This window comes from Oncorhynchus masou, chromosome 10, assembly GCF_036934945.1.
Source record: "Oncorhynchus masou masou isolate Uvic2021 chromosome 10, UVic_Omas_1.1, whole genome shotgun sequence".
NCBI lineage: Eukaryota > Metazoa > Chordata > Actinopteri > Salmoniformes > Salmonidae > Oncorhynchus > Oncorhynchus masou.
The window spans coordinates 15,690,767-15,834,945 of record NC_088221.1 but is presented as its reverse complement, the minus strand read 5'-3'; the positions used below and the strand labels follow the sequence as shown (position 1 = coordinate 15,834,945).

Below are 144,179 nucleotides of genomic sequence, written 5' to 3'. Positions count from 1 at the left end.
GTGCCATAGCCATGAAGTGGCTTTGAAAGGTCGGTAGCCATGAAGTGCTTTGAAAGGCTGGACTTGGCTCACATCAACACCATCATCCCGGAAACCCTCGACCCACTCCAAATCTCATACTGCACCAACAGATCCTCAGATAATGCAATCTCAATCTCACTCCACACTGCCCTTTCCCACTAAAAAAAAGGAACACCTATGTGAGAAAGCTGTTCATTGACTACAGCTCAGCGTTCAACACCATAGTGCCCACAAAGGTCATCATTAAGCTAAGGACCCTGGGACTAAACACCTCCCTCTGCAACTGGATCCTGGACTTCCTGATGGGCCGCCCCAAGGTGTTAAGGGTAGGCAACAACACATCTGCCACGCTGATCCTCAACACCGTGGCCCCTCAGGGGTGTGTGCTTAGTCCCTTCCTGTACTCCCTATTCACCCATTACTGCGTGGCCAAGCACGACTCCAAAACCATAACTAAGTTTGCCCCATGAAACAACAGTGGTAGGCCTGATCACCGACAACGATCAGAAAGCCAAAAGTGATAAGGTCAGAAACCTGGCAGTGTGGTGTGAGGACAACAACCTCTCCCTCAATTTGAGCAAGACAAAGGAGCTGATCGTGGACCTTGGTGTCCACATCACTAACAAACTATCATGGTCCAAACACACCAAGATAGTCGTGAAGAGGGCACAACACCTTTCCCCCTCAGGAGACTGAAAAGATTTGGCATGGGTCTCCAGATCCTCAAAAGGTTCTACAGTTGCACCATCGAGAGCATCCTGACTGGTTGCATCACCACCTGGTATGGCAACTGCTTGGCATCCGACCGAATGGCGCTACATAGGGTAGTGCGTACAGCCCAATATATCACTGGGGCCAAGCTTCCTGCCATCCATGACTCACAGTCCCAGTCAAAAGTTTGAACACACCTACTCATTGAATGGTTTTTCTTTATTTTTACTATTTTCTACATTGTAGAATAATAGTGAAGACATCACAACTATGAAATAACACATATGGAATCATGTAGTAACCAGAAAACTGTTAAACAAATCAAAATATATTTTAGATTCTTCAAAATTGCCACCCTTTGCCTTGATGACAGCTTTGCACACTCTTGGCATTCTCAACCAGCTTCACCTGGAATGCTTTTCCAACAGTCTTCAAGGAGTTCCCACATATGCTGAGCACTTGTTGGCTGCTTTTCCTTCGCTCTGCGGTCCCACTCATCCAAAACCATCTCAATTGGGTTGAGGTCAGGTGATTGTGGAGGCCAGGTCATCTGATGCAGCACTCCATCACTCTCCTTGGTGAAATAGCCCTTACACAGCCTGGAGGTGTGATTTTGGGTCATTGTGCTGTTGAAAACCAAATGATAGTCCCACTATGCGGAAACCAGATGGGATGGTAGCGCCCTGCAGAATGCTGCAGTAGCTATGCTGGTTAAGTGTACCTTGAATTCTAAATAAATCAATGCCAGTGTCACCAGGGAACCACCCCCACACATCACACCTCCTCCCCCATGCTTCACGGTGAGAACCACACATGCAGTGCACATCCGTTCACCTACTCTGTGTCTCCAGAAATCTCAAATTTGGACTCATCAGACCAAAGGACAGATTTCCAACGGTCTAATGTCTATTGCTCGTGTTTCTTGACCCAAGCAAGTCTCTTCCTCTTATTGGTGTATTTTGGTAGTGGTTTCTTTGCAGCAATTCGACCTTGAAGGCCTGATTCACACAGTCTCCTCTGAACAGTTGACTGTCTGTTACTTGAACTCTGTGAAGCATTTTTTGGGCTGTAATCTGAGGTGCAGTTACCTCTAATGAACTTATCCTCTGCAGCAGAGGTAACTCTGAGTCTTCCTTTCCTGTGGCGGTCCTCGTGAGAGCCAGTTTCATCATAGCGCTTCATGATTTTTAGCGACTGCGCTTGAAGAAACTTTAAAAGTTATTGAAATTTTCCATATTGACTGACCTTCATGTCTTAAAGTAATGATGGACTGTTATTTCTCTTTGCTTATTTGTGCTGTTCTTGCTATAATATGGACCACAAAATACAACTGATTGGCTCAAATGCATTAAGAAAGAAAGAATTTCCACAAATTAGCTTTCAACAAGGCACACCTGTTAATTGAAATTGCATTCCAGGTGACTGGAAGCTGTTTGAGAGAATGCCAAGAATGTGCAAAGCTGTCATTAAGGCAAAGGGTGGCTACTTTGAAGAATCTCAAATATAAAATATATTTTGATTTGTTTAACATGTTTTTGGTTACTATATGATTCCTTATGTGTTCTTTCATAGTTTTGATGGCTTCACTATTATTCTACAATGTAGAAAATAATAAAAATAAAGAAAAACCATTCAATGAGTAGGCGTGTCCACACTTTTGACTAGTACCGTATATACTTGGCGGTGTCAGAGGAAAGCCCAAAAGACTCCAGTCACCCAAGTCATAAAATGCTCTCTCTGCTACCGCATGGCAAGCGGCACCGGAGTGCCAAGTCTAGGTCCAGAAGGCTCCTTAACAATATATGATTCCACAATTTATATCCCCAAGCCATAAGACTGATACCAATTAATCAAATGGCCACCTAGACTATTTACATTGAACCCCCCCCCCCGCCCCTTTTGTTTTTACACTGCTGCTATTCACTGTTAATTATCTACGCATAGTCACTTTACCCCTACCTTCATTATTGTGTTACTTTTTATTTTATTTTTTACTTTACTTGATTTAGTAAATACTTTCTTAAACTCTATTTCTTAAACTGCATTCTTGGTTAAGGGCTTGTAAGTAAGCATTTCACGTTAAGGTCTACGTACACCTGTTGTATTTGGCGCATTTTACAAATAAAATTGGGTATGATTTGATTTGAGGATTTGTAAAGGCACAGACCTGTCTATATAAATGCCCCATAGTTGATTGCATGTCAGAGTAAAAACCAAGCCATGAGGTTGAAGGAATTGTCCGTAGAGCTCCAAAACAGAATTGTGTCGAGGCACAGATCCGAGAAAGGGTAGAAAAAAATGTCTGCAGCACCGAAGGTTCCCAAGAACACAGTGGCCTCCATCATTCTTAATTGGAAGAAGTTTGGAACCACCAAGACTCTTCCTAGAGCTGGCTGCACGGCCAAACTGAGCAATCAGGGGAGAAGGGCCTTGATCAGGGAGGTGACCAGGATCCCCGATGGTCACTCTGACAGAGCACCAGAGTTCCTCTGTGGAGATGGGAGAACCTTCCAGAAGGACAACCATCTCTGCAGCACTCCAACAATCAGGCCAGACAGAAGCCAATCCTTTTCCAAAAGGCACCTAAAGGACACTCAGACCATGAGAAACAAGATTCTCTGGTCTGAATAAACCAAGGCAGCAGCTACTCTTCCTGAGGTCCAAACATATTAAAGCACTTACATTAAATATAAAACAAAGGATAAAACAGTACATCATATAACATTATTACACCACTAAATACAGTTGAAGTCGGAAGTTTACATATACCTTAGCCAAATACATTTAAACTCAGGTTTTCACAATTAATGACATTTAATCCTAGTAAAAATTCCCTGTCTTAAGTCAGTTAGGGTCACCACTTTATTTTAAGAATGTGAAATGTCAGAATAATAGTAGATAGAATTAATAATTTCAGCTTTTATTTCTTTCATCACATTTCCAGTGGGTCAGAAGTTTACATACACTCATTTAGTATTTGGTAGCTTTGCCTTTCAATTGTTTAACTTCGGTCAAAAGTTTTGGGTAGCCTTCCACAAGCTTCCCACAATAAGTTGGGTGAATTTTGCCCAATTCCTCCTGACAGAGTTGGTATAACTGAGTCATGTTTGTAGGCCTTCTTGCTCGCACACGCTTTTTCAGTTCTGCCCACAGATTTTCTATAGGATTGAGGTCAGGGCTTTGTGATGGCCACTCCAATACCTTGACTTTGTTGTCCTTAAGCCATTTTGCCACAACTTTGGAAGTATGCTTGGGGTCATTGACCATTTCGAAGACCCATATGCGACCAAGCTTTAACTTCCTGACTGATGTCTTGAGATGTTATTTCAATATATCTACATAATTTTCCTACCTCATGATGCCATCTATTTTGTGAAGTGCACCAGTCCCTCCTGGAGCAATGCACCCCCACAACATGATGCTGCCACCCCCATGCTTAACGGTTGAGATGGTATTATTTGGCTTGCAAGCCTCCCCCTTTTTCCTCCAAACATAATGATGGTCATTATGGTCAAACTGTTCTATTTTTGTTTCATCAGACCAGAGGACATTTCTCCAAAAAGTACGATCTTTGTCCCCATGTGCAGTTGCAAACCGTAGTCTGGCTTTTCTATGGCGGTTTTGGAGCAGTGGCTTCTTCCTTGCTGAGTGGCCTTTCAGGTTATGTCGATATAGGACTCGTTTTACTGTGGATATAGATACTTTTGTACCCATTTCCTCCAGCATCTTCACAAGGTCCTTTGCTGCTGTTCTGGGATGGATTTGCACTTTTCGCACCAATGTACGTTCATCTCTAGGAGACAGAACGCGTCTCCTTCCTGAGCAGTATGACGGCTGTGTGGTGTTTATACTTGCGTACTATTGTTTGTACAGATGAAGGTGGTACCTTCAGGCATTTCGAAATTGCTCCAAAGGATGAACCAGACTTGTGGAGGTCTACATGAGAGGTAGAGGTTTCCCATGATGTCAAGCAAAGAGGCACTGAGTTTGAAGGTAGGCCTTGAAATACATCCACAGGTACACTTCTAATTGACTCAAATTATGTCAATTAGCCTATCAGATGCTTCTAAAGCCATGACATCATTTTCTGGAATTTTTCAAGCTGTTTAAAGGCACGGTCAACTTAGTGTATGTAAACTTCTGACCCACTGGAATTGTTAGTGAATTATAATTGAAATAATCTGTCTGTAAACAATTGTTGGAAAAATTACTTCTGTCATGCACAACGTAGATGTCCTAACCGACTTGCCAAAACTGTAGTTTGTTAACAAGAAATTTGTGGCGTGGTTAAAAAATGAGTTTTAATGACTCCAACCTAAGTGTTTGTAAACTTCAGACTTCAACTGTATCTACAATGCAAAATGTTTAATACCACCATACAACAATATCACAATGTGTGTGTATGCATGTGTCTGTACCTTTGTGTTTGTCTCTTCACAGTCCCTGTTGTTCCATAAGGTGTATTTTTACCATTTATTTATCTGATTCTACTGCTAGCATCAGACTCCTGATGTGGAATGGAGTTCCATGTAATCATGGCTCTATGTAGTACTGTGCGCCTCCCATAGTCTGTTCTAGACTTGGGGACTGTGAAGAGCTCTGATGTCATGTCTTGTGGGGTATGCATGGGTGCATACTGTGTGCTAGTATTTAAACAGACAGCTCGGTACATTCAGCTTGTCAACACCTATTACAAAAACAAGTTGTGATGAAGTCAATCTCTCTTTCACTTTTAGCCATTAGAGATTGGCAGGCATGTCATTAATGTTAGCTTTCCGTGTACTTTTAAGGTCCAGTCGTGCTGCCCTGTTCTGAGCCAACTGCTGAACAGTAGTCTAGGTGTGACAAAACTAGAGCCTGTAGGACCTGTCTTGTTGATAGTGTTGATAAGAAGGCAGAGCAGCGCTTTATTATGGACAAACTTCTCCCCATCTTAGCTACTGTTGTATCATTATGTTTTCACCATGACAGTTTACAATCCAGGGTTACTCCAACAAGTTTAGTCACCTTAACTTGCTCAATTTCCACATTATTCATTGCAAGATGTGGTTGAGGTTTAGGGTTTAGTGAATGATTTGTCCCAAATACAATGCTTTTAGTTTTAGAAATATATAGGACTAACTTATTCCTTGCTACCTATTCTGTAACTGACTGCAGCTGTTTGTTAAGTGTTAAAGTCATTTCAATTGTTGTAGTAGCTGAAATCTAGTGGCATGTCGTTAGTAAAGATTGAAAAAAGTAAGGGGCCTAAGCAGCTACCCTGGGGAATTCCTGATTTTACCTGGGTTATGTTTTAGAGACTTCCATTAAAGAACACCATCTGTGTTCTCTTAGACAAGTGACTCTTTATCCACATTATAGCAGGGTGTGTAAAGCTATAACACACAAGTTTTTCCAGCAGCAGACTATTATCGATAATTTCAAAAGCTGCACTGAAGTTTAACAAGGTAGCCCCCACATTCATTTTATCATCAATTTCACTCAGCCAATCATCAGTCATTTGTGTAAGTGCTGTGCTTGTTGAGTGTCCTTCCCTATAAGCATGCTGAAAGTCTGTTGTCAATTTGTTTACCGTGAAATAGCATTGTATGTGGTCAAACATAACTTTTTCCAGAAGTTTACTAAGGGTTGGTAACAGGCTGATTGGTCAGCTATTTGAGCCAGTAAAGGGGGCTTTACTGTTATTGGTTAGAGGAATGACTTTTGCTTCCCTCCAGGCATGAGGGCAAACACTTTCTAATACTGTAGGCTTAAATAGAAGATGTGGCAAATAGGAGTGGTAATATTGTCCGCTATTATCCTCAGTAATTTTCCATCCAGATTGTCAGACCATGGTGGCTTGTCATTGCTGATAGACAACAATAATTTTTTCACCTCTTCCACACTGACTTTACGTAATTCAAAAGTACGATTCTTGTCTTTCATAATTTGGTCAGATATACTTGGACGTGTAGTGTCAGCGTTTGTTGCTGGCATGTCATACCTACGTTTGCTTACCTTGCCAATGAAAAAGTCATTAAAATAGTTGCCATTATCAGTGGGTTTTGATTCAATGAATGATGGAGCTGAGTTTGCGGTTTTTCCCACAATTTCATTTAAGGTGCTCCAAAGCTTTTTACTATCAATCTTTATATAATGTATTTTTGTTTCATAGTATAGTTTATTTTTATTTAGTTTAGTCACAAGATTTCTTAATTTGCAGTATGTTTGCCAATCAGTTGAGCTGTCAGACTTATTTGCCATACCTTTTGCCTCATCCCTCTCAACCATACAATTTTGCAATTCTTCATCAATCCAAGGGGATTTAACAGTTTTTATAGGCATTTTCTTAATCGGTGCGTGCTTATTCTTTTCTGGAATAAGCAATTTCATAAATGTGTCAAGTGCAGTGTCTGGTTGCTCCTCATTACACACCACAGACCAGCAAATATTCTTTACATCATCAACCTTTTAATCACTACAAAACGTATTGTATGACCTCTTATACACTCTATTAGGCCTAGTCTTTGGAACTATGGTTTTCCTAGATATGGCTACTATATTGGTATCACTACATCTTATGGATTTGGATGCTGCTTTAAAGAACATTTCTGCAGCATTAGTAAAGATGGGGCGGCAGGTAGCCTAGTGATTAGAGCATTGGGCTGGTAACCGAAAGGTTGCAAGATCGAATCCTCGAACTGACAAGGTAAAAATCTGTCATTCTGTCCCTGAACAAGGCAGTTAACCCACTGTTCCTAGGCTGTTATTGAAAAAGATCATTTGTGCTTAACTGACTTGCCTAGTTAAATAAAGGTAAAAAATAAAATAAAAAGATGTGATCAATAGATCAAAATAAGCTTTATTTGCCACATGGGCCGAATACAACAAGTGTAGACTTTACCGTGAAATGCTTACTTACAAGCCCTTAGCCAACAGTGCAGTTCAAGAAGGAGAAAATATTTACCAAGTAGGCTAAAATAAAAAGTAATAATAAAAAGTAACACAATAAGAATTACAATAACGAGGCTGGTTGAAGCCAGTTTGTGCTGTTCTGTGAAGGGAGTAGCACACAGCATTTTACAAGATCATCAGTTTCTTTGCAATTTCTCACATTGAATAGTCTTAATTTCTCAGAACAAGAATAGACTGAAAAGTTTCAGAAGAAAATTATTTGTTTCTGGACATTTTGTGCCTGTTATCGAACCCACAAATGCTGATGCTCCAAATATTCAACTAGACTAAAGATGGTTAGTTTTATTGCTTCTTTAATTAGAACAACAGTTTTCTGCTGTGCTAACATAATTGCAAAAGGGTTTTCTAATGATCAATTAGCCTTTTAAAATGATTAACATGGATTAGCTAATACAACGTGCCATTGGGACACAGGAGTGATGGTTGCTGATAATAGGCCTCTGTACGCCTATGTAGATTTTTCATTAAAAAATCAGTAGTTTCCAGCTACAATAGTCATTTACAACATTAACATTAACATGTCTACACTGTATTTCTGTTCAATTGGATGTTATTTGAATGGACAAAAAAGTTGCTTTTCTTTCTATAACAAGGACATTTCTAAGTGACCCTAGCTGGCCGTGTTTTCCACCAAGCTACCCCTACCCCGGTCAACTGCCCGGCAACTCCCACAGCAACTCGCCTAAGCCTCCACCATTTCTCCTTCACCCAAATCCAGATAGCTGATGTTCTGAAAGAGCTGCAAAATCTGTACCCCTACAAATTAGCCGGGCTAGACAATCTGGACCCTCTCTTTCTAAAATTATCTGCCGAAATTGTTGCAACCCCTATTACTAGCCTGTTCAACCTCTCTTTCGTATCGTCTGAGATTCCCAAAGATTGGAAAGCTGCCGCGATCATCTCCCTCTTCAAAGGGGGAGACACTCTAGACCCAAACTGCTACAGACCTATATCTATCCTACCATGCCTTTTTAAGGTCTTCGAATGCCAAGTTAACAAACAGATTACCGACCATTTCGAATCCCACCATACCTTCTCCGCTATGCAATCTGGTTTCCGAGCTGGTCATGGGTGCACCTCAGCCACGGTCACGGTCCTAAACGATATCATAACCGCCATCGATAAAAGAATACTGTGCAGCCGTATTCATCGACCTGGCCAAGGCTTTCGACTCTGTCAATCACCACATTCTTATCGGCAGACTAAACAGCCTTGATTTCTCAAATGACTGCCTCGCCTGGTTCACCAACTACTTTTCTAATAGAGTTCAGTGTGTCAAATCGGAGGGCCTGTTTTCCGGACCTCTGGCAATCTCTATGGGGATATCACAGGGTTCAATTCCCGGGCCGACTCTCTTCTCTGTATACATCAATGATGTCGCTCTTGCTGCTGGTGATTCTCTGATCCACCTCTACGCAGACGAAACCATTCTGTATACTTCTGGCCCTTCTTTGGACACGGTGTTAACTAACCTCCAGACGAGCTTCAATGCCATACAACTCTCCTTCCGAGGCCTCCTACTACTCTTAAATTCAAGTAAAACTAAATGCATGCTCTTCAACCGGTCGCTGTCCGCACCTGTCCGCCCGTCCAGCATCACTACTCTGGATGGTTCTGACTTAGAATATTAAATCAAAATTAAATCTAGAATCGGCTTCCTATTTCGCAACAAAGCATCCTTCACTCATGCTGCCAAACATACCCTCGTAAAACTGACCATCCTGCCAATCCTCGACTTCGGCGATGTCATTTACAAAATAGCCTCCAACACTCTACTTAACAAACTGGATGCAGTATACTACCCACCACCGCGACCTTTACGCTCTCGTTGGCTGGCCCTCGCTACAAGTCTCTGCTAGGTAAAGCCCCACCTTATCTCAGCTCACTGGTCACCATAGCAGCACCCACCCGTAGCAAAGTGCTCCAGCAGGTATATCTCACTAGTCATCCCCAAAGCCAATTACTTCTTTGGCCGCCTTTCCTTCCAGTTCTCTGCTGCCAATAACTAGAAGGAACTGCAAAAATCACTGAAGCTGGAGATTCATATCTCCCTCACTAGCTTTAAGCACCAGCTGTCAGAGCAGCTCTCAGATCACTGCACCTGTACATAGCCCATCTGCAAATAGCCCATCCAACTCCCTCATCCCCATACTGTATTTATTTATTTATCTTGCTCCTTTGTAACCCCAGTACCTCTACTTGCACATTCATCTTCTGCACATCAATCACTCCAGTGTCTAACTGCTATATTGTAATTAATTCGCCACCATGGCCTATTTATTGCCTTACCTCCCTTATCTTACCTTATTTGCTCACACTGTATATAGATTTTCTTCAACTGTATTATTGACTGTATGTTTTGTTTATTCCATGTGTAACTCTGTGTTGTTGTATGTGTCGAACTGCTTTGCTTTATTCTTGGCCAGGTCACAGTTGTAAATGAGAACTTGTTCTCAACTAGCCTACCTGGTTAAATAAAGGTGAAATAAAATAAAAAACTTTTGAATGGTAGTGTACATTGTCTGATTTGTCATTATGGGGTATTGTGTGTCGATTGATCAGTGGAAAAAAACTGTTTAATCCATTTTAGAATAAGGCTGTAACGTAACAAAATGTGTAAAAAGTCAAGGGGTCTGAATACTTTCCAAATGCACTGTATGTACCATACCAAGGTAACGTGTTTTATATTGGATATTCGGTGGATATTCATCTCTCTTTCGTCTATAGCTCTTTCACAGGGTGTGCTATGACTAGGAAAATGATATATTCTGAATCAGGGGAGGATGAAGAAAAATGCACAACTTTTGAAAATATATTTGTTTACAACAAAACAATTATTCCGGCTTTCAATCTTCAATAGCTCTTACACAAAGTGTGCCACGACAATGACAATGACAATGACATATTCTTAATCAGGGGAGGATGGGCATAAATCCATGTTTATTTTCATGTTGTATATTTTAAGAAAAAAAATATTTCTGCTTTCAATATTCAATAGGTATCTATTGGCAGAGAGGTTTGGAACTGTCTTTGTTATTTGTCTATTAACTAATTTACCGCCTGGTGATGACACCAGGCAAGCCGAAACTCTACAAAAAACCTCCATAAAAATAAATAGAAACCTGTGGATTTTTGTCCATCCTCCCTTGATTCAAAATATACTATTTTCATAAGCTAGGTTTCCATCCAATTGGGCACAGATTTCCAACGTAAATATAAACAAATCTGCATGAAGAAAATATGTGCATTTCCCCACCAGTGGTGTGTTTCCACCACACTGACTTAGTGCACACACAATATACTTTTTTCACTTAAGTTTTAATGTAGGCCTACCAAATAAAACATCTACATTTCAATGTGTTTCCATTGCATTTTCAACTCTACTGACAGTTCTGTCACAAAAACTGTTTCTGGTCTTCTGGTCTTGTCATGTCTGCTCCAGGCAACAGTTTGCTGGTACAGTGCAGGAAGGCTGTGTAGGTAGCGAGAATATTTGTATTTGTCACACGGCAGTCAAGCATCGGTCATCATGTCACCGGAATCAGACCCTCGATATTTATTGGAAAGGACCATCAAGATCACTGTGCACGTTCACCACCCTGTGAAGTTATTTCATCTGTTGCCTAATAAACTGCATGGTTTCCCGAGTCGTAGTGGGAGGACCACACACACACCACACCATCGCGTGACTCCAAGTTTACTTCGATATTATTTAACAGACATAAAAAAATCCCAACATGTCGAATGAATAAATTATCTGTCAGCATTCCTAAAATTGTACCAAAATGTCTTGTTTCCATCACAGCTGTCCTGATTATTTTTTTATTCACTGTGACTTTACTTGCATAAAAACTGTGGTTGGAAATGTGGTTAGTGTCATGGCACGCTTTGTGTAAAGCTGTTGCAGATTGAAAGGCCATTTTTTTATGTTAGAGAAAAATAAACAGCTTTTTAAATTATCTTCCCCAGATTCAGAATATATAATTTTCATAGTCATGGCACGCTTTGTGTAAGAGCTATAGACGAGAGAACCGAATATCCACTGAATATCCAGTATAAAGCATATTTTACCTCGGTATGGTACGTACAGGTAGGGGTATAGTGATTAGGCAGCCAGATAGATAAACCACTGGACTCGTGTCTTACCAGGGATATGTTTTGAGACACCAATGTCTGGCATGTCATGTTTATTGTCGATTTCCCCCATTAACATCATATTATTCTCTGAATGCAGAGCCCTTGATTTGAGCCCAGCAGAGGATCACGACATTGAGACTATCGACGTCCACGCTTCAGAGACGTGTGGCCAAGCTCATCACACAGAAGGTAATTTTGTCAGAGCAATTACCTGACTAATGTATTCTACAGTCGGGGCATTTTCTGCTGCTTAGGTGAGCCACTGACAGCAGGTTTAGATTTTTTTAGCAATTGTGCCTTTCACTCTGAGAGACGTCCTGTCTTTGTCTGTCTCAGTCTTTCTCCCTATTTATCTGCCCCCCGATGCTCCCGTATTTCACATAGCTGCTGTGGAGAAGTATACCTAATTAACTTATACAGACGTGCTGTATTGAAAAGCCATAGCATGTGTGGAGGGGAGTTGACAGAGCTGCAGATATGATAGGGAGTGTGTTTATGAAGGGAAGATTCCTGCTGTAAGATATACCTATTCCCAACGGTGCTGTATCACCTGTCAGGGATGATCACAATGCCCCAGAGAACGCCACTGTGCATTGAAACTGTCATCACACAATTACTCTCACCATTACTGCCCTACAGCTCCATGCAACGGCGGTGACACGCTTTACAATTCAGATTGTATTCTCAGTCATTGGCACTTAAATGCTGCACTCCGTTTCATGGAAAGATAAAGATCTCTGTAATCTGCTGGAGCTCAACCAGCCCCTGAAAGCTTGTCAGGCTGCATTTTGTTGTTGGCTTGAAGTTGTCAAACCTTGAAACATCACCTTTTGTTGGCCCTGTGTACATGTTTGTTTTTTGAGTGTGCTATTGTGTTGCTTTCTGATGTGGTTGTACAGCCAGGACAGGAGTAAGCCCTGTGCTACTGTGTCTGTGACCACTTATCTATTTCATTCATTCTGAGGAACACGATGTGTGCAGTACAGTAACCATAGTGAGGTACACCGTAAATCACAACGCAAGGTGTCAGTGCACTTTCCTGAATTGGTGTCAGTGTACTTTCCTGAATTGGTGTCAGTGCACTGGAAGTTGCTGGATGAGGTCTTGCTTGGTTATATTCAGTCGCTCACTTGGTGAAGTCTTTGGTATCTTTTGGTCGAGGATACCAGGTGAGACTCTGCTGATTCACTTGGTTAAGACAGCAACTCTCGCACAAGCTTCAATATTGCTTTAGTCCTCTTTGTCGTCAGTTTCCTGCAGATGCAAAAGTGCTCAGCGTCAATAGCAACCACGAAAAGCAAACTGTGTGCACAGGTACGATAGCAGATTGAGTTTAACAAGCCAGATGGGTAGTAATCGTTTGATCAATCCGATGTTTGTGGGCTTTTATGCCTTTTATTATGGTTTGTTTTCTTTACGTGTAATTTCCTCTGGTGATTTGTCTGCCCCTGGGGAGGGCCAGAGAGTTAATCTGCCCGGCCATCGATGCCTCTGCCAGGGCTTGGACCGTGACCTGCCCCCCCCCCCCCCCTGCTTTCTCTGTCTGGACCTCCATGCTGCTGCAGTTTTACTGCCCACCGCGGAGAACAAACTCCAGCAGCATATGGCTAATGTCCCCTCTCTCTGAAGCAGCAAGTTGTTGTTTTTTCTGTCACTTTTTTTGTTCGGAAGTTAGGCGCTCCGTCCCTGATGCAAATGTTGTGAGACACAGATTGGCTTGGAGCCCCAACTCCTGTGTTAGGAATTGAATGTTGCAGAGTACTCAGATATCCCTCTATGACTATGGTCTTGTGTATGTTTTGCGGACACTGCAGCAGAATCCGATGTGCCATTCAGATGTGCAATTCAGATGTGCAGATCTCTCTGTGGGCTGATGTTTCACAGACAGACAGACAGCCTCCCTCGATATGAGATATGGTCCTCCTTTCTATTCACATATGAACCCTACAGGTGTCTAACTATACAGGAGAAGGCGGAGAGCAGAGTTTGACTTGAGTTGATCACTGAGAGGCAGAGACTGGCATGTCTTCAAGGCAGTGTTTGTTCCCGGCACCTGTACCAGCATGCGTCCTTCTGAAATCATAGCATAAGTGTTGTTCTCCTTACAGACGTGACGGGGTTAATACTTCACTCCTAGAACCCACAGGCTGGCTTTGTAACTCCTGCTTTATGCCAGTAATTGAGTCACTTTAACCGTGCTTTTGTTTCTTTTGTTAGGTATGTAAGGAGCTGGATAGATACTCAACACTCTCAATCAGAAAGAGCTAATCTAACTATATTGTTTGACAAGTGTGTTCCGTACAGCTTGGAGTGACTGATATGTAATCTAAAAACAATTATGCCAGCTCCTGAGAACAGTATGGGGCAGGTAAGAAGCCTTTCAGCTTTCTTAAGGTTAAATGTAATGGCCTCAATCGAGCCCTCTACAAGAGTTGAACTCCTTAGTTTGCGAATAAGGGTTGTGCCTGTTCAAAGTTGGTGAATTTCAAGCAAGTTGTTCACATTGGTTTGGAGTGGATGGAATCCATTAGTCACTGCAGTTCTGGAGACTGATGGCTACTATGTGACCATTTCCTATATTTCCTCACCAGTCCTGTGGGGGAGCTTGTTGATATTCTAGGATCATTGATCATTTGTATCCATGGATCCAATCTGTGAACAAGTGATCTGATCGGGCTCATGTTGACTCACTCGTGACAGATGTCATGTTGTTGTATCACCCACTCCGTAGTGTGCCATTACTTGACATCACCACCTCTACCACCATCCAGTCCACCATAATCTCCAGAATGTGAAGTTCATTCTAATTCCGCAGCACATCAGGTACCTAATCTTTAAAAATGGCAAGTCAAAGACCTCGAAGGTGCTTTGGCATTTCAGAACTACTGAAGTAAGACAGAAAAAAGTCAAGGTTGCAGAGGACTGCAGCCCATCCGAGCCGGCTCTTTTTAAACCCCTGTTGGGCTTTTACATTTTATCACTCCTGGTATTTGTTCTCAGTGGCTAATTAACAGCCTTCCTTGTGCCATTCAGTTTCTTTTTTGAAGACAAGTCTTACATTTGGTCAATCTACCTGAATTTACTACTATTCTATTTTTCACACGGGACAATCAATACCAGGACTGAAGTAGCTCGGATTCAAATTCATGGTATCTTGCAATTTAATGGTTGAAAAGATGCAATTTGAAAGATCATAAATTGTGAAGGAGCTTATGCTTCATTGCCCTTGATTCAGTGCTTGCTGTTAGAACTTGATTTGCGAGTGTCTGCAAAGTGTGATTAACGAGGCGATCAATGTGCGCCGCGGCACACTACGGCACTCCTAATGCTCTTCATTAGAATAAATAAAATGAATTGACTGCAGCTCTATGAAAACTCTGTAATGGTTCAAAATCTAAGAACCGTCATCCTTCGCCTACGATTTAGCTCCTCTCGGCCTGAGACCACCTTCATCACATTACTCTTGACAGCCCTGTCCCCAAACCTGCAGGGGCACCGGCGACAGGCTCGGGGTGAGGGTAGTGGAAGTGGTGTCGACGGGGGTGAGAGGGGATTGTTTAGTTGACTGGTAATCATAAGTCAGGGGGCTTTTTGCTCTGCAAACGTTGGGGGTAAGGCAGTTTGTGGAGTATTAATGCATGAAATAGCATTTCAAGCTGATAAACGGTTTGCAGAGAGGTCTTTTTGCAGATTGCTCTTGTGGTGTTGATTTTTCATGGCCGAGTCCTATTCTCTATAATAACATTTACCAGAGGATTTATTCTACTTACTTGCCTCACGCTTTCTCCGGAAATAGGGTTTGAAGTAGTCCTGCTGACTCCTCGGATACAGGCTGTTGTTCAAGATGGAAACAACTCTCTTATGTTCAATTAGCAATAAGTCATTTGACGCAGAACTTTCTGTCGATTATTTTCATTTTTTCTCTTCGTAAAATGTCATTGACTAAGAGATCAAAAGGTTGTCAACAGTGCGTCGGTGTCCTACCGTCGATTTACTAAGAGAATTTTAATCATACACCCACAAATCCATATCTCTGCGTACTTGGTGATGGTCCTGTATGTCACGTCAAGACCAACCTCCATTTATTTGTGCATAAACAAATCCCATTTCTAAGTGCACGTCGTAAGAAGAGTAGCATGCTTAGGTGATGCATTGTTGATAGCCAATATGACAAGTTAAACCTGACACTATCATGCAGCTTCCTCCAGGTGTTTAGCTAGTAGTGGACCTTTTTAATAGATTTTGCTCATGTAACTTCCAGACCTCCACAATGGAAAGAGCTTTATAATTTCAGAGCAGCTGTATGAGGACCTGGGGTCTTCTCCTCCAAAGACCTGGTCCCGCGATGGGAGATGATGAGGTGCCTGAACTGTGAGAAGGACTGCATGATGGCCATGGTCCCTTTCTGCCTGTACAACACCTTTGCAGTGCTACTGTATGGGCAACTCACCTCCCCTCCCGCCTTGGCCAACCTTTATTAGCTCTGTGCCCATTAAACCTGACCTGAGTGCTCATTCTGCATGGAGACACTTAATTGCATGGTACCGTGGGTGCCAGTCCTCCATGGGGTAACTAATAAGCACTGGTTCCTGAGGAGACTATGCATGAACTGTATATGAACTGTAAAACTTTCCCTCTTTTTCACTCCTCTCAGTTCCGCTCATTATTTTAATCACCTCAGAAATGATGCTCTCTGAATTAAACCCACGTCTGAAAATGTGTGGGTCTTGTGTAACTTTACAAATAAGAATGAAATATGAAATCGTTCCTTCTTCATAAATTATTCCATTAAGTGTAATGTTAAATGTTTTACTAATAATCAGTAATTACTTAATTTCAGTTTTCGGAAATGTATGAATCTGGATGTGCAATCAAACTGGGGAATTATTTTTAAAAAATGTATGGTTTTAAAAGAATAACAAGACTAAAGATGTATTTCCGGTGTAATTGTTTTTTGTACTTGTGTTTATTGTTTAAAGTTAGACATCCAAAGTAAAATGCTGTGCCTCATGACATATATTTAGCAGATGGCCATGTTACTTTTAAAGATAAGGTGTTTCATACTGCTTTAGATTCTGAGTAGGTGTTCTTAGAGCGTTAACCATATAGTGGTCACCCGCTCCCCTGCATACAGCATGTCTATAAAGCTGTGATTATCCCGAAAAGGCAATAGTTTGCTGGGGACGTAGGAGACCTCTGTTGAACACTTAGTGGTGAGTCTGTGTGTGGTAGTCGTCTCTCAAGGGGACAATATGTCAGCTCACAAGAGGCGGTGTTTATTTTGTCATGTTTCTTCTGTGGATTTTCTCAGCACAATCAGGTCAGACCCCAAACATGGCGGACTCACAGATATTCCATGAGACAATATTGGATACCCTAATTTAATTATGGTAGCATCCATCTGAAATATGTTTTTGATTATTGTGATGATTTCCCTCGGTATTTCCTTTCAAATCCAGGACAATGTGTACAATTATTGGTTTGTTTTTCCATCATCATTCAGAATGCGTTTTAAAAACGTGCCCATTTCTCAATGGTTAACTGTAACTGGACACAGTCAAATGACCAGGTCAACATTTCAAACAAACACTTCACGTTTATTTAGCAAATTGCCTAGAATGATAAACCGATGGTGGTTATGGAAGCTACAACAATCAATGCATCATGTGCAGATTAGGGTATATTATAAATGTAGGATGAACAGACCCTTTCCAAAGTGGTTTTCGGTTTTTGCTGATGTTACTCAACCCATCGTGGTCATTTATGTTAATTAAGGCAATTTAGTTACATTAATAATTTAGGGCTCTATTTTAACAAACCTATCGCAATGGTAGATCTAATTGCTGGCAGTAGTGCTATAGATCAGAAATAGTTTATCTATTTTCATAGCCGGAATTATCAGCGCAATACTGTAGCTGGCGGTGTTGTGAAAAGGCTTTGTTTTGATGAATTAACAATTTGTAGGTGTGCGGAAGGCTTGGCCACTCACTGGACAATCTTTCCATGGATTAATACGACATGCGTTTGTCTCTAGTTCTGTAGGTTATTGACAGTCTTTGCATTGTCATCAACTCCAATGCGGCTGGAGGAACTAAATATTCTAGTCCTAGTCCAATGTGGATTGATACTACAGTTTATTAAATAGCATAGGCTACAGTAATGAGTGATAGCAAGATAACAAAAAAAACATCTAGTGTATGCTCAATACACTGTGTGTACAAAACATGAAGGAACACCAATATCGAGTTGCACCCCCTTTTGCTCTCAGAACAGCCTCAATTCGTCGGGGCATGGACTCTACAAAGTGTCAAAAGCGTTCCACAGGGATGCTGACCCACGGTGACTCCAAAGCTTCCCACAGTTGTGTCAAGTTGGCTGGATGTCCATTGGGTGGTAGACCATTCTTGATACACACAGGAAACTGTTGAGCGTGAAAAACCCAACAGCGATGCAGTTCTTGACACACTCAAACCGGTGTGCCTGGCACCTACTACCATGCCCCGTTCAAAGGCACTTACATCTTTTGTCTTGCCCATTCACCCACTGAATGGCACACATACACAATCCATGTCTCAATTGTCTCAAGGCTTAAAAATCCTTCTTTAACCTGTCTCCTCCCCTTTATCGACACTAATTGAAGTGGATTTAAGAGGTGACATCAATAAGAGATCATAGCTTTCACCTGGATTCCCCTTGTCACTCTATGTCATGGAAAAAGCAGTTGTTCCTAATGTTTTGTACACTCAGTATATGTTTGGAGTGTTGACAGTCAACATTGTTGTAAGGCCGGCTAAGGCTAAAGATGGCAGGCAATGGAAATAAGGATGAATGGATTTCGGTCTAGACGAATGGAAAAAGAAGCAAACTTGTGGGACTTGTTATAGTTTTGATAATAACCCACCGTATCTGGTGAGAATACGTTTTTTTTTTGAAAGAGAGGGATGTGCCTGACTTGTGGAACTCGTTCAAAACATCCAAAAGGATGGAAAAATCAATGGGCAAGGTCAAATTAGGGAAGGTCACGAGAAGTGGGATAGTTCTGATTTCTTGTGTTTCTGAGGATCAGAAAAAAAATGTGTGTTGGATATCAAACAAGTTGATGGGATATGATGTATCGTGCTTTGAGCTACGGAGCAGGGCACATGTCAAATGACTCATTTCTGGAGTATCGGAGGATGTTGACGTTGCTTTATTGAAGAAGATTCCAGGAGTGGTCAGTGCATGTGGAATGAATCGTATGGTTAATGGCAGGAAGACTTTGTCTGTTCAAGTGTTTTTTAATATGGAGTCTCTCCCTACTCGAGTGCAGCTGGGAAGTGTGCCCTATCCTGTTTGAGCTTTGTAAATAGGCATTTACAATGTTCTTTCTGTCAAATGTTTGGACATTTTAAGTAGTGTCTGCAGACGGGGGAGAAGCCGAGATGTGGGATGTATGGGAAAGACCACTATGAAGGAGATTTGAAAGGTCTAGCAGAAGAGAATGGACAAGGAGCAAAATGTTGCAACTGTGGTGGTGAGCATGAAGCGCAGTCCTTGGAGTGCCCAAGTAGGGTGAAAGAGACTGAGGTTGCTAAAATCAGGGAAGTTTGAGAGAGTCCCATATGCGGAGGTTGTCAAAAGGGTGGAAAGAGTGAGTATCTTCAGAGGTCCAGTGGTGATGAAGAAGGGTGTGCCTACGTCAGAGCCTTCATCACAGCCTGATAATCAACGGCAGGACCCCAAAATCCTGCAAGAAGAAAGTGTGAAGAAAGTGGACTTCGTGTAATTTATAGCAATGGTATAAAAAATATTTAAAAAACAGAACTGCACAAGTTGAAAGGAAGTCAAGAAAATCGATATTGTTTATGCAGCGGAACTTTTTCTGGGATTAAAAGATTTTACACCAGAGCCTGAGTAGGGTATTGTTATTTACTTGTTTTTCTTTAGTATTGAGCTCGGTAGGAGAATTTTGAAATGTGGAGCTGTGATTGACCACACACCCCAGCAGTGTAAGTGGCGTCATGCACCTTAAACACGTGTTTGCGGACCGCCATTATATCATAGAAGAAGAAGACCATTGTTGTAATTGGCTTCAACGAGTATAGGCCTTTGCGCATCGCATTTCTCCTCAAATAAAAAAATACTAGTCACCCGTAAATTGTATTGTATGTGTGCATGTTCTCAATAAGCAAGATATAGCCTCGGCCTACTGTCGTTATGGTGTTTTTAACAACTGAATGTGGAATATGTTTGGAGGAACGCATCTTTGGTAACCGGACAAAGGGTGATCTTTGGAAATGAAGATGCATACAAGCCAAATGGAGTATGCACTGCAGGTAGGCCTATGTGATTTGTGAATAATGCAACACCATGAAGGCAAAAGGCACACGAGTAGACCATTTAGAAACCTATGGATTGGCTACTTGGCTACTGTATAGCCAGGATAAGAAAGACAACAGACGCATTGCAGTTGAACCAGCATTCGTTATAGTAGGGTAAGGCGAGCCCACTAAGGGCTTGCTTTTTTCAAATCAAACGAAACAGACAACAAACAATTGTTACAGGAAAATAACTTACATGTTCCTAAATACGAGTGTCACCAGATTCTCATCTCGAATTCCATGATGGGCATATAGATGGATGGGTTTTTACGCACATACAAAATAATAACAGCTGGCTAAAAATAATGCACAATAGCCTACATACACTGGGTCTAATATGTTATGTTTCGTATTGTACCAATTTGCTGTGGCTAACGCTAATGTTAGCTAGTTGGCTAGCATGATCGAGGGGTTAGGTTGAGGTTAGGAATTAGGCTGAATGGTAAAGGTTAGGGGAAGGGTTGGCTAACATTCTAAGTCAGGGATGGGAAACTTGCGGCCTATGGACAATATATATATATATATATATATATTTTAAATTATAAATTGGTTAGTCAAAAAAAAGAAAACAATAATAATAGATTGGCTAGCCTAGCGCCCAGCTATCTAAACTTGTAGTAAGCATGGTCGAATTATCGACTGGGGTGGGGCCCATTGATCATCAGTTATGTTAAACATTTGCTTCCATCCTACGGCAAAATGTGTAAAACTGCATGAAATTTGCTGTAAAACTATTCACATTATTCTCTCCGTGCCATGGCAAAATGAGTACAATTGCATGAAATGAGTTATACAATTGCTAAATGTTCTCTCTAGATTTGCAGGAAATGAACCGTAATTCGTAACATATCATACGAAATGGATGATGGACATCCACAAATGAATACACACCATAACAAACGTAACATATCATTTGAGTGTCCCGGATTTGCGTTTCCTAGGTCTATACTATAAAGCCAGCTTCAGTTAAGGGGGGGGGGGGGGTGAAGGGTTGAGAAGGAGAAGGGGGGCTCTGGTATAATCGCACCTCGCTTCAAAACTTTACCAAACACACCTCATCACAGTGAAGTGTGGGGAGCCAGGAGGGGGGGGGGGGGGGGCACAGGTCAGTGGAGCTGTGAATAGGCCTCATCAGCGAGGGTGAGGGATCAGATCCTCATATTAGTTACACTGGAGTCACCCTCAGCGACCCAAGGAAAATAAGCCGCTAAATGCAATTATTTGCAATCAGCAAATGTGGGATTTATTATAAAAGATTTTGTACCCTGACATAATTGGCTATTGTTCGTGTAAAAAAGCCACACAAAAGAACAGTTTTAAGTGCCATTGTGCAGAGCAGGGCCTCTGTTTAAGACAAATCAAATCAAATGTCTGTGAAATGCTTGTGTTTCTAGCTCCAACAGTGCAGTAATATCTAACAATTCACAACAATACCCACACGTCTAAAAGTAAAATAATGTAATTAAGAAACATTGCAGCTTTGAAAGTGTGATTAAACTTTCAAATTGTGAGCTGGAATTTATTCTAATTATGCACTGACCCGTGCTGAGAGAGAAAATGGCAGGCTTCTTGTGCACCTTTTCTACTGGGCTGATTTGTTAATACAGGGTACCAGTCAAAAGTTTGGACAGACACACTCATTCAAGGATTTTTCTTTATTTTGACTTTTTTCTACATTGTAGAATAATAGTGAAGACATCAAAACTATGAAATAACACATATGGAATCATGTAGTAACCAAAAAAAGTGTTAAACAAGTCAAAATATATTTGATATTCTTCATAAAGTCACAGTTTGTCTTGACAGCTTTGCACACTCTTGGCATTCTCTCAACCAGTTTCACCTGGAATGCTTTTCCAACAGTCTTGAAGGAGTTCTTCACTCTTCGGTCCAACTCATCCCAAACCATCTCAATTATGTTGAGGTCAGGTGATTGTGGAGGCCAGGTCATCTAATGCAGCACTCCATCACTCTCCTTCTTGGTCAAGTAGCCCTTGCACAGCCTGGAGGTGTGTGTGCTCATTGTCCTGATGAAAAACAAATGATAGTCCTACTAAGCGCAAACCAGATGTGGATGGTGTATCGCTGCAGAATGCTGTGGTAGCCATGCTGGTTAAGTTTGCCTTGAATTCTAAATCACAGACAGTGTCACCAGCAAAGCACCATCACACCTTCTTCTCCATGCTTGCACGGCGGGAACCACACATGCAGAGATCATCCGTTCACCTACTCTGCGTCTACACAAAGACATGGACTCATCAGACCAAAGGACGGATTTTCACCGATGTCCATCTAATGTCCATTGCTCGTGTTTCTTGGACCAAGCAAGTCTCTTCTTCTTATTGGCGTCCTTTAGTAGTGATTTCTTTGCAGCAATTCGACCACAAAGGCCTGATTCACGTAGTCTCCTCTGAACAGTTGATGTTGATGTGTCTGTTACTTGAATCCTGTGAAGCATTTATTTGGGCTGCAATCTCTGAGGCTGGTAACTCCAATGAACTTATCCTCTGCAGCAGAGGTTACTCTGGGTCTTCCTTTCCTGTGGTGGTCCTGGCCATAATATGGACTTGGTCTTTTACCAAGTAGTGCTATCTTCGTATACCCCCCATACCTTGTCACAAGACAACTGATTGGCTCAAACACATTAAGAAGGAAAGAAATTACACAAATTAGCTTTCAACACTAATTAGCTTTCACCTGAAATACTTTCCAGGTGATTACCTCATGAAGCTGGCTGAGAGAATGCCAAGAGTTTGCAAAGCTGTCATTGAGGCAAATGGTGACTACTTTAAAGAATCTCAAATATAAAATATACTTTGTTTGATTACCACATGATTCCTTGTGTGTTATGTCATAGTTTGTCTTCACAATTATTCCACAATGTAGAAAATAGTAAAAATAAAGAAAAGCCCTGGAATGAGTAGGTGTCTCCAGATTTTTTGACAAATACTGTAAGCTTTTGAAATATTGTACTGTACAAGCTCCTGAATATTTAAATGTTTTGCATCTTATGGTTACATTGTAGTCCTTTGATAGCTGTAGATTATTTGCATATTTCATCTTTGGCGTTGAGGATAACAACAGTGACCTACAAATGATCTATATATATTCTATATTGATATGTCTGGCAGGAAGAAGAACTCTGGGTCGGCTTAAAGCTGCCGCTGATACCCTTATTATGATGGGATATACTTTAGACTTCCAAGTATAACCCGGATTCTAAGCCAATTAGCCACCTGAGGTGTTTGTCTGTGCATCTGTGTTTGTCTTAGTTTCATTTGTTGACAGGAAATAATATATGGAGCCCAAACTCTTCAGCATGCTGCTATCTGTTTTGGTCTGGTTGTGCTATTTAGTAATGCCAAGGAAATATCAGTCTAATTAGCAATTCCCTCACGTTGCTATACGTTGTTTCGCTCTGCATATTTCTGCCTTCCAGATAGTGATGCAATTAGGCACAGCGTTTTTTTTTCTCACTACTGAATTGCTTAAGTAGATGTAATTAGGGAGTACATGCAGTGATGAGAGGAACAGAACTTAAAGAATATAGCCATACATTTCTATAATGTAGAATCCCCACATTACAAAATAGACATATTTTCATGAAATCTTTACTCATGGAACAGTGTATTGTGTATGGTAGTTTTAATTCATAATGTTATGGACACCATGCTAATGTTGATTTGTAGAAGAAGTATCTATTTTTTAAATGGTCAACCGAGTTTTTCACCAGCTATGCGAAGGCTTGAGCGATTCTGAGTTAAGGTGGGAGAACTCAGTTGTCTGTTGTCTACTTAAACTGTTAATTCCCATGGTTGAGTCAACCTCACGGCTTGTTACAAAAGGCACCACAGCATATATGGTACACTATTTCTAAGTGGTTGGTTAAGCCCAAGATGAGGTATTTTGAGAGAGCATGGACTGCATTGTTTTCTATTATTTCATTAACATTGTGTTGTGACCTTATCTCAGCACCCTAAACCAAATCATCTGCTGATGTTAAGGCTGTCGCTAGAGACTAGTTGGGACCAAAACACACGACTTATTGTATGAACTATTTTTGTGTTTTGTGTAAGTGGGAATACTCAATTAGAAAAAAAATGCACTCAGTTCGAAAAATACAGGTCTCCTCTCGCATCCCGTAGCACAGTGAACTCTGTGGTATGCAGCGAGAGTTTATTAACTTGTGTTGGCATGTGCATGCATCTCCGTGAAACCTGGGAGCAGCAGGATGCGTTAGTTACCATCACCCATATAAGCTCAGTTACAATGGAAATAAATAATTAATGAGGGGGGAAATTAGTGTGATTAGCAGGCATTTTTGGGTCCTTTGGTAAAGCTGAGGACTAATTCGGTGAAGGGCAGGAAGCTCTGTCATCTGTCAGCACTGAACAGATTAGCATCTATTATGAATGAGGGACGATCATCCCGGTGAAACCAAGTGTGTCCTAGTAGAGACAAACTTAAGAACTCCTACAAACCTCACCTCCTACTAACTTCACCTCCCCACTTCCCTCCTCCCTCAGCCAGCTCCACACACTCTGGTGTGTCCCGCAGGGTAACTGTGTGCAGGTAGGAGCGTGCAGCTACTGGTATTCCCAGCCCCTCTGTCCATCATTCTGACAGCTGTGGAAATACATTCTCCATGCAGTATTTAAAAGCATCCGCTGTGTTCAACAGCACTTTAAGCACAAAAGGAACCGATAATTCAAACTGCCCTTGGGGCAACTATGCAAGTGTCCTATTTAAGAGTTTTGCCGACGGATTCTCCAGCATTTAAAATATTAGAGAAGGTGTTGATGTTTGGTAGTTAGTTTTTATTCCACAGGATGTTGACAGATGTAAAGGCCTGGTATTTCTTCTAGGGTTAGTTTTTTTGATCAAGTGTGTTTAGTTTTGGTGAGAAGTAGACAGGCAACTTTCTGAGCTGTGCGATGTCATATTTATTTTCTCTGATGAGAGCCCAACACAATGAGGGCCAATCAAAAGCCGGTGTCGTGGCAGTGGCAGTGGCGGGCGGCGTGTGTGAGGTGCTGGGGACAAGCGAGGGCCCCGGTGTCAGGAGGACACGGGTGGGCGGGATATGCCTGTCAGGAGTGCATTGGGAAAGATAACAATAAATGGCTAATAATGACACTTAATGAGCTTGATTAAGTTGATTTGTTACGGGGAAAAATGAAGTAGCAAAGGGTGGATGTAGGTGATGTAATGAGAGATTCATTTTAATAGATAGCAAATTCTGTAGGGCTTTGAAACACAATGGGACTGGAGGGGAAATTAGTGTAAGGTACAAAGGGATGCTAAATTAATTCTTTACCAGACATATTTGAGATAATTACAAAAAAATGAAAATCATATCTCATTTAACCGAGCGCACATTGACTGTGTTATGCTTTCAGGTGTTATTTTTCAACATATTGCATTTCCTAGTATGTCCATGGGTTGATGATTTCTGAACGCACATATTTGTCTTGACAGAACAAGTGACGGTTCCCATATGAATATATCATTCTGCTGTTATGGATGTGCTGATGACTGTCGGGTAATTATCTCACCCACACACAGTTGTGAAAGCTGTAGGATTCCTTTCATTCCACCTGATAATTGACTATGAGTGGGTGAGAAATGTTATATACAGTTCATATAAGCTCACTTTCCCTTACACAATACCGGTGGAAATTATTACAGACTCTACCAATTCCTGAATGACCCTGTAAACAAAATGCGATAGCATAAAGAGTTTTTCACCGCTGTTGAATATACCTCTCCCAAGTTTCCTTTGAAAGCGACAGAAAGTCAGATGAAGGGAAGTTTAATTAAGTAAGAACCTGTTGAGGAAAATTTCCAATCATGGTTTTCAGAATGAGTGCATTCACCGTATTCATCTCCAGGCGATATCCTCTCTCTTTATCCAAGTGTGTGCTGGAGTTCTCTAGAGGGACCCCAGTTAATTGAATGCATTAAAGGAGAGCGCCGGGGGCTTTATTTATTTTCTACTTTTCTTAGACTTGTCTAAATGAGACCAACTGCTGCTGTTTGGTCCCTTCTAGAGTCTAAAGGGTCTCTACACTGGGATTGGTAGGTAGCAGTGGCTAGAGCACAGGCTCCGCGGAAACCAGTCTTATTTATTCATGTTAGACCCCCGAGAAAGACTTATCTCAAGCGTTTGGCAATCACTCAAAGATAGTAAGGCCATTGTCAAATGTCCCATAAAGCTGCTGTACGAATTGGCATGAGGTGTTGAAGCATCCATTAGGCCTTTTAATTTCTCTGTTTGACCCGCTCTACCTTGAAATTGCAAAGTAAGTGTGTGGAACTTCTGTCCCGAATACACGGAGGGGAATTGTTCTCCTCTTCCTCTTTTTATGTTGATCGATATTGTTGATAGTATTCCCCCCTCTAAGATAAGGGTGAGCACCATCCATCTCCGCTGACAGACAAACCGCAACAGAACGCAGACTCTGTCATCAGTATCATCTGGTGAGCCATGCTATCCCATTTGTGTCAACGTTGAACCCTTTTCAGTTTGGTAACACTTTCCCTGCTTAACTATAATGAATAGATAGAGCTATACTCACGCGGTATATGTTGAGATGGGGATGTGTGAAACACCCAAACTCGGAGCAAGGCCCTTCTCCCCCAGAGGACACCAGACTAGACCCCATGACTTTGGTCATTAGTCATCATGCTCCTCTCCAGCATTATCACATTCATCACAGGGACGCAGAAAACGTACTCGCAACGTGCATGTGCACATTAATAACGCAACAGACAATTCATCTTACAGAAGCAAAATTAATTTCCTTCCCATTGTGTAATTCTTCATCTTTGTCACTAGTCTACAACCCCCCCCCCTCTTTTTTTGTGATTTTGCCCAATATTCTGTGCTCCTACCTCAGAAAATCATTATCCTTGAGGTATGACTTATAAGAAAATCAAACCTTTTTTGCTACCAAGTAAGTAAACTTATAGGCTTAATCTCAAGTCAAAGATTCCTTTTTGCTGTTGAAAGAGGTCTTTGAACATCAGTCGACCTGGCCATAATTCCTCTCTGAATGTGTAATTTGGGGATTGAGCCTCCTTTTAATAAAGAGACTAAAGCGAAGATTTAAAATGAACATGGTGATTAAGAGCAAATGTGCCTTGGCATTTATATAGCAGGACTGCAAGATGATTCATAAAGATTCATGCTTTAGACCCAAATTAAAAATTTTGCACAAAATGTGCTTGATGAAGGCAGCCTTTAATCACCTTACTGACAGGAGTAACTGCTTTCATTTAACCTTGACTGAAGATCATGAATTCTACCACGTCTAATTGGACACATCATTTGACAGAATGAACAGAGCAAATTGTCCCCAATTCAAAAGGCTTTGATTGACAGACAGTGGCAGTAAGACCTGCTACAATTAAAGCTGGTCTGTATTCACTGGCCCCCGTCACCCAGCTCCATAAGTGACGTGACTCTGTTTGATCATTGCTGTAGAGAAACTTCTTTTTTTGAACCTCACCTTGTTTTGAAAAGGGAAGGTTGGGAGGAGAAACCCATTGGATGCCAGCGATTCCTCCCACCTCTAGCCCAACAGCAGTTACCCTCCATATTCAAGACAGGGACAGGACAAAAGACAACACCAGAAGTCTCACACCACTATGTGTATCTGCAGCTTAATTGAAACGTTTCAAAATCAGGAAAATGACAATGCCATCTTTCTGAGACATTGGGAAGTAATGACTGTCGTCTCATAGCCCTCTGCAGACAATTGCCCCGATGATGTGAATACTGTGTTAAGTGGCATACAGTGAAATGTGATGCAGACACTTAATTGTTTTTTTTTGTGCCTTTCTTGACTCTGGAGAGAACAAATGTAATCTGTGAGCCAGACATTTCCTCAGCGACGAAGCCTAACCAGCCAAAGCATGTTTGGTTAAGCAACCAAGCTCAAGGGTTAAATTTCAGATTTTGGAATTACAGGGTTCATTTTTTTATGTAATGCATTATTTAAATGATCATAGCTTTGGGATGTTTCTGGGAACATGCTTCCAGGAAGTTATATTAGGGAGCTTAAACAGTCAATATGTGAATCCGTGACATAGGCTACTGGCTAATGGATGTATAACCATGTCAATGTAATTATTCATTTCTTTAGACGTTTGTGTTGGAGAAAGCCCCTTGGTATGGTGCCAAACCCTATGTTGTTGCTGCAGCATGTGGTACAAAACAAATGGACGTGTGACGGTGAATCTCCCTTTACAAGGACTTTTTGTTAAGAGCCCTGACGATTGGTCTGAAAGTTAACATGCATCGCTTGTGGTACTGTTTCGGAAACATAACAAACATATGTTTTTAGAAAACCACTTTGAAAGCGATGATTATTGAGTTTTCTAAATGTTAAAACACCGTGCCAGAATTGTCGTTTACACAAAGCCAAATGCAGTGGTGTAAAGTACTTCCGTAAAAATACTTTAAACTAAGTAGTTTTTTGGGGTATCTCTATTTTACTGTACTATTTATATTTGTGACAACATTTACTTTTACTTCACTACATTCCTAAAGAAAATAATGTACTTTTTTACTCCATTTTACTCCTTGCGGTATCAAGAGAACACATCCCTGGTCATCCTTACTGCCTCTGATCTGGCAGACTCACTAAACAAATACATTGTTTGTAAATTATGTCTGAGTGTTGAACTGTTCCCCTGGCTATCCGTAAATGAACAAAACAAGAGAATTGTGTCATCTGGTTTGCTTAATATAAGACATTTTAAATGACTTATACTTGTACTTTTGATACTTAAGTACATTTAAAACCAAATACTTCTACTTCAAGTAGTATTTTACTAGGTGACTTTTACTTGAGTAATTTCCTTTTTTAAGGCATCTTTACTTTTACTCAAGTATGAAAATGGGATACTTTTTCCACCACTGGCCAAATGTGGGCAAATGTAATGGCTGAAAACCCTGCAATGTAATGGCTGAAAACCCTACAATGTAATGGCTGAAAACCCTGCAATGTAATGGCTGAAAACCCTGCAATGTAATGGCTGAAAACCCTACAATGTAATGGCTGAAAACCCTACAATGTAATGGCTGAAAACCCTACAATGTAATGGCTGAAAACCCTACAATGTAATGGCTGAAAACCCTGCAATGTAATGGCTGAAAACCCTGCAATGTAATGGCTGAAAACCCTACAATGTAATGGCTGAAACCCCTACAATGTAATGGCTGAAAACCCTACAATGTAATGGCTGAAAACCCTGCAATGTAATGGCTGAAAACCCTGCAATGTAATGGCTGAAACCCCTACAATGTAATGGCTGAAAACCCTGGAATGTAATGGCTGAAAACCCTACAATGTAATGGCTGAAAACCCTACAATGTAATGGCTGAAAACCCTGCAATGTAATGGCTGAAAACCCTACAATGTAATGGCTGAAACCCCTACAATGTAATGGCTAAAAACCCTACAATGTAATGGCTGAAAACCCTACAATGTAATGGCTGAAAACCCTGCAATGTAATGGCTGAAAACCCTACAATGTAATGGCTGAAAACCCTACAATGTAATGGCTGAAAACCCTACAATGTAATGGCTGAAAACCCTACAATGTAATGGCTGAAAACCCTTCAATGTAATGGCTGAAAACCCTACAATGTAATGGCTGAAAACCCTACAATGTAATGGCTGAAAACCCTGGAATGTAATGGCTGAAAACCCTACAATGTAATGGCTGAAAACCCTACAATGTAATGGCTGAAAACCCTACAATGTAATGGCTGAAAACCCTGGAATGTAATGGCTGAAAACCCTACAATGTAATGGCTGAAAACCCTGCAATGTAATGGCTGAAAACCCTACAATGTAATGGCTGAAAACCCTGCAATGTAATGGCTGAAAACCCTGCAATGTAATGGCTGAAAACCCTACAATGTAATGGCTGAAAACCCTGCAATGTAATGGCTGAAAACCCTGCAATGTAATGGCTGAAAACCCTGCAATGTAATGGCTGAAAACCCTACAATGTAATGGCTGAAAACCCTGCAATGTAATGGCTGAAAACCCTGCAATGTAATGGCTGAAAACCCTACAATGTAATGGCTGAAAACCCTGCAATGTAATGGCTGAAAACCCTACAATGTAATGGCTGAAAACCCTGCATACGGAGAAGAGTTTTCGAGAGCTTGGTTACAACAGTGTTATATGGACACCAAATCTCTCACGCTGGTTCATGGGAACAATCCTTGGATGTGTATTGTGGGATGATGACACAGGAGGTTTGTTAGGCCAGCTGGGTCAGAACAATACAGACATGTAGGAACAAATGAAAGACATGTTAAAGGAAATGCACATTGAGGGAACCAAATCATATCCAGTCGAGTGTTTGTTCATTCTGTTTCGCAACGATAAAATAAACCATCTGTGCTGCTTTTAAATGGTGAGAACAATCTTGAGATTAAAGAGTGGTCTCTGGTGCTAATTGTCTTAAGAGCTCTTTTATTTCTCTCCCATGAATTCTACTTTAGAGTGGCTACCTCAAACGTTTTCACTGTTTACTTTGTCAACTGATCGTGGCAACATTGCTTGAAAGTCGGCTAACAACCATGACAGAAGAATTATTTTGGCGCGTGCGGTCAAACACGTGTCACATGACGTTCTTGGCGGACGGCAGTTCTAGAGCTAATTTGAAAAGCAGAAACTTTGGAAGTGCAGAAGTGCTCCAACCGTACGCCCGACACAGCCAATACTCTCTATCTTACCACCCCCACTCCACCCCACTATTCTCTCCAGTGTCATGTTCTTCAGGGAAAAGACATCCATTCTCCTGTATTATACCATATTCCAGGTCAAGTATCAGATCCAGGACTCAAAAGACTTGCATGTCCAGCTGTTGCGCTTTGCTGGTCAATCTACAAGGTCACAATGGACCTATCTAAAAGTCACTCTCTAACACCCTCTCTCCTTTCTTCTCCCCTGTGAACCAGTATAGTCAACCTCCATGGGTTAATAGAGAGAGTGGATATGACAGGGCAGAGAAGCGTGCACAGGTGCTTTCGTGACTGATTTATATTGCTGGGTTTAAGACTATAATATTAAACAAACGGTCCATTGAAAAGGAGGGGATGCCATGAGAATGGTTGAAATCCTTGCCCAGGGAAAAGGGACAGTTGGATGTCAAATAGATGTTGAGTAAACCAAAGAAAACTCATAAGAAACGTGACTTTGTTTTGTCTTTTCAGCTCCGTGTATCCACAACCTTGAATTATTGGTGGTTCATACGTGATTCATTCATTTATGGTCTGCTTTTCTTCAGGCAAGACAAGATCCAGCTAGCACATGATGTCCTGAGAACCATATGTTTCTTAGCTCTTGGTAAGAGAGTGGTTGTCCTATGGTTATTTGTCATGCAACCTTCCCACAACTTTCTGGGAATGGTGCAGGATAGCTCCTGGGCTTTGGAACATTCTTTATCTTCTTGAAATTTCATTACTTTAACAGAGAACGTGTCCTAAAAGTTCAAACGCGGCGACATTTCACTTCAATTTTGGATCCTGAGAACGTGCTCCAACTGGTTTGACATTGGGAGTGTTCTCAAACTGTTCAGAGAGCGTTAAGAAACAAGGTTCTTCTGTGGGAATTTCAGTACTTCGGCAAAACGTTTCCTACATGTTTCCTCGTGGTTGTATTTTAAAGTCATGTTCTCAAATTGTTCCGACAGCATTAAGGAAACTTTCTTTAAAAAAAACACAGCTTTAGAATGTAATTTCAAAAACATAAACATTCTGTTCTCAGCATCAACAAAATGCGCTCTGTCCTCTTATCTTGTTAAGTATGTTCAGGTGTGATCTTGTGCTTGTTTCCTTTGCGATGGGGTCTGTTTAAATAGACTAAAATGAACAGCTTTGTATGTATAACAACAACAAAAACATGGCACATTGGCTGCGTCCTGGTGGCAAAAAGGACTAATTCAATGGGTAGAGACCAACAGATTATAGGTTCAACTCTCACTAATGCTGCGTCACAATAAAACAATGTTTTTTGCATGAATAACCCATAATAAGCTAGCAATGTTACTAAAAGTCTTGAGACATTCAGTGAAAGTTTAAAGAAAGTTATTCAAAAACCTCCAAGTAGCCTACAAAATAACCGAGAGGGATCATATCATTTCTACAGTTGAATAGAAAATGGTTCCTTTGACGAGCTAGAGCAAAGAAGGCTTTGTTTGTCGGACATGTTTTCCGCATGCGAAGACATGGATGAATTGTAGTGCAAGCAAGGCAGAAATACAAAATGCCTCTGAGGTTCTGTATTTTACACGTGTTTGTGTTTTGATTGGACTGTGAGCTGGATTTAATCTGTATAGTGGAAGAGCCACGTTAAAGCAGGGTTGAAATTGAAAGGAAATGTTCCCGTGTTTGCGGAGACTGCATTCAGGGTAAAAGCTACATATGTCAACTCATTTGGAAATGACCTTTACATTTTAACGCGATCCTCCGCAGTACTTCCGCAATACGGATTGAATCCTTAGAGGGGATTTCCACATACCACGATCATTCGGATAGCCGCTCTAGTTTCGCCCTCATGTTGGTGGTCGCGTGCTAGCAAGCAGGCTAGGGAGTTCTAGGTATCAACAGCCAATGCAGTACGGTCTGGAAGCTATAGTGAGCTTCGATTGGTCAATAGCGTTGCGATATCGCAGAGTATTTACATAAAGTTGCGCTTTCCCCAACTTTGGTCCCGCTCTGTTCACGCTCCCATCGCCCGAAAGGTCCCCCGCACCCTTCCCTTCTATTGAAAATGAACGGGGCTCCATTGTTTCATCGCCCCTATCGTGTTATGTGAAAATGCACTGTTAGTCAGTGTATCCATTGCACTGTTGTCTGTGTCTAACGCTGCTGTCCATTTGCCTGTGCTCTGGATTCATGACCAGCAATGAATTGTGTTGCCAGCTCTAGAGGAGAGAGTTAATGAAGTAAAAATTAATGAAGCACATGAGCACCACAAACTCATGGCTGTAAGCTCCTCTTCATATTATATGATCTCAATAAAATCAATCAAATGTACCAGTTCTCACTTAAGGTAAGATTAGATTTACACATTACGGCCCTGCACTTCCCCCGCATCATAATTAGCCCCTCCCTTTGCCAGGTCATAGTGGCAGGCAGGACTTCCATTATCGCCCTATTGCTCCTCAAGAATTTAATGGGAACACTGACAATGTCATCACATTCTCTCGGGCCCTGGCTATAGCCCGTTTGTCTATATGAAGCCCTCACCAGGATGACAGACCGTGAGGGACAAACACCCCAGACTAGTCATTCTCCTCCTCAGCTCTATTCCATTGTGTATTGAGGGTATAAGCTATAGCAATGAAACGGTTGTCTAAATGAATCAGTATGGAATACACTTTGCTATGTACATGGCCGACAACACATGGATTGGCGACACCTCCGTGAATGTGTTTTCTTTCATTGACTAAAGACAAATGAATCTGTAATTTGTCTGTACTTGCAGGTAAAATCATTACCACAAACTCAATGGTAAGATGCTTGTTCCTCCACTAACTCTGTGGAACAGTCACTGAAAGTTGAAGCCGTCAGAAGATGTCAGGCTGTCTCCAGAGTTGCCTGCATTAGAGCTCCCCCTTTAGGAAGTGAAGGGAACAATGTATTGGGGAACTTCCATCAGATGAGGTGAATCGATAGAAATCAAACAGTCGAAACCCAGCGATGGTGTGAGAAGCCATGCTATGTCTGTCTAAACTGAAAAAGAAAAGAAAAAGCAGGTATGTAGGGTTAAGGATGTGGAGCAATGACATCCAAGGATCATTTGTGTTACATGTGCGATCATAGATAGAGCTGCTAGGGTGGCTTTGGTGAGGAGAGGGTCAAAGGTGAGTGTAGTATATAGTAATATAGCCTAGCTGTGAGATGGACAACCTTGTCAATCATCAGAAATTCCCTTATAGATGCATCACTTATATCAGACATATCCAAATGACACTATTCGTGACATTGAACATTTGCTTTAAATGCTCCATGGGTAAACAACAAGTTAGCTTTAAGGAAGCAGAAATAACACAATTGTTTAGCTGCCTGATGTGTTTTTCCCCCTCTGAGAAGAATTGTCTATTTATAATGTAATCTTATCACGCTCCCTTTGAAGGCAGCAGCGAATGCACTTATGCCTTCCTTTGTTAAAGGTGTGTTTGCAATTTCCTCCAAGATGGAGCAGGCAGCTTTTTTTTCTTTGATAATTTCCCTGTGACACCTGGACCAAACGTTTTTTTTTTCTATCAGCGCACATTCTGGAGCCGGAGGTAAGAAACACGTCATAAGCCTCCAGACACCCGGAATCATTCGCCGCCGTGACTCAACAGCAGCAGACTCTCGCTCCACTTTACAGGACACGGTGGTGAGGGGGGAGGGGGGAGGGGGAGGGGGGGGGGGGGGGGGGGGGGGGGGGAATATTATTGTCTAGAAACTCCCGTCTGCCTGCTAAAGGAATCACAGAAAAGAATACTGAGGATATCTCTGTCCCCCTTAACCCTTAATGTACTCTTCTGGCTTTACCGTTGTGCTTGCAAAACTAAGGAGATGATTGTGGACTTCAGGAAACAGCAGAGGGAACACCCCCCTATCCACATCGATGGAACAGTAGTGGAGAGAGTAGCAAGTTTTAAGTTCCTCGGCATACACATCACAGACAAACTGAATTGGTCAACTCACACAGACAGCATCGTGAAGAAGGCGCAGCAGCGCCTCTTCGACCTCAGGAGGCTGAAGAAATTCGGCTTGTCACCAAAAGCACTCACAAACTTCTACAGATGCACAATCGAGAGCATCCTGGCGGGCTGTATCACCGCCTGGTACGGCAACTGCTCCGCCCTCAACCGTAAGGGTCTCCAGAGGGTAGTGAGGTCTGCACAACGCATCACCGGGGGCAAACTACCTGCCCTCCAGGACACCTACACCACCCGATGTTACACGAAGGCCATAAAGATCATCAAGGACATCAACCACCCGAGCCACTGCCTGTTCACCCCGCTATCATCCAGAAGGCGAGGTCAGTACAGGTGCATCAAAGCTGGGACCAAGAGACTGAAAAACAGCTTCTATCTCAAGGCCATCAGACTGTTAAACAGCCACCACTAACATTGAGTGGCTGCTGCCAACACACTGACACTGACTCAACTCCAGCCACTTTAATAATGGGAATTGATGGGAAATGATGTAAATATATCACTAGCCACTTTAAACAATGCTACCTTATATAATGTTACTTACCCTACATTATTCATCTCATATGCATACGTATATACTGTACTCTATATCATCGACTGCATCCTTATGTAATACATGTATCACTAGCCACTTTAACTATGCCACTTTGTTTACATACTCATCTCATATGTATATACTGTACTCGATACCATCTACTGTATCTTGCCTATGCTGCTCTGTACCATCACTCATTCATATATCCTTATGTACATATTCTTTATCCCCTTACACTGTGTATAAGACAGTAGTTTAGGAATTGTTAGTTAGATTACTTGTTGGTTATTACTGCATTGTCGGAACTAGAAGCACAAGCATTTCGCTACACTCGCATTAACATCTGCTAACCATGTGTATGTGACAAATAAAATTTGATTTGATTTGTGTGACCCAGGCCTTACTGTAGCTCCTAACATAGAACGACATGTCAATCTAGTTATTAGGCACCGAGCTGAAAAGGGGTGTTTATTGCGGAGGCCTGACAGATGTATTCTACATTGTAATTAATCTGTTGATTTTGACCTACAGATCCCATTGCGATAATGCCCCGTGTGTTCCATTTCGTCAGCTGTCCTTCCTCTGACTACACAACAATCACTAGAAACCTACAGGACACTAGGAAATTAACAGCAATTTCGCAACCCTGCAGCCATAATGAAAATATCAATCAATCAAACAACGGAAAAAAGCCCAGCATGCGAACTCATTCTATGTAATCTGAAAAACTGCATGATGATTCTCTATAAAGTTACTCCCAGCACCACTGCTCACAGTTCAACCACCACATATCACTATCGCTATTAATGTAACAAGGTTGTCATCATTACCGCTCTGATTCCTCCAGCCCAAGCAGAACAAGGCATAGTGGGCTGAGGGCCCATCTGTGTGCTGTCTCCAGGTCCAGTGATGTAGTGCTGGGGGCTGGACTGACAGGCCCAGGGAAGGGCTGTGGCTCTGTGTTGCTCAGTGTTGCATGGCACTCAGGGCACTTCAACCCCCATTTCCCTCCTTACAGGTACCCGACAGCCCGCCACCGTGCGCTACTCATTTACTGCTACACTGGTTTTCATAATTAGCGCCGCAAGGCCTCATTAAATCCGCTCTAATGAATAAATATTGTATTTCATAGCCTGATTACCAGATCAGCTCAATGCTTGAGCGTCGTAAACAATTATTTCCCTAAATATTCATCACCCCCAAAGTGGATGATCATTGGTATTTAATACCAGTATTTTCAAGTGCATCTTTATTATGCTAATAATAGATTTTGAAAAATGTGTTTCTGGGGGAGAATATATTTTACACATTTGATGTGATGGAAATGTTTGTAAGGAATGGAGATGAGGACCTAAGAACAGTGTCACTGTATAATGAATGGCTTTGTGGAGAATAGTTAAGAATTAGAACACTCTGTTCTTTTCTTTGCTCATCTTCAGATAAAAAGCTACTTTTCTGATATGCCATTCAGACAAAATTGGAAGCCTGATCAGCTTGTGTGAAAAGGTCTCCCAAATGTTTTCTACAGCCTCACTGCATGCCAAAGCCATTTTCTAATGCACATGACAGAACGCAATGGACTACTTACTACAAACTGTTGTGACCAAACATGCATCTTTCTTTAAACCCTGCTGGGCAAGAGGGCAACATTTCCAAAAAGAGAACAAAGCAGTGCACTCCGAATTAAGAGTAGCAACTCTTGTAATAAGAGAGAAAGTCTCCTACCAAACTAGCAAAAACACGTGTGGACTGTAATTTCAAAAGGTGTCAGTGTCAATGAGAGCATGTTCACAGGAAATGGTGCAGGTCAAATTAAGTACATTCTCAAAGGCTGAATAGCAACGAACCACCCAAGATTTACCTCACGGCATTTCCTGTGTAGTACTACACACACTGAACAGAAAATACCGGCAATAACCCCATTGCCACTCGAGTGACACCTGAAAACATTACCATTTGCACTGTAAAACATCGTTGGGAAATTAAAGGAGAGAAAAAGACCAGAGCAACAAAGAGATAAAACAGGACAAATGATTTACAGGTTTGAGATTCCCATTACAGACTGCTAATTGTTTCCACACCATTAGTGACAGTTATCTAATGAAGGATTTAACCAGGCGCTGTAGTATATCAGTTTGTCTCTGCTCAGGAGGAAATAGCCCTCACCACCTCAGGGGTACAATGGTGGACTACTGGGCAGTCAAAAGTAACCACGTGACATTGGGAAGAGAGAACATACTCCAACAGCTTAGTTAGCCTGAAATCCAGACCGGTTTGCCGCCAACATTCCACTCCTTTTACTCCCGTGTCAGATGCCAAACATTGTGGAATGTTAGCACAAACAGATGAACACTCCCAGGCTAGCTGAGACTTATTAAAATCAGCAAATAAAACTTGAAGTTTAAAGCTAAGTTTCTTATACAAAGAAATGGACGACTCAAGTACAATTAACAGAGGACAACCAATTTATACATATAGTTTTTATCCAAACTTACAGGTTAAAAGTGTGAATGTCACAGGCAAACATCACAGTATAAGCATACCGCTCACATAATTGACAGTAAAACTGTACACATTTAAAACAATGTAAACATTTTCAGAATCAGGAGCAATAGAAAAATCTACTGTTTTGCATTATGGAATATAAAAGCCACATCACAACATCGTCAGTCAGGTTCCGAATCCGGTTATTCTCCATGGTTTACTGGCCCTCTTCCATTTCCTTCTTCAGACTGCAGAGAGACAGACATTTTTAATTCCCAACACAGTAGCAGTCAAAGTACTAATACGACTGCAAGACAAATGTTTTACATCATAAGTAGAAAGCCTTACCTCTTGAGATAAGAATGGACGTTGTCGTAGCCGTGGTATTTAGCCAGGTAGACCAGAACTCCAGTGGCACAGCGACCCTCTCTGGCTCTACAGAAGCTGCAGTTGCAGATCCCTCTGCACGACGGACACTCCCACTCCTGCAAGAGATCAGGGCGATGTCAACCAGGGGACGGCATTCTCTTGACAAAACACTCAAATAATCAGATGGACTGTCTGAGGGCTCGGATAGGAAGAGTGCAGCACTTACAGGATCCAACAGGGCATCTCGGACCTCCTCTCCGTAGCGGTTACGGAGACACGGGCCACAGAATTGACCCCTCACCCCCACACACTCTGGGTTACGGCAGTTGGTCTTGGTGTCGACCGTTTTCTGCCGGCACTGATGGCAAGTGGACCCCTACAGCAAGAACATTAGAGGGGTGAATTTGGTGAACGTGGCTGTATGAACGTGACTTAATTAACAGAAACCTAACTCTGAAGACAGCCGTTTGAGAACCACTGTAGGAGAACGGAAACTTACAGTGGAGCGGTTGTAGACCTTCTCCCGCACGTTGTCTGCGATCAGATCTAGCTCACTCTGGGAGATGTCCTTCACAGGCCGCACCACATGAGGAAAGGCCTGCACCCCGTTGTAGCTGCGCCGACGGGGCGCTTTCTGTAAACACACAAATGTATAAACCAAACTGACAATTCCCGGAGTTCGGTATTCACCATTTCTGAAAGGACAGATCAGGAAATGGTGGGAGAAAAAAAAAATGCCGCTTTATTTGACGTTACCAAACAAACGCAGAGGTCAACAAGGATGTGGGCGTCACTCACCTCCTCGTAGTAGCAGCTCCTGCGCACCAGGCTGAATTTGTCCTCCTCTTCCTCCTCCTCTGATGGGGGGCCGTCCACCAGGGAGCGGGAGCGAGTGTGGGGCCGAGAGGTACGCTCAGGGTTCCTCCTGCGGGGTCCAGGGGCTCCCTGAGACCGGCGAGGGGTGCGACAGGGCTACAGAAGAAACAAGCACGCATTAACTACAGCCCAAAAATGTAAATCGTTGTAGCATATTTCATCACTACTAAAATCTTTCCTGAATAGGTGTTTTATAGGACAGCCATATCCTCCATCTAGTCTCACTCACCACATTCATCATGGGCAGGGACGTCCTTCTAGGGAAGCCAGGTATTTTGTCGAGTTCTGCCATCAGCTTTGCAAGCTAAACGAAATAAACGGAAATAACAATTAGCACTCAAATGTCCCTTGGCAAGCTACAGCCACAACGACTTCTCTGAATTATTGTGTCGTACCATGGCTTTGTTCTCCCTGATGTTAAGCGCTCTCTTGTCCATGAAGTTGTCTCCCTCCCCAGTGGTCTGTTTGGGAGCGACTTTGGGCTGTTTAGGGGGCTCTGCTGCAATACTCTTCTTCTGGCTGGCCCTCCTGGTAGGGAATTTCATGGCCACTTTCAGAGTTTGTGACCGGCGGGCCCTCTTCCCCGGCGTCACCGACTCCTCAGAGTCAGAGTCCACTCTCTGAAGTACACAGAGCATTTGTCTGAGCACACATTCTGAAATGTGTTTTTGTGTGTATAGTAGCCACCATTGCATAGTAACATTAAGCTCGTAATATCAATACAAAAAAAAAAACGCACCATGGCACTCATTTCACTGCTGAAGGCATTCTCAAACCCACTGAGAGAGTCTTCCTCCGAGCTGGCCTCAAACACCTTGGCTCTCTCCGCCACCTTCTTCGCTTCTCTGAAGCTACTTTTCTGTGGAAAGTGAAAGCACAACCTTCAGTTAGCTTCATCAACAAATAACTAATTCGATGAGTGAATATGGTCAAACACTGATTGTAATCGGGGTGAAATGTGGCTATTTGCCTTACCGTGTTAGCAAAGCCACCGTCAGAGCCAAAGCTGTCACAACTGTCATCGGATGAAGAAGAGGATGTCTCCATGGGCACCAGAGGTACATTACGGAAACTCCGCAATCCCATCCTGGTGGAGGGGGGCTGGGGGGCCTGCTGACGCTGGAGAGACAAGATGAGCAAGTCAGGAAAAATTGAATGGATCGACTGGAAGCTCAGGCCATAGATACGTGAACAATGTGAGTACTAGTAGTTTTAGAAACTGCCTGCACACTGCCGCCCTTCTGGACAAGGATAGAAGCAGCAATAACTATGGTGATAGAGATGTGACTGCAAGATTCAACAATGGAAGCTAGCATAGTTAAGCCATATCAAGGCTACATTGACACAAATGTATAATTTACAAGGTCATTGAAGCTAGCTAGTTAACGTTAGGTGGCTATATAAAAGGAGTGTGATTAGCCAGGTACGATTTACTTACTGTGGTGGCCAAAAACGACATTTTAAATGGCAAAACTTTTGCCAGGATAAAATCTAAAATCTGTGTGCCAAAACTATGTTGTATAACTACTGTTAGATAGTAGCCACTGAAAATGTTATAACATCCAAACTGGCTAGATTCAATTGACAACTACATGGTAACTAGGTAACGTTAAGCCTTAGGATACCGGATTTGAAGCAAAGCAATGATTGCATTGCAACTCCAATAAGATCTAGGCAGTCTGTAGCAGCTTTTGCTTAAAGTAACGAAGGTTTACTAAAATGTGAGCAAGAAAATAAGAGCCAAACGTTAAGTTGACCACAGCAGAATTTTTGCTAGCTACTTAGTATTACATTCTCTGGAGCTATAAAATAAGATACATAAATTACCCTGTTATTGTTTGATATATTAAGGTAAATATATTATACTCTAAGAAACATTCATTACCTTAGAGCCAGATGGACGCATTTTGTTTTCTATAAAAGTTTTCTGCAAAGAAATTCAGTCAAAACTCAAGTACACGTTTCAGCAGTCCTTTTATGAATACAGAGAAACCCCACCAAAATTCGGACGAGCAGATGTTGGCTGAGAAATTTCCCGCGCCAGGAAAGTGTCCTGAAAGGTGCATAAACTTTTGTTTCAAAAGACGGTCTAAAATACAAATATAATCCACAAATATACGCCACATAAAATTTGAAAAAAGTCTTTAGAAAATACTGCTGGTGGACATCTTTATTTTTGTGCACATTTTTTAAAACATTATGTCATATACGGATCCACCAACATCTAACCTTTCAAGAACTAAGCAGTGGCGCGATATCCCAAGGTCTACATTTGCTTAAATGGGCGGGTTTATAGAAAAACTCCCGCGTCCTTTCCATCTGGTGTTGTCTTCGCTTCCTTGTTTAATGAAATAATACTTTGAACTTTCATGTAATGTTTATCCTTTTTTTTACCCAACATATAGTTATAGACTATTTAAAAATAAACACCTATTCCATTTATGAATCCAATAGGTAGATTAACTTTTTTTATTGTAGTAAAATAATTATCTAGCTATACAGTATATCTCATATATAAAAAGATTAGGACAATGTAGACTATACAATTTACAATAGGCTTATGTACAATAGTCCACAAAATACAACTACAAATGATATGTAGATGCTAAATCCCCAAAATATTTGAGTGCGTACAGTACATTTCAGAAATCTGCCCAAAAAGACTGAATTGTGTGCATTCCCTAAAACACAATTCTCCCTAGCTCAAATAACATAGAAAGATCCCCCCCCAGAGAGAAAATGTGTATATATAGAAGTTGTGTGAAGGTGAATGTTCAAAGGAATCCTGATGTCTGTTAAGAGATGTTAACACTTTCAAACAGCAAATGATTCTCCGCTTCGTCCACCACGGCCACCTCGACACCCTCTCCTCTGTCTTCCTCTGGCCTGTTTATTGTCCTGTCGAGGTAACCTTTTTTGGCGCTCCACTTTGATCCATCCCCCCTCACTGACTTGAGCTCCCTCTTGCTCTGTAGTGAGGTTTTCCACCACCGCCGATATGCCCGGTATCACCCTGGCTCGGTTCTGACCTGCTACACTGTAATTATTGGTCCGGGGCCTCCCCATTTGCTGTGAGGTTCTGTTTGACTTATTCTGTGTGAAGTTGCCCCTTGTATGGGACCACGTGTCTCTGTTGTGGCCCCTTGTTGCACTCAATGAGTTGTCAATGTAGCTTCTGTGCCTGTGGTAACCTTGCATTTCCCCGGCACTGAGCAGGCGTTCGCGCTCCAAGGGACTCTCTGAGGTGGTGCTGGATGGGCTGCTGCCCTTTGACCCCAGGTAGAGGGGGGAGAGCATGGCGGACAGGCCTGCGGTAGGGGACGAGCTGCGGGAGCACCAGGGAGAGAGGGGGCTGTTGGGAGACCTCCGCACTGCTGCAGCGTAGGAAGAGGCCTGATCTCCATATGCAGACAGGAACTGAGACAGGGTGCGGGTTTCTGAGCCTCCGGTGGGGGTCTGGGCACCATGCTGCTGTGCTGCTGACTGGCTCTTCAGCTGCCTCTGTCTCAGGTTGTACAACCATCTGGGATCCACATCTGGAAGCAGAAAGAACATCCACTGGTAGGGTTGGCTACATAGATGTGTGCATACATTTTGTGCATTCTGTATTTAAGACAGCTCTAAATGGATCATTTGTCAATAAAATCTGCATCCAAAACACCATAAAAAGTGACCTTTTGAGTTTGATCTGCTTCTGGGGTTTCCTTCAATGTTTAACTGAGCTGTTTCTATCAGCAGCTCTACAGTCTTGATCTCATCTCGTCCACCGGTGGGGTTCCACCTCACTGCATGGCTATGTCTCGTACACCTGGGTGATCTCACGTCGTTCTAGTATAGGGACACAACGATCACTGTAGGGGATTTTAAACATTGAACACATCTAGCTACATGTCAAATTGAATTTTCAATGTATTACATTTTTAAAGGCACACCATACAGTACAGATGAAGCCATGACAAAATGTGTAGAATTGCAGAAATGTTGTTTAAAAATTAGAAAATGTTCTCTCAGCCACATGGCAAATGTGTAGCACAGCATGAGATTAGCTTTAAAGCTGCACATTTTTCTCTCTGCCCCATGGCAAAATGTGTAGAATTGCAGGAAATTAGCTTTAAAACATCAAACTTTTCTCTCAACCTCATTGCAAAATGTGTAAAATAGCATGAGAGAAGCTATAAAACTGCAAATGTTTTATGTATTTGTATTATTTATTAAAATGTTTATTGAATATTAAAACATACAATCTACCTACAGTGAAGCCACTCAATATTTACATTACATTCAGTCATGTAACAGACTCCCATCCAGAGTGACACGCAGGAGCAACCAGGGTCAACGTCGACAGGTCTCACAACGGTGACCCGAACGAGCGACCTATCGGCCACTGTCCCAAGCTCCCAACCACCAGGCCACCAACCCTCCAAGATCCCCCCACAGTTCCCAGAGAGTTCCCTCTCCCCCTTTTGTGGACCACCTGGAGGTAGGTCCCCTAGGGCCCTGCTCCTAGAGCAGTGTTTGGGCTGACTCACCTCATAATTTACAATGCAGTCAACAACCTCATTCTCCCATAGTCCAACTACCCATTTGTCCATCACAAATGGAGGCTGCAAGGGAAATAGTTTGATGTTGGTTATTAATCGTCATACATGTTAGCTACTTCAATACAGCCTCTTCAACACGACAATGACATTCATGTAAGGAATAATTCAACTCATCTGAAGATACAGAAAGGAATTTTTAACGTCATAACATTTAGCAAAAAGGTACACTCTTTCAACGATCCTAAAAAAAAACTTCAACAAATAAATGTAATGAACAAGGGACTGTTTTTAAGTCCTGATGCTCTTTCAGTGCATGGCTTGGAGTAACGCTTATGATCACACCTTGGTCATCTTCAGGACATCCACATCCTGTCTGTTGGCATTAAAGGTCACATCCTTGATGTACGTTATTGCAATTTCATCTCCGTCAAGTTCAATGTACATTTTCCATTTGCAGTCCTAAAAATGACAGATTGTAGGTCTTAGAAAACATGAAATAACTGCTGTCAGTTGAGAACCTAACTGCATTTTTTCCTAAACCAACAGCACAGCCTAGAGGTAGTTCCTTGGAATTGAACATTTCCGGGAATGTAAACATGAATTTCTATGAATAAATCATCATCAAACGGGACAGAAGCTCAAGTTATGTTGTGCATTTAGATTTTAATCCTGCTTTCACCTAGTATCCACTGTGAGTTGCCTTCAATTGAGACAAATGTATCATTTTGTTTGGCGATTGATTGCTTTCCCCACACTCTTTTTGATGTGCTCTCAGAATCACAGAACGGATAGCATGATCATAGCATGAAGGATGACATAAGTGGTAAATGAGAATGTGAACAACCCATCAATCTTTGCAGAGACATTTGTTTTACTTCAGGGGTAAATATAAGTTGCTATGGTGGATAGCTTGTATTATTTCCTGGGGGATATGATTTGCAGTACCTTAACACCTGGTGCTATTGTTGGTGAAATACACATTTGAGTAATGCTAATGTTATTCCAGTTAGGTGAAAATAAACTCGGTATTTCGATCACTGTTGCACAAGGCACATAAGGGATCAAATCCTCACCAGCCAATACAAATCGGAACAAACCCCGTACTCCTGCTGAAAATTGCATGCTGACAAAGCAGTAATGATTTTGCCATCCCCAAAAGCCAGCCATGAAGCCACAGGTCACTGCTTAACCACACACGGTTCACGGTGTGGGCCAATCTATTGTGTGGGGATCACAGAAGAAGACATCAAAGAAGGGCCACTAACACACTCATCTGAGGAGTCTCAGCCCACTCCTACACTGTCCCCAGGGGCTGGACCGGGGCTCAAAGGGGGAGCTAGCGTGAGGAAGGCTCGGGTTCCAAGACACACCAGGCATCGGCCCCTTGTCGGCCCCGGCCAGTCGCCCCAGGGCCCCCAGGTCCACTTGTTGGTCTAATCACTCCAGCAGAAACAATGTCTGGTAATGATGCCCAAGACCGGAGTGCGTCTGGTCTAATGGCAACTCATACATAATTCAGCACCTTTCTCTTGGCTGCGCGGTGATATCCTCATTAGTGGGGGACCCTCAGTGGTTGTCAGATGGTGGCCGCACAATCGCAGGCCCTCGTTTTGTCTTTGAGAAGTGCAGCTGCTTCCATGACACCGCCAGGAAAGAGGGACGGGAAAAAAACGCAGTGCGGGTTTGTTTTATTTAGTGCAAAAACCTTCCAGTTTGTAAAAACAAGGCTGACATGGAACCTGACACCAGGCAGGGGGAAAATAATTAGCTCTCATTTTCTCAGCCTCCTGTTTCCTTCTCCCTGCTGTGTTTTCTACACACTAAACCACCACATGTCAGAAGAAATGGGAGGCAATTAGCAGGCTCGTTTCAGCCCCGCCGAACGCACTGAAAGGGGACTATTTATGATGGGACAATGAACAGCTGAAAGATTAAATAACATTTGCCTTTCTAAAAAGAAAACGACTTCTGACTAAATTGGCTATTTTTGATTAAATTCAAACAGCAAGTGGAGAAGCAGCCTTTCACCACCGTTGGAGACTCTAACAAAGGACGGTGAGCAAGTGGGGGTGGATGGGATGCATGGCTTTAGATGAAATATTTATTCATCTGTTTCTCTTGCAAGGATATGTCTTGAAGGCAAAGCATGCTCAGTGTAACAGTGGTCAGTGTTTGATTGAGTTTGATGGGGACCATAATATGCATCTTTACCTAGAGAAATAGCATCTTGAAGGAATATTTCCATCTTGACATACCAGTTTTAAATCGTATCTGACAACACCAGTTGTAGCGGTATTGTTAGAGAGGGGTAAAGATAAAGATTTTGCTTGGGTGCCAGGCAGGTATTAACCCTGACAAAATTTAAAAGAGTAAGATAGATTTTTTTTTTTAAATACCGCTAGTTAGCTATTCCTGTACGCATTTGAACCAGACCAGAGCTGAGACTAAAGTTGACAAAATATTTGACAAAATGACTGTATTTGGATGAAAACGCATACCGATTCCCTCCAAGACATCTTGGTTAAATGCCATAGAATATTTTCAGTGTCCATTGAAAACCTACCGAGTGACCCGTTCCCGCTTTCCAGTGGTACCCAAACACCAGCTCCAGATGAACAATCTTCCTCCTCTCCTCCTCCTCCTCCTCCTCTGCACACTCATCCTGTGGAACAGAGATTTTCAGGAAAGCATATTGCAACAGTAAACAACGCCAACCATTATATAACAAAGAGAAAGGACACACAGTACCTTCATTAGTGGAGGGAAGTGGAAGAGCACCATGTAATCATTGGTTAGCTTCTCAATTTCCCTCTGTTGGAGAAAGCAAGTTAGACATAGTCTTATACATAGGTCTTAAACATTTGACCATATAGCTCAATTTAAATAATTATACCATTTGGACACCTTGTTAAATGACTTGCTAGTTCACGTTAGTTTGAAAGGTAGAATGGTACCTTGAGGTGCATGATGTGACCTTTGGACTTGACCCCCAGGTCTCGCATGTCCGTTTCCGTGAGCAGCAGCAGCCTCTTGCCTGTAATGTGGTTTTCCTTAAACAGGTCACCATACAGCTGCATACCACTTGCCCCCTCCCCTGAGAACATGGAAAACAGATGCAAATGAAAGCACAAAGACATACACGCCAAAATGACGGGTTCATTCATTTGACCATACCTACAGTACGAGAAATCTAGAAGGTGAACGTACCCGCCCCAAATATCTGCTGTAGCCAAAAGTGCTGCGGGGATGGAATTGGAAAAGCATTCGTATTAAAATGGAGCCGTTCATCCGGAGCCATGGTGGTTGCTTAATGGCTAATTAGACAAAGGGAAGTGGTCGATTGACATTTGTTGATACTGACCACATGTTCCTCTGTCCAGGAATGAATATGAAGGTTGGAAAGGAGCTGCGTGGGAAAAAGAGAGAGACCTGAAATAGTACCAGGGAATACTGCTCCAGTGGTCATATCATACAGTTGTGTAACGCTCAAAGAAAGACATGTGCTGCCTATTCTTGATGTTTGGAGTCTAACACAAATCTTGCGTTTAGCATTCATGTGTGCAAGTACAAAATCAGTACATTTACATACAGCATACGTGACAAAATACAAAATACCTCATTCCAAGTCAAGTTTACCCTGCATTACAACAATGCTTTTTGTAGCTATTGTGGTCTGCAATCAAGATGATTGTGTCCTAATGGTCTAACTCAAACCAAAATGTGTCCAATGTCCATCTGACTGCTCTTTCATGATGCATTTCAATGATAAATCATTTACTGTTCATTAAGTGTAATCGGGCAGAAAGTAGCCAGCTAAAATAAAGATTTCATCATGATGATCATGAGGCTGCTATGTGGGGATAAAAGCAATGCACTGGGGGATAGATGACAAAATGAATGACTAATCTGAGCTTTCAATATTTGCTTCCCACGGCATCTGATAACAGCCCAGAGACTGAGCTGAATGGCAATCTCAACAGATCACATTCAAAGAGGCCATTTCAGAATCAGCGCGATACATTTCTTTGCAGCCTCCGAAACTCCCTCACCCCCAGCTGCATTTTCCGTCTACTCCAGTGGTATGGTTCGGAAGTAAACACATTCAAAAACCCTCCCTTGCCCTACTGCCAAAGTTCCATTACAGATATTGCCTAATTAAAGTGACATAATATCACATTTCGAGCAGCCATATTGTATTTCACAAATGACTTGCATCGTTTATTAAAATCCAAAGCATATTGTTGACAAAGGGAAACAGATCTTAATTGATGAGAGGAGGGGAAAGGGGGGGGAAGTCAGCAGAAATTGCTCAGCCATTGGAATTCCTTTGACAGGGAAGAAGAGTTCAGTAGTTCACACAACTCTGCCCCCATGTGGAATGGGAGTATACTGTAGCAAGTTGATTATCCTATAGAGGTTGACAAGCATTGGAAACCTATTGGCTCGTATGCCAGTGGCGACACCACAAACTCAAATCCAATACGATTTTCAATCCCCACAGGGGCAATTAAGCAGGCATTGTCAGCAAGTGTAACATATACACTACAAATGGGTGTGCTGCACCAAGTATGAGTGGTGCCCTGTACTTCTTGTTAATTAGCTAATGATAGAAATTCTGCCATTGATTATATGTGTATTTGAATCCTTGAGGACTACAGTGAACATGGGTCTGATGCAAATCAATTGATATAATATGAGGATGATTTCAGGTTTTACATGAAAAAAAAGCTTTTCATCTGAAGTTATATTTCTAACACCAGTCACATTTTATTAATCTTCTCCTGGCATAAATATTTTCACTCTTATTTTTTTTGGCCACTTTTGGAATTTTGTGGTTGACAAACCTTTGATTTGTGACATTATTGTGACATTATTGAATTAGTTGTTCGATTTTGGCCACTCTTGTGTCAGCGAAATGTCACGTCATCGTCAAAAGCTTCGCCTCCTCAATGCAACTTGCTCATATGGCTCTTTCCTACTTCGAGGTAAACAAAAAACTGGGAAAACCAAGAGGAAATTTGAGAAAACAGGAAGAGTGAAGAACCAAAGCAGGAAGTTCAATGTTTAATGAGAAAATGTTTATTGAGAATCAAGGAACAGTAGAGAAATTCTGCAGCAAAATAGGTTCACATCAAAAAGTGGTCGGTCTGATAGAGTTATGGCACGCCATTAAAGAGACACTATTCTAATCCAAGTGATTTGACTAATCCAAGGAATTTGACTAATCCAAGGTGATGTAGTTTGCATAGATCATATTGCAACTCTGGGCATTAGATGTCTAGAAAATACCTTACAAAGTGGTTGACTTTCACACAAGCTAGTGTATCGGTTGGTTATAGCCTGTTAATGGATGATGTTTCAGTCTAGGTTTAATAACTACCCAACAGTATATAAAAAACATACATAAACTAAGTAGAAAGAAGTCCAAGCTGCAGGGCCTAGGTCCAAGCTCTGGGGAGTCAAACAGAAAGATCCTTCATAATGGCTACGTTTAGGAATGAAGAGCTCCTAGCATAATTTACAGGGCATTTGGTGATGACACTCGTTAGGTGAGCTTTAATAGGCTCACTTTGGGGGTTGTTAAACACACGTTGGCCTGTGGTCAAAGCCGTTGGTGCAGATGCAAACATATTGAGCTGGTAGATCACCTTCAGCTTAGAGAAGTCCTCTAAAACAGTATTTCACATCCTCTCTCCAATGAAATACTTGAAAAATTTTTTTTTACTTCACATATCATTTGATTTAACAAAATGATTCCAGCACACGGCAGCGCTGTTGCCCTTGTCTGTGAGAACTTAGTCCTGTCAAGGTGTGGAAGTCTAAGGTCTATGGCACACCTCACAAACATCTTGATGATATGCATCTGTAACGCGCTTCTTTCAACCAGCATATGAACCAAGACTTTACTGGGGCCCACATAGATAGACACCTACAGTGCACTTTACACCACTAAGCCATCGTATGTGGGCCTGAAATCCAATGATTCCTGACAGTGTACCTCTGTACACTCTCTGAAAAAGGCACAGGAAGCCCATAGTTGAACAGTGCTATCAGGAAACGTTCTCTCTCTCTCTCTCTCTCTCTCTCTCTCTCTCTCTCTCTCTCTCTCTCTCTCTCTCTCTCTCTCTCTCTCTCTCTCTCTCTCTCTCTCTCTCTCTCTCTCTCTCTCTCTCTCTCTCTCTCTCTCTCTCTCTCTCTCTCTCTCTCTCTCTCTCTCTCTCTCTCTCTCTCTCTCTCTCTCTCTCTCTCTCTCTCTCTCTCTCTCTCTCTCTCTCTCTCTCTCTCTCTCTCTCTCTCTCTCTCTCTCTCTCTCTCTCTCTCTCTCTCTCTCTCTCTCTCTCTCTCTCTCTCTCTCTCTCTCTCTCTCTCTCTCTCTCTCTCTCTCTCTCTCTCTCTCTCTCTCTCTCTCTCTCTCTCTCTCTCTCTCTCTCTCTCTCTCTCTCTCTCTCTCTCTCTCTCTCTCTCTCTCTCTCTCTCTCTCTCTCTCTCTCCTGCTGACACCAGTCTGGGTCAGCTGAGGGAAACATGTTCTTTCTCATCCTGGTGAGACACTTAATCACAGCAACTACGCTCCACCACATACAGAACAAAATTGGCCACTCTTAATGTCAGCAAAATGTCACTTCATCATAAAAGCTTTGCCTCCTCCTTGCAACTTGCTCACATGGCTCTTTCTTCACAGCATGGCACTATACATCCAGTACATTAGGCATAAATGACACCCGTAAGGGCCATGTAGGCGAAAGGCTTCTAATACATTATGTTCATACAGCGTTTAAAAAAAGAATGTATGCAAAAGAAAATGGATCGCTACAAAAACTATTAGTAATGAATTATCTAATGTGGCTTGTGTCCATAACACCAGTGACGTGAGAAGGAATATGCATGGGAGCTTGCCGCAAGATCACAGTTTTGACACAGGTCAAAAGGATTGATTGACAGACGCTACTGAGTGGCCCATACATAACTGGACCAATCAGTTCGCTCTAATCACTGTCGTCTGACCAGTTGAAGTCTGACATTCCCAAGGCCGTGTTGATTTTGCGGCCCTCTCTGACACTGCTGGACTTGGAAGAGTTCTGCTTGGCCTGCATGTTGACCTGCATGCCAGAGTGCAGGACGGGGCCCCCCATGTCCAAGGCAAACATGTCCCCAAAGCCCTTCATCATGGCCTGCAGACTCATCCCCTCCACCTCCCCGTTACTGGAGGATGTGATCTGACACGTCATCTCCGAACTGTTCGACTCCTCCGTCTTAGACTCATAGAACGACTCGGCGCTAATCTGAGCCGCCACGGGTAGGAACAGCTGAGAGGGAAAGATGGGGGAGGATAGGAAGGGAAGAAGAGGGAGGAAAAGAGGACGGGAAAGAAAAGGAAGGAGGGAAATTAGACCGCATACAACAAGAGGAATGATGAAATGTGAAATCTTTTTTTCACCCAATATAAAAGGTGATTGTCAAAAACCAGAAGAGTAGAGTTCAGAGATACAGTCAATTGGGTTATCAGAGAAGGTTGGACTGAAATGATTGGTCTACAGGACAGATTAAGGGAGAAAACAAAGAATAAAGAGAGCTAGACAATTGGAGATCCAGCATGGCTCTCTCTCTCAGGCAGTGCTGGTTCTCAGACACTACAGTGCGTGTATCAATTTCAACTCATGTCAAATTGATACCCAGGCAAATCACTGTTTAGACAATATCAATGCATGGCTGTAGCAGGCAATTTACACAGCACAACGGACAAAACAAAGAATCTAGCATAGAACGTATTAGTGATGTGGGACGTTTGGAAAACAAATCCAACCAATAAAACCAACTAGAAAGGTCATATGCTGGTTAGATGTGTTAAATCAAATTCAATCAAATCAGGCAAATGCAACTGCAGAAACATGTGGCCAAGCTCTAGCGAAGTGTCGTTTTGGAAGCAGCACAAGGAAAGGGCAGTACAGGCACAGACACACAAGGAAAGGGCAGTACAGGCACAGACACACAAGCAGCAAAGACTCCCATTTCACCCCATATCAGCGTGACACCATTGGCATTACCAGCGTTGCAATTACGCTGGCCTCTAATTATGACTGATCGCCAATAGGAGCTCAGTAACAGTCACGCACAGAGTAGCACGATGAGCTAATACCTCGACTCAACTCAAACGCCCATCAGCGAGACTCAGTGAACCAGAGCCTTAGATTTCCCCTCCATTCCATTGCATTTCATTCCGTTCCCCTTCATTCCAGACAGACCCCGGGTCTGAAGTAACGTGAATTCTTTGCTTCTCCTTGTGACAATGTGGACAGGACGTGGACCGTGACACATGGTGAAGGCGGTGCTAAGTGACCAACACGGGGGAAGGTGGTGCTAAGCTGGGGTGCTGTTCATGTTCAGTGACTCGACACAGTGTGTGGTGGTTGTGGTTGTGCAGTGGGTATAGGCTACTGAGGAACTTACCGGGGTGTTGGACTGCTCAATGAGCTTGCGCTCCCACATCTTCAGGCGACGTTCTCTCTCCTTCAGTTCCTGCTCTTTGCTGCTCAGATCCCGCTCCAACTTCTTTAGTCTCTCCAGTGTGGCCTCAATCTCACAGCTACAGTACAGACAGCATAGAGATGTGTTTAGAATCAAGCATCATCCACCTCATCACATCCAACTCCGCAACTTACAATACCGGTGTCAAACCATTGACTTGAGACACTTGTGCTAAACTCATTGACATCAATGCATTATACACAAAAGTTTGGAGTTATGCATGTATTTCTCAAGTTTGGATTCTGCCTTTTTAGCGATAGCCCCATGGTCTTTGCTAATGGGGTTCAGCCACTGAGAGTGGTCTGGTCTGCTTTGCCCAGCAGGTGGGGCTGTGTGGCTTACCACGGGTAGCCATGCTGTCAGGGGCCAACACAATCTGCTCCCACAGAAACTATTTATAAACAGGCAATGTCAGGCATGTGAAGCAGACAGAAACTCCCGCCCGTCCCTGCACCCTCCCAGTCCTCCTGTCCCTCCTCCCGTCTCTTCCTCAAAGACTTTCCACTCATGCTCGAAACTTTCCTCGTAATTGATTCTCTTGCTTGTCGCTTTCTTGACCAACACTCTTGGCATTTCTCGTCCTCCTACCCTGCTCTTCCCTTATGGAAAACAACCATGAATTGCACACGTGATCACAAGTATTTCACATGCAATAGAATGAGATCTCATGTGATCACAAGTGATCTTATGTGAATTTAATGTAATAACATGTGACAACATGTAAAACCAACATGGGATAACAAACTACGCATGTAAAAACATGATCTCGTGAAATAAATGTGACACCATGAAACTACAACTTTTATTACACGTGAAAGTCCAAATTCCAAATGTTAAGATTTTCTGTTTACACCTGAATCACTATGATAACTATAGTCGTTTTTCTTGAGTGTATTTTTTTAACAAAGCTGAGATCTACTCTGAAGTCCAAAGTGTAGGAATACAGGTGAAATCAGTCATTGACACAGACATGGTGGCGTAGCAGGAAGATTGGAATGCTGGGAACCAAGAGGTTGTGGGGGCATGTTGAATAATTAATGACTGTATAAATATAATTACATCATCTACAGCGCATTCGAAAAGTATTCAGACCTCTTGACATACAGCCTTATTCTAAAATTGACACGCAAAAAAAAAGGTTTTTAGAAAAACAGAAATACCTTATTTATATAAGTATTCAGACCTTTTGCTATGAGACTCGAAATTGAGCTCAGGTGCATCCTGTTTCCATTGATCATGTTTCTACAACTTGATTGGAGTCCACCTGTGGTAAATTCAATTAATTGGACATGATATGGAAAGGCACACACCTGTCTATATAAGGTCTCACAGTTGACAGTGCATGTCAGACCAAAATGAGCCATGAGGTCGAAGGAAATGTCCGTAGATCTCAGAGACAGGATTGTGTTGAGGCACAGATCTGGGGAAGGGTACCAAAACATTTCTGCAGCATTGAAGGGCCTTGGTCACTCTGACAGAGCTCCAGAGTTTCTCTGTGGAGATGGGAGAAGAATTCAGAACGACAACAATCTCTGCAGCACACCACCAATCAGGCCTTTATGGTAGAGTGGCAAGACAGAAGCCACTCCTCTGTAAAAGGCACATGACAGCCTGCTTGGAATTTGCCAAAAGGCACTTAAAGGACTCAGACCATGAAAACAAGATTCTCTCATCTGATGAAATCAAGATTGAACTATTTGGCCTGAATGCCAAGCGTCACATCTGGAGGAAATGTGGCACCATCTCTACAGTGAAGCATGGTGGTGGCAGCATCATGCTGTGGGGATGAATTTCAGCGGCAGGGACTGGGAGACTAGGATCGAGGGAAAGATGAACGGAGCAAAGTATAGAAAGATCCTCGATGAAATCCTGCTCCAGAGCTCTCAGGACCACAGACTGAGCGCACAGACTGAGCGCACAGGACAACAACCCTAAGCACACAGCCAAGACAATGCAGGAGTGGCTTCTGTCAATCGAACATCTCTGGAGAGACCTGAAAATAGCTGTGCAGCTCCCCATCCAATCTGACAGAGCTTGAGAGGATCTGCAGAGAAGAATTGGAGAAACTCCCCAAATACAGGTGTGCCAAGCTTGTAGCGTCAAACTCAAGTAGAGTCGAGGCTGTCATCGCTGCCAAAGGTGCTTCAACAAAGTACTGAGCAAAGGGTCAGAATATTTATGTAAAGGTGTTATTTCCGTTTTTCGTTTATTTTATTTCTAAAAACCCGTTTTTGCTTTGTCATTATGGGGTATTGTGTGTAGAGTTAGAAGAAAAAAACTATTGAATCAATTTTAGAGTAACAAAATGTGGAAAATATCAAGGGGTCTGAATACTTTCCGAATGCACTGTATGTCAATGTCAAATTTGTAAGTTGGAAACACTGTGGCTATTCCGGGGACATCGTAACAACTCACCTTTGTTTGCAGGGCATCATGTGAAAATGTGAATCCACATGTGAAGTGTCCCAAAACCACATGGTTTCACATGATTTCATATGTGTCAGGTTATGTGATCACGTGAAAATCCACATGTGAAACTCCATGTGAAATACAGTACATGACCAAAAGTATGCGGACACCTGCTCGTCAAACATCTCGTTCCAAAATCATGGGCATTAATATGGAGTTTGTCCCCCCCCCCCCCTTTGCTGCTCCAAATGGCCTCCACTCTTCTGGGAAGGATTTCCACTAGATGTTGGAACATTGCTGCGGGGAGCATTAGTGAGGTCGGACACTGATGTTGGGCGATTAGGCCTTGCTCGCAGTCGGCGTTCCAATTCATCCCAAGTGTGTCCGATGGGGTTGAGGTCAGGGGTCTGTGCAGGCCAGTCAAGTTCTTCCACACTGATCTCGACAAACCATTTCTGTATCGACCTTGCATTGTGCATGGGGGCATTGTCATGCTGAAACAGGAAAGGGCCTTCCACAAACTGTTGCCACAAAGTTGGAAGCACAGAATCATCTAGAATGTCATTTTATGCTGTAGCGTTAAGATTTCCCGTCACTGGAACTAAGAGACTTAGTCCGAACCATGAAAAACAGCCCCAGACCATTATTCCTCATCCACCAAACTTTACAGTTGGCACCATGCATTTGGCAGGTAGCGTTCTCCTGGCATCCGCCAGACCTAGATTTGTCCGTCAGACTTCCAGATGGTGAAGCGTGATTCATCACTCCAAAGAACGTGTTGCCACTGCTCCAGAGTCCAATGGCGGCAAGCTTCACACCACTCCAGCCGACGCTTGGCATTGCGCATGGTAATCTTAGGCTTGGGTGCGGATGCTCGGCCATGGAAACCCATTTCATGAAGCTCCCACCTAACAGTTCTTGTGCTGACGAGGCAGTTTGGGACTCGGTCGTGAGTGTTGCAACCGAGGACAGACAATTTTTACGTGCTACACGCTTCAGCACTTGGCGGTCCCATTCTGTGAGCTTGTGTGGCCTACCACTTCACGGCTGAGCCATTGGCTGCTCCTAGACATTTCCACTTCACAATAACAGCACTTTCAGTTGACCAGAGCAGCACTATCAGGGGAGAAGTTTGACGAACTGACTTGTTGAAAAGGTGGCATCCTCTGATGGTGCCACGTTGAAAGTCACTGAGCTCTTCAGTAACGACATTTTACCGCCAATGTTTGTCTATGGAGATTGCATGGCTGTGTGCTCTATTTTATACACCTTTCAGCAACCGGTGTGGCTGAAATAGCCAAATCCACTAATTTCAAGGCGTGTCCACACATTTTTGTATATATAGTGTATCAACACATGTGAAGTGCTCTAAAAAATGTGCAAAACGTGAAATCATGTGTATTTTCAGTAAGGGTTCTATCATTTTTTAAAAAAATACCTCTCACATTTCCTACCCCAGCACTCTAACTCACCCTTTCTTTCCCTCCCCAACTAATTCCCCCTGTCTGCTCGCCCTCTCTGAGCCAGACAGCTGCCAGAGAAACAGGGAAAACAGTATTTTCATGCTGCTCTGGACTATGTCCAAACTGCCTTAATAGACTGCAACAAGACTGCCCTCTGAGCCATCGTTGCAGAACTGTGAGCAGCTTTTGACTGTCACATTTACACAAATGAGTGCATTGATAGCCTAATGAGACAGAAAGACACTGTTCACTGGACTAACAGTCCGTTAAGAGAGAAGAAACATACTGTACCACCATGCCAGATCTAATATAGCCGACAACAGGGGCTATGCAAACAGGGTTAGAAATGAACACCCCCCACCCGCCAAATGTGGGTAGATTTTGTCATTGGTGGGTAAGAATGTCTGTTTCACCAGCCACGTTGGCGGGTGGTCACACACAAAAGGGTCACACAGAGCATTTGGGAAGTGTTTTTTACATTTTTATCCAAACGCAACCTGTAGAAGTTAGTTGAATTGACAAGAAAAGCTACTAAAGTGTGACTTTGTCCCCATGTTTCTTGGCCAGTTTTGTATACACGCTAGGTTGTTTTTCAATGTTAGTTTGAGTTTGTTGCACCTGTCTGCTGCTATGAAGACATCACAGTCTGGGATTTTTTCATCACAGACAAGGGGCAGCTGAACATTTTTGTCTCACCTAATGATCGTGCTTGATTGAGCATGGATCCCAAAAACCTCTATTCATCAACTTAGGCCGTTACGTCAATATGAAAGAGGACGGAATGTTTTTCTTCTACTTGTACTCACGCACACGCACACACACGCACACGCACACACACGCACACACGCACACACACACACACACACACACACACACACACACACACACACACACACACACACACACACACACACACACACACACACACACACACACACACACACACACACACACACACACACACACAAGTTGATTGGACAAAATATGTTTTGGTATCTTTTAGTTGTCACTGTATTAGACTAAGTATAGGTGATTTGATGATGTTTAATTTTTTAAGTTGAAATGGTGCTGGAGGCAGCTCCTGTTTTTTTTGCAACTTGCGGTAACTCCCCGGGGGGGTTCTAAATCAGTAGTTGTTTAGTAGTCTGAAAATGTCCGAAACATTAACTTGCTTGACCACGCTGTAGGTCAAGGGTAGCCTAATTGGTTAGAGCGTTGGACTAGTAACCGAAAGGTTGCAAGTTCGAATCCCTGAGCTGACAAGGTACAAATCTGTAGTTCTGCCCCTGAACAGGCAGTTAACCCACTGTTCCTAGGCCGTCATTGAAAATAAGAATTTTTTCTTAACTGACTTGCCTAGTAAAATAAAGGTACAAAAAAAAAATATATATATACCTGTTTGTTACATGCAATATGGTTTGTGGACTTCACCAGACAGAGGTTGCTCTCCGGTTTCTGATGAAACAAAGGTGTGGTTGAATTTATTCTAGCACTGTGTCTTCTTATTGTCTCGGCCTCAGGTATCACAGAGAAGCATTTTAAAATGATTTTGGCTCTGTACTTGAAATAATACAATGACTATGAGGTGTCTGTCAGCTTTAATTAGAGGGTATTTTCATCCATATCGGGTGAACCGTTTAGAAATTACAGCACTTTTTGCAGTGGTGGGAAAAGTACCTAATTGTCATACTTGAGTAAAAGTAAAGGTAGCTTAATAGAAAATGACAACAAAAAAAAGTGAGTCACCCTCTAAAATACTACTTCAGTAAAAGTCTAAAAGTATTTGGTTTGAAATTATACTTAAGTATCAAAAGTAAATGTAATTGCTAAAATATACTTAAGTAAGAAAAGTAAAAGTATAAATCCTTTCAAATTCCTTATATTAAGCAAACCAGACGGCATCCATTTTCTTGTTGTTTTACATTTATGGATAGCCAGGGGCATTCTCCAACACTCAGACATCATTTACAAACGAAGCATATGTTTAGTGAGTCTGCCAGATCAGGGGCAGTAAGGATGACCAGGGATGTTCTCTTGATAAGTGTGTGAATTGGACCATTTTCCTGCCCTGCTAAGTATTCAAAACGTAACGAGTACTTTTGGGTGTCAGGGAAAATGTATGGAGTAAAAAGTACATTCTTTTATTTAGGAATGTAGTGAAGTAAAAAAGAATGTGAACCCTTTGTAATTACCTGGATTTCTGCATAAATTTGTCATAACATTTGATCTGATCTTCATCTTAGTCACAACAACAGACAAACACAGTGTGCTTAAACTAATAACACAAATCATTGTATTTTTCTTATCTATATTGAATACATAATTTAAACATTCACAGTGTGGAGTCCAATCAATGTGAAGAGATTGGAGATGTTAGTTAGAGCTGCCCTGCCCTATAAAAAACACTCACAAAATGTGAGTTTGCTATTCACAATAAGCATTGCCTGATGTGAACCATGCCTTGAACAAAAGAGATCTCAGAAGACCTGATTAAGAATTGTTGACTTGCATAAAGCTGGAAATGGTTACAAAAGTATCTCTAAAAGCCTTGATGTGCATCAGTCCACGGTAAGACAAATTGTCTAAGAAGGGAGAAAGTTCAGCACTGTTGCCACTCTCCCTATGAGTAGCCGTCCTGCAAAGATGACTGCAAGAGCACAGTGCAGAATGCTCAATGAGGTTAAGAAGAATCCTAGAGTGTCAGCTAAAGACATACAGAAATCTCTGGAACATGCTAACATCTATGTTGACAAGTCTACGGTACGTAAAACACTAAACAAAAATGGCGTTCATGGGAGGACACCACGGAAGAAGCCACTGCTGTCCAAAAAAAACAATGCTGCACATCAGAAGTTTGCAAAAGAGCACCTGGATGTCCCACATCGGACAGACTAAACTAAGGTTGAGTTTGGAAGGAACACACAACACTATGTGTGGAGAAAAAAAGACACAGCACACCAACATCAAAACCTCATCCCAACTGTAAAGTATAGTGGAGCAGGTTGAGAGCTTAAAATTCCTTGGTGTCCACATCAACAACAAATTAGATTGGTCCAAAAACACCAAGACAGTCGCGAAGAGGGTACGACAAAAGCCTATTCCCCCTCAGGAAACTAATTTGGCATGGGTCCTGAGATCCTCAAAAGGTTCTACAGCTGCAATGTCGAGAACATCCTGGCCGGTTGCATCACTGCCTGGTACAGCAATTGCTCAGCCTCCGACCGCAAGGCAATTCAGAGGATAGTGCGTACGGCTTAGTACATCACTGGGGCAAAGCTGCCTGCCATCCAGGACCTCTACACCAGGCGGTGTCAGAGGAAGGCCCTAAAAATTGTCAAAGACCCCAGCCACCCCAGTCATAGACTGTTCTCTCTACTACCGCATGGCAAGCGGTACCGGAGTGCCAAGTCTAGGACAAAAAGGCTTCTCAACAGTTTTTACCCCCAAGCCTTAAGACTCCTGAACAGGTAACCAAATGTTTACTCGGACAATTTCATTGTGTGCCCCCCCAGCCCCTCTTTTATGCTGCTGCTACTCTCTGTTTATCTTATATGCATACTCACTTTAACTATACATTCATGTACATACTACCTAAATTGGCCCGACCAACCAGTGCTCCCGCACATTGGCTAACCGGGCAATCTGCATTGTGTCCCACCACCCGCCAACCCCTCTTTTTACGCTTCTGCTACTCTCTGTTCATCAAATATGCACAGTCACTTTAACGATACCTACATGTACAGACTTCCTCAATAAGCCTGACTAACAGGTGTCTGTATATAGCCTTGCTACTCTTTTTTCAAATGTCTTTTTACTGTTGTTTAATTTCTTCACTTACCTACACACACACACACTTTTTTTCTCGCACCAATGGTTAGAGCCTGTAAGTAAGCATTTCACTGTAAGGTCTACACCTGTTGTATTCGGCACACGTGACAAATAAACTTTTGATTTGATTTGAGGTAGCATCATGGTTTGGGGCTGCTGTGCTGCCTCGGGGCCTGGACAGCTTGCTATCATCGACGGAAAAATGAATTCCCAAGTTTATCAAGACATTTTGAAGGAGAATGTAAGGCTATCTGTCCGCCAATTGAAGCTCAACAGAAGTTGGCTGATGCAACAGGACAACGACCCAAAACACAGAAATAAATCAACAACAGAATGGCTTCAACCGAAGAAAATACACCTTCTGGAGTGGACCAGTCAGTCCTGACCCCAAAACGATTCAAAATGCTGTGGCACGACCTCAAGAGAGTGGTTCACACCAGACATCCTAAGAATATTGCTGAACTGAAACAGTTTTGTGAAGAGGAATGTTCCAAAATTCCTCCTGACCGGAGGTCTGATCCGCAACCACAGAAAACGTTTGGTTGAAGTTATTGCTGCCAAAGGAGGGTCAACCAGTTGTTAAATCCAAGGGTTCACATACTTTTTCACCCTAAACTGTGAATGTTTACACTGTGTGTTCAATAAAGACAAACTGTATAATTGTTTGTGTGTTATTAGTTTAAGCAGACTGTGTTTGTCTGTTGCTGTGACTTTCAGTTGAAGTCGGAAGTCTACATACACTTAGGTTGTTGTCACTAAAACTCATTTTTCAACCACTCCACACATTACTATAGTTTTGGCAAGTTGGTTAGGACATCTACTTTGTGCATGACACAAGTAATTTACGTCAGAAGTTTACGTACACAAAGTTGACTGTGCCTTTAAACAGCTTGGAAAATTCCAGACAATTATGTCATGGTTTTAGAAGGTTCAGATAGGCTAATTGACATCATTTGAGTCAATTGGAGGTGTACCTGAGGATGTATTTCAAGGCCTACCTTCAAACTCAGTGCCTCTTTGCTTGACATCATGGGAAAATCAAAAGAAATCAGACAAGACCTCAGAAAAAACATTGTAGACTTCCACAAGTCTGTTCATCCTTGGGAGTAATTTCCAAGCGCCTGAAGGTACCACGTTCATCTGTACAAACAATATTACGCAAGTATAAACACCATGGGACCACACAGCCATCATAGCGCTCAGGATCGAGACCCGTTCTGTTTCCTAGAGATGAACGTACTTTGGTGCGAAAAGTGCAAATCAATCCCAGAACAACAGCAAGGACCTTGTGAAGATGCTGGAGGAAACAGGTACAAAAGTATCTATATCCACAGTAAAACGAGTCCTACATCAACATAACTTGAAAGGCCGCTCAGCAAGGAAGAAGCCACTGCTCCAAAACCACCATAAAAAAATCCAGACTACGGTTTGCAACTGCACATGAGGACAAAGATCATACTTTTTGGAGAAATGTCCTCTGGTCTGATGAAACTGTTTGGCCATAATGACCATCGTTATGTTTGGAGGAAAAAGGGGGATGCTTTCAAGCCGAAGAACACCATCTCAACCGTGAAGCACGGGAGTGGCAGCATCATGTTGTGGGGGTGCTTTGCTGCAGGAGGGACTGGTGCACGTCACAAAATAGATAGCATCATGAGGAAGGACAATTATGTGGATATATTGAAGCAACATCTCAAGACATCAGTCAGGAAGTTAAAGCTTGGTCACAAATGGGTCTTCAAAATGGACAATGACCCCAAGCATACTTCCAAAGTTGTGTCAAAATGGCTTAAGAACAACAAAGTGGCCATCACAAAGCCCAACCTCAATCCTATAGAAAACTTTTGGGCAGAACTGAAAAAGCATGTGTGAGCACGGAGGCCTACAAACCTGACTCAGTTACACCAACTCTGTCAGGAGGAATGGGCCAAATTTCACCCAACTTATTGTGGGAAGCACTCGCTACTATTATTCTGACATTTCACATTCTTAAAATAAAGTGGTGATCATAACTGACCTAAGACAGGGAATTTTTACTAGGATTAAATGTCAGGAATTGTTAAAATGAGTTTAAATGTATTTGGCTAAAGTGTATGTAAACTTCTGACTTCAACTGTAGATGAAGATCGGATCAAGGTTTATGACCAATTTATGCAGAAATCCAGGTAATTCCAAAGGGTTCACATACTTTCTTTGCCACTGTATATGTGTATTAAAGTAGTCAAAAGTTTAGGATTTGGTCCCATATTCCTAGCATGCAATGATTACATCAAGCTTGTGACTCTACAAACTTGTTGGATGCACTTTCTGTTTGTTTTGGTTGTGTTCTCGATCATTTTTTTGCCCAATAGAAATGAATGGTAAATAATGTGTTGTGTCATTTTGGAGTCACTTTTATTCTAAATAAGCATAGAATATGTTTCTAAACACTACTACATTAATGTGGATGCTACCATGATTACGGAGAGTCCTGAATGAATCGTAAATAATGATGAGTGAGAAAGTTACAGATGCACAGAAATCATACCCCCCCCCCCAAAATGATAAGCTCCCCTGGTAATGGTGAGAGATTTGTATGTCTTGGGGGTATGATATTTGTGTTTCTGTAGCTTTCTCACTCATCATTATTCACAATTCATTCAGGACTATCCGTAATCATGGTAGCATCCACATTAATGTCAAACTTTCTCATATAGCCATTGAGCCTTCATCAGTGGCATATGTCATGACGTTGGCCTGGGGGTAGGTTTATGACAGTCATAAATACCTCTTCACCCCTTTTTCCTCTCTCTACCCAACTGCTTTGACATTTGAAAATCCCTTGGTTAACAGAGAGATTCTGAGAACATCAGAAGTTTGGGGGAAATAAACTATATTTTGGTAATCCGACCAGTTGAACATATGCCTTGGTACTTAATGAATATGATGTCAGTTCGGTTGTCATCTGAGACATTCTCATCAATGATAGAATGACATAAACTCTACAGTGGAAGGTCTGCACATTGCAGTTATCGGATCCACATGGAATTGTTGTTCAATTTAAATGTTTGAATATAAAATTATTGGTGAAAAGATTAAATGTAATTTTAGCTTCCAAATTAGAGATTTGGGTTTTCATAAGGTTAGGGCTCTGCTCAATCAGTGGCCCGCCCCTGTGAAGAGACATGGGTTATAAAACTATGAAAACACACCCTTCGCCCTCCACTATATAAGCCCTTGATGAAAATATAACCTCCTGTTCCGGGTACATTTGGATGACGATCTGATGTCAGAAGGGTTCAAATAATAACTACGGACGAAGCCAACCTCAGCGTGACCTTTGGTTGCGAATGGTATGAACTTTGAACTCTTATTCACTACAGAAGTGATACCTCCTAGCCATTGAGTTAGCAACAGCAGCTGCAAACGTGGGCTAGGAAAGAACAGACAGAGAAACCTGTCTACCACACAACGACGTTACTACAATGTATCCAATTTACCAGCAGAGACATTCTTCAAAGGACAAAGGACTCTGTTGGGCACGGCCTTCCATCTACCACCAACCTACCGAAGCGCAGCTCAGAGTAAATATTGATTGCATTTCCCTTTTCCAAATGGGCGGTAATTTAGAATGCATAAGATACTGTATTTACGATAGCATGGCTTCTCCATTTGTTCCTCAAGTCTTCCCGCTCTTTCACTCAAACCCAGACCCCTTTTCTTTTGTGTAACCAGCTGTCATATCTGTTCCGTCCGCTAGGGACGTTTTCCTTTATGACGTAATTTGTAATCAAGGTATGATTCCTTCTGTGTATATGTGATTCTGTGTGATTAGTTAGGTATTTAGTAAATAAATAATTAAACCCAATTTTGTATTGCTGATTGAACTTGTTAGCCAGCGTTCGTGAAGATAACCAAGAATTTACAACATTCAGATGATGTAAAATATTACTAGGTCTTTAAGACTTTATTCGGAAGATAACCGCTCTATAAACATTCTTTCGTGGTGCCCCGACTTTCTAGTTAATTACATTTACATGATTAGCTCAATCAGGTAATATTAATGGCAGAGAAAGGATTTTATAGAATAGCATGTCATGCCACTTAATCCGGCCTAGCCAAAGACACGACACATATTACCGTAGTAGAAGCATGGATAAATACACAGCTGCTGGCCCTGGCAGACTATTACATAGTACCCAGGAGATCTGTCTGCGTGTAACCCAAACTGTGGCGGTCCAACCCAATCAGCACATAGCATCTGTCTGCACAGGGACTCCCCCCTGACCAGGGTGATGAGAAACCATAGCGCCATGCACCTGCAACACCTGTTTGCATCTGAAGCACTACTCCACTCTTCTCCTGTCTCTTCACAAGGATGACAGACAGCCTTGGAAAGCTAGCTACCCCCGTGCTTGACGTGCAACACATCCCTCTTTCTATCACACATGCTCTTATCGACTCTCGCTCTCGAGCAGCACACCTGCAGGTGCAGGCTTGGGCATGACTTTATGAAGAGTTGTCAGCGTAGAAAAGCCCAGAGAGAGAGTAAGCAGTAGCAGCTGACACCCAGGCTGTGCTGAACATCACTAATCCTCCAGCTGCTCATACCGGCCAATTAAACACTTGGACTTGAAAAAGACCTTGATTATCTTATAGACCTTATGGGTATAGAGAGGAAGAATATACAGACGGGCGATTCTTTAGATATTTGATGCCTTTACGTTATCAGTGCAATTATAAATATCTATATGCACACTGCAATGTCCCTTCAGGCGTTTAGCGGCCCACAAAAGCAGCACTGAGTGTACAAAACATTAGGAACACCTGCTCTTTCCATGACATAGACCGACCAGGTTAATTCAGGTGAAAGCTATGATCCCTTATTGATGTCGCTTGTTAAATCCACTTCAATCAGTGTGGATGAAGGGGAGGAGACGGGTTAAAGGAGGATTTTTAAATGGATCGTGTATGTGTGGATCGTGTATGTGTGCCATACAGAGGGTGAATTGGCAAGTCAAAAGATTGAAGTGCCTTTGAACGGGGCATGGTAGCAGGTTCCAGGGGCACCAGTTTTAGTGTGTCAAGAACTGCAACGCTGCTGGGTTTTTCACGCTCAACAGTTTCCCGTGTGTATCAAGAACGGTCCACCACCCAAAGGACATCCAGCCAACATGACACAACTGTGGGAAGCATTGAAGTCAACATGGGGCCAGCATCCCTGTGGAACGCTTTTGACAACTTGTCAACGCCCCTACAAAAGTCCACGCCCCTACAAAAGTGAGTGTAACTCAATATTAGGAAGGTGTTTCTAATGTTTTGTTCACCCAGTGTAGATAGGCGCATTTGAAACACGTCCGGCATCTCCTTAGGCTCTAGCAGTGTGTTTGTTGGTCGAGAAGGGTTAGGAGGATGCAGTCTGATACAGTATGATCCCAGTACCTCCATTCAGCCTTGTTGTGTAGGAAGGAGTTGCACTGTTCAGGAAGCTTGCTGTCATTGGACATGGACTCCAGGGTTGTAAGGATATGTTTGAACATGGGTCTTTCCTGCATGGAAACAAAAGCAAAAACATAGTGTAATAATCCGTAAGCAGACATGTAGGGTATCTATTCATGACAATTCGACTGGTCTCTTGACCGTATGTGACATAAAATTAATGTTTAGTATTATCCATTGTAGTACGGACTTGTGTGCCGAGTCTGTTGTGCACAGTGGATATGTGTGGGTGTGGAGGTAATGCGTGAGCATAGAATTACCTACACTACCATTCAAAAAGTTGGGATCACTTAGAAATGTCATTGTTTTTGAAAGAAAAGCAAATTTCTTGTCCATTAAAATAACATCAAATTGATCAGAAATGCAGTGTAGACATTGTTAATGCTGTAAAGGACTATTGTAGCTGGAAATGGCAGATTTGTAATGGAATATCTACATAGGCGTGTCTTTACTATCATTAATTTGAAGACATAGTTTTTATCAAAGATTCTCTGTAATTAGTATTACGCGATCAACTGATTAATCATGTAAATGTAATTAACTAGGAAGTCGGGGCACCAAGGAGAAATATTCAGATTACAAGGTTATAATTTCCTAATATAACCTTTCAGATATTTTCATGTCTGATCAAAAGTCTTCTGATTAATGAATTATTTACTTTACCTCACGTTTATCTGCACGAAACCAGTCTTCACTATGAGTCATCCATACATCAATTGTCTTAAATAATTGATTTATTAACTAATTCACAGAAATGCATAAACAAACAAACAGGGTAAATGTGGTTACAAGAAATGATAGGAGAATGTGCCCTAGTGGGCTAAACCGGCATGGAGGCTTGTTAGACAAAAGGGGAAGTGGGGGTCGACTAAGAAGTCACTACAGAGTGATAATTATAACAATTGAAATGCTAATCCCTTGCATATGAACGCTCACTCGTTCGGGAACAATTGCAATCAATATATATATTTACGCTCAGTGTGTCGTCTTGATCGGTGAAAAGGTGAAAAGTTAGTAGAATTCTCCCTCTCTCTCTCGGTTGTGGTTGGAGGGTATAGTTCAAAGTGACATTCATTTGTTTTGTTATAGAATGAATGTTTCGGCAGTGGTCGTTCTTCGCATACAATGATACCGAATTGCTAGCTGCAGACTAGTAATTAATATCAAAGACTTGTTCTTATTCTGTCGGTATCGATAGTCTAAGAGTTTAACCACGTGGTATGGTTAAAAGATTCAGCAATGGTCTACAACCTTTGTCTCCCCTAATGGCGAAAAACTTGGTCTGCAACCTTTAGCCATCTCGTAGTTGAGGTAAGCTCCGTCTGCTGATCGAAAACCCGAGTGGGGGTTTTATTCGGAAGGGCCGAAAAGGGCTGTCCCAGGATGTCTGACCATAACTGGGCTCAGGGGCGGTCCTCTGATTTAGTTCAAATCAAAAGGGAATTGTATTTTTCTTCATTAAACAGTCCAAAATCATATTACGCAATTATACAAACAGTATCTTACTCACTCATTCATCTTATACAACAATTAGATGTAAACCTCATATCTGAGGCTATTATATAAACAGCGTTATTGGTTATGTGGCCACACTGTCTCCCATGAGCTTCCCCAAGTTGTGACAAACGGACCAGTTCGTAGCTGGATTCTTCACCGATCTTTTATACTTTCTCCGGAACATGAAATTTGTTTGTACCTCAAGTTCTGTGAGGTGGAAGGAATTCCTTTGTTCTCCATGAAAATCTACACTCTCTATTCTGTGTGTCCATGAGGAGATCCATAGGAATTTACGACGTCATTCTGACCACAGCAACCTAGTTGAAGGAGGCAAGGGGGAGGCAGGGAGAGGAGGATACCCAAAGAGGCAAACATCATGACAGCGTACAGAGGCCCATTATCAGCAACCATCACTCCTGTGTTCCAATGGCACGTTGTGTTAGCTAATCCATGTTTATCATTTTAAAAGAAAAGTACCCGCAAAGCACCAGTCTCAACGTCAATGGTGAAGAGGCGACTCCAGGATGCTGGCCTTCTAGGCAGAGTTGCAAAGAAAAAGCCATATCTCAGACTGGCCAATAAAAATAAAAGATTAAGATGGGCAAAAGAACACAGACACTGGACAGAGGAACTTTGCCTAGAAGGCCAGCATCTTGGAGTCGCCTCTTTGTTGTTGACGTTGAGACTGGTCTTTTGCAGGTACTATTTATTGAAGCTGCCAGTTGAAGATTTGTGAGGCATTTGTTTCTTAAAACTAGACACTCTAATGTACTTGTCCTCTTGCTCAGTTGTGCACTGGGGCCTCCCACTCCTCTTTCTATTCTGGTTAGAGCCAGTTTTCGCTCTTCTGTGAAGGGAGTAGTACATAGCGTTGTACGAGATCTTCAGTTTCTTAGCAATTTCTCGCATGGAATAACCTTCATTTCTCAGAATAAGAATAGACTGACGAGTTTCAGAATAAAGTTATTTGTTTCTGGACATTTTGAGCCTGTAATCGAACCAACAAATGCTGTTGCTCCAGATACTCAACTCGTCTAAAGAAGGCCAGTTTTATTGCTTCTTTAATCAGAACAACAGTTTTTCAGCTGTGCTAACATAATTGCAAAAGCGTTTTCTAATGATCAATTAGCCTTTTAAAATTATAAACTTGGATTAGCTAACATAACGTGCCATTGGAACACAGGAGTGATGGTTGCTGATAATGGGCCTCTGTACGCCTATGTAGACCTCAAACCTTTGAACGGTAGTGTAGTGAACGGTAGTGAACGGTAGTGTGTGTCATTTCAAAGGATCTGTGTGTGTGAGGATGTTGGTGTGTGTGAGGATGTCGTACCTTTGGCTCAGTCACCCAGCACTTCCTCATCAGCTCAGCGAAACTAGTTGGGCAGCTACTGGGAATGGTTAATCTCTGGAACAGACAGACAGGATCACAGTCACACACACACACACTCACTGTTCCCGTTTCCCTGAAAGGATTGCAGTAGTGTCAGCTTTCAGTTCTGAGGTCGGGATATTGGTAGAGCATTCATGTCAGGAGGCCGGTCAAATACACTGATGACTCATGTGACTGGAGACTGTGAATGCGGACAGTGCACGATTGGGATCAATTGGCTCCGGCCCATATGACAATCTCCCTCACTAGCTATGCTGGTTTGTGATGACTGACATGATTCCTGTACAGATGCACTAGCTCATTACGAAAGACTGTCAGGTATGTGTCTCTTCACAAAATTTATTAGCATAGATAAAGGAAGCAGCAGCTGTTCCTAACTGCATAACGAGTAAAAGTGACAAAACAAGCGGAGCTGTACATTACCTCACTCTTCTCCACCACCAGCCAGGCGACTTGTAATCCCTCCAGGCCTTTAAAGGGAATCTCCCGGGTGAGCATCTCCCACAGAACCTGACACAGGGAGAGACGTCGTGGTCAGTCAATGAGCATAACGCATCTAGCCCACAGACTGCATGGTCTGCTCAGGGTCTTCCACTGTACTGAGACACAATACAGACTTTACATATCAGATACCATATTAGGAGAACGGAAACCTTGCATGATATGAAATGGAGTGCTTGTTTGAAAATGCTAATTGATACACGACTCATTTTATTATACACATCACATCATTTATAAGACGAGTAAATATCATTGTTCACTATGTAAGTAAACCCTCGTGTAAGTGAAAGCCATGTGATTGTGATAGAACAGAGTGTTGAACCAGACGCTTTCCTGGCCTGAACCCAGGTCCGGCTCTGTTTGTACACTGACTGTTTATGACACTCAGGAGTCAAGCCCTTGGCTGGCTGGGTGACACAGAACGCGCCTCATATGCTCTGTCACTCCACACTTCACACCTTCTCCGTCACCACGCAGGAATGTGGCCAAGCAGTCATATACACAGGCTGGCAGACACAGTGCCTTCAGAAAGTATTCTGGGGAGTGATGAGCTCTACAGCAGAGTCTCACAACTCAATCGCTGGTTGAAAACTGTTTTCTGTCCCTCCCAAAATATAGAATTTGTAGATAATTGGCCCTCTTTCTGGGACTCACCCACAAACAGGACCAAGCCTGGCCTGTTGAGGAGTGATGGACGCCATCCTAGCTGTAGGGGTGCTCTCATCTTATCTATGAACATAGACAGGGCTCTAACTCCCCTAGCTCCACAATGAAATAGGGTGCAGGCCAGGGAGCAAGTAGCCAGCCTGCCTACTTAGTGGAGTCTGCCACTAGCACAGTTAGTGCAGTCAGCTCAGCTATCCCCATTGAGACCGTGTCTGTGCCTCGACCTAGGTTGGGCAAAACCTTAGCAATCTCACTAGAATAAAGACCTCCTCCATTCCTGCCATTATTGAAAGAGATTGTGATACCTCACATCTCAAAATAGGGCGACTTAATGTTAGATCCCTCACTTCAAAGGCAGTTATAGTCAATGAACTAATCACTGATCATAACCTTGATGTGATTGGCCTGACTGAAACATGGCTTAAGCCTGATGAATTTACTGTGTTAAATGAGGCCTCACCTCCTGGTTACACTAGTGACCATATCCCCCGTGCATCACGCAAAGGCAGAGGTGTTGCTAACATTTACGATGTTTACAAAAAAAACGATGTTTTCGTCTTTTGAGGTTCTTGTCATGAAATCTATGCAGTCTACCCAATCACTTTTTATAGCTACTGTTTACAGGCCTCCTGGGACATATACAGCGTTCCTCACTGAGTTCCCTGAATTCCTATCGGACCTTGTAGTCATAGCAGATAATATTCTAATTTTTGGTGACTTTAATATTCACATGGAAAAGTCCACAGACCACTCCAAAAGGCTTTCGGAGCCATCATCAACTCAGTGGGTTTTGTCCAACATGCCTCTGGACCTACTCACTGCCACAGTCATACTCTGGACCTAGTTTTGTCCCATGGAATAAATGTTGTGCATCTTAATGTTTTTCTCATAACCCTGGACTATCAGACCACCATTTTATTACGTTTGCAATCGCAACAAACAATCTGCTCAGACCCCAACCAAGGAGCATCAAAAGTCGTGCTATAAATTCTCAGACAACCCAAAGATTCCTTGATGCCCTTCCAGACTCCCTCTGCCTATCCAAGGACGTCAGAGGACAACAATCACCTAACTGAGGAACTCAATTTAACCTTGCGTAATACCCTAGATGCAGTTGCACCCCTAAAAACTAAAAACATTTGTCATAAGAAACTAACTCCCTGGTATACAGAAAACACCCGCGCTCTGAAGCAAGCTTCCAGAAAATTGGAACGGAAATGGCACCATACCAAACTGGAAGTCTTCCGACTAGCTGGAAAGACAGTACCATGCAGTATCGAAGAGCCCTCACTGCTGATTGATCATCCTATTTTTCCAACATAATTGAGGAAAATAAGAACAATCCGAAATTTCTTTTTTATACTGTCGCAAAGCTAACTAAAAAGCAGCATTCCCCAAGAGAGGATGGCTTTCACTTCAGCAGTAATAAATTCATGAACTTCTTTGAGGAAAATATCATGATCATTCGAAAGCAAATTACGGACTCCTCTTTAAATCTGCGTATTCCTCCAAAGCTCAGTTGTCCTGAGTCTGCACAACTCTGCCAGGACCTAGGAACAAGGGAGACACTCAAGTGTTTTAGTACTATATCTCTTGACACAATGATGAAAATAATCATGGCCTCTAAACCTTCAAGCTGCATACTGGACCCTATTCCAACTAAACTACTGAAAGAGCTGCTTCCTGTGCTTGGCCCTCCTATGTTGAACATAATAAACGGCTCTCTATCCACCGGATGTGTACCAAACTCACTAAAAGTGGCAGTAATAAAGCCTCTCTTGAAAAAGCCAAACCTGGACCCAGAAAATATAAAAAACTATCGGCCTATATCGAATCTTCCATTCCTCTCTAAAATATTTGAAAAATCTGTTGCGCAGCAACTCACAGCCTTCCTGAAGACAAACAATGTATACGAAATGCTTCAGTCTGGTTTTAGACCCCATCATAGCACTGAGACTGCACTTGTGAAGGTGGTAAATTACCTTTTAATGGCATCAGACCGAGGCTCTGCATCTGTTCTCGTGCTCCTAGACCTTAGTGCTGCTTTTGAAACCATCGATCACCACATTCTTTTGGAGAGATTGGAAACCCAAATTGGTCTACACGGACAAGTTTCTGGCTTGGTTTAGATCTTATCTGTCGGACAGCTATCAATTTGTCTCTGTGAATGGTTTGTCCTCTGGCAAATCAACTGTAAATTTCGGGGTTCCCCAAGGTTCTGTTTTAGGACCACTATTGTTTTTCCTAGCCACCGTGCTTCTACACCTGCATTGCTTGCTGTTTGGGGTTTTAGGCTGGGTTTCTGTACAGCACTTTGATATATCAGCTGATGTAAGAAGGGCTATATAAATAATACATTTGATTTGATTTATTCACACCCCTTTACTTTTTCCACATTTTGCTGTGTTACAGCCTGAATTTAGAATGTATTAAATTGAGATTTTGTGTCACTGATCTACACACAACACCCCATAATATCAAACTGGATTTTTGTTTGGAATTTTAGAAATTAATAAAAAATGTAAAGCTGAAATATCTTGAGCCACTAAGTATTCAACCCCTTTGTTGTGGCAAGCCTAAATAAGCCCAGGGGTACAAACTCTAGGGGCGCAATTTCATTTTTGGATGAAAAAGGTTCCCGTTTTAAACAAGATATTTTGTCACAAAAAGATGCTCGACTATGCATATAATTGATAGCTTTGGAAAGAAAACACTCTGAATTTTCCAGAACTGCAAAGATATTGTCTGTGGGTGCCCTAGAACGGGAGCTACAGGCAAAACCAATATGAAACGGCAACCAGGAAACCAGCAGGATTTTAGATTTTTCCATTGTCTCCTTATATGGCTGTGAATGCGAGAGGAATGAGCCTGCCCTTTCTGTCGTTTCCCCAAGGTGTCTGCAGCATTGTGACGTATTTGTAGGCATATCATTGGAAGATTGACCATAAGAGACTACATTTTCCAGGTGTCCGCCCGGTGTCCTCCGTCGAAATTGGTGCGTCTTTTTCAGCTGCTGGTATTTTTCCATGCGATTCTGAGGGGAAAGCAGGCTTCCACGAACTGCATATCAATGAAGATATATGTGAAAAAACACCTTGAGGATTGATTCTAAACAACGTTTGCCATGTTCCGGTCGATATTATGGAGTTAATTCGGAAAAAGTTTGACGTTTTGGTGACTGAATTTTCGGTTCGTTTTGGTAGCCAAATGTGATGTACAAAACGGAGCGATTTCTCCTACACAAAGATTCTTTCAGGAAAAACTGAACATTTGCTATGTAACTGATAGTCTCCTCATTGAAAACATCCGAAGCTCTTCAAAGGTAAATTATTTTATTTATTTGGTTATCTGGTTTTTGTGAAAATGTTGCGTGCTAAATGCTACTCAAAATGCTAAGCTAGCTTAGCATACTCTTACACAAATTAGTGATTTGCTATGCTTCAAAAGCATATTTTGAAAATCTGAGATGACAGTGTTGTTAAGAAAAGGCTAAGCTTGAGAGCAGGCGCATTATTTTCATTTTATTTGCGATTTTCAGAAATCGTTAACGTTGCGTTATGCTAATGAGCCTGAGGCTTTATTCACGATCCCGGATCCGGGATGGGGAGTATCAAGAGTTAACAAATCTTATAATAAGGTCATGGACTCATTCCATGTTTAATAAAAGGGTTTAACATGATTTTTTAATGACTACATTATCTCTGTAAAGTCACTTAATCGAGTAGTGAATTTAAAACACAGATTCCACCACTAAGCCCGGGGAGGTTTTTCAATGCCTCACAAAGAAGGGCACCGATATCAGATGCTGAATATCCCTTTGAGCATGGTGAAATTATTCATTAGGCTTTGGATGGTGTATCAGTACCCCCAGCCACTACAAAGTTACAGGCATCCTTCCAAACTCAGTTGCCGGAGAGGAATGACACTGTTCATGGATTGCACTATGAGGCCAATGGTGATATTAAGACAGTTACAGAATCTAATGGTTGTGATATGAGAAAACTGAGTATGGATCAACAACATTGTAGTTATTCCACAATACTGACCTAAATGACAGAGTGAAAAGAAGGAAGCCTGTACAGAATAAAAAATATTCCAAAACATGCATCCTGTTTGCAACAATCCCCTTAAAATGTGGCAAAGAAATACACTTTTTGTCCTGAACACTAAGTGTTATGTTTGGGGTAAATCCAATACAACAATAGTCATTTACAACATTAGCAATGTCTACACTATATCACTGAGTACCACTCTCCAAATTCTCAAGCATAGTGGTGCCCACGTCATGTTATGGGTATGCTTGTCATCGGCAAGGACTACTGAGTTTTGTTGTGATAAAAATAAACGGAATACAGCTAAAAGAAGAGGCAAAATCCTAGAGGAAAATCTGGTTCAGTCTGCTTTCTACCAGACACTGGGACACGAATTCACCTTTCAGCAAAATCTAAACTGGAGTTGCTTACCAAGATGACATTGATTGGTCTTGAGCGGCCTAGTTACAGTTTTGACTTAAATCGGCTTGAAAATCTATGGCAAGACTTGAAAATGGCTGTCTAGCAATGATCCACAATCAACTTGACAGAACCTGAAGAATTTTCAAAAGAATAATGGGCAAATATTGGCCCACCCAGGTGTGCAAATCTCTTAGATACTTACCCCAAAAGACAGCTCAGCTGTAATCGCCGCCAAATGTGCTTCTACAAAGCATTGACTCAGAGGTGTGAAATAGATATTTCTGTATTTCACGTGCCAACATTTCTAAAAACATGCCGTCACTTTGTCATTATGGGTTATTGTGTGTAGATGGGTGAGAAAATAATTATGAGTCAAGGGATATGAATACTTTCTGTACACACACGCGCGCACAGCCATGCGCAGTAGCACACACACAAACACACACCAACACCCACACACACTAACATATACCAAGGCTTCATACTCTCTCTCTACTCAGGGTTGACAGATTACATTTTCTGATGATGATAAGAATGAGGCAGAAAACATATGGAATCGCTGTTAGTACTTCTACAAAGGTCAATAATGCCACTCACGTCTACTTTTCAAGTGGATGTAATGCAGGCATGAAAATGTCATCTCTGAAAAGTCTGTTCTTTCAAGTGCTAGGTACCGTTTGATTGACAGGTTACTCTCTCGACCATGAAGTTGCAACAGTGACATTAGAGCTCTTTCTTTCCCAAGCTGGTTCAGTCCCTAAATCTCCTCTGATGGTTTCTGTAGTTAAATGACAATATACTACTGTAAATAAAATTCCACCTATAAGTTGATAAATATGGACATCACATGCAGATTGTCTTGCAGCATCAGTTTGAGAATAAAAATAGCCCAGTCTAAGTAACTATGGACTCCCGAGTGGTGTAGCCGTCTAAGGCATTGCATCTCAGTGCAAGAGGCGACACTAGTCCCTGGTTCGAATCCAGGGTGTATCACATCTGGCCATGATTGGGCGGCACACAATTGGCCCAGCATCATCCGGGTTTGGCCGGGGTAGGCCGTCATCGTAAATAAGAATTTGTTCTTAACTGACTTGCTTAGTTAAATAAAGGTTACACAACTATTGTACTGACTATCCAACAGCTGGTCAGTGTGTGTCCTATGTGTTGGTCACTTACCACACCGTAGGAGTAGGTGTCACAGGTCTCAGACACGGGCAGGCTCTGGATGACTTCCGGGGCCATCCAGGGGAACGTGCCGACCAGGGACATGTGTGTGGTGTGGGAGTGGAACCGGGATGCCCCAAAATCACAGATCTACACAGGGGGGGAAACAGGTGGTCCCGGGATTTAGCAAGGGTTGGGGATTCAACTGTTTTGGGTGAAGCCAGTATGCAAATGTCAGATCACTTGCATGTGCAAACAAATGTACCTTAAGAACTTTGTCTGCCGTCACAACCACTGCAATAGAAAACAGGAGAATGTGTATTTTTATTTTTCGTCTAATTGAGTTTATGTAATATTTGCCTCTGGCTAAAGACATAATCAGTTTGACCAGATATCTTTTGTACAGACTGAAACAGACAGAGAGATCATGCAGATGGATCTGAAACCTTACCATTCCTGGACTTCAGATCCCTGTGGATAACCTTGACCGGGGCCTCTGAGTGTAAATAGTGCATGCCTAATGGAGAAAGAAAGCACTGACTGAGGTCAATGTGCAACCAGCAGAGGTAAACAAGGCTGTGTTCGTCTGTGCTCTCCTCCATGCCTCCCTCTCAATGCTAATTTATTATGCAAACTAATGACATAGATTAATCCCATTTAGGCCTTCATGTTTTGACTTCACTTGTTCTCAGTGAGACCCGAATTCTATAACAAATATGCCTAGAATAACAATGAGTTGGAATAGACCATAAGCGGACAAATCTGAAATATATTCTATTGTTAAGTTGGTAATGAGCTAAAAGAAATGTGGAATCTCAGTGGGTGGTTTAGTTAAGTCAAATGGCTATGCAAAAATTCCTAAACAACATGTAGCATTGCCTGGTTTAAAGTAGATCCTACAATGAATCGTGACTGTACCTTTGGCAATCTCCATGGCCCAAGTCATAACCTGTCCCAGGTCCATCTCTTCACTCTCTGCACTGGACAGATAGTCATACAGGGACCCTCCACCGGCATATTCTGTGGGAAACACATACAGTCCTAAGACTCCCATATCTACACTTACATTTGCACGGCACCCTAAGAGAATAGGGTTCCATTAGGGTTCTTCAGGTTTCCCCATCGGAGAACCCTGTTTGGTTCCAGGTAGAACCATTTTGTGTTACTTGTAGAATCCTCTGTAGAAAGGATGGAACCCGAAAGAGTTCTACCTGAAACCAAAAGGGTTCTACCTCCAACCAAAAAGGGTTCTTCAAAGGGTTATCCTATGGGGACAGCCAAAGAATCCTTCAAGGTTCTAGATAGCACCTTTTTTTCTAAGAGTGTGCAATATCAAATATATCTATATCATTTCAACCGTATCTCATTCAGAAATCATGAGTTAATAAAAATATGTGAGACAATATGTCCTCTATTTGTGAATAGACCGTTTGGTTTTATACAGTAGTTAAGAGAGCAGTTGAAGTCCGGTTTACAGTCCTGTCCTCTGTTCTGTCATTGACCAGTCAGAAGAGATGAGCTCATTCATCACAATGCATTGTGGAAACGCTACTGACCCAGCTTAGCACCCTGTGTGTCTCTGTTCCTCTGTTCCTTCACCACATACTCTTTAACATTCAACTGCGGCGGGCTAAATCAGGGTCACACAGAGTGATTCTTGGTCGTTTTAAACAAATCTACTTTAAACAAAAGTATACACTTCACACACATGGCTATGGGCTTAAACACAAGAAGACACCTGTACCATGTCAGAGATAGACTTAAAGCGTATTCCATTTTGAGTTTGCATCCCAATATTACACTTTACATACATCACAGAAGACTAAAATATAACAAAAGCATCCAGCTTTTAAAAATAAATCATGTTGATTAATTATGAAATTCAAAAAAAAAAAAGACTAAAATCCCGGCCACACTTTGGACATTGGACTGCCGGAAAGGGTTATTACTCTATCAACCTCACTCACACTCACGGTTCAAACACCTGCGGCCTACGCTCTTGTGCACAGTTCTCCTGTCATTGTGATTCCAGCTGTAACTCGCCATATCCAAATGAAGCCAAGGTGTACGGCCACACAAAGTCCCCAAATACCGTAAATGATTACAGACAGGTACATGGCACTGTTAAGAACATCCCTGTAAAACAATGTTGATATAATGTTCAAGAAGGATCAGGCCAATCGTATTACTCAAATGCAATAGTTTCCCCAGACCAGTAGTGAAGGGAAACACACGAACAATAGAAGCATTATGTGGACTTGAATGCTTTGCTACTCAATGCAACACCTCCTTCTAAAAAAAAAGAGAAAGCCTGCCAATAAACATTGTTAAATCACTGAGACACTTCAATACCGGGGAGACAGACAGACAGACAGACAGACAGACAGACGGCGTTCCAGTCGCTCCATGAACTATAAAGTGGCCTGGCAAAGACAGATGGCTGAAACTGATATTATCTGATACCAGCTAGACTGGTGCGAGTCGGATGTTCGCGCGACCAAAACGTCTGCGTCTCCTCATAAAATAGTGCAAACAAGGATCAACCTTGAGGGAAGGAACCAGGCCTATACTTGTCATTAATAATATCAATTGACCTGACCATGTTATGCCCTATTATAAATCTAGGAAAGATGTCGGTTATTGAACTAGTCATTTACAGTGTGTGTTTTAGAAGCAAACACCAGGGCTTCCTATGGATTTTTTTCCTTCTAAATGGTAATGACCGATGAAGGCTGTAACTACAAAAACCAGTTCTGTGAAAGTGGTTAATTGTAATGGTATTGCATGATTAGGTCCGCCGACTGGAAAACAAATACTGAGCCATCTCAATATAATATCTCTTAGATAGGCTCACTTTTTATCATTTGGCTCTGTACTTTGTACTTTTTTGACTGGCAAATTCCATAGATAATGCATCTCCCTGAACTGCTTTCATCATACAACACTTTTCTATCAGTCACAGTTTAGCCTCTCAAAGTGAGTATTGAAGCATGAGTTAACTGAAATGAATGATATAACCCGCTATGACATTAAAAAGTTAGCTTTTCTCTAGTAAATTCAGGTAGTTATTGACAAACTCTCTGCCACGTGGGTCAGCAGAGACAAATGTCTTCACCTGATAGATATTTAAGCAATAAGGCCCAAGGGGGTGTGGGGGTGTGGTATATGGCCAAATATGCTGTTGTTAGGCACCCCCTTATTGCTATTACAAACTGGTTACCAACATAATTAGAGCAGGAAAAACAAATGTTTTGTCATACCCGTGGTATACGGTCTGATATACCATGGCCTTCAGCCAATCAGAATTCAGGGCTCAAACCACCCAGTTTATAATGTTTGTTAGATTGCTGAGACAACAGTCCCTGATATATGAGCAGACAGGGGACATTTATAACAGAGCTGATGAATGTGGATATGGCATGGTCAGAATGGTCATTAACATTTTTTCCTTTATATCTTGCTAATTAGATTCTGCTTTGATAAATATAGACAGCAGCTCCTTGACAACCAGCCAACCCCTTCTCTCGCACTCACATAACACTGGCCGGAGGAGGGAAATGTCAAGTCTGAGAACTCTGTGAAAGATTTCAACATTACTGCTTTGTAACCGACTATAACAATACAGGGCTAATATAAGACTTATTTTAAGACATAAACAGAGGGAAGCAAGCAGAAACATCAAAGGAGCATCTTTTTGCAAAGATATGAGGGTATTTTTTAATTCCTCAATCCATGAAGTAGCACACAACATTTATGCAATGGGATTTAGGTTTTTCCCAACTAGGACAGGACGTTTCCATACAACAGCCTTCCATGATCTATGAAAGTAGAGCAGGAGCCGGCAGAGTATGTGAGCGTGTGAGTGTGGGTGGGTAGAATGGGAAGGAATTACATGTCATAGTTAAATGTCATTTGTCTAAATCATTCTAAAAGCAGAGGTCGAACACTTCCAAAATGACCCGATTGCTTAGGTCACTGTTAAGCCAGAACGTGAGAGGAGATCACAAGCAAAAGGACAAAGACTTAAGCTTGCCCAAACAAGGAGTTATAGGGAACAAAGATAGAATCAAGTCTGAAGCATACCAGAAAGTACCATAAAATGAGAGTGTAGAGCATGCTTAAAACCCCCTAAGGAAGAGATTAGGGAGGAAATGGAGTAGGTAAACTCCAAGTAGTAAAAGAAGGTAGAAAATGCAAGTCAATAGTAAATAAATATCTGGAGTGAGCAGTAAGCAGTGAGCAGTGAGCAGTGAGCAGTGAGCAATGAGCAGTGAGCAATGAGCAATGAGCAGTAAGCAGTGAGCAGTAAGCAGTGAGCAGTAAGCAGTGAGCAATGAGCAGTAAGCAGTGAGCAGTAAGCAGTGAGCAGTAAGCAATGAGCAGTAAGAAGTAAGCAGTGAGTAGTGAGCAGTGAGCAATGAGCAGTAAGCAGTAAGCAATGAGCAGTAAGCAATGAGCAGTGAGCAGTGAGCAGTAAGCAGTGAGCAGTAAGCAGTGAGCAGTAAGCAGTGAGCAGTAAGCAGTGAGCAATGAGCAGTAAGCAGTGAGCACTGTCCTATTCCTATCAACAGCAGTGTTATTCACCACTCACTGGCTGAGAGAAGTTCATAACTAACCTCCTAATCATGGGAGCGTTCAGTCTGCCAATGACTGCCATGTGATAAGATATTCTGAGCATGAGCAGGGCATGGCATGGCATGAACTTCAGAAACATTCAACATGAACAAAAAGCCAGCAGCATGTTATCTTACTGACTCCTAAAGTCATCTACCAATACTGTTAATATAGACCACAGCCCCATTCAGTTCTAAGCAAACAAAATAGCTGTGAAACAAGCATGAACAGATGGGGATTCCTGGTTTTCCATTAAGGCAACGGATGTAAACGTGGTCTGAAGCTGCAGTGGAGATGATAGCTGTGGTTACTATTGGATGACAAACTAACCCGATAAGGGTTGCATGGACTTACCGGTGACGATTCCATAGTTGGGTGCTTCAAGGATCGCCCCATAGAGCTGAATGATGTTGCGATGGCTGAGCACACTGAGGATTTCAGCCTGAACAAAAAAAGACGGGAAGCAAAAGATACAGACGGCAGAACGGCGTGGCAAATGTTGTTGCAAAACGGGACTGTTGCGTTCTCCGTTCAAAATGAATTGACTTGGCTATACATTATGTTAAGCCGCTGAAGATCAATGGCTATCAGTGAACTCTTTCTTAAAAGTAAAGGCTCAAAGTTATGCACACCCCGCCATAGGCCTAGAGATCAAATAGAATATGCATGAATATGTATATCAGATGTGTTTTTTTGTCTTAAGACAATGAGGCCATCACTTACACAAAATCTCCAGACAAAGAAACACTTGCTTTAATTGGTCTTAATATGATCTCTCATTTGGCAATAATCTTTCTTTAAAGCATACAGTATGTGCCAATTCTGTGCACAAGGCGAGGAGGAGCATAATGACTATGACTGATGGGTCCCCAAACGTCACCACAACCCACTAAACGGGAGCAATTACAATGATTGCTACACCGACAATTAAAAAGTATATGAAAAGCCTCGGCAATTACGACTCCTACCTCATTTTCGATCTTGAGTAGCTTTTTCACCGCCACCTCTTTGTCCTGGGAGATCCACTTGGCTCGGTACACGCTCCCGAAGCTGCCGCCGCCGCAGTTCTCGTAGAAGTGGATGTCATCAAACCTGATTTGCACGAAGGAGGCACTGAGAGACGACATCTCATAATGACACTCGGACCCAACTCGACGTCTGTCTGTCCGGAGGACCACAGGGAAGGAGACAGTGGAGGAGGAAGAAGAAGAGGCACAGTTCACTAAAACGCTTTTTCTTTTAGAACCAACGCTCAAATCTGTCTCAGGTTTGTTCCCCCAAAAAAGACCCCTCTGATTCCTCAGGTAAAAGTCCTGCGCCGGTGGCACACTAAAAGAACAGCTGTACACTAGAGCACACCATTAGAGAGTGTGTGACTAGATGTGCTGCTACCAGTACTCCAGGGAGGCCTCTGTACCATTAGCTATGCCTGCCCGGAGTGGCACCGTGATATCTCAGCCAGTGATTTACGGGACATTCAACGTGCCTGCCTGCCTGCCTGCCCCAGACCTACGTCACACAGTCACCACTACCAGTAAGCACTGAATGAGTGGCCCAGGATCCTCTGTCAGCTTGAATAAGGACTACGGCATCCCTGGCATGCATTCTCCACTCTGCTGTGATCACTTTGCACAAAATACACGCGGCCAAAGCCACAGACTATTCCAGAACAGTCTAGTGCGGTCTGGACATGTAAGGCGAGTGAGTTAGACACAGCAGAGCTCATAAAGGGATCGCACCCTTTAGTCTCCCATGAAGCACTGCAAACCTGGAACGACACACAATCATCACACGCTTGTTTTAAAAATCACGCTCAAAGAAGGTGCTACACACCTCTAATTCTATATTCAAAGAACAGTGACTGTGTTTTCCTAATGCATATCAATTGCAATGTTTAGGGAGAGGGAACACCTGACCAAAGCATCAAACTTGTGCCCACAGACAATGAGCACATTTTGTTTGCACATAACCTAAATGCATCCTGTAAAGAAACAATCACTACATTACAGGAAATTGTAGCTCGGCTGTTGTTCATAAGTTACCCATTTACTGCTCAGCAATTATAGCTTTTAAGAGGCTCTTACTTGGACCTGAATCAGGATTGCTATCCAACCCTGGCAGAAAATGCCTCCATTGTCACAGAGGGGAGTCAATGCTCTCTGCTAATTTATGGCTATTCCTGCTCTACTTAGCCTCACACCAATCTTCCCAGTGCATGAGCAGCTCTGACATTTGCTGTGGCCACTCAAGACGCCAGGGATGCTGGATGTTATTGGAGCACACGCTCTACTTTAGGGCTCGTTTCTGCCTGTCCTCACTGGAACGTAAACACTCTGCTGCAGACATTGAAATAATGGACCGATACCTACCTTGGAAGTAAACTCTGCGGATAGTGCATTTTGGGGGGAAATAATCAAATGTATCGCGTTACCTCATCTGCTTTACCCATCTATATCATCCCTGTGTTGGATGTCATTACTGTAAATATTGATATAGGTTTTTTTTGTATTTATTTTATTTATTTCACCTTTATTTAACCAGGTAGACAATCTGAGAACAAGTTCTCATTTACAATTGCGACCTGGCCAGGATAAAGCAAAGCAGTTCGACATATACAACGACACAGAGTTACACATGGAGTAAAACAAACATACAGTCAATAATACAGTAGAAACAAGTCTATATACGATGTGAGCAAATGAGGTGAGATAAGGGAGGTAAAGGCAAAAAAAAGGCCATGGTGGCAAAGTAAATACAATATAGCAAGTAAAACACTGGAATGGTAGATTTGCAATGGAAGAATGTGCAAAGTAGAAATAAAAATGCAAAGGAGCAAAATAAATTAATTAATTAAATACAGTAGGGAAAGAGGTAGTTGTTTGGGCTAAAATATAGGTGGGCTATGTACAGGTGCAGTAATCTGTGAGCTGCTCTGACAGGGTTTAACTCAGGGTTTAACTCAGCTACATCAGCAAACACTGTAAGTGTCCCATCAGGGAATCCTAACTTCAGCTCCAGGGAAGCTGCAGTGTTTAAACTCTACCATCTTGATTACGTACGTAATAAAAATGACTCCTGGGATGTGTAGTCAATAATTCAGCCAGGGCAAAAACGGCACTAAGGATGAAACAAAACTTGATCAGCTGAAGTTCGGGACAGTGATACTACACTGAATAGGCTACCGTGTATCAAGTACATTGTATTGTGGACAAAATGTTGGAGGGTCAAGATTGTCCTCTTCACTCCCCTCAAATTCTCCACCACCCTAAGATAATACATTTGATTCAAGAAAAATGTAATACGCAATTTGTGGCATAAACCGCTATAATTACTAATATTACTAGCTCATGCTAGTATAGATACTGGTGCACCCAAGAGGACCGAACTGGTTACAACTACTGTGCTCTGTTTGGAGAGATCACCATATCAAGGGAAACAGTGGGTGAGCTACTGTATGGGAAGGGACCATTGCTCATTGGTGTATATGCTGCTGCAGGCACCACACCCAAAAGACGTATAAGCTACCCACTGAGCAAAAACTGGTTGAAACGTTGTTTCCACGTCAGTTCAAGAAGAAAATGTCACGTGAGGATGTTGAAACAACGTGGAACATTTATTGGATTTGCAAAAAGTAATCGACGTCGGGGAAATGTAACTTTTTTCAGTGACATGGCGACATGTTTCATTGATTTCGTGTTGAATTCACGTCAGTTGACGACTCAACCAAAGGTAAATCAAAACTAGTCGTTGGAATGACGTCTGTGGCCAGTACGTAGTGCAAGGCTGGGATTCATTCCAACCTGCCACAGCAATGTTTACGCAGTGTCTTTACAATACTCATCCTGTCCCCACACACCTCTAATTCTGAAAGCTAAAGCAAACCTGCGAGGGGAGTCACCCTGGTAGTATTTTTTTATACAGTACTCAAGACCAGTCTGAGTTAATTTGACCACGGAAAAAAAAGACCCAAGGAAATGTAGGTTATTTAAACTCAGCCTAAAAAGAAATGTCCCTTTTTCAGGACCCTGTCTTTCAAAGATAATTTGTAAAAATCCAAATAACTTCACAGATCTTCATTGTAAAGGGGTTAAACACTGTTTCCCATGCTTGTTCAATGAACCATAAACACTTAATGAACATACACATGTGGAACGATCGTTAAGACACTAACAGCTTACAGATGTAGGCAATTAAGGTCACAGTTATGAAAACTTAGGACACTAAAGAGGCCTTTCTACGGACTGAAAAACACCAAAAGAAAGATGCGCAGGGTCCTTGCTCATCTGCGTGAACGTGCCTTAGGCATGCTGCAAGGGGGCATGAGGACTGCAGATGTGGCCAGGGCAATAAATTGCAATGTCCGTACTGTGAGACGCCTAAGACAGAGCTACAGGGAGACAGGATGGACAGCTGATCGTCCTTGCAGTGGCAGACCACGTGTAACAACACCTGCACAGGATCGGTACATCCGAACATCACACCTGCGGGACAGGTACAGGATGGCAACAACAACTGCCTGAGTTACACCAGGAATGCACAATTCCTCCATCAGTGCTCAGACTGTCCGCAATAGGCTGAGAGAGGCTGGACTTGAGGGCTTGTAGGCCTGTTGTAAAGCAGGTCCTCACCCGATATCACCGGCAACAACGTTGCCTATGGGCACAAACCCATTGTCGCTGGACCAGACAGGACTGGCAAAAAGTGCTCTTCACTGACGAGTTGTGGTTTTGTCTCACCAGGGGTGATGGTCGGATTTGTGTTTATACTCGAAGGTATGAGCGTTACACCGAGGCCTGTACTCTGGAGTGGGCTAGATTTGGAGGTGGAGGGTCAGTAATGGTCTGGGGCGGTGAGTCATAGCATCACCGGACTGAGCATGTTGTCAGGCAATCTCAACGCTGTGCGTTACAGGGAAGACATCCTCCTCCCTCATGTGGTACCGTTCCTGCAGGCTCATCCTGACAAGACCCTCCAGCATGACAATGCCACCAGCCATACTGCTCGTTCTGTGCATGATTTCCTGCAAGATATGAATGTCAGTGTTCTGCCATGGCCAGCGAAGAGCCCGGATCTCAATCCCATTGAGCACATCTGGGACCTGTTGGATCGGAGGGTGAGGACTAGGGCCATTCCCCCAATAAATATCTGGGAATTTGCAAGTGCCTTGGTGGAAGAGTGGGGTAACATGTCACAGCAAGAACTGGAAAATCTGGTGCAGTCTATGAGGAAGAGATGCACTGTGGTACTTAATGCAGCTGGTGGCCACACCAGGTACTGACTGTTACTTTTCATTTTGACCCCCCTTTGTTCATGGACACATTATTCAATTTCTGTTAGTCACATGTCTGTGGAACTTGTTCAGTTTATGTCTCAGTTGTTGAATCTTGTTATGTTCATACAAATATTTACACATTAAATTTGCTGAAAATAAATGCAGTTCACAGTGAGAGGACATTTCTTTTCTGGCTGAGTTCATAAGGGTTACCTGGAGAAAATTGGACCTCTCTGAAATGAAAATGGATGACCACCCTTTCAGCATATTTGAACTAAATACTCCCTAAATGCTTGAAAAAAGGGACTCTCCCCTATGCCCAAAATAAAAATGAAAACATAAAGTGAATAGCAGATAACATGCCTACCGTTTACCAGAGACTTAGATATGTAGTTTTGGAAATTGTTCTTCGTCCTGCAAGCAGTACATTGAAACGCAGGAATTTTGATAGCGAGATAAAGGTTGTGGGTTCGCAGACCACCATGGACAAGAGTAGGGGTGGAAATATCCAACCCGGAAGCCAGCCGCACCAATGTGTTGGAGGAAACACTGTGCACCTAGCGACCTGGTCTGCATGCACTGCACCCGGCCCGCCACAGGAGTTGCTAGTGCACGATGAGACAAGGATATCCCTACCGGCCAAGCCCTCCCTAACCCGGACGACGCTGTGCCAATTGTGCATTGTCACATGGACCTCCAGGTCGCGGCCGGCTGCGACAGAGCCTGGGCTCAGACCCAGGGTCTCTGGTGGCACAGCTAGCACTGTGGTGCAGTGCCTTGGACCACTGCGCCACCCGGGAGGCCCCCTTTTATAAACATTTCATACAATTCTACATAATGTTACATGGAGACCTTAGTATAATCTGTTTTATTATCACACACATTAAAGCCTGAGAATGGACAGAGAAATAGGCTGTGTTCATCATCTTATCATATTTACCCAATGTCAAATCAGTGTGTTTTGTTTGCAAGGAAACTGTCCCTGTTTGCAAATAATTAAATCTGAGACATCATTATAAGTGTGAATATGGTATCCAGGTATTTCACAACTTCTTTCTAGCATAAAGCATCTTGGACCAAAGCGCTGTTATGTTTCACTTTTTATATTCAGATCCGCTTAATTTTTTTCAAAATCTAACCCTTTCCTGCAGTCGAATGACCTTAGCACCCTCTAGTGGCTTAATGGGTGGAATGTTATTAATATGTTTAATCATTTCATGATGCAAATAAATTTAGAAAATCAACGCTGAAAATCCGGTGTTTCTATATCAAACGGTTTTGTTATATTTCAGTTGTCTGATGTAGAGAAAACAGACGCCTCACATGTCTTCAACTGGCAGCTTCATTACCCACAAAAACACCAGTCTCAACGTCAACAGTGAAGAGGCGACTCCGGGATGCTGGCCTTTTAGCCAGAGTTGCAAAGAAAAAGCCATATCAGACTGGCCAATAAAAAGAAAAGATTAAGATGGGCAAAAGAACAGACACTGGACAGAGGAACTCTGCCTAGAAGGCCAGCATCTCGGAGTCGCCTCTTTGCTGTTGATGTTGAGACTGGTCTTTTGCGGGTACCATTTATTGAAGCTTCCAGTTGAGGACTTGTGAGGTGTCTGTTTCTCAAATTAGACACTCTAATGTACTTGTACTTTTGCTCAGTTGTGCACCGGGGCCTCCCACTCCTCTTTCTATTCTGGTTAGAGACAGTTTGCGCTGTTCTGTGAAGGGAGTAGTACACAGCGTTGTATGGGATCATCAATTTCTTGGCAATTTCTCGCATGGAACCGCCTTCATTTCTCAAATCAAGAATAGACTGACAAGTTTCAGAAGAAAGTTCTTTGTTTCTGGCCATTTTGAGCATGTAATCGAACCCACAAATGCGGATGCTCCAGATACTCAACTTGTCTAAAGAAGGACAGTTTTATTGCTTCTTTAATCAGAACAACCATTTTCAGCTGTGCTAACATAATTGAAAAAGGGATTTCCAATGATCAATTAGCCTTTTAATTAGCTTCCAGCTACAAAAGTCATTTACAACAATAACAATGTCTACACTGTATTTCTGATCAATTTGATGTTACTTTAATCATAAGGGCACAAGGCGAGACCCAAATGCAGACACAGAAGGCAGGCAGCTGGTTGAGCTCTGATATTTATTATGACAAAATGGGTAGGCAAAAGGCAGGTCGGGTACAGGCGAGAGTTCATAAACCAGGTCAGAGTCCAAACGGTACAAGACGATAGGCAGGCTCAAGTTCAGGTAGAGTGGTCAGGCAGGCGGACTCGGAGTCAGGACAGGCAAGGGTCAAAACAAGGAGGGCGAGAAATGAGAGACTGGGAAAGCAGGAGCTGGGAAACAAAACCACTGGTTGACGTAACAAACAAGACAAATTGGCATAGAGAGACAGGAAACACAGGGATAAATACACCGGGGAAAATAAGCGACACCTGGAGGGGGTGGAGACAATCACAAGGACAGGTGAAACAGATCAGGGTGTGACAGTACCCACCCCCTCTAGGGGCACCACCTGGCATCCTACCTGGGCGCATACCTGGTTGACCGGGGTGTCAGCGGTGGAAGTCGGTGATGAGGGCTGGATCCAGGATGTCTGTAGCGGGGACCCAGCACCTCTCCTCCGGGCTGTAACCTTCCCAGTCAACCAGGCACTGGAAACCCCTGCTCTGTGGTTGAAACACCCAGGAGGCGTTTTACCGTGTATGCCAGATGGTGGACAGGTGAATAAGATCAGGGCGTGACATTAACGGATAAAAAAGTGCTTTTCTTTCAAAAACAAGGACATTTCTAAGTGACCCCAAACTTTTGAACGGTAGTGTATATAATGTGTAATATTGGGATGCAAAATCAAAAATTTAATACATTTCAACTTTATATCTTACATGGTAAAGATGTGTTTTTTTTAAGCCCATAAACATGTGTGTAAGGTGTATACTTTTGTTTCAAAGTAGATTTGTTTAAGACGACCAAGATTTAGCCTACTGCAGTAAATTAAGCTAACAAGGGGTAGGCCTATTGTAATGAGTATGATCAGAGACAGACTGCTGGTTTCAAGCGCAGGGTGCTGCAGGTGTTTATTTAGTAAATGACCACAGGAGGAGGCAGGTAGCAGGGTCCAGGGGCAGGCAGAAGGTCATACACAGGGAATCCAAAAAGGGAACAGTACAGGCAGGGAAAAAGGCTAATAACGTAGTCCGGGAGATCAGGCAATAAGAAGATAACAGGAAATCTGATAAGCAAAAGTAAAGGCAAGGATAGCCAAAAACTACAATACACAGGAGGACTAAAATGGAAATAAACAGAGCTCCGAATAGAATGTGTACAAAAACAAACAATACCTCACAATGATGGGGGGCAATGAACTGAACTAAATAGTGATCAGGCCCTACACCCAAACAAGGGCACTGCGTTCATCCACCTCTGGCCTGCTCGCCTCCCTACCACTGAGGAAGTACAGTTCCCGCTCAGCCCAGTCAAAACTGTTCGCTGCTCTGGCCCCCCAATGGTGGAACAAACTCCCTCACGACGCCAGGACAGCGGAGTCAATCACCACCTTCCGGAGACACCTGAAACCCCACCTCTTCAAGGAATACCTAGGATAGGATAAGTAATCCTTCTCACCCCCCCCCCCCTTAAATGATTTAGATGCACTATTGTAAAGTGGCTGTTCCACTGGATGTCAGAAGGTGAATTCACCAATTTGTAAGTCGCTCTGGATAAGAGCGTCTGCTAAATGACTTAAATGTAAATGTAATGTAAATGTGTGGAAATGACATACAGGTGTGTGAACTGGTGATCAGAATTCAGGTGATTGGGATCTGGAGAGTGAGCTGCGTTTAGGGGATCTATGTGTTCGAGAGTGTGAGCTGGAAAGTGGGCTGGAGAGTGAGCTGCGTTTAGGGGATCTATGTGTTCGAGAGTGTGAGCTGGAAAGTGGGCTGGAGAGTGAGCTGTGTTCAGGGGATCTATGTGTTTGAGATTGTGAGCTGGAAAGTGGGCTGGAGAGTGAGCTGTGTTCAGGGGATCTATGTGTTTGAGAGTGTGAGTTGGAAGCAGACGTTACATGCTTTTTGCCATTTTCTTTAATATAAGGAAGGCCTATGGCATACCTTCTCATTCCTCTCAATTCGAGTCCTGGTTTTAACTTAACAACCCTTCACTGACACGAATATAGGCTATTGAAAGAGTGTATTGTGGGTGGAGGAATTGGTCGAACAATGGATGGATAGCAGCCTATAGCCATATTCTGTCTGTCAAGCAGGTAGGCTAATCTCTTACATCTTAAAGAGGAAGAAATAGACTCCAACATAAAGGCCTGTTGTTGTTAGTAAAGTCAAATTAAGACGAAGATGGTTTAAATGAATGATGCCGACTCGAATTTGCCTAATTTCAGCACCATGAGCTGTCCATTTCAGATTGATTGTGCAGCGGCTGCCACTTCAAGTTTCAGCACCAAGTTGATTGAATCTGGCTTATTGTGAGGTCAATAACTCTAATAAATACATAAATGGACAAGTGTTCTGCAGCAGCATAAGACTCAGGAAGCAAGTACATTTTCTTAGAAATATGCCTTGGCTCTGAGCTTCTCCAAGCACTTCGTATAGCCTATATAGCTATGGATCATTTGATTGAGACCACACTAAATAGCCTGTAGGCGCTTGATATTGTGTACCCATTAGAGAATCAGAGATGAGATGTGGTATCGGACAAATTAGATGACCCTACCATGGACTAGAGTTAAAAAAAATACAAAAAGGCTGCCCTGACTGAAATGGAAAAGGCATGACCCTCCCCCATTTTCTGTCAGGTCCCCATTATGTACATTTAGAACCATCCCTAATGTGTGACTAGTCAAATCTGGGTTTTATTGAATTGAGCCCTTAATTGTGTCAAATAGAATTTAGCAAGATAAAGACACTTCAGCGGCTAAGGATTAACATAAGGCTTTTGAGGCAAGACAGCCCATTTCCTCGATGACACCCATGTTGCGCATAACTAAGCACTTTTACGCACGAGACCAAGCGTTTGCCAAAAACAGACAACTGTAAAATAAAGATAGAAATCATAAGATTTAGGTTATTGGTCTTGTACGTGATGTTTACATCACGCCTTAATGATTATTACAGCTTTCAAATAATTATGTAATTGAAAACATCTCATGGCGCGTAGGCTAGGCTACAATGAAACATAATACGATATTACCTACCTTTGACTTTTCCAACAAATAAAACTGGCACAGTCTGACAAATCCAAGGTGTAGCGTAACTTCTGTAGGTAAACACATAACCAAATACAGTACTGTAAAGACCCCACTTTCAGAACCCGAGCGTGACGTCTATGACTTCCCCATTCTGTGAATTCTAGAGTTACCCAACTTCCTTGACCCGGGCTACCAAACGCTGTAACACACAAGAGAGAAGGTCCCAACATATTTCGAGTACTTTCACACAAATTCTGATGACAACAGCTCCACTCCATGGACAAAATCTGTACACCCCAACGATATTAGCACCACACAGTCGTAGCAGCTATCTTATAACAACCAAAACATGCAGTTTTAGGGAATTTAATTCGTTTTCCTATCATCAGAAGACTACTATGGCAGCATGGAACGGCATTTGAAATATTATCCAGGCTACTCTAAATATGTCATCAGCTCATAATTAGTTGTTATAAAAAAAAAGAATCAATGGACAATTAAATGGACAGCATTGTCAGCAGATACATCTAATTCTTTTTTAATATTTACAGAATAAACATGGGAAAAAAATCTTGCTGACAATAGTTACCTCACAGATTGTTAGAGGAATGTGCTCACATATATCCAGCCCAACATCTAAAATCATTGCATGCTGAGGTCATAATAAATAGAGGAATACATTGTACAACATGTAATAAAAAGCCACGAACTAAAATATGTATAAATATAATCTGATTTACAAAAAAGATATGAAACCACAACTGAATATCAGGATTTGCAATTGATGAGGTCAGGGAGTGAAATAAGTGCCAATGTTTCCATTCTGAAAAAGTTTCCTAACTAACATCAACCCGACATAGATTTGTGCAACAATCTAATGGATGATTATTTCCAAAAGATCCTTCGCTTTATACATTGTGTCCTTTTCATGGGGCAGGTGACTTCAAAGTGTCAAATAGACCTTCAGGGACATAAGAATGAGATGAATTTGAAAATGCTGTGAAATTTAAACCAGGCTGCCTGCCCGTTGTTTACAAAAAAATGTAAACAATACACTTAAGGAAACAAAGAAGCATAGATGATACTGACATTTGAAATACAGTTGAAGGTGGAGCTGATGAACTCTGTAGCATCTAAAATGATACTTGACTATACATGTAATAATGTGACATTCCATGTAGCAGAGTGGGTATGTGTGTGTACTGGTATAACATACTGTATAAAGCAAGCTTCTTTTTGGCAGTAGAGCAGCCGCATGTGACATGTGTCTGTCCAGTGTCCAGGGAGGATTCAGGTTCTGCGAGGCTCCAGTCTATGGGAGAGCTGAGACAGTGTTCTCTGGTTGTCAATAACAGTCAGCTGGCGCACGTAGCTCCGCACGTCCGGCTGGTTCTTACTGGTCTGCGATGGCTCTGCACCTGAGAGAGGACCAGAAACACCCACTTTTACTAAAACAACGTCCTGTTGGAAGCCAGTCAAGTGAAGACTACACAGAAGAACCGTATGTTGACTTACCAAATGGTAGACTTCTGCAGTATCTCACAATCCTCACTGTATTAGCGATCATTCGCTGGAAGAAAAAAAAACACAACTGTTATCATTGTGAATTTACACAAATAGAGAGTCCCACACTATATGTAAGCTCCTAGTAATTTATTGGGTGAGACACCAACGTTTCGGCATCACTGTGCCTTCTTCAGGGTACCATTAAGACTGTAGACTTCCCATGTAAAATAATATCATGTACAAATATATATCATCTTGGAGGGCCTTACCATTTTCTCAAAATTGACCAAACTGTCAATGAACGTCTTGTTTCCATCATGAGTGAATGTCATGTCTGAAAAGATAATTGCAATATGATTACACACATAGAGAGAGCATATTTAGCCTGGCAGGTAGGAGCATTGGGCCAGTAACCAAAAGGTTGCTGGATCGAATCCCAGAGCTGACAAGGTAAAAATCTGATGAACTGCCCCTGAACAAGGCCATTAACCCCCTGTTCCCCGGGCGCCGTGGATGTCGATTAAGGCAGCCCTCCGCAACTCTCTGATTCAGAGGGATTAAATGTAGAAGATGTATTTCAGTTGAATGTATTCAGTTGTACAACTGACTAGGTATCCCCCTTTCCCAATTCCTAGGAGTGGAATTGACCAGAGCAAACAATATAGAAGCTACTGTAGTTACACTGTGTCGCAGGTCGACACTCCAAAACAAGAGGTCAAAAGTCGCCTCTCAATAGTCAATCAATGGGCGAGATAATGGGTAAACAACATGGAGGGTCATGAAGGCAGTGGAGAGAGAGCTGTGTTGTGTTGCACTGACCTTTGATCAGCAGCGGCATGAAGGGAATGATGGGTGGGTCCAGCTTGGCCACAGTGAGCCGGTACGCCCGATGGTTCCTGGACGGGTCCTGTGGAAACAGTCACACTGTTCTGAGATTTGCCATAACCATGTTAAGTGGGCACATCACAGTCACAGCCAAAGGTGGTGCTGCTCAATCCATACATTGCTGGATGACAAATGACCATGCAAGAAAGTTCAATATTTGAATAAAGAGAAGCTATAGAAAGCAAGGCTAGAGACTATGTGAGTGGATGAATAGTTGATATGGGGATAAAATGGTTCATGCTACTAACCATTAAGCTTTCAAATTCACTGTAAAATTTCTTGAATTTGCTGGGTAGTTTCTGTCAACACAAATAACAGGGAAGGTTAACAGACAGTTGAAATCTCCATATTCTTGGGCAGGTGCTAAACACAGGTGACTGTTGTTGGACAGACAGACAGACAGACAGACAGACAGACAGACAGACAGACAGACAGACAGACAGACAGACAGACAGACAGACAGACAGACAGACAGACAGACAGACCCACCTCCCAGGTCTGACTCAGTCTGCTCACGGCTGGGTTGCTCATGCCCATGATGATAGCGAAGAAGGAGTTGAGGTTCTTATACTCCTTACAGCTGTCACAGAGAGAAAATAGTCCAATGATTAATCAGGATCAAGTCACATATTACATGTGACTAATGTATGTCACCATAGAGGTCTGGAGAGGAAACACATGGTACACATACGTTCAGCCATTTACACATTTATTCGTCTTGACATATAGACCTTCCCCTTAGGGATGGATTGGGAGGGTTGCCAGACTGTACCCTACAGCTAAGTGTGTGTGTGTATGTGTGTGTGTGTGTGTGTGTGTGTGTGTGTGTGTGTGTGTGTGTTATTTCAGCTCCACTGTACACGTTTGGTTGCTTTAAAGAGCATCTTTATTTTTTGTTCCCCAACTGTACTGTACCACATTCATCCATTATGCGGAAGTAGAATCGCTTTGGTCCAGTTTTTCTCAAGTACTCCTTAAATTGTCGCTAGTGGTTGGACTAAATTACCCTCTAATTGCACTAGTTGCTTTTTGTTTACATTGTGAACATAGTCATTGAGTACATTTACATGCACACTAATGAGTCGGTTATAACTGATTATGGCAATATGGCGAGTATGGCATTAGCCATGTAAACACCTTACTCTGCATACGCCGATTAAAACAACTGGTTTCCTGAGAAATCTTTTGAATTACTAGGACATATGAAGGCCTTAATCCGAGTTACAGCGGTGTATTAGATCTGCGACTGTCATAACACTAGCAGCGCATGTTTCCTTCTTCTGCGCGAGTGAAGTGATGAAAAATGAAAAGTATGCATCTTAAAAATAGTTTTCCCGTACGACTTGTATATGTCCGAAATCCCCAAAATAACATGGTGGCTGTGGTAGAACTCGTAATAGAATATTTATTTTGATTTGCAATTTTCTGCATTTATTAAAGTCCCTGGTAGCCTGTTTTCAGATGTGTTTCCGTGTAAACAGGATTCATAGGGACATCGTTCTTCTTGCAAAGCATGTGAACGTTTAAATCAAAATATTATATTTAACTGACTATTTAACTGACTATTTCTCATTATTTCAATTCACAAGATATAATGAACGTGCGCGTCAGTCATCAAGAATTGAAACTCAGCCATTCTTGAGCTTGGACGCTGCCATTGGACGTGATGCAACGCAAGCACAACAAGGGCAGTAGAGCAGCTTTCATTTCTTTTCAAAGGAATCATTTCCTCAATGGCTGATGCCCCCGATGGCTGTAGAATAGCAGGGCCACGTGTGTGTATGTATGTGTGCGCCAACGTGCATGCGTGCGCGCGTGCATGAGAGAGAGAGAGAGAGAGAGAGAGGGCGACAGGACCACTGGGCCAAGGCAAGGGCCACTTACTGGGCAGCGATCTTGATGAACTTCTTGAGCATCTGAACACGCTTGCTGAGCTGAGCACACAGACAGATCTCTGTGATCACCCACAGCTGGATCTCATTGAACCTCCTGAGGAACAGGTCCATGTTGGCTGTGGTCTTCTTGAAGTTCTGCCTCCCAAACGTATGGTAGATCAGCTCATGCTGTAGAACAGGGCAAGAGAGGAGGTCAATTACCGTGTCCCTGATAGTTTCCATAATAATGTATCAATATATTGGTCGAAGAGTTCATAGCTAGGAGCCCCAAATGGCTCCCTATTCCCCATAGGGCTCTGGCTGAAAGTAGTGCACTATATCGGGAATAGGGTGCCATTTAGGACGCAACCGTAGAATCAAGTAGTTCCTCATTCCCTCAGTGGTCTGACACACCTCGTGTACACAGTGGAAGAGTTCCCAGTCATAGACAGTCATCTGGTAGGCCAGGTCTTTTGAGCTCATTAACTCAAAGCTGCCCATGGAGCCAGTGGAAGGCCCTTCCTGCTCTGGCAAGGGTGTCTGAAATATAGCGCACACTTAATATACAGTATAATTTACATGTGTCTGTATATCATCCTTCATCACACGTTTAACACTCGTGTGAAATAAAGGACCGTTTTGATGGATACAATGGCAGTTATACAACTATAACAAGTCGAAATTCAACAGTAGCCTCGGGCCAGTGAACATATGTCTGTTGATTTAAAACAAAATATTACATGAGCGAAATACATGAGAAGTAACAGCTGCAAGAGATGTACAGCTTGTAGGGGAACCTCTGGGAATCAGTCGGGTCGGTCTGAATGCGTTTTTTTTCTTCCTGAGGGGCATTTACACACCAATGAATCCAGTTGATCCCTGGGGCAGACAAACAGACGGCCGTTGATGCTGAGTGTGGAGAAGACTGAAATATCGTTGGGCTTCAGCACCACTTTATCTGAAGGAAAACAACAAACAAGAGATGGCATGAGACCAAGACCTCCTGTGAATGTGTACATATTTGATTATTTTTAAGTGACTGAATTATTACTATTTTTATCAGCTGTTTTGTTTTTGATAACATTGAGTCTTTGTCACATATATCTGGTAGTTTTCACCCACAAATTTGCAGATTGAAAGGCAGGTCAACTCTTTTTGAATTTGCTACTGTAGCTAGCAAGATAGTTGGCTAATGTTGTTGTTGATTCATTTTCTTTTTGTGTGATTCATCTTGGACACAGCGACCAGCTTATTTTGTTTCACCTGGCTGCTGGTTCCTGATCTTTTGAAAACATAATTTGAGGAGAACGAGAGATGCGGTAAAGGGATGCAGTGCTGCGGGTTCGTAAGGAGGACGACTGGCTACTACTCTGAACTGTGTGTGGTGAGCTTCCTGGTGCCCAGAGCTACTGAGGCTACGCAGACTGAAGGAGGAAAAGTTCCACTGGCTTCACAACTCAAGCTTGTTCCCAAAGTAGCCCTCTACAAGATCGTCACCAGACTTCTTCATCAACCATCTCTCTGACCAACTTCCTCTGATCACACCATGAACTGTCCCACTCCATCTATGGCCTCTATTGGTTGACCTAGCTAGATTCTTATAGGCTACTCAGGATGATGTATTGCTTGTTTGTTTGTTTTTTACTTTTGAAGCGCTTTCAGATTTCCTTCTGTTATGAAAAGCGCTATAGAAGTTCAATAAATTATTATTATTATCATATCAAAACATAAACATATTATTATGCTATGTTCAAAAGTCACACAACAAGGGTAAGATGCTAAAGATGCCCCCCGGTATTGCCCCCCAGTATTTGACTTATCCCTAATCCCAGGAGTAGATACGGTTACACTGCTACAGTGTTTAACTGGCTACGGTTGCCATGGAGCTCAGTCATCCTTGAACTTCATCATCAAAGAAAGTGGTCAAGAAGACTCTGAAGAGGCTGCATTATGTTTGCATTAGAACTGGCAATCATGCATTGAATATGACAGAACGGGGCATCCTTACTCATCTGAATCCTCAGCAGAGAATTGTGCCCAGATTCATAGCAGTGAAAACAAATGCCAGTAAATAACTAGATTCATGGGCAATATGATTAGGGTCTCAGAGACCATGGAGCAGCTGTGCCTCTGGCCTTACTTGGTACGGGGAAAGAGCAGATCAAACATGGGCCAGAGAGAGGGGTGGATAAGTACGCCCTGGCAGAGACACTGGAACATCCATCCTGCAAGTACCAGCCAATGGCAGCAACAAGCGGGTGTAGAATCTTATGAGTTGAAGCAAGAACAGCAATATTGCCCCAAGCTTTTCTCCATGCAGCTCTCCTGCAGGTCACGGTACTATCTTGAGCATATACCGGGTAATTGAATCCAGCACCAAAAGCCAATCATTCCCCAGTAAATCAGCCCCTGATTAATGAGCATCATAGCATCTGCAAATATCTATGCGTGGAAAGACTGTGTGGCGTCCACCGTCGTTTGATTAGCATGTGGCTGTGGCCCTTCTCACCTCCGGCCGAACTGAGGTTGACCAGGAGGAGGTCCTCCGCTGACCCCAGCTTGTCGGCCACTGCGCTGATGACCTCTCTGACTGAGGCGGCCACGGTGACCCGGATGGTGGTGTAGGTGTGGTCGCTGCAGTACACTTTGAACAGGACTGCATGGGGACAGAGCACAACTCAGGGTCATTAACATGAAGGAATGGGGGATGGGACAAAACACTGTGTGTGACTGCTGGCTGCAAGGCCAAAAGGCTCATACTACTACACTGTGCTTTTCTATAGATGTATAGCTCTCTTCTACCTCATATCCTGCATGATTTCACACATACACTACGCCACACTTACTCTCATCATTACTCTTGATGGCCTGTCGTTTCTGCAGCTTCTCATCCCCCATGCTGAACTGACGCAACAGGACTTTGTGCTGAAACAGGACAGACAGAAATGTATGTATAGCACGGGTTGACAATGAAAACAAAAGCACAGAATACGACTACAGTGCTCAGGGTCACAGCTGGGTCACATACCTTTTGTGGAGAGGATCTGGCATCGTCAGAGCTGAAAGGGTAAAGAAAGTGAGATTAACACCATGCTTAAGCCCGGGACACTAAAGACGCAGTAACAATACATTTACACACACTTACCTGTTTTTAACTAGCTTCTCTAACTCTGGGAGTTGATCTTTCAGAGCAGGAATCACACTGGCGTCACCAGATACAGACACAAAGAACTCCTGTAACACATGACACACTCACAATGAGGAGAGGTTCAAAATGAGCCCAAACTCATTTGGATTATAAGATGACGATCACTAATACTCTACAATTCACAGCAAGCTGTATCTTTTTAAACAACAAGCTGAATTCAGTACGCAAGAAAAAAGGGTGAGGAAGACGAGGCCAAAATGGCGCCCTATTCCCTTTGGGCTAGGGCCCTGGTCAAAAGTAGTTCACGACATAGGGAATAGAGTGCCATTTGGGATGCATACACTGACCTCTAGGAAGGCTAGTGAGGCGTCCTCCTCCTGAAGGTGATCTCCATGTACTGAGGCCCACTGGAGCACCAGCCTGATCACCCTCCTCTTGTTGTTCAAAGTGTAGTCCAGACGCTCCTGTTCTGAGCCCTGGGACGCCTCAGCGTGGTAGGTGCAGTGACGTTAAGGACAGAAACACATAGGACCTACAGCTTGACTCCCATTTACTCTAGGGTTGATTCAGGATCAGTTTAGCCATTTAAGTCACAACTAATATGATTATTTGGACATGGGGGACCTGATCCTAGATCCTGATTGGGTTTCCTACTCTTAGATGCCTAATACATACAAGATACATAAGGGATACTGATACACATTAGTAGAAATCCACACAAAAACATATACGCTCATATGCTATTTTCAGTGACTGAAAGGATATTGGGCCATGAGCACCGGGCACAACTGGCTGTTAGGGATGAAGACGCAGTGCATGAGCACAAAGTCGTCCAGAGCTGGGTCTGTGCAGAGCGAGAGTGCGAGAAAGAGCCAGAGCGAGAGAGAATGAGGCACCTGTGATGTCAGATGAAACGACGCCAGGCCAGCATGCTGACAGTATTATAGGCCTGATCACACATGGCTCTGTCACCGTGGACGGCTGAGGCATGAAAGCAGCCAGGAGAGTCCACACAACCAAGCGTAATTAGATAAGCACTGTTGTGCGCTGCTAATTATAGACATGAACAAACAGGTCAGCAGCAGCAGCACGGAGGATGGATGCTCTCTCTGTGAGGGTACAGAGGAGACAATCTAAACACGACAGCCATGACGAACACGACACATCCATCTACAGTACATTAGTCAATATCACATAGGGTTGAAATAATGTTCAATCGGTCCCTACACTGAAATACAACGGTACACAGTGGCCAGAGATGTTATTGGAGGGACAGAGTGCACTACCGTACCTGATTCGTTGAGGTGAGAGTCCAGTCGCATCATTTCCAGGAAGTGCTCCAGAATCTTCTCTGGTGCCCCTGACATCACAGTGTATCTGGAATGGCAGTGTCAATCAATCACCTAATCAATTAAACAAGACAGGTTCTTGCTAGTTCTCACTACTGTTCCTATTCCATCCACACTTCACTGAGCTGTGTGATCTGAATACCTGCCTGTGATTACTACATTAGATAATAATCCAAACTACAGTCAAAAGAGGTCCTGTCCCCTGTTTAAGATTATTATAAGGGGCTGGCTGGGGGAGAGAGGGTGTGGAAGCCTCTCCATAGGTAAACAGAAGGAGAGACCACCACTTGACCTTAAGAATCAACACAGTGCACAGCCAGGCCTGTTGTGATTGGTTAGTTAAGGGGAGACAGATAACAAGGTGTGTGTTCCCCAAATAGCACCCTATTCTTTCATAGGACCCTGGTAGAAAACAAAATAGTGCACTATATAGGGAATAGGGTGGAATTTGGGACAGAATGTGTGGCAGGCACTCCATGGGGGAAGGAGAGGTGCTTGGCACCCTCACACTCTTCATATGTGACTGGCACTGTAGTTGATTAGAGGCCAACCCTGGCAGAGTGATTGTAACCCGCGCGGCCTGCCTTCTCCCCGGGAGCACATCTCTCAGTCATTACCATTAATGTGTCTCTCTCCATTGCTGCAGCCGCGGTCACTGGCAGCAACCTCCATTAAGTCTAGTCTACTAGATAACACACGTCTGCAGCCTCGCAGTCACAGCCTTGGCTTACCCTAGAACTGATGCCCAGTCTCTAGGTCCACGCCCTTTAGCAGAGAATAACTCAAACTCACCCACTTCTTCCACTCACAAATCTCTTCAAGAGAGTATCTAATTCACAAACCCCACTCCCCTAACTGTGCCTGCAGGAGAGTTTCTCCTCCTCTTTTCTGAAGGGAGTGAGGTTAGTGTATCTTACACACCTACAGTCCCCTTTAACATCGTATATAAATCTACCTCTATTGAACAGGGCTGCTAGAGTAAGTGGTTTAGATGAAAAGGTGATTCAGACAGAGTTAGCTCAGTAGGCTACTTGTAGTGGGAGGGGGTGGTGGTGGTGCCGTGGGTAGAGGTCTGGATGCTGCTGGGGCTCTTCTCCAGGACCAGAACATCCTGATCATGTTCCTTCAGACGCACCGTGTTGGCCTCCACGTCCTGGACACACACACACACACACACAGGCACAAATTCATCATTATATCATCAGATATGTGATCCGTTTCAAGAAGCTTGTTGCTCCTAGACGTTTCCACTTCACAATAACAGCACTTACCGGGGTAGCTCTAGCAGGGCAGAAATTTGACAAACTGACTTGATGGAAAGGTGGCATCCTATGACGGCGTAATGTTGAAAGTTACCGAGTTCTTCAGTAAGGCCATTCTACTGATAATGTTTGTCTATGGGGATTGCATGGCTGTGTGCTTGATTTTTAACACCTGTCAGCAACAGGTGTGGCTGAAAAAGCTGAATCCACTAATTTGAAGTGGCGTCCATATACTTTTGTAGATGTATGTATGTATGTATGTATGTATGTATGTATGTATGTATGTATGTATGTATGTATGTATGTATGTATGTATGTATGTATGTATGTATGTATGTATGCATGTATGTATATATATATATACAGTATATATACATATGCACACACATTGGAACGTTTATTAGGTACACCACTCTGTTTATTAGGGACACCACCCAGACAGTCATCGAGACATTCAGTTATTGTTCGATTAAACGTTATAATGGGCAAAACGAGTGACCGAAGCGACTTTGTGGTGTGATCGTCAGTGCCATGAGCGCCGGTTATAGTATCTCAGAAACGGCCAGCCTCCTGGTCTGTTCGCGCACTACAGGGTTTCCCGAGAATGGTGTGACAAACTAAATGAATCCAGACGGCGGTGAAAACAGCCCATTGTTGAGTGGTCGAAGGAGAATGTCAAGGTAACAGACGGGCCACAAACAGGCGAATAACTGTGGACTACAACAGTGGTGTGAAGAACGGCATCTCGGAACGCTGTTCTGGAGGCAAAGAAGGGGTCCGACCTGGTACTAAATGGTGCACCTAATAAACTGGTGTGTATATACAGTGTTTATATATACTCTATATTATAATAATATATATCAGTAATATAGTACAAGGAAATCCTGTAGAATAGGCCTACAGTAGACACATCATGCAGCCAAAATAATATGGGGGGGGGGGGTAGTTGATATATTTATCTGAGTTAAATATGACCCCTGGTCTGGGGGGGGGTAGTTGATATATTTATCTGAGTTAAATATGACCCCTGGTCTGAGGCCAGACTACATCATCCCAGCAGGACTATGGTACTGTATGCCTGGTGGATTAGTATGCTAGTACTGACAGAGAGACTGGGAGGTCAGCAGTTTGACTGACGTATCATCCCAAATGGAACCCTATTTCCTATGTAGTGTGCTACTTTTGACCAGGGCCCATAGGGCTCTATTCAAAAGTAGGGCACTATATAGGGAATCGGGTGCCATTTGGGACACAGCCCGTGTCTGGCCTAGCAGCCCATCAGGCCAGAGCCAACAGGAGATTTACAGAGGATTGAGTGAGCCTATTACAGAGAGCCTGCCTCTGTGGATCACACAGATAACCATCATCCATCCATCCGCTTTTCAATAGACACAATCAAGACCCTGATGCCCTATCAAAGTCTGATGCAGGCTGCACGTGGGCCAGGCTAACAATAGACAGTGGAGGGAGAACGTAGAGAGACAAGAGACTAGCAGCTGATAGTTTGGCCTTAGGGTTTATACTGTACCTTTTCTACAGACATCTGTCGACATTGAACCACAAAGTTGATAGTAGAATACCCTTTAATGTTGGCATCATTGTGCAATGCTGAACCTCAACCAATAGAGGGAGACTATACCATTGAAAAAGGATAGTGGGACTTCACTGAGCAGAGGTGGAGGAGGGCCATGTTAACTTCCCCAGATAACTCACTCTGAGGATCCGGTTGAAGTCCTCCTTGTCCACACGTAGGAAGTGGCAGTTATCCTCTCGTAGAACAATGGAGGCGGCACGGGGGGCATCGTTGACCAGAGCAAGCTTCCCAAAGTCGTCTCCCTCATGCAGCGTGCAAACAACCCCCTTTGTGAAACAAGCAAACAAAGAATGTATGTGTGAAGCAGGGAAAATGAGATGAGTGACAGCATCTTTTAAATGATATAACTCTTACACACTCATATATTCTATAATAAGCTATGGTGATGAGCTGTACTGATCAAATGGGGATCAATTGTATGAGATGAAAAATTAAAATAATATATATATTTTTTTACCTTTCCATAAATGACAACGTTTACAGAGCCCTTTAGAATGATGTACCACGATGTGCCTTCCTCCCCTTGATTGAACACTGAACAAGTGAAAGATTACAACAACAAAAATGATATGTAAAGAGGTCATAAAGAGGTTTTCCACCAAAACATTTCAAAGAATTCCACTGAAATCGGCAAAACAAAGGATTTAGTATATAATCTGGGATTTTCTTTCTGCCTCCATGTAGATAATGCATTTATAAAATGACGTCTTGCGTGCAACGTTGATTAAGTTAAATCGATTTGAGTTCCGGTCATGGAGACAGTGTTGTACTACTTACAGACTGTTCCTGCTTTGGCATGGGACTCAAAGATCAGGACGCCGGCTAGTTCTTTCTTTACCTGTAGAAGCAGAGGAAAAGGTTAGAGGTGACGTCATATGGGCCACGGGTAGGCAACTAGATTTAGCCGTGGTCCGATTTATGCCCAAGCGGAGGGTCAGGGGTTTCGGAGCATAATTATAACCATCTGTACACTGCAAATTGACCACAAGTAAACCAAAAAAATTGATTGTATTTGAAAATAGCAATAATTTCACACCTCATTAGATTGAGACACGATCACATACTTATCTCTTTTCATTTGTAGGAATCCTTGGGAACAGATTTACTGAATACATTTTTATTTTTGCTGAATTCCCGGTGATTTTTTTGTCTTTTTTTACCCCCACAATTTTTAAAACTAAAATCATTGGGGACCAAAAAAAACAACAAAAAAAAACATCCAAAACCTGTTGCCGACACCTGATATAGGCCTACAATGGGTTATTATTGTAACCAAATTTGCACTCACAGTGGTGGATAGGTGCGATAAGGCCTTTATATGAAGCAGCTCCTCATAAATGATCTCCAAATCATCCGCTGCCCTCTGTCCTGGACTGGGGAAGGGGAAATATGCACCAATTAAAAAATAATTTGACCTCGACTACAATCTAATCGATTCACTTTGAACAGGATTTTAGCATCAGCTTTGCACTTAGCTTACATATCTTATATATCTTTCCTAACCCTGCCAAACCTGCAGATACTGTATATCTATCATACCAGCAGGTGGCGATCTCTGTGATTGGTCCTTACTGTTTCCTCAGGACCATGCGCATGTGGGCGTCAGGGCCGACCTGGGAGAGGAGGAGGAGGGTGTCCTGCAGCTCCTCATCGCTCTCCCTGGTCTCCTCCTCGGTGGGCAGGGGAGCGTCTTCCTGTTCATCCTCCAGGAAACGGTAGAAAAGATACTTGTCCTGGAAGGTCAGCTCCTGGTCCACTGCGGCACAATACCAACACAGATCCCACAGGTTTAGACGTTTAGAAATGGAGCCTCTTTTACATGCACTCACACACAGGCACACACACAGGTCGTTCCACCAATTCGGTGCCTTTTGAGAAGTAGAACTTGGTGGGGGGGGACACCCACACACACACACACACACACACACACACACACACACACACACACACACACACACACACACACACACACACACACACACACACACACACACACACACACACACACACACACACACACACACACACACACACACACACACAGAGGGTATCCTTAGCTACTGTCTACTGTACTGTTGTGGCTCACCGTGGTTGAGAACACCTTCCTCTAACAGCACCTGCCACATGCCCACTGCTTGAATGCGAGAGTAAACAGAGGAGCTCTGCTGCATCTGCCAGTCAACCAGCTCTGTTCCCACACAGCATTGCCTGCAGGAGATACACATCAGGAAATAAATACATGAATCCTACTACACTGTCTGCGATGCTCGTCGGATGTGGCAGGGCTTGCAAACTATTACGGATTACAAAGGGAAGCACAGCCGCGAGCTGCTCAGTGACACCAGATCAACTAAATTAGTTCTATGCGCGCTTTGAGGCAAGCAACACTGAAGCATGCATGAGAGCACCAGCTGTTCCGGACGACTGTGTGATCATGCTCTCCATAGCCAATGTGAGTGTGACCTTTAAACAGGTCAACATTCATAAGGCCGTAGTGCCAGACAGATTACCAGGATGTGTACTCCAAGCATGCACTGTCCAACTGGCAAGTGTCTTCACTGACATTTTCAATCGGTCCCTTTTTCAAGCAGACCACCATAGTCCCTGTGCCCAAGAACATCAAAGTAACCTGCCTAAATGACTACCGTAGCACTCACATCTGTAGCCATGAAGTGCTTTGAAAGGCTGGTCATGGCTCACATCAACACCATTATCCCAGAAACCCTAGACCCACTCCAATTCACATATCGCCCCAACAGATCCACAGATGATGCAATCTTTATTGCAGTCCACACTGCCCTCTCCCACCTGGACAAAAGGAACACCTACATGAGAATGCTATTCATTGACTACAGCTCAGCGTTCAATATAATAGTGCCCTCTAAGCTCATCACCAAGCTAAGGACCCTGGGACAAACCCCTCCCTCTGCAACTGGATATTGGACTTCCAGACGGGCCGCCCCCAGTTGTTAGGGTAGGTAACAACCCATCTGCCACACTGATCCTCAACACAGGGGGCCCCTCAGGGGTGCGTGCTCAGTCCCCTCCTGTACTCCCTGTTCACTCATGACTGCATGGCCAAGCATGACTCCAACACCATTATTAAGTTTGCAGACGACACAACCGACAACGATGAGGCAGCCTTTAGGGAGGAGGTCAGAGACCTGGCAGTGTGGTGCCAGGATAACAACGTCTCGCTCAACGTGATCAAGACCACGAAGATGATTGTGGACTACAGGAAAAGGAGGGCCGACCACACCCCCATTCTAATTGATGGGGCTGTATTGGAGCCAGTTGAGAGCTTCAAGTTCCTTGGTGTCCACAATCACCATCGAACTATCATGGTCCAAACACACCATGACAGTAGTGAAGAGGGTGCGACAATGCCTATTCCACCTCGGGAGACTGAAAAGATTTGAAATGGGTCCTCAGACCCTCAAAAAGTTCTACATCTGCACCATCGAGAGCATCCTGACTGGTTGCGTCACCGCCGGGTATGGCAACTGCTCGGCCTCCGACCGCAAGGCACTACAGAGGGTAGTGCGTACGGCCCAGTACATCACTGGGGCCAAGCTTCCTTCCATCCAGGACCTCTATACCAGGCGGTGTCAGACTCCAGCCACCCTAGTCATAAACTGTTATCTCTGCTACCGCACGGCAAGCAGTACCAGAGCGCCAAGTCTATGTCCAAAAGGCTTCTTAACAGCTTCTACCCCGAAGCTATAAGACTCCTGAACAGCTAATCAAATGGCTACCCGGACTGTTTGCATTGACCCCTCCCACCCCCATTTTACGCTACTCTCTGTTTAATATCTATGCATAGTCCCTTTACCTACATGTACATATTACCTCAATTACCTCGACTAACCTGTGCCCCCACACATTGACTCTGTACCGGTACCCCTGTATATAGCCTCATTACTGTTATTTTATTGTTGCTATTTAATTATTTGTTATTTTTCTATTTTCTTGTGTTTAAAAAAATGTTTTTTTACTTCAGTTTATTTGAGTAAATACTTTAACACTTGTTTTTCTTAAAACTGCATTGTTGGTGAAGGGCTTGTAAGTAAGCATTTCACTGTAAGGTCTACTACACCTGTTGTATTCGGCAAATAACATTTGTTTTGATACAGCAAAAAATCAGACCTAAAAAATACACGCACACACAGATGTACAAATTCTTTGACATGAGAGTAGCATGTACATGGTACTGTACATGAGATACTACAACCCACCTGTATGTCTTCAGGTGGTACTTCCTGTCTCGGATCATGTGGGGAGCTCTGGAGAGGATGGCATCACGGAGAACCTTCCCTGCTCGCAGGATCTTCTCAGATGGGACCTGTTGGGAGAGAATAGAAGGATGGAGTAGAGGCAGAACTTTACAATAGAAACAGAGGAGTTGGCCTTTACTGATGTGATGGTCTTTACTACCTGAGAAATGGGTTTAGGACGGAGTTTGGCTGGGCTTTCAATTAATGACTTCTGAAAAATAAAATGACATGACAATGACTGAAAAAAACACACAAGGAAACATCATGGATTGGAAAACAAAAGCACAAAATAAAGTACAGGCATGATATGGAAATGAGCAATGTTATGACATGATACAGACTGTAGTGAATGGTCACAGTTCCCTCCCTATGTTTTTCAAAGATGACAGATATTAGGTGTTTTGTAGAGGTATTCTTTACCCCTAACAACCTCCACTATCAACACGGCCCTTCAGGATTGGACCTTTTTTTCAATTTTCGCCTAAAAATGACATACCCAAATCTAACTGCCTGTAACTCAGGCCCTGAAGCAGGGATATGCATATTCTTGGTACCATTGAAAGGAAACACTTTGAAGTTTGTGGAAATGTGAAAGGAATGTGGTAAAAGATAATATAAAGAAAAAAACAACCGTTCTTTTGTATTTATTTTGTACCATCATCTTTGAAATGCAAGAGAAATGCCATCATGTATTATTTCAGCCCAGCTGCAATTTAGATTCTGGCCACTAGATGGAGGCAGTGTATGTGCAAAGTTTTAGACTGATCCAATGAACCATAATATTTCTGTTCAAAAGTTTGCCCAAATGTGCTTAAATAGTTTATTAATAACTTTTCATGTTCAAAACTGTGCACTCTCCTCAAACAATAGCATGGTAGTATTTCACTGTAATAGTTACAGTAAATTGGACATTGCAGTTATATTAACAAGAATTTAAGCTTTCTGCCAATATCAGATATGTCTATGTCCTGGGAAATGTTCGTGTTACTTACAACCTCATGCTAATCGCATTAGCATACGTTAGCTCAACGTCCCGCAGGGGACCCACCAATCCTGAAGAAGTTTAAATGGGCAGTTATTTACGAGATTCACAAGCAAGTGTTGGTGCTTACATCCCAACCCCTTGGATCCACAGCACAGAAATCACCTTGAACTTGTCAGGATTTGGCCAGGGTTGTTCCGGGTTTTGGTCAGTAGATGCCCCCATTGTGCTTTTTGTCCTTATGTTTTTCCCTTGATCCCCATTATTATTTGCACCTGTGCCTCGTTTCCTCTAATTGTATTTAAACCCTTAGTTTCCCTCAGTTCTGTGCTCTGTGTTTGTATGTTAGCACCCTGCCCTAGTGTTCTGTGTACTCTTGTCGATTCCGGGTGACGCTCTTGTGGTATTCTGTTTTTTGTTTTTGTTTATTTTTTGTGAGTTTCTTTTGAGGCCTTTTTGTGCTTTTCCTACCACCTTTTGGATTTGCCATTTTTTGTATTTAAGGATTTTTTCTTTATTAAATACACCGTCTTAAGTACTGCTGTGTCTGCCTCATCTTCTGGGTTCTGCTGACTATTCGTGGCTCAGTTGGTTAAGTGACTGTTTCTCACTCCGGAGACCCAGGTTCGAAACCGGGTCCTGACAGAACTAGTCCTGTATGGGATGTGGTATTCATGAGGTAAAAGCATCAAGAGCAGAGAACAATCAAACAGAGACTAGGCACTAAACCAGCACACCATGCACCACAGAGCGGACATAATGACTGCTGTTCAACCTCTACATAACCTCTTTTCGAACATCATTACTCTCACAGCCATGACCAACAGTTACATAGATGCTTAACCACCCTACAAATTCATCATCAACTCTTTCACCCTACGATGAGGGTGAAATGCACTAACGCCACAGCCCCCTTTAACATCTTGATTCAAATGTTGCTGAGCGCTGCTCTTTTCTCGCCGCAGCGTCTTATGGCGGCCATGAAATGACACCAGCGAGGACGAACACAAGGATGCCGTTCAAAGGAGGTCCATATACTGTAGGTGACGCTTCAAGATCTTCCTAATATGCATCACTGATCATTTGGACTCGTGAAGAATGCATAAGAGACAGCATGTACATGTACCGTACACGTCAGCGAGGACTCTGGATTCCCTTCATTCATGTATTACTGTGGGAATGTATGCATTCTGTGCCTGTAGGGTTTGGGTTCACTGGTCTACGATTCCTATAGATGGATGAATTACACAACAAAAACAGCGTCGCCACACTTCTTTTTTCTTCTGTGACTGGAATATGTAGAGCCGTCGAGTTTTGCCAACAATTTGCAGACAATACAACCGAAGACACTCAATTATACTGTCCTTGTAGTTATTTATAGTGCACATGTTTTGGCTGGTCTGAAAAGAACAAAGTCCAAGCCGCAATAAATAGTGAAATCCCCTCCAGAGTAGCACCATGTTATATGCATGGAGGTAAGGAAGTCCCAACGGGGTGAAGAAGGTGGAACGGGAACTATTAAGGACGTGATGCACACCAACGGAAGCGAGCAGCCCTGTTTATATTTAGTCAAAGTTTAAACAAACTCCACATTCCAGACTTATTTCGAGCTTCTGGCAACTGCAGAGGATGTTGTTCGATCAGGATCCACGTCAGCAGCAAAAGCACATATGAGTAAACCACCAACACTTTACCACCCACTGTCACTCTGCCATTCACAACAGTGTTCAATCTGGATGATACTCACTTGACATAAAGTGGTCACTAATCTCTCGTAAACGGATGAGTGGCTGGTTGTTTACGCTAGATATTGTCTCTGGGCTGCCAAGATTACATGGTTATTGCCACATCATACAGTGCTTTTTGGATGATGATGATAGTGGACAATGTTTGATGGTGAAACTAAATCATTATGATATATGATGATGAAGTCTCCGTTTTGTGTTCAGGAGAGACGACCGTACCTTATTCAGATGTTTAGATATGGATCCAAAAGAGTTGTTGCTTATGTTCTCTTTGTCAGACATTCCTGAACAAGAAAATAGAAAAATGACACTTCATTCCCATACTCTACATCATTCCCATACTCTACATCAGCACTTGTTTATCTACAACGATTGGTGCATGTTCACAAATATACTTAGACAGATGTCAATACATAATCTCGATGCTATGTTGAATGTAGATACAGTATGTGTCGACTAGAATCTCCTTGAGGAGTGAGTTACATAATATCATCAGACAGTCCCCAAGGGAGATTTGTACAGTCAGAAGTGTGTGTGTGTGTGTTTTAGCCTTCAGGAAAAACATCATTAGTCATTTCACTTCAAAACCTTATCTGTGGGGAAGATACCTGGCTGTTCTTCGACTTGACTTTAAGACTGCTGATATTTCTTATTTCATATTAAAGGCGAGAGGTAGGCCAGTACGGAGCATTGTACGGTAGGTGAACATTACTGATGTCACTGTAGTTCTTGTACTCACTGTCAGTGCTACGTCCACCACTTTCCATAACTCCATAGGGTGGGGCAAGCAGTCCAGCCATGCACTGACGATATTTCTACAGAGACACAGAAGACAGAAGAATGGTCAAAGTGTGTCGATAACTAGACATGGTGGAACCAGCCACAAAAGCCAAATCCTAAACACTACAAGGTTCATTTTAGTGTGTCGATGCAATTCAATTCAAGATGCAGTTCATTGTCAACTACTGTCACCTGTTGATGTCAATAGAATTATTTGGATTGTAGTGTTATGTGTCTGTGTTTGACCCCCTCCCCCTCTTGGTGTGAATTCATGGCTGCCAAAGGAAGCCAGTCTTCCCCAAAACATTTACCAAGAAAAAAAAAAACATAAAATAATCTATCTTTCCTCTCTCTGTGTTTCATAATTTTCCTTCAATTCGCAAGAGGCTGAATGTGTTTCACCGGAGAAAGCATCCAAACGAGTAAAACAGCGCCCCTCTCTCTCTGTATGTGTAGCCCATCAATCTGACGCTGTCTGGTCAAAAAGAGCATGACATTGTTGCAAGGAAAGCCATCGAGCATTTGGCCTGAGTGAAACTGAGCTCATCTGTGAATGGTCCTGGTGCACCAAAAGAAAGTGTCAGGGATGCCAGGCTGGATTTGGCTTCACACCAAATCACAGCGCATCAAAGACAAAACTTGATTTTTTGCATCTCATTGTGTTGTTGTCCTCTGGTGGCTAGCTAGCTAAAATGATCCCTTTCCTAAATTAGCCATGGATGGAGATAGGTATTTGGACTTGTGGTTGTACTTAACTCTCCGTACTAGCCAATGATTATAAACTGAGATTCTGATTAGATGATGTTGAAATGTTGAAGTTGACATGGTGCAGGAATAGTGGAGGGAGCTTCTGTTCGATTTGCGGTAACTCTCCGTGGTTCTAAATCAATAGTTGTTTAGTAGTCCGAAAATGTCGGAAATATTAACTTGCTTGGCAGTGCTGTTTGTTACATGCAATATGCTAAGTGGAATTCACCGGACAGAGGTTGCTGTGATGAAACAAAAGTGTGGTTGAATTTATTCTGCCACTGTCTCTTCTTATTGCCTCTGCCTTAGGCGTATATATCACGGTGGCAATGCATAATGAACTAACAGGTTACAACGCAAACAGCGCCATCTTTTTTTCTGTCTTGGCTTCCCCGGTGATTTTACCCATGCACCGCTCCTGCTTGGCCCTGTACTCTCTGTATCAACATGGGCCATTGAGGACTATGTAAATACACAGCTGAGACCTCCAGCTGGCAGTTATGAGCATTCAGAAGCTTTACAACTGCTGCAGCCTCATTTAAATGAGCCTTCATCTCACAAAAAGCTCCACAGTGTCCCACTGCATTTCAAAGGACAGAGCAAAATACACGTTTCATGTCGCTTCATTTGAAGTAAAAGCCTATCGCTGTAGGCCACAATAGCCTAACGTGTATACAGGACGACAGGCTACAAAACCACAGTAAGGAATCAATGGTGAGACATGGGCAAATGTTCAACTATCTACGCTTGCTTTCCATGCCATATTTGACTAATGATGGCATTACTGGGGGATGAGCAGATTGTGGCAGAGAGTAGTTGACTTACGAGTTGATCAAATCGCCTCAATCTGTGGTCTTTACAGATAAGAAGGCATTACAAACAGATTACACCAAGATTTAACAAGCCACACACAAAACGCATACACAGACACTCACACAAGAGGGAAGCGTCCAAACCTCTGAAAATAAGTCTCTTTGCACTGCATTGATATTCTAGCGTGTAGTCCCTCCCACCAGAGCACAGGCACACGCAGCTCAGATCAAGTGGTTTCTGTCTGTACTGCAGATTAGGCCTATCTATGTACGCTCCACAGACTCCTACTACCTGGCTTTAGCCTCAACCCATATCTGTCTGTAAGCATTAGCGCATTCATCCTACCTGTGGAGAGATCCTCATTGGTCCCAAACTTTTTATAGTCCCGCACCCCTTCAAACACTCAACCTCCAGCTGCTGTAATCCTCTAGCGCCGGGGTCAGCACACTCTCAAATGTAGATTTTTTTTTACATCATTGTAAGCTTGCCACACATACACTACACGATACATTTATTAAACATAAGAATGAGTGTGAGTTTCTGTCACAACCAGGGGTGTGGGAAGTGACAAAGAGCTTTAATGGCACAGGTCACAAATAATAATATAATAATAATCCATAATGTTGCTCTTTATTTAACCATTATTCATATAAAACCTTATTTGTTTATCGAAAATTGTTAATAACTCACCACAGGCTAATTAAAAGGGTGTGCTTGAAAGAATGCACAAAACTCTGCAATTGGGTTGTATTGGAGAGAGTCTCAGTCTTAAATAATTCTCCATAGTCTGTGCCTTTATTTAGCTAGTGAGGGCCAAGAATCCACTCTGACATAGGTACGTGGTTGCAAAGGGCATCAGTGTCTTAGCAGCACGATTTGCCAAGGCAGGATACTCTGAGCGCAGCCCAATCCAGAAATCTGGCAGTGGCTTCTGATTAAATTCGATTTTCACAGAACCGCTTGTTGCAATTTCAATGAGGCTCTCTTGTTCAAATATAGGTAAGTGGATTGGAGGCAGGGCATGATAGGGATAACAAATCCAGTTTTTTGTGTCATTCGTTTCGGGAAAGCACCTGCATAATTGCACACCCAACTCACTCAGGTGCTTCGCTATATCACATTTGACATTGTCCATAAGCTTGAGTTCATTATCACACTAAAAAATCATGCAATGATGGAAAGACCTGTGTGTTGTCCTTGTTAATGCAGACAGAGAAGAGCTCCAACTTCTTAATCATAGCCTCAATCTTGTCCAGCACATTGAATATAGTAATCCTAGATTCAGATCATTCAGGAAAGAAAAAAACATCACCCAGATAGACCAGTCGTGTGTCACGCCCTGGCCATAGAGAATCTTTTATTCTCTATTTTGGTTAGGCCAGGGTGTGACTAGGGTGGGCATTCTATGTTATTTTTTCTATGTTTTTGTACTTCTTTGTTTTTGGCCGGGTATGGTTCTCAATCAGGGACCGGCTGTCTATCGTTGTAGCGTAGGTAGCTCTTGCCCACATGGGTTTTGTGGGTAGTTGTTTTCTGTATGGTTAGTTTCCTTACAGAACTGTTCGTTTTCCGCTTTGTTGTTTTTTGTTCTAGTGTTCTGATTTTAAATAAATATCATGAACACGTCCCATGCTGCGCCTTGGTCCAGTCATTCACAGGAAGAGGATCGTTACATTGTGTGAGAAACTAGTCATCATGCAAGCGGTCAGACAAGTGAAAATGATGGTCAGTAAAGAAAACTTTAAGCTTGTCTTCTCGTTTTTGCGCCATCAGTACAGATACCAACACATCTTGACTAACAAAGTTAATTTGATATCACAAATCTGTCCAGTACTTTAAAAATATCCTCTCCTGTTGTCCTGGTTTGCAGAAGGTGTCTTCCTTAATTGACCCCCCATAAACGTAACAGACATATACCAGGAGCTGTGCCAGGCCTGCCACATCTGTTGACTCATCCAGCTGTCACGCATAGAATTCATTGGCTTGTATACGAAGCAGTAATTGTTTCAAAGCATCTCCTGCCAAGTCATTGATGTATTGTGAAACAGTGTTGTTTGATGAAGGCATTGTCTGTATAGTTTTTTGGGCCTTTACCACCAGCATTGTCCCAGCCATATCCGCGGCAGCAGGAAGAATGAAGTCCTCCACAATAGTATGGGACTTGCCTGTCCTAGCCACTCAGTAGCTCACTATATAAGACGCTTCTAGCCCATTCTTCTTAATGGTATCTGTTGCTTTTATACATGTCTTACTACTCAAAAGTTGTCTTAATTCTCGCTCAGAAAACTCCTGTGGCTTATTTTCCAAATTGGCATGTTTTGTTTCTAAATGTCTGTGAAAGAGTGAAGGTTTCATAGAGTTGTGAGATAATATTTTTTCACATATAAAACACCGTGGCTGAGGAAAGGCACTATATAAGTGAACCACAAAATCAATATAGTTATCATATTTGCACCTCTTCGATGGTCCAACGTCCCTGTCTGTTCGGTGCTTTCCCGGGTAAAGGGGGCAGTAGCTCTTCTGGCTGCATCAGATTCACAACTGTCAGTGTCCATGCTAGCTGGGCTAACAACAAATGTAGAATTACTGATGCTAGCATTGGATGTGCTCGTGGAAGCAGAACAACTTGTGTTGGTGACAGGTGCAGGTGTCATACTGCTGGTATGTGTCTCTATGGACGCGGGCCACATTTTTTTTAACCATTTATCAATTTTCGAGCAAACGGAATGAGCAGCAGCTATTTTTGGCTACATATGGACCGTTAGTGGAATTCCTGTGAGAGAGTAACGGTTAATGTGATTGGATGTTAATTATTTGACTAGGCTACCTGTATTTGACATTGTGTTGTTATTTCACTGAAAACTAGATGGTTTCATTTTATTTTTGGCAGTGAAACGAGGCTACTCAGGCGAGGAAAAAACCTTATGTCACACCCTGGTCGAAGTATTTTGTGTTTGTCTTCATTTATTTGGTCAGGCCAGGGTGTGGCATGGGTTTTTGTATGTGGTGTGTTTGTATTGGGATTGTAGCTTAGTGGGGTGTTCTAGTTAAGTCTATGGCTGTCTGAAGTGGTTCTCAATCAGAGGCAGGTGTTTATCGTTGTCTCTGAATGGGAACCATATTTAGGCAGCCATATTCTTTGAGTGTTTCGTGGGTGATTGTCCTTATGTCCTTAGTGCCCTGATGTCCTTGTTCTGTGTTTATTTATTTTCGTTACGTTCTTTGTTTTGTAGTGTTTGTAATTGATTCGCGTTTTACGTTTGTTTATTAAACATGGATCGCAATCTACACGCCTCATTTTGGTCCAATTCTCCTTCCCACCTAGAAAGCCGTAACAGAATCACCCACCACAACAGGACCAAGCGGCGTGTCAACAGGCAGGAGCAGCAGGAGAAGCAACAGCGGCAGCAGGAGTTACGAAATAAGGATTTCTGGACTTGGGAGGAAATCCTAAACGGAGAAGGACCCTGGGCAAAGCCTGGAGAATGTCGCCGCTCCAAGGAAGAACTGGAGGCGGCAAAAGCGGAGAGGCGCTGGAATCAGGAGAATCAACAGAGGCAGCAGCAGCAGCAGCAACAGCAGGAGAAGCAACAGCAGCAGCAGCAGTAGTGGGAGAGGCTGCATTACTTGGAGAAATGGACTTGAAAGGAGATCCTTGATGGAGAAGGACCCTGGGAACAGCCTGGAGAATATCGCCTCCCCAAGGAAGAACTGGAGGTGGGGAAAGCGGAGAGGCGCCGGTATGAAGAGGCAGCACGGCGACGCGTATGGAAGCCCGAGGGTCAGCCCCAAAAAATTCTTGGGGGGGGCTCAGGGAGAGTGTGGCTGAGTCAGGAGTCAGACCTGAGCCAACTCCCCCTGTTTATCGTGAGGAGCCAAGGAGGAGACCAGAACCAGAGCCGGTGATGGAGGTGAGCGAAGCAGAGACTGTGAAGGGGTTAATGGGGAAATTGGAGGAGAAAGAAATGAGGGAGTTAAAATAAAATATAAATATATCCCATTTAGCAGACGCTTTTGTCCAAAGCGACTTACAAGTCGGCTGGGGCCACTACTTTTACATATGGGTGGCCCCAGTGGGAATCGAACCCACGACGCTTGGCGTTGCAAGCGCCATGCTCTACCGACTGAGCCACACAGGACTCGGGATTGTAGCTTAGTGGGGTGTTCTAGTTAAGTCTATGGCTGTCTGAAGTGGTTCTGAATCAGAGGCAGGTGTTTATCGTTGTCTCTGATTGGGAACCATATTTAGGCAGCCATATTCTTTGAGTGTTTCGTGGGTGATTGTCCTTATGTCCTTAGTGTCCTGATGTCCTTGTTCTGTGTTTATTTACACCAGTATAGGCTGTTTCGGGTTTCATTACGTTCTTTGTTTTGTAGTGTTTGTAATTGATTTGTGCTTTACGTTTGTTTATTAAACATGGATTGCAATCTACACGCCGCATTTTGGTCCGACTCTCCTTCCCACCTAGAAAGCCGTAACACCTTACCCAAATGTATAGCCCCGTTGGAAAATATAAATGGACTGTTTAATGTGAATTACATTTGGGGGGGGTACCCCCCCCGACTGCATTGCGCGTATCCCTGGGGGTACTTATATGGCAGTTTGGGAATACCTGCTCTGAGGAATCAGCGTATGACTAAGGCTGTAAGTGGCTTATAGTGTAGCTGTGCCATGCAGCATGACTATTATGTAACAAACAATGCAGTGTAGGCCTAATATTGAGTTGTGTCCTCTGATTGGCACACATACTGTACAACAACCCATGTCTCAATTGCCTCAAGGCTTAAAAATGCATCTTCAACCTATCTCCTTCCCTTCATTTACACTGATTGAAGTGGATTTAACAAGTGACATCAATAAGGGATCATAGCTAATGTTTTGTACACTCAGTGTATATCACTTAAATAATCAAAAAAAATGCATGAAACCATTTGCATGTTTAATTATATGTGAAGAGCTTCCATATCAAGGAGAGTGTGGTAGAGCTCTGCTTCTCTGTCAGAATATGATTTTTCTTCTGCTAAGCATTTATAGGCTAATTCTGTCTCCCTACTAATAGACCCTGAGGTACAAAATAAAATACACAAAATCAAGGGTCATTTAGAGCAGTACTTTGTCTCTGAATCAATTGTCTTGAATTATTGACACAATAAGAAACTAGAACACTAGAACAACCATAATCTAAATTAAAAACAGAAAATACTATTTTAAGTGAAAACTAGGCATTGGTCTGAAGCCTAAAAAGAAAGACAATTCACATGAACACCACAATGCCTACCTCACCCATGCTCTACCAAGGTTTTCCAGCATACAGCTTTTACCTACTACAGTAGCTACAGTGACTTCGGAAAGTATTCAGACCCCTTGACTTTTTCCACACTTGGTTACATTACAGCCTTATTCTAAAATGGATTAAATACAAAAATATCCTCAACAATCTACATACAATAGTCCAGAGTGACAAAGCGAAAACAGGTTTTAAGAAAGTTGTGTACATTTATTAAAAGTAAATAACAGAAATACCTTATACATAACTATTCAGACCCTTCGCTATGAGACTCGAAATTGAGCTCAACTTCAACTACAACTTGATTGGAGTCAACCTGTGGTAAATTCAATTGACTGGAGATGATTTGGAAAGGCACACAACTGTCATTATAAGGTCCCACAGTTGACAGTGCATGTCAGAGCAAAAACAATGCCATGAGGTCGAAGGAATTGTCTGTAGAGCTCCGAGACAGGATTGTGTCGAGGCACAGATCTGGGGAAGGGTCCCCAAGAACACAGTGAACTCCATCATTCTTAAATGGAAGAAGTTTGGAACCACCAAGATTCTTCCTAGAGCTGGCCTCCCGGCCAAAATGAGCAATCGGGGGAGAAGGGCCTTGGTCAGGGAGGTGAACAAGAACCCGACGGTCACTCTGAAGGGCTCTATAGTTCCTCTGTGGAGATGGGAGAACCTTCCAGAAGGACAACCATCTCTGCAGCACTCCACCAATCAGGCCTTTGCAGTAGAGTGGCCAGATGGAAGCCAATCCTCAGTAAAAGGCACATGACAGCCCACTTGGAGTTTGCCAAAAGGCACCTAAAGACTCTCAGACCATGAGAAACAAGACTATGTGGTCTGATAAAACCAAGATTCAACTCTTTGGCCTGAATGACAAGCATCACATCTGGAGGAAATTTGGCACCATCCCTATGGTGAAGCATGGTGGTGGAAGCATCATGCTGTGGGGGTGTTTTTAAGCGACAGGGACGGGGAGACTAGTCCGGATCGAGGCAAAGATGAACGGAGCAAAGTGCAGAGAGATCATTGATGAAAACCTGCTCCAGAGCGCTCAGGACCTCAGACTGGGGTGAAGGTTCACCTTCCAACAGGACAACGACCCTAAGCACACAGCCAAGACAACGCAGGAGTGACTTCAGGACAAGTCTCTGAATGTCCTTGAGTGGTCCAGCCAGAGCCCAGACTTGAACCCGAAACAACATCTCTGGAGAGACTTGAAAATAGCTGTGCAGCAATGCTCCCCATCCAACCTGACAGAGCTTGAGAGGATCTGCAGAGAAGAACAACAAAGTACTGAGTAAAGGGTCTGAATACTTATGTAAATGTGATATTTCTGTTTTTTATTTTTAATAAGTTAGCAAAAATGTCTAAAACCCTGTATTGTGTGTAGATTGATGAGGGGGAAAATTGAATACATTTTCCAATAAGGCTGTAACCTAATAAAATGTGGGAAAAGTAAAGGGGTTTGAATACTTGAAGGCACTGTATGTTGGTCTATTGTACTTCAAACAATGTGTATGCAGGTTGCTTAATATTCGAACCACAGACAGACCCAAGAGAAGAAGAGAGGGGGGGGGCAAACCTGGTAGCTGGCTAGGAACAATGGTAAACAGTGTCCTTGGCCCCCGCCTGTAGAGCACTTTTCCCGTAGTTCTGTTAACGACGGCAAGGGCAGGTGTTCGGCAGGCATCAGTGAAAGACACTGGGTGCTAGCTAGTTAGCTAGCTAACTAGTACTCCAGTACACAGAGGTGTAATAAGTAGCTAGCTAGCAAGCTAGCTAACGATAGCAAGAAATCAATAGACAGTGTTCTTTTCCCCCGCCTGTCGGCCACTGCTTTCCCGGAGTTATGTTGACGATGGTGGGGGGCATCAGGAACACCCCAAATTGCGGGCCGCAGCCCCGCAAGAAACGCGCAGTAGTACGCACACCACAGTCCTTGTCCATTGCCACTCAACGATGCTCTTTTAAGAGCCACCTAATAATTGAAAATAAGCACACAACGTGCGGGCCAGGGTGTGTGTATCGGGAGAGGGGGGTGTCAAAACTATACATGAAAGAAAATGGTCAAAATGTCTCCTCGCAGAGGCAAACCCAAGACCTTAAGACGTTAACGCTTATGCTACAAACCCTGCCATGAACGCATTATCTTAACACTATTTAAATGGACAGTCTGGTGATGACAGGAAGCGTTTGTTGTTCACTCACTCAGTACTAATTGAATGTTTTCTTGCTTGGTTAAAACTTCTTATGTATCAGGACGCTAGCGTCCCACCTCGACAACTTCTGGTGAAATTGCAGAGCGCCAAATTCAATTTAAATTACAAAAAATATTTAACTTACATGAAATCACAAGTGCAATACATCAAAATAAAGATTAACTTGTTGTTAATCCAGCCGCTGTGTCAGATTTCACAAATGCTTTACGGCGAAAGCAAACCATGCGATTATCTGAGGACAGCGCTCACCAGACAAAACATTACATACAGTTACCAGCCAAGTAGACTAGTCACGAAAGTCAGAAATAGCAATAAAATTAATCACTTACCTTTGATCTTCGTATGGTTGCACTCAGAAGACTCCCAGTTACACAATAAATGTTTGTTTTGTTCGATAAAGTCCCTCTTTATATCCAAAAACCTCCATTTTGTTAGCACATTTTGTTCAGTAATCCAATGGCTCAAATGCAGTCACAAGAGGCAGACGAAAATTCCAAATAGTATCCGTAAAGTTCGTAGAAAAATGTCAAACAATGTTTATAATCAATTCTCAGGTTGTTTTTAGCCTAAGTAATCGATAATATTTAATCCGGACAATAGCGTCGTCATTATAAAAGAAAAACAACAAAAGGCGCGCTCTCGGGATTGCGCACCAAACAGGTTGGGGACTTTCCACTGGCCTCTCAAAGAAACTGCTCATTCATTTTTCAGAATAAAGGCCTGAAACAATGTCTAAAGACTGTTCACAGCTAGTGGAAGCCATAGGGAACGCAATCTGGGTCATAACCATTTATATGGTGGATAGACTTTCAATAGAAAAACACCCATTTCAAAATAATAGCACTTCCTGGATGGATTTTCCTCAGGTTTTTGCCTGCCATTTCAGATCTGTTATACTCACAGACATTATTTTAACAGTTTTGGAAACTTTAGAGTGTTTTCTATCCAAATCTACAAATTACACGCATATCCTAGCTTCTGGGCCTGAGTAGCAGGCAGTTTACTTTGGGAACGCTTTTCATCCAAAATTCCGAATGCTGCCCCCTATCCTAAAAAAGTTTCAAATTGTTGAAAACAGGTGATGTGTTGAAAACAGTCACATAGCTAACCAAGTAAGCAATAATGGCTTCTTCTTTTGATTGCGCAAAGGTAAAGCAAGCAAGCAATGATGTTGGTGTTGTTTAACCTGGGTGCACCCGCACCCCCTTGGCTATTTTTACTTGGATGGCGACTTCAGGTTTTCAGAAATACATTGAAAATCAACTTGACACTGTATCAATCAGTCAGCGCAAATCTGGATTATAATAACAAGAAGAAAATTGCACTGACAGAGGAGTGAGAGTACTGAATAAATGCATAAAGTAATGGCTGTAATGTTAGCTCGCTACATTGCTAGGCAAGCCAGATTGACTAGTGTATGGAGTAACGTTAGCGTTAGATGAGCAATGCCCATTGCTTCTATTATACATTAGCAGCATGGCAGTTTCCCAAAGCTTGATGTTGACTAACTTTACTTACTAGCTAGCTAGCTAGCTGTGCTTTGTGGAAGAAAGTTTATTTAACTGACTTGCCTAGTTAAATAAATACTTTTTATTTTATTTTTAAGATTAAGTTGTGCTGGTGCATTGCGATCTGTCCATACTGCTAATGTTACAGCCTTGTTGGCTTGTAGCTAGCTAGCTAACGTTACTGGCTAACTTAGCAGCCAAGGATGTTTACTATCTTATTTGTTTGTGCTCTGATTACACACAACTGTCAAGGCCAACAGTTTACACAGGTGATTTCAGCCATGTGAAAACCTTCCAAAGCAAAATATAGCTAGCTTCCTTTGCTTGTAGCTTGCCTCTCATCCGACTGGTGTTAACTAGCTACTAGCACTGTTGCTGTGCAACCCAAGTGTTTTGGTCCGGTTTTAGAAGTCTGAGATTTGGCTGAAAAGATGTTAGCATTGTCAGAAATGCTACAAAAGGGTAGCACATCTCTGGTTCTTAATGGACAGAAATGAGCACATGAGAGTGACAAATTAAAAATGTAATCAAACCTGTTGCCCCTACAAACTTATTGATTCCGAAAGGTGGCAAGTCTAATGGTCACTTTATAGACGCTATAGTCTTGTTCTTAACCACCTAGATATCGAGCTAGGTCGGGCAAGAAATTGCTTCTTTTTTTGTTTTACTAATGCTAATGACCCTGTTAAAAATTCGGTATGTGGTTCTCTTCTCCCGGGCAGCTCATGTCGAGAGGAGGGGAGTGTGTTATGTACCTCCAATCAAATTGATTTGCAAATGATCATCATCATTGGTGTCATATTGGCTTAGATACTGTATGATAGTAGGGAGATTTTGAATTTCACATTGAGCTTCAACCAATGCATATACTATTGTGGGGCCATTAGCATTCCTGGAATGGATCACTGTTAAATCAATACCCTATAACAACATGTGGCAAAGGGCTTTCAACAACAGGTCAATGGACACTAGCATAATACAATGGGCTAAGCGCCTAAATGAACGGTGGGGCTCCGTAGAAGCTGGTTAAGGAGCATTTAGCAACATATTAATGCTGCCTGTCATCCTTTGTATTTTTGGTCACTACAGACCAAATGAAAGCCAAACTGACAGAGTCATTTGTTACCAGATGTCAGTTTGCTCCCAGAGGTCCAATTCTAAATTCAATTCTACCCAGAGCTAATCACTTCAAGACCCCCTCAGAGGCAAACAGCTTTTCCCCCCAATTAAGAAGCCTTTTGAAAATGTCTCAATGACTTCCGATTTTAAAAGCATTTCCCTTACTGTAATCCAAAGCTCTATGCTCTTTGAGAGTTACCAAGATATGAGCAAAAATTGTATCATAAACCATGAGACTTACATTGTATGTCAGCATGTATTCAATCTTAGAACTGACCTAATCATCACATTTGTCTGAAAAAGCATATAACAGCATGCTTTTTCGATCAATTATTCAATGTAAATAGAAAAAAAGCCTCCAGGATCAGTTACTGTAAACATGCCCATCTTTCTTTGTTGAAAATGAAAGGGCTTGTGCTTGAGAGGAGCACTTAAACTGAGCAACAAATAAGCATTCAGTGCACATGAGATGTCTTCAACATTTAAATGACCCTACTGGACCAATAAGTCTCTCCCCAGAGGTACTGGCTGATGGAGAAAGTGCGGGGTATTGGAGGGTGGGTGGGGGTGTTATTTTAGATGGGGATTAGTGCCCACATTTACAAAATACTATAGTGTATACCATGGTTGATATTTCTCAAAAACACTACAGTGAATACTGAATAATTTAATGTAATATACTTTAGTATACTGTAGTATTTACAGTTTACTATAGTATAAATACTGTAGTAAAAAAAAGAGTATATACCATCGTAATTACTGCAGTGTTTTCACGGACTGTATTATACTGTAGTATTTACTATAGTGTTCTTGCGAACTGTAGTGTGGTATACTTATAAGGCACGAGGGCGTGTGGTATATGGTCAATATACCATGGCTAAGGGCTGTTCTTATGCGCGACAGATGCAGCTCTTAGCCATGGTATATTGGCCATATACCCCAAACCAGAGAAGTACCTTATTGATATTATAAACTGGTTACCAACTTTATTAGAGCAGTAAAAATAAATACGTTTGTATTACCCTTGATATACCACGGCTTTTAGCCAACCAGCATTCTGGGCTCGAACCACCCAATTTACAATGTAGTATTTACTGTAGTGTTTTTGGGGACATTACTGTAGTATTTATTAATGTGTTTTTTGTTTTATTGTCTTTGACATAGAAGTGGGGGGCTTTCTCTGTGAGGAAACCTACTGGAGAAATACTAAAAGAGCAAATGTTCCATAACCTGTGGCTACTGTAGGTAGGACTGGGTTCTGAACGGAGAGTTCAGAGCTTCTGCTATTTTCTATAACCATAGGGAACACAATATATGGTCTATACTCTCCGTTCGTAGATATATCGTAGATTTCTCACTTACGGGTGGCACAAATTGGGATATGGAGGAGGGGAATGGGCAGGGTGTACTACACACAAATTAAATACTGTAGTATTTACTATCGTTAAGAAAAGTGTTGTTGCGGACTGTAGTGTATTTACAAAATACTACACATGATTGAGAGATACTACAGTGTGTAGTATAGTATATTACAGTTTACTACAGAATTCTACAGTAAGAACTGTAGTATTCTATAGTAAACTGTAGTATTTTGTTATGTGGGAGGCGTGTCAGAAAACACTACATTTACACAAAGCGACACTCTCCCCCTGTGACCTACTGCACTTGCTTCTACAGGAAGCTTTTAGCAATACTGATGAGGAACAATCAAATACAAGATCAATGATTTATAAAATATGCTCTCCTGACAAAAGGAATATAGATACAACATCAAATATAATGTATGGTATATTTGATTGCTCTTCATCTATGAAAACAGTGGGTAGAAAATGTATTCATCAGCTCACTAAAGGCATCTGCATGCTTCCCATCCGAAACAGTTTGTTACAGTTTCAGCATATACTGTATAATGACAACATTTTGATCGTTTTAGTCTTCGGCAAGGTTTTTTTCCAGCTGGTAGTGCACACAGGTTGTTTTCGAGGCAGGCCGAATTTCGGTAGCCGAAGTCTACACCCCTACATCGGTCATTGGTCAACAGTAGTGATTCTTCAATAAAGTGTTTGTTGTCATTCAGCAACTCATTTTCATGCACATTTTTTCACTTGAGAAATACTGCATCCAAATACTTAGGTGTACACTTTTGCGGCTAAAAAGTCATGATAACTTTCCTGAGTTATCTTAGATTGGTTCTGACTATTGTGAGGAAGTGGCTACCGTGGATAAACAAAACCATTGTCGCTGTTTTTGTTCTCATTTTTCAAGCGAATGTCTTTTAAGGGAGTCTGCAAGCACGCTCTATCTGTTGCCCTAGCCGAGTTTGGCTAGGCGCCAGCCGAACCGAAGCGTATGGAAGAAAGCCTTTAGACACTCTATCTCAGCTCATCTTACAGTAACACAGTAGGAGTTGTGGACCAACTGAAAAATAGACTGTTCCCGACAATGCAATTGACTCTCGCCCATTTCCCTATTTTCTTGTAACTCTAACCCCTTCATTTTATTAGATAGACCAAATTCCATCAACAGAGATCCAGCTCTGTAATTACAAAGAGCTCTTCACAACTGCAATATCCATTAGAATGATCTCTCAAATTAGCCTCCATTATTTCAACTCACAGAGGATTACATGGACAGTATCAATTCATTTTTCACATACCAACTACTGCAGAATGATCTGGGTTGGAAAAACACTATGATCAGCTCTGTCTGTTGCGGGTAATGGTTTCACATAATGGTTGGTCCAGTTAAACGAGACCATTCCAGTTCAAAACAACTGAACTACTGGTAAAGTTGTGCACCTTTCAACATTACATCATGCCGGTCAAAACCGCAAGCCTCATTCACAGCAGATAGATAAACCACATTATTCATATGAAAGTATGTGCCACTACACAACAAGCCAACCATCAAAGATTTGATGCAACAGGACATGACAGGCCAACAGAGCTTCATTGACGGCCTGGCTGACACACCTACCACGGCATCAAAGGAAGTGTCCTAATCACCGTGTCAGATTACCTAGCCTGCTCTACTGTATTACTTCACTGAAAGAGGCTTTCTGCTGTACATTAGGAGCACTACTGTATTTAGGCTATATCAGATTGAGGAGATAGGGGTCAAAGGTTTGCATGAATCACATGCAAAAACCTATCCATCCCACCTCCCACAGTGTCAGACACGAGGTGCAAGGTTCAGCAGATGATAAGAATTTCAAGATGCTAAATGGTTTTCACGTTAAATATGACTTTCGTCGATGCAAATAGGACTGTCATGTTGGGGTAATGTCGTTTACGAAAGCTCAATCAGGAAGGCCGCTCTGAAAGCTCGTTTAACTTCATCAAGTAAGCACAACCTCAATCACGTATTTTCCTATTATATGGGCATAGTGGGAATGAATAGCATCTTGCTTCTTCTCTTCTTTCCTATTAGCCATGTGTGGAAGGTCATTCACCTATTTTCCAATAGACCTCTAAGCACGGCACGATCATTGCTGTTCAATCTACTGCATGGGCTCACTCTTGCAATTATCACCTTCCTCTCAACCAATGGGCATATATCTTGGGGTATATTTATATGTCAACATACCATTGTTCTCTCTCTTGCTGTTTTTTTTAGCAACAGTTGTTGACGACCATCTTCCTCCCCACCACCACCACCAGCTATAACAACCTTAAGCCCCCTCATTGGAACTCCTTTCCCCCAGCGGGGGGTTTTGATGCCAGCTGCCCAGCAAAGGGCTACCTGTCATCAGCATCTGGCTCCGAGGAGCATTCATTGGAAACGAGGCCATACCCCAAACTATTTAATAAAACTCCATATTGCATTCCGTCTCCGCTGTTCGTTCAGATAATCCTGTAGTCGAACTATAGAAGGGTCTGTCACTGATGTCTAATCCAGAATCCAGTTTAACCTCCAACAAAGCAGTCAACAGGATTAGCGTTCACCATTCAAAGTAAATGCAGTCTTTGGAGGCAATCCCTGTCCAGAAATCCTTAAAGACCGTTTTACGACAAGGCAACAGCCAAAACCAAGGTTTAATAGTCAAAATGCTCTTTGCCTGATTTAACTCAGAAAAACTAATCTTAGTCTTCCTCCAAATAATGAAACCGTTTTGTGATCCCATCAGAGCAGTAGGCTTAGGAGGTTATGATTAGAAACATTGTTCGAGTGGATTTACTTTGAGTTAATGAAAGGAATTAAAGGCATACACAGGAAACAACACAGCTGTTCTCTGAATAGGAGGACATGATCGAACCAGATCAAGTAGTTAGTTACCTGGGATTTGAGTCTGGGAGAAGGGAACGCAAATTACTGTGGAGGAGTGAATCCAACCCAGATTACAGAAAAAAAATGACTCCGTATCATATTGTGCAAAAACTATTTTATGCAATTAAATAGTGACATGTCAAGTATAAACACAGACCCAAAAAGCCCCATATCTATGTGATAATACACTCATAAGAGGAGTGAAACTATAACTCTGTGACTCGCCATAACCATCACTTAACCCTCCATACAAACAAAGGCTTTATCAATGGAGTCTGCAATGACAGATGTGTCAATTCTCATGTGCTTTCCCTCTGGGGGGAGAAGTGGGAGGTCTGGGAAACTACTATCTGATCTGCCACATCCACTCTGACAAACTGATGCGCACTGTTGTTCACAAACACACACACATGATCCACTTCACCTCTCCAACCCTTATGGCTTGTCTATGTTAATTTTTTCTATAAATACATGCGTTAAAATACTATAATGCTTAAAAAATGACTATGCATTTGTTCAAATTATACAGAATAAATTCTAAATGAACGCTATGGATCCAATAGTGGATCTTAAAATCAAGGTTCAGAAACACAAAAATATAACATGTCACATTACTAAATTCACAGGTCATGAGTACATTTGGCACTCTGCGCATCATTATGCATGGATGCACACTTGTATGTTGAATAATTCACGTCAGATTACATAACATGCATAATACAAACTGCTGCCTGCTCTCAAGACGTTTTATAAACTAGTACATACCTTCTACTGACTGGCAGACTTCAGGCTCCTTAGAAAAGAATTCGGGGAAGCCCCTCCCAAGAGTTTCAGTTCAGTTCTTCAGCTTTAGGTTCTCACCAAACAGAGACATTTCAAGTATCCAAAACATTATAGTTATGCACATTATCCTTGTGATACGTTTCTGTACAAATGATAAGACATAATTAAAATGTTGTCAAATTATGTATTACAATGTGTTAACGTATAGAATATCATCCCATTTTTAAGCCCCACATTAGCATTACACAGACGCTTGATAAAGCAAGACTCACCTAAAAGTGTTCACACTGTCCCATGTGCAGACAACTGTTACTGTATAGTTATCTTAAAGACACGATTCCCTTCTTCCACAGTCCCAGTAATAGACTCCACCTTTTAAAGTCCCTGTGTCAGTAACTGGTCTAAACCCCCCCCCACATCCCCTGGTTGTTAGTGTGGTCCAGTCCTGGTGCTCCAGCCTCCATCCCTCTCTCAGAGCAGAGCAGAGTGAGTTGAGCCCAGCCTCCCTTTGACCAGCAGAGTGCCTCCCTCCCTCCCTGCTTCCCTGCCTGCCAGCTTACTTCCCCCACGCAGCAGTTGCTAGGCGATTACTCTACTCCTCCAATCATCATGCGCTCCTGAGTGGACGCTCGGTCCATCGCAGCGCCACACAGCTACAGTACACTACGCACACGCAGCGCAGACACAGTTCTACTGTAACTTGCTCACGTGGTCCCAAAAGGCAGTGACAAACGGGAGCTTTACTCGATTATTTAACCGATTTTAAAGTCGTACTTACACAGAAAATACAGATGTGTACCCTAAGTGCCATCTAACCTTGAAATGTGAACACATAAGACTGGAACACTGATCATAGTAACCTTTCATGCAGTTATCCTTCAATTTGACACCTGCTCAACTTGAAGATTTCATTATTTTATATTTACATTGGAATTGTTGTTTTATATGCTGTGGTTCATCCACTTTGTATGCAACAACTGTGCATCTCTCTTGTCGAGAGTGATGTCTAAATTCCAACGTACCAATGGTTAATGAAGGCATATTACATTTACAGCACCCAACTTGCCATTTCGCACGCAGGGCATTCGTGAAATTGACGAATTATTCAAAATTGCATGTTCAAAGCTACAGTTGAAACTAAACTGATCGGACAGTATGGTATTGTCCAGGCACACTGGGCCTGCAGCAGGGTATTAAAGGACGTTACATCCAGAGCAAAGCAGAAAGCCAACCGCAGTAATAGCTTTTTGGACTCAGGAATCGCTCTTGTTCTCCTATTATCCAGGGGTGGCAGGGTGGCATACAAGGAGCATTATTTAAGGCCCTGAATCCTTTCTCCTCTATTTCGTGAGTTCTGACCCCGAAACGTTCCGTACATTCAGTACCCCTGGTTCTACTACTTAGCCTCTCTGCATTACATCAAGGACAGTGGGCAGATGGAATCTTATCTTTGACCTTTCTACTGATTACAGCCACACAGGTATGCAGCTTTTATCTCTGTTCTGGCCTTGTAACCAACAGCCACACGGCATCCAATAAGTGTTTTTGACAATATTGTTAGGTAGTAACATATTTACAATCTGTCACGTCTGCTCCTGCTCCTCCCCTCCAGCGTACGACGTCGCCAGTATACTAACCACGGGTCCTGGGATTCATCATTACGCACACCTGGCACTCACCATTACGTGCACCTGTGAATCATCATGATTCACACCTGGACTCCATTACCTTCCTTAATTCCTCCCCTTTACATGTCCCTCTCACATGTTCACTCACCAGGTTGGTATTGTTCTTGTTTATCGGCGTACTGCCTTATGTTAGTGTCGTGTTCTGGGTTTTGTTGTTTTATTAAAACGTTTCACCTGCTTCTGACTCACTGCCACATCATTACAGAATACCAACTCAAAATATGGAAGCAGCAGGACAACCGGACATCTCCCAGACGATCAATGAACAAGGTGACCTTCTTCGTCAACACCATGATAAGCTGGCTCAACTGGGGACAGCCATGGAAAATGTTCTCCGCAGTCTACAACGTCTCAACAGCGGAGGACATTCTAGAGCCAGTCTACCCAACGAGTCAGCACACCAGCCCATCCAGCAACCCGCTCAGGTCAGCAATGCCCGTCTATCCCTCCCGGAGAAATATGACGGGACACCATCCAAATGCCGTGGCTTCCTTCTTCAGTGCTCCCTCTATTTCACACGTCAGATGGGAGCCCCCACCACCGAGAGGACTAAGGTTGCCACGGTTATTTCTCTGCTGACTGGGCGGGCCTTAGAATGGGCCGTCTGGGAGAGAGGAGAGAAGGAGCTTGAGTCTTATGAGGGGTTCATGGCTCTGTTTAAATGTATTTTCAATCCTCCCGCAGAGGGCAGAGAGGGAGGTAAGCGTCTGCTTCAGCTCCAGCAGGGGAATCAGACGGCTGCTGAGTATGTGCTTACCTCCCGGACAATATCAGCTTCCAGTGGCTGGAATGAGCCGGCGCTGAGCACGTTATTTAGAAGAGGTCTGCGCGAGAGGATAACCTCCTCTGGGCGCGTCGGCATCTCCATCGCTTCTCTCCCTCCTTCGCCGAGTGTTCGGGATCAGAGCCTGAACCCATGGCGGTAGGGGTCACACGCCTTCCCGCGGCGGAATGACGCAGACGGATCCAGCTGAGGCTCTGTTTGCACTGTGGCCAGGGAGAGCACAAGCACCAGTGGTGTCTGTTACTTCAGAATCTGTGATCCACTAGAGCAGAGGGACGGTCGCGTGATGTTACATCCCCTGGACCAGGAGTGAGTATTCCATCTACTGTTCTTCCTGTTAGACTCTTTTTAGTACCCATCACTCTGGCTGACTGTCCCTCATGCCCTGTGTCGACAGCTTTAGTGGATTCTGGCGCCGCGGGGAACTTTGTTGATCAGACCCTTGCCTCCTCTCTCAATATTACTACTTACCTGTTCTCCTCTCCATTTACGGTTCAAGGTCGCGACTGTTGGCCTCTAGGATCCGGACCCATCACACACATCACCAAACCACCCATCCTCACTGTGGAGCCCAATCACCAGAAAAACATTGCCTTCATCACCAGTGCACCAGTTCACAAGATCATCCTCGGCCTACCTTGGCTTCAGCGCCATAACCCTACCATCTCATGGTCGAGGATGAGAATCACCGACTGGTCACCTGAATTCCGGAAGACCTTCTTTCCTGTCCCCTGTCGTTCCACGTCGGTTGAGAGTCCTGTGGTTGCCCTCCAGCCCAACATCCCGGAGGAATATCAGGATCTAAGGGAGGTATTCTCCAAGACCCGCGCTCCCTCCTCATCGCCCCCACAGTGCCTACAATCTAATTTGCTTCTGGGAGGGGGATGAGTGGAAGGCGTTGTTCAAATCAAATCAAAGTTTATTTGTCTCGTGCGCTGAATAGAACAGGTACAGTGAAATGCTTACTTACAGGCTCTAACCAATAGTACAAAAAAGGTATTAGGTGAACAATAGGTAGGTAAAGAAATAAAACAACAGTAAAAAGACAGGCTATATACAGTAGCGAGGCTATAGAAGTGGCGAGGCTACATAAAGACACCGGTTAGTCATGCTGATTGAGGTAGTATGTACAAGTATATATGGTTAAAGTGACTATGCATATATGATGAATAGAGAGTAGCAATAGCATAAAAAGAGGGGTTGGCGGGTGGTGGGACACAATGCAGATAGCCCGGTTAGCCAATGCGCGGGAGCACTGGTTGGTCGGCCCAATTGAGGTAGTATGTACATGAATGTATAGTTAAAGTGACTATGCACGATGTCTGGTCAATATGAGTATTTGGTTATGCCCTTTGGCTTAGCCAATGCTCCGTCAGGGTTCTAGGCATTTGTCAACAAGGTGTTCAGGGACATGCTCGGACGTCAGGTGATTGTGTACATCGATGACATCCTGATCTTCTCGACCAACCTGGAAGATCACATCACTCACGTTGAGCAGTCCTGGAACGCCTCTTGGCTAACCACCTGTTCGTCAAGGCGGAGAAGTACCAATTCCACCACAGGGCTATCTCCTTCTTGGACTACCAAATCGGGGAGTGAGGATGGAGGACAAGAAGGTAGATGCGGTAAGGTCATGGCCAGTCCCAACCACCATCAAGGGATTACAACGTGTTTTGGGATTTGCCAAATTTTACCCCACCGCTTCATCAGGCAGGAACTTCAGCGCCGTCACCACCCCTCTAACCTCCCTCCTCAAGGGTGGGCCTCGTAGGTTGTTTTGGTCTCCAGTAGCTGACGAGGCCTTTCGTCTCCTCAAGGGGCGTTTCACCTCCGCCCCCTCACTAAAATACGCAGATCCCACACTACCTTTTGTGGTTGAGGTAGACGCATCGGAGGTGGATGTGGGGGCAGTTTTGTCACAAAGACAGGGGGACACCCTAAAATTGTATCCTTGTGCTTTCTTGTCCAGAGAAATATCCACCGCAGAGAGAAATTACGACGTCGGCAATCGGAAGCTCTTGGCGGTGAAGTTGGCATTAGAGGAGTGGAGACACTGGCTGGAGGGTGTCAAGGAACCATTCATCATCCTCACCGACCATCAAAACCTTGAGTACACACGGACAGCGAGGAGACTGAATCCGCTCCAAGCCAGGTTCTTTTTTCTTTTTCACCAGGTTCAACTATCGCCCAGGTTCTAAGAACATCAAGGCCAATGCCCTGTCCCATATCTACAATTTGGGAGAGGCTCTTGTCCAGAGGGCACCCATAATGGTAGATGTGGACATCCTCCAGGCTCTAGAGAGGGAGCCCGCACCCCACAGAATTGTCCTCCCGCGCACATCTACGTTCCCACAGGGATAAGGGGTCAGCTGCTGACATGGGCGCACACAGCTGTCGTCGCAGGACATCCAGGTATTTCTCACACCATCCATTCCATCACTGAGAAATACTGGTGGCCCACTTTGGTGCAGGATGTTACATGGTACGTCAAGTCCTGTTCTGTGTGTACTCAAACCAAGTCCCACCGGGAATGCTCCAGCAGGGAAGCTACTGCCGCTTCCCGTACCTCAGCGACCTCGGTCCCATCTATCCATTGACATTGTTACTGATCTTCACCCTTCTGATGGTTTGACCATTCATCATGGATAGATTATCCAAGACATGTCGATAAATCCCTCTTCCTGCCTTCCTGTCTTCCCACTGCTCTCCAGGTCGCTGAGGCACTCTTCCAACAGGTCTTCTGGTATTATGGCCTCCCGGAGGACATCGTTTCGGACTGTGGCTCCCAATTCATATCCCAAGTATGGAGGGCCTTCTTGAAGAAGCTCGGGGTCACGGTTAGCCTCCCTTCCGGGTATAGGCCTCAGTCTAACGGACAGGTGGAGAGGATGAATCGGTAGCTGGGGAGGTTCCTGAGGAGTCACTGTCAGGACCGGCAGGGTGAGTGTGCATGTTTTCTTCCTACATCACTCCTCCACTGGGTTGACCCCCTTCCAGTGTGTTTTGGGTTTCCGGCCAGCCCTGGCCCCGTGGGCCCCTGACCAGACCGTGGCTCCTGCGATAGATGAGTGGTTCCGGCAGGCGGAGGAGGTGTGGAAAAATGCGCACGTGAGACTCCAGCGAGAGCCGTCCATCGTCAGAAGGAGCAGTGAGACCCCTGTGCTCCATCCTGGGGGTCGCGTCTGGCTCTCTACCAGGAACCTCCCACTCTGCCTGCCCTGCAAGAAACTGAGCCCCCAGGTGGTCGCCCGCCTTTGAACACTGTCTCTCCACTAACCTGCAGCACAGATATACAGTGTGTAATATAACAGAAAATTGGGCGACAAATAAAATCCTGGGTATGAAAATCATTCCTATGTGCATCAAGGACATGGAACAGACAGCGATAGACTGGCTCTAAGCTACCGATACAGATTGTGCTGTCGTGCAAGAAAATAAGAAGAGTGGGGAAAAGCAAAGCACAAATCACAATTGTGTTGTTCCAATCTCAGTGGCCGGTGGAATCAGGAAAAGTGTATGGGAAGTTGATGATCAGGTCATTGGAGCCACAGCCAGTTTTCCTGTGTGTGAAGAGCCCAGCCCATGTCTTCTCTGTCAAACAAACAAGCACACCGCCTGCCTCAATAACATAAGTCAGACTCTGATATGTGCAGAGCGGGAGCCATGCCTGATACACTCTTAGGTTGTAGACAGCACATTCTCCATAGGAGAACCCTTTTGAAGAACCATTTTTGGTTCCAGGTGGAACCTTTTTTTAGGGTTGGTTTCTCCTATTGGGACAGCTGAAGAACCCTTTTGGAACACATTTTCTAAGAGTGTAGACGTGACAGTTGATATTGTTGTTGAAGGCGGGGTCAGGGGAATAGAGAGCAATGAACAGGGCATGTTCCAGAGGTATTTCTGTGGCTCCGCCACAGTCAAAGTCAAGCTGAGTGCGACAGTATATCACACCATAATCACAAACAGTTTGTGTCCCATTCACTTCAGCAAGCCACAAAACTGGGAGCAAACGTGGAGCAAAGGCCATCAGTGAATATACACGTACTGTCTGGACATTTGTTTTTTTTCATGATGCTTTGAAGTGAGAAGGCAGAGACTGGATGAAGAATATGTTCTGAACACTTAACATGGCAGCCATGACTAAAGAATCATTCCCAGTTCATACAGGCAGTGCTGTTCTCAGTCTGCCACCACTCTATAGGTGTTGAGCTGTTCTGTCTGCCACCACTCTGTAGGTGTTGAGCTGTTCTCAGTTTGCCACCACTCTGAAGGAGTGTTGAGCTGTTCTCAGTCTGCCACCACTCTGCAGGAGTGTTGAGCTGTTCTCAGTCTGCCACCACTCTGCAGGATTGTTGAGTTGTTCTCAGTCTGCCACCACTCTGAAGGATTGTTGAGCTGTTCTCAGTCTGCCACCACTCTGAAGGAGTGTTGAGCTGTTCTCAGTCTGCCACCACTCTGTAGATGTTGAGCTGTTCTCAGTCTGCCACCACTCTGTAGGTGTTGAGCTGTTCTCAGTCTGCCACCACTCTGAAGGATTGTTGAGCTGTTCTCAGTCTGCCACCACTCTGTAGGTGTTGAGCTGTTCTCAGTCTGCCACCACTCTGTAGGTGTTGAGCTGTTCTCAGTCTGCCACCACTCTGCAGGAATGTTGAGCTGTTCTCAGTCTGCCACCACTCTGTAGGAGTGTTGAGCTGTTCTCAGTCTGCCACCACTCTGCAGGAATGTTGAGCTGTTCTCAGTCTGCCACCACTCTGTAGGAGTGTTGAGCTGTTCTCAGTCTGCCACCACTCTGCAGGAATGTTGAGCTGTTCTCAGTCTGCCACCACTCTGCAGGAATGTTGAGCTGTTCTCAGTCTGCCACCACTCTGAAGAAGTGTTGAGCTGTTCTCAGTCTGCCACCACTCTGTAGGAGTATTGAGCCAAAGGCTTTCTGCTCACTTCTCAGATCTGTGTGGGTGGAGGTCTGTGGTGTGTGTGTGTGTGTGTGTGTGTGTGTGTGTGTGTGTGTGTGTGTGTGTGTGTGTGTGTGTGTGTGTGTGTGTGTGTGTGTGTGTGTGTGTGTGTGTGTGTGTGTGTGTGTGTGTGTGTGTGTGTGTGTGTGTGTGAGCTTGTGTGTGAGCGTGTATCAAGGTCTCCCTCAACCTAAAAAATCTTCAGGGGATGTACCTGGGGCTCGGACGACTCCGTTCAGCATCACCTCAACGTGACCTCTCGCTCACAGATCGGTCTGTGCTCAATCAACTCCCAAAGGAGCTACTAAGGCAACGACTACTCTTTGATTTTTCAGACAAATAATGATATACAACACATACATGGTTGAATACTACTGTAGTCATGGCCTGAGGGAGATCATTTGCCTTTAATTAGCTTTGCGTTTGACTCAATCAGAAAAACACACAAGGTGAAGTTGTCTATGCCGCAGGGAGTTAGGTTGCATTTACAATCAACTACGGCCCAGTACAAGTGATGTATCGTAAACAGGCAGGGAATAAACATTTGAGAAAATGAAGAATTTCGAAAGCCCTCTGCTGCTAGTAACAGGATATCAGGGGCACTTTCTGCATTGCGGCACGTCTGACAGAAATAAATGGGCACCCCTGGACCGTCTCAAACCAAGGCTCCACAGGTGAGCACCAGCATGGCTAAATAGTCCTATCGCACGTTGTGTCTAGCACCTTGACGCTGAGCAAAGAGGAGATTCTCAAAAGAATTGAAAGGGATCAACGAAATCCGGTGATCGTGAGCAAAACACTGAGTGACGGGCATGCCCAGTACACAACCCAAAGTCACAATCGAGACACGCTAACGCCATCATTCATCTAAAGCTTGTCGAGGGGCACGTTCACAGGGTTCACTTTTGATAGCAGTTGAGTCACCCACAGCTTGTGTGACAAAGCTAACGCAGCACGGCAAGCAACAATGCCACAATGGAGTGATGTTTCGCGGAACCAAATGGCCGTCATGGGCATTGGCTAGAGTGGCAGGGGCAAGAGATTGCTTTCACTGAGCACTATTGACAGCAATTAAGCAATGGGCTGTGAGTTGCTACAGTCTCTCCAATGATTTGGCTGTGTTAGTAATGAAATAGGAGCACGTCAATGAGGCACTAAACACTTACCTCATAGTGAGGGAAATGCAGACGCTTCTCTCGACACTAATGTATGTTATTGTTGAATCGTTGCTGTTGCATCGTTTGAAAAGGAGTCGCTGGACATAACTACACAATCATCCAAGGTTCTGAGCTGAAACCCATCAACAAATCCAACGGAAAGCCCCAATATAGAAGGCCATTATACCACTCAGTACTCCTCTTATCCCCGCTCTAAAAAGCTAACCACGACCGTGGGCACAAAGTATTATCTTAAGACAGGACAAACACATGTTCCATCAATGAAGCATGAGCAAATGTACAATGATGGTGCTCCTGTCTGGCAGCTAAAAGCCTCCCCCCCCCCCCCCCCACCCAAGAGCGGCTCACCTCAGACCGACCTCTCAGAAGAGCTCATCCTCTGACTAGAGACGTGTAGTATTTCCACGTGGTTGTCCACAGCATACATTCAAACTGGGCTCAGATTCCAGTGTGAAGGACCAGTGAGTGACGTAGAGTCCATAGCTTTAAAACTAACAACCCCCCCCCCCTTGCCTGCCCTCCGCTCTCAGAGGAAAGGAAGCCAGTGTAGTGGCTCCACCAGGACAGACAGGGGCCTTTGGACAGCGTGGCACCTCCTATCCTGGCCAACTCGCTCACTCGTGCCTTCCTGTACGGCTGAGTGGGTGGAGGGATAGGGGAGAGGGGAGCTCCTCAGGGCAGCAGGGAGGGACAATTTGGCAAGGGATATCATTTTCTAACCTGGTAATGACAAGCTCTACTCCTTTAGTCTTAAACCAACATGGGTGACACTGACAGACATACAAACATCAACACTGCTCTTCCAAAACAAATCCCCATGGAAATACTTGTGACCTGAGCACAAGGATCCATCTGTCATAGATATGGGGAGAAAAATCTACCCAGCGGTAAACTATTATTCCTACACTAATTATTCAAGGGAAGAATGGCTCTAGATGACCGCTTAAATGATGGTGATGACGCCAGCGGTCTAACCACAATTGTAAAACATATCATGGAGATCGGTGAGCCCACACACAACAGGAAGTGCACCGATTGTCAATAACACTGCACTTCCCCCTAGTGGTCAAAATATCTAAATGATACTGCCTCACAATGGAACTTCAAACAGATGTTTCAAGAAGAGAAATACCATCCCAATTAACATATTACAAAAAGGATATTTCTTGTGGTATATATAACCTGCTTTGCATTTTCATGTCCTCCTCACGTGATGTAAACACATTGTATAAACACAACTTAAAATCCACTGCCTCAGTGACACACCTCAAAGAATGTAAATTGCATTAAATCACCATCCCTGCACGCTTATTTTGCAGATATCAAAGAAAATCCAAGAACTCCCACAAAGCCTCATTATTTCCAGTGTGGGTATCATCAGTCCACTGATACAGATAGTTACCAGATAGTTACAGCCCACAGGAGGTTGGTGGCACCGTAATTGGGGAGGACAGGCTCGTGGTAAATGGCTGTAGTGGAATAAGTGGAATGGTACCATGTGTTTGATGCCATTCCATTCGCTCCGTTGCGGCCATTATTATGAGCTGTCCTCCCCTCAGGAGCCTCCTTTGCTACAGCCACTATCTGAGGTGAGTCATACTGGATGGTGTATTGAAAGCTGAATCCACAAAGGTAAGGCGTAATGCTGAGGTGCTTACCTCCCACAGAGACTTGAACTCCCTCTGGTCGATGCGGAGGAGTTCACTGAATTCCCGGGTGACAATGGTGGCGTGCCGAGGGGTGTTATCCAGGATCGACTCCCCAAATGCTGTCCCAATACCCAGAGTGCAGATTGTGACAGCATCCTACAAGAGACACTGAAAATGATCTCTGCTTGGATGGTTCCTCGTCGTTTTCAAAAGAGGAAGAGACAGGGCGGAGGTAGGGGGACTATGCTAATCAAATGTTTTTAATCCCCTTAAAAATGGGCCTTGCCTTAAAAAAATGGGACTGAAAATGCTGGCTTTGGCAGTGATCAGATCACTCCCAAAGGTGGGACGCAATCTAGCAGATCTGAACACTTGCATTAGACAGAGGGCTTCTAAAATCACTCCAATCTACAGAGGGCCGCCAGGCAGACTAGAGCACATGGGGAGCTGGTAATTATAGGAAAAGACTCCTGGTGTCCCCAAGGTTACCAATCTCAGAAGATACAAATCACTGTGAAGAAGAGTGCCCTTTCTAGTTGGCTCTTCAGATGAGCTCCAGGGTTAATGTACATCTTGATCTCCTCATGCACATGTTACAGTGCAGTTCATCCTTTGACGTGAGAGGAGACCAACTAACTAATAGAATCGAAGGTATTGAAAATATTTTCTCCCATGTCAGGCAATTAGGGTTGCAAAATTCTGGGAACTTTCAATAAATTCCCTGGTTTCACAGAAATCCTGGTTGGAGGATTCCGTATTTCCTGGTTTTTAACTTCTGATTCCGGGAATCTTCCAACCGGAAATTAGGGAAAACCTGAGAATTTATTGAAACTTCAAGGAATTTTGCAACACTACAGGCAAACCATAAGGAATATTAATCATGTATTGATTGTAGGAAAGTGGACACACCTCTGATATATCTCATTTGGTATTTAATGATTGTATGCATAAATATTAACTGTTGCTATAGTACAATTTATTTTGGAACCAAGGAATGGATTGAATACAATACAGGGTAGTGATTTATATTACACAGAAAAGTAATTCACAGTAAGGGAGGTCATTTCAATCTGCCGTTTCATTTTGCAATCTTGTTCATTTGCTATTTTTCATGCCATCTACTGTTTTTTAACATCTACTCAATAAAGTATATCGCTTTTCATTAAAGGCAGTGTTTCCCCTATATTAATTTAGCAGCAGCATGATAGCTGTTCCTGTAGAATTCCAGTCAATGGCTTGCAAAACTACTCTCAACTTCCTTCAAACTACACTGACTTTGGGTAAATCAAAATCTCCCACTGTCCCTTTAAGATCAGAGTGAAGATCACAACTTATATTTGTAGCAAAAGAGCGAGCAGCGGCACGAATGAGAGACACAAGTGCACAGCCACCTATAGTGCTGTGGCGCACATCAGTTATATTTCCGATGGTGTCAACATAATTACACTTTTTTTTTAAAGTGACCAGAAGTGACCTCAGTAGTTCTACAAAAAAAATCTCCCGGTGGTCACCCCCTCGGCAAAGAGCAATAGAGCCCCATATTGGAAGTGTCAAAATACCCATAAAACATACAGGTCAAACAATAAGGGCTGTGTTTCGTGTAGGCTAACCCTGGCGTAAAGATTTGATAACCTTGTAAATCTCTCACAGACAAGTTGACTTTTATCAATATATTTGGCTCTATTTACTCTCCGATTCGAAAATGCTAATGAGCATGAATTTAGACATCATACAAGACTATAAATCCCTGCAAGCTCCTGCATGTCATCACTAGCTAACCCCTTTGCTAAACGGTATTGTGTCAATTGAAAACTTGCACAAGACAGTTCACAAATAAATGTATCAAATTTGTTTGTTACTCCATTTAGCTAACATTAGACAGTTAATCCAAGATTCGAGCCTTTGCCTTGATTCGGCAGTCTCATGCAGAAAATAATGGTATTTGTAGTTCTTTATGATAGCCAATTAGCATTTCATTTTGGGAGGGAAATGGGAAAAATGAATGGTGGAAAAACGATTGGAACAATTTCCCTGTTTGACCGCTAGGTTGTTATGACTAATACTGTGCTACTCTATCAACTCCTCCTCCCAACAGTCTGACGAGGATATCCTCAAAGCTTTAAAGCAGTAATATGTAACTTTTTGGGCGACCCGGCCAAATGCACATAAAAATGTGAGTTCTAGATCTGTCATTCTCATTGAAAGAAAGTCTAAGATGCGGTAGATCTGTTCTATGTGCACTATTTCTATGGGTCACATTCGTAAGTTTTGTTTTTGAGTCTTTTATTTTTGGTTTTGTACACCAGCTTTAAACAACTGAAAATATAATATTTGAGGTTATGTAAAATATATTGTTTGTCACAGCGGTTTAGATACAATGATTATCTACGCTATACATGCGTGTTTTGTCAAATAAACAGAAATGGGGTGAACTATTCCATTTTTTTGCAAGGAAATGGCAAAGGGATTTCTGCATAGTGCATCTTTAATATTATTCCTAACCACCTGTGGTTTAAAGTCTCGAATATAAACAACAAAAACCTAGTTCCAGTCTCCACCAAACCCTAATCCAGCAGGTGGAGGAAATGCACCATCTGGTTTGAACTCCACCATAACCCCCTCCCAATATACCTGATGATTTGCTGTCTCTGACACTTTGACATCAAGTGAGCCAGAGATGACAGCATACCAGCTGGTACCAATATCTCCTTGACGGTATACTGTAAAACAAAATACACGAGGTGAGAACAGATTCTCATATTCTAGAGCCTTGTTTTAGCATACAGGTCTTTTGAACATGAAGCCAAAACTTACATGTGATACCCTTCTCTAGACATTCGTAGAATCCACACAGGCATATCTGCTGTAGAAGGCTAGGGTGGAACCGCTCAAAGGCCTTCACACATTTCAGCCTGGTCAGGATGATGTCCACATCTTCCCTAGAGCGTTCAGCAGGTCTAGATAGATGGAGAGGACATATCCTATTGGTCAGTTATTCTGCACAACGTTAGAGAATTAGGAAAATAATTGTTTGTGACAATTCTCCCTGGAGAGCACCCACCCGTCAGACATTCAGCTTCATTCATATCCCCTCAATTAGAGTCAAAAACAGATTGAAAATGTTTGCAAAATGGTTGTTTATGTTACGTATTCAAACTTACTTCTATCGCTTAACATGTCAAACTATTTTATACAAAAGTTGTTAACGTTGTTTATTCGAATTTAAACTTTAAAGTTAAATAAAATCGACGACTTGTAGCTTACTCACCACAGCGGATTGTTTGTGTACTGATTTGGAGAGCACATGCCGACCCAGACCACATAGTTATCCAGAAAGAATGTTCTATGTCAGTGGCATTCAAACTTTTTCAGCAGGGACCCCATTTCTCCCGACATAATTTCTGGGGGCTCCATTTTCTTCCTGACAGAATTTCTGAGGACCCTATTTTTCCCCCCCCAGAATGTCTTGCGATCCCACTCTAAATTTAACAACCTTAAAATCGTTAAATTTAGATTTTTACATCAACAAATAACCTTCAATTCATTGCATTTTCATCTCTTATCAAAATGAAAAGAAACCAATAAATACATTTACTCAATAAAATTGCATCTTACAAATTATCTTTCTCAAAAACGTTTGTATATTGTCCCATACGATAATCTGTAGTCTTAATATTTTGTTCCTTAAAACCTCTTAAGGATTAGCCCCTTTTTTCCCATTTTCGCCTAAAATTACATACCCAAATCTAACTGCCTGTAGCTCAGGCCCTGAAGCAAGGATATGCATAGTCTTGGTACTATTTGAAAGGAATGTAGTAGAATATAACACAATAGATCTGGTAAAAGATAATACAAAGATAAAAACAACCATTCTTTTGTATTTTTTTGTACCATCTTTGAAATGCACGAGAATGGCCAATATGTATTATTCCAGCGCAGGTGCAATGTAGATTTTGACAGCAGTGTATGTCTAATGTTCTAGACTGATCCAATGAACCATTGTATTTATGTTCAAATGTGCCTAATTTGTTTGGTAATAACTTTTCATGTAAAAAATTGTGCACTCTCCTCAAACAATCGCATGGTATTATTTCACTGTAATTGCTATTGTAAATTGGTCAGTGCAGTTAGATTAACAAGAATTTAAGCTTTCTGACAATATCAGATATGTCTATGTCCTGGGAAATGTTCTTGTTACTTACAACCTCATGCTCATCGCATTAGCCTACGTTAGCTCAACCATCTCGTGGAAGAGACACCGTGCTTATTTCAGGAGAGCTTGGGCTGGAGTGACATGTTGTCCCAGCGCTCTCAGCCTCAGTGGTGTAAGAAATTATTGACTGTCAAAATTATAGGCACTCTGCCTTAGAAGCCAGTAAATTATCTGTTATTTTTCAATTATCTGTCTATTTGTCAGTGTTTGTCAACGTCTTGTAAATATTAATGGATCCAGCTCCCCTTCTGCCCCTGTAAATAAATACCACCATTTTGCACCTGATTCTTCGCACCCCCTCACAAGACCGCATTGGATCCACTATCTTACTTTCACATTACACTGTTGAATTACTTGCCACAGGTAATGTGTATATATATAAAATACAACATATTTCACTGACCTATAGCCTGGGGGTAAAGTGCGGGAAAAATATATAATTTTTCTGGCACACTTTCAACTCCCTAGCGGTGTGATAACTTCCCAATACTGATAAAGTGTAACAACATGACTGGACGCAGATTTGGGAAGATACTTCCTAAATGTGAGGGACACAGCTGCATATTCAGCTATTCCTATTTCCTGTCGTTCCCTTCCTACACACCGGCAATCAATATTTTAAGCCCCAAATTGCATCATGTGAGTTAAACATTTTCCTCGTGGCATATTATAGCTGCTTGTTCTGTACCTTACTAGCCGACTATGGGATAATACATATTTGAGAGACAACCAACTGTCTTGGTAGCTGGTATAGGCCCTTTGATACCTGTTGTGTTTAATGCAAGACCGAGTATAACAATGTGCATATGAAATTCTACATTTAGACATTCACATTGTATTTGCACTTAACATTTGGTGGGGAAAGTGACACAACCAACCAAAGTCAAATCAAAAGTCTGTACTGTAAATGTCAAATGTCTACATCATATGGCAAGTCATGTTTGCCGGCAGGGGATAATGAGCAACACCAAAAGCAACTCATTTAAGCTGCACTGCCTAAAGTGCCTAGTACTCTCTACAGTGACAAAGGGACATGTATTGTGTAAACACATCTGGCAAGCCGTGATGGCCGTGTGGCTAATGCACTTTGAACCTGCCCTTAGAATGGTTCTCTCTCTCTCTGTCTCTCTGTCTCTCTGTCTCTCTGTCTCTCTGTCTCTGTGTCTATGTGTCTCTCTCTGTCTCTCTGTCTCTCTGTCTCTCTGTCTCTCTGTCTCTGTGTGTGTGTGTGTGTGTGTGTGTGTGTGTGTGTGTGTGTGTGTGTGTGTGTGTGTGTGTGTGTGTGTGTGTGTGTGTGTAGAGAAGGAGGTTTTCTGGAGCATTGGAGCCTCTTTCTTTCCTTTCTCCTGCAGCCTTATCCACAGCTCCGTATTTAGAGCAGAGGGCCCAGAGAACCCCCGGGAATAAACCATGTCAGCCCCCGCATCATCTCCTCCCTGTGTTACACGTTATTTTCCAGACAGGTAACGTTGCATCATGCTCCTCGGGGGCAAAGCTAGAATGGCACGTTTAAAGCTCTAGACTAAAGCAATCAACAGTGAAACGACCACAACCTCCCACCTGTATCACCTAATAGATGTCTTTAGTGATTCAACACATGCCCTTTCTATTTGCTGTTAGAAAGCACATATAATCCAAGAAGTATTCACTTGTGTTTACAAATTGTCACTGGACAATAAGAATCAAATAAGTCAGTGTAGAGTATTTCTGACCTAAGGTTATATTCTGCATGAAGCTCAGTGCAGTAGAAGCAGGAATAGAGCAACATTGATTTCTAGAAGGATCATCCCTTGGTTTCCAACTCGTGACCATCATGGGGAGTTCTGTATCTGTCAGTCATAAATAGAGGATGAACATTCAACACTCAATGACTGATATTTCCATCTAATAATTTACACAGTGGTACACCATAGTCACTCAATAGACCGCATGGGGTGCACCCACAGTGGGGGACCATAGCATAGCAGTGTGTTTTGTAAATACATCACTGGTTCTTGTCCATCTTCTCGTGACATTTGATGTAAACGATCTCCTAATTAAAGAGCGTAGCCTACTATTACTTTCAGAATCATCAGTTAGTAGTATTATATGTTAATTAGGAATGTTGGCAAATCCACGCTCTGAATCAGTTCATATCGTGTTTAGAAATTGTCTGTATCTAGAATATAAACATACGTAGGCTAGAGCAGTGTTTCATATGGCATATTTATGAAGGCATATTATAAAGGCATAAACCTAGCAGTATTCACTGTATCAAATTCACCCGTTAGACAACATATGGTAGCCTAAAAAGAGAGCATTGCGGAGGATAACCTGCTTCTGTGAGGCAAGTAAATAGGCTACACTGGTCCCATTGGAAGGAAATGCCTAAAACGTAGGAGTCATCTCCAAATTCAGACGAAAACACAGCGTAGTGTGAAAAGTATGAAGTTGGTTTCAAAATACATTTGAAAGAAATGTGGAATTACCTTTTATCAAGGCAAATAATCCAATCTGCAGAGGCAGAGGAATGACCAGAGGTGTGCGCTGCTACCATTTTCGGAGAGATCATAGACCCGGTGAAAGGAAGACTTGCATCAGCAGCTCTTTTTATTGGTCTATTCCCTTATCCCTCCTGCTCTTCAAATGCATCGTTGCATTTGACGCCTTTTTGTGATCCCTTTTCACGCAATACGTTACTTGAGTGGAAAGTTAATGATGGTTGGGAGACGCGGCATTATATTCTGAAAACAATTTATAGGATCGTTTTTAGCCTACGAGTTACAACTGTAAAGCTGGCAAGTTTCCCAAAAACAATACAGACATGGGAGCTTTTGCCAGACTTCAGCTCTCCAGACCAGTTTACACTTTTTGGAAAAAATACCTACTACAATACAAAAACAATAGACTGTGCGACAACATGTGACGCAAGTAAGGTTCAAAGTAATTTAAGAGGAAATCTGCGATTGGTACACCCAGTGTTGGACTTTTAAATTAATGATAATTAATTTAACAGCCATTGATTCTTGAAGCATATAACTTATAAATAAGCTTACATACCCAATACACACCCCATTAAAACCCAAAATATGAGCTTGTTTTATTTCATTGTTCGTAAGCAATGTAATTGTAAACTTACATTGTATAGCATCAAAACATGATTCTATAAGGGCACAAGGCGAGACCCATATGCAGACACAGAAGGCAGATTGTTGAGCTCCGATATTTATTATAACACAAGGGGTGGGCAAAAAGGCAGGTCGGATACAGGCGAGAGTTTATAAACCAGGTCAGAGTCCAAAAAGTACAAGGCATTAGGCAGGCTCAATGTCAGGGCAGGAAGAATTGTCAGGCAGGCGGGGTCAGTGTCAGGACAGGCAAGGGTC

The 144,179-nt window shown here is 42.8% G+C and overlaps 3 protein-coding genes and 1 non-coding gene across 6 annotated transcripts; all 4 read right to left on the bottom strand.

The window, feature by feature from the left end:
• Positions 1–37,907: 37,907 nt before the first annotated feature.
• On the bottom strand, positions 37,908–41,253 carry LOC135547228 (cell division cycle-associated protein 7-like). Its single transcript, XM_064976024.1, has 10 exons — positions 41,075–41,253; positions 40,165–40,308; positions 39,929–40,048; positions 39,585–39,809; positions 39,419–39,493; positions 39,112–39,285; positions 38,813–38,947; positions 38,540–38,689; positions 38,293–38,429; positions 37,908–38,192 (listed from the first exon to the last, which is right to left on the bottom strand). Exons 1-10 carry the CDS (start codon positions 41,093–41,095, stop codon positions 38,162–38,164), a joined length of 1,212 nt encoding a protein of 403 aa, XP_064832096.1. The 5' UTR covers positions 41,096–41,253; the 3' UTR covers positions 37,908–38,161.
• Positions 41,254–41,341: 88 nt separating this feature from the next.
• Positions 41,342–90,413, bottom strand: LOC135547226 (mitogen-activated protein kinase kinase kinase 20-like). 3 transcript variants are annotated; one of them, XM_064976021.1, is made up of 20 exons: positions 90,215–90,413; positions 80,692–80,885; positions 80,078–80,165; positions 76,028–76,129; positions 75,561–75,626; positions 75,375–75,403; positions 75,122–75,259; positions 68,748–68,834; positions 68,265–68,339; positions 65,378–65,484; positions 52,179–52,314; positions 47,092–47,136; positions 46,938–46,968; positions 46,685–46,824; positions 46,479–46,541; positions 46,294–46,392; positions 44,073–44,189; positions 43,719–43,793; positions 42,864–43,017; positions 41,342–42,725 (listed from the first exon to the last, which is right to left on the bottom strand). In XM_064976021.1, the coding sequence occupies exons 2-20, from the start codon at positions 80,848–80,850 to the stop codon at positions 42,004–42,006; spliced, it is 2,433 nt and encodes an 810-aa protein (XP_064832093.1). In that variant the 5' UTR covers positions 80,851–80,885; positions 90,215–90,413; the 3' UTR covers positions 41,342–42,003. The 3 variants fall into 3 exon arrangements, with proteins under 3 accessions (XP_064832093.1, XP_064832095.1, XP_064832094.1); XM_064976022.1 differs by lacking the exons at positions 41,342–42,725; positions 42,864–43,017; positions 43,719–43,793; ... (4 more) ...; positions 46,938–46,968; positions 47,092–47,136 and adding an exon at positions 50,147–51,037; XM_064976023.1 differs by lacking the exons at positions 41,342–42,725; positions 42,864–43,017; positions 43,719–43,793; ... (5 more) ...; positions 47,092–47,136; positions 90,215–90,413 and adding an exon at positions 50,146–51,037 and having other exon boundaries at positions 80,692–80,881.
• Positions 90,414–90,560: 147 nt separating this feature from the next.
• rapgef4a (Rap guanine nucleotide exchange factor 4a) lies at positions 90,561–143,368 on the bottom strand. The gene is made up of 32 exons (XM_064976020.1): positions 143,283–143,368; positions 139,416–139,558; positions 139,233–139,321; positions 136,611–136,757; positions 117,706–117,714; positions 109,567–109,642; positions 109,047–109,111; positions 106,261–106,311; positions 106,062–106,168; positions 103,913–104,034; positions 103,399–103,582; positions 103,115–103,199; positions 102,604–102,664; positions 102,284–102,360; positions 101,946–102,092; positions 100,002–100,123; positions 98,913–98,998; positions 98,387–98,465; positions 97,969–98,119; positions 97,619–97,707; positions 97,502–97,532; positions 97,320–97,398; positions 96,983–97,129; positions 95,334–95,431; positions 94,888–95,013; positions 94,484–94,662; positions 93,089–93,179; positions 92,848–92,898; positions 92,534–92,621; positions 91,984–92,048; positions 91,724–91,778; positions 90,561–91,626 (listed from the first exon to the last, which is right to left on the bottom strand). The coding sequence occupies exons 1-32, from the start codon at positions 143,363–143,365 to the stop codon at positions 91,499–91,501; spliced, it is 3,111 nt and encodes a 1,036-aa protein (XP_064832092.1). The 5' UTR covers positions 143,366–143,368; the 3' UTR covers positions 90,561–91,498.
• Positions 122,471–122,525, bottom strand: LOC135547794 (U7 small nuclear RNA). The gene has a single exon (XR_010456743.1). It is a non-coding gene; the product is annotated as a U7 small nuclear RNA (small nuclear RNA).
• Positions 143,369–144,179: the final 811 nt, after the last annotated feature.

What these genes read in the sequence shown, in the direction of transcription:
- rapgef4a (XM_064976020.1), bottom strand. Translation starts at nt 143,365, where the DNA reads ATGATCTCTCCGAAAATGGTAGCAGCGCACACCTCTGGTCATTCCTCT. An exon ending in TATCGCACCTATCCACCACT is followed by an intron (nt 102,665 to 103,114) that starts GTGAGTGCAAAT and finishes CTGCTTCTACAG; the next exon opens with GTAAAGAAAGAACTAGCCGG. An exon ending in TGGTCAATTTTGAGAAAATG is followed by an intron (nt 91,779 to 91,983) that starts GTAAGGCCCTCC and finishes TTTTTCTTCCAG; the next exon opens with CGAATGATCGCTAATACAGT.
- LOC135547228 (XM_064976024.1), bottom strand. Translation starts at nt 41,095, where the DNA reads ATGCGTCCATCTGGCTCTAAG. An exon ending in AGGTCTACAACCGCTCCACT is followed by an intron (nt 38,690 to 38,812) that starts GTAAGTTTCCGT and finishes TTCTTGCTGTAG; the next exon opens with GGGTCCACTTGCCATCAGTG. An exon ending in GTCCATTCTTATCTCAAGAG is followed by an intron (nt 38,193 to 38,292) that starts GTAAGGCTTTCT and finishes GTCTCTCTGCAG; the next exon opens with TCTGAAGAAGGAAATGGAAG.
- LOC135547226 (XM_064976021.1), bottom strand. Translation starts at nt 80,850, where the DNA reads ATGTCGTCTCTCAGTGCCTCCTTCGTGCAAATCAGGTTTGATGACATC. An exon ending in ACACCTACTCCTACGGTGTG is followed by an intron (nt 68,835 to 75,121) that starts GTAAGTGACCAA and finishes TCCCTGTGTCAG; the next exon opens with GTTCTGTGGGAGATGCTCAC. An exon ending in AAGCAGATCAAACTCAAAAG is followed by an intron (nt 42,726 to 42,863) that starts GTCACTTTTTAT and finishes TTCTGCTTCCAG; the next exon opens with ATGTGGATCCCAGATGGTTG.